The following is a 110,908-nucleotide window of genomic DNA, read 5'->3' on the forward strand; positions in this document are numbered from 1 at the left end:
GAAATGTTTAACACTAAAATGTGCCTTTTACGTCACACCAACCTTTAAGATACAGGAATTAAAAAGAATGCCTTTGGGGAAAAAGGTTCGCTCTTCTTCAGCTTCGGGAAGATTAGAGACTCAACATGTACACAGGTAATCTGCTCTGTTATTGTTTACCCTGCCGCCACTGGAAATCACATTGCTTTTAAATGTCAGCTCTAACAGAGTTTAAATGTCTAGACAAGTGATAAAAGTTGAAGCCTTGCTTTATTCTCAGTCTTGGTTACAAAATGTTTGCTGTAGTCATGGGGCTTGTGTTGCCATCTGTGGTAGTACTTAGTAGTTATCCTGTAATGCAGGAAGCACTGTCACCTGGGAATCATAATCACATTCCTAGGATTAAACAGATCATATGCAACATCGCTAATGTTTCTTTTTCAAACATGTGAGAATTTTGATTCCTCTAATAAGTCCCTTCTTGTATAACTGAAGGTTAAACGTTACTTACCCATATATCAAATCCTCCAGCATCCTCTCAGAACTGAGTGGTTTAGAGGAGAGGACAAGAAACACATCTGGGCTGGGATATCGGGATGAGAAAGCAGATGATTCTTCAGTACCAAGACAACTGACTGACAGCGAGGATGGAAAAGAACAGCCTGACTGGTTGGTGAAAGAGCTGCTCAAACAGAGCAGACGGAGGCACTCTGTCACACTCGGAGATAATGAGAAAATCACGAGACAGCAATATTACCTCATCAATTCAACTTACAACCTCAAGGTAAAAATCTAAATATCAAGCTAAATGCGAAATGAAATGAGTGAATAAATGTTAACCAAACCATCTCTCCAAGAACAAAGTCCAGATGGGATAACATCATTATATATTTTCACCCCTTGCCCATGAGCTTTCTTTTCTAGAGTTGCTACATTTAGCCTGAAGATGTCACTAGAGTGCTGCAGTTCTGAACTTGACTTTACAGACCATGTTACAGATCTCGAAGAGCTTTTAAACTTGACTACAGCTGAAGCACATCCTACCAGTAGCAGCATGGATGTGAGCTAATGCCAAAAATGCCATTTTAAATCAAGTTGATGATCAATTTACTTGCTCCCTGACAGCACATCGGGCAGGACAATCTATCCCAGAGCCCAGGATGGCCATGTTTCAGGCCAAAGTAAAACAAACATTGTGGCTGAGCCAACTACTTAAAAGGTCCCCAGTAGATTCAAATTCAAGCTTTCAAGCTGACAAAAATGATAGAATTATGTGGGAGGCTGGTGCAAATGCAGCAGCTCAACTTTGTGGGTTTCAGTTGCAGATGTCAGTCAGACTCCTAGCTAATGTAATGAGCAGTGCGCCTTAACAGATTAAGCAGAAAAGGCTCAGGAGTTCAAAGTTATGCATCTCTTATAAAGGGATCTGCAAAGCAGTCGAGGTTATGTGAACATTTTTAGTCCTTCCATCACTCTGACTGATTAAACAATTATCTCCCCAGTTCAGGAGATACCGTGGGGAAACCTCAACCCTAGTTTCATCCTTGAGGAATTAGGCTGTTTATCCGTGTTATTTATTAATGATCGATCAAAGAGCTTCATGGATCAGGGACCAGTTGCTAGGAAACCATGGAAAATCTGAGGATAGGCCATTAACACAGAGAGCATGGCCTGCCATCCGGCCTTGTGGAAGCATCTTCGAGACATGACATTGCTGGTGGTGCCTGTGGTGACCATTACAGATAGTAATTATACTCTGAGGTTGAGCCCTAATCATATGTGCTGATAATGGTTCAGTGTAAAATAAATATATACATAAAAAAAAAAAATCCTTTTAATTTGCATTTTTAGCACTCAGATTTTAAGAACTGCTTAAATGGAGTGAAAAAAAATGGAAGTAGCATATTTGCCAATTACACTTAATTACTTGTTTTATTTTTCACCATGCTGATTTATTCTAATAATCCAGGTTGCCTTGCATAATAACTCACAATTCCCTCCTTCTGATTAAGATTGATGAGAAAATATCACTTGAGACCCTTGAGAAACTGAAACTAGCATTTGAGGTATTGTGTGATCTCTTCTGTTTTTAAAAAAAAATGTATTGTCTGGTTATTCATTTCTGAAATGTGATTTAAATTTTTTTTTCTTGCAAAGGAATTTGAATCAGGTGGATTGAGATACATTGATGTGGCCAAATTTGGACCTATGATGAAGAAGTGTTTGGATTTACCTAATGCAGTAAGATAGCATCACACCTCTTTTTGCATCTCTGTCTCAGAATTTTTTTAAAATCTGCCTCGTCTGTATTTCCCTTTATCTACAATTAAGGAAATTGCCTGAAGAATTTACCGTAGAAAAGTGTCAGTTCATTCTTCCACTCTTTAAATTTCACAGACCTACATGGAGATTCAAGGGTTATTTAAGAAGATTGATTATTTAGGCAAAGGGACGATTTCATGGGTGAGATTATTTATGTTTTTTTTGTGAAGCATACACCCCTTCAAAACACTTTCCCATGTATGTAAACACCAGGATTATGCAATTTAAAAAAAAACAAAAGCTAGACAGCAGTAAAATTACTTTGGCTAGTGGGGATTTGTGAACCAAGTATAACTAATAATTATCAGAGTGCTCCTAGCCCTAGGTTGACTGTAAACTAATATATTCTCCTTGTGCAGTAATAGTAATGTATCTTCCCTGGACATTGGATTATGACCTTTAATTTAATTGCAAAATTTTAGGTTAGTAAAGAAAAGGCTAAAAATAATTCCTTAAAGAACTGATACAATTGTAATAATAATAATATACAGAAGAACACTGGCTTTTCTAACACACAACATAATGTGATACAGGGTGAGTTCTGCACATACATGCTGCAGCAGTATAAAGGGCAGGAGGAAACTGCAAGACGCAACAACCAGGTGGCCTTCATTCTGCCAGCCACCATGAATTCCTTTAATCACGGGATTCCTATCGTCAACATCCAGTCTACTCATGATGGCACCATCGTAACAGTGCGAGAAGACGGGTGTGCTTGCCACTGGAGTCCTGAACTTAAACCCCAGAAGACCAAACACCTGTTTGTATGTTTCAGCTTGTGCACATTTACCTGAATGCTTACTGTCAACACCATGATTACTTCCTGATGACTTTTTAAAGTCAACTTGTGGGGATAGGTTAATTGGATAATCCAAATTACCACTAGGTGTGAATGTGCGAGTGAATGTGAGTGCGAATGGTTGTCTGTCCCTGTGTGTTGGCCCTGCGACAGACTGGCGACCTGTCCAGGGTGTACCCTGCCTCTCGCCCTATGACAGCTGGGATAGGCTCCAGCGCCCCCCCCGCGACCCTGAAAAGGATAAGCGGAAGCGAATGGATGGATGGACTTTTTAAAGTCTGTTGCATTCAGCCTTGAGTTAAATAGTTCCTGTTGAACATTCTTTCAAACCAGCTTGCCAGTGTATATATTTTTAAAAAGACCAGTAAATTCCTAAAAGAGGCAGGTATTGTGACACTGTGGAAATAATTACTGATACTGGAATATGCAGCACATCAGCGACGAGGGCATTTAAATAAAAAAAAATTTTTTGAAAAGCATTTAAACCTTTAAAATTGTTCTAACGGTGATTGTAGCATATTCATATTATTTAGCTAACATAACAAACAGCAAACTCAGAACAGCAGGTCAATTGTCATTTCAGAGTGACCTTGAATTTTGTAAATATGAGTTTTTAATGTATTTGTTAATTTTCACAGAATGAAGATCCAACAAATACAAAGTCAAAATGGGCAAGTGACTTTGCTCTGATGAGCGAGTACAACAAGCTGATGATCGCGACAGGGTAATGAGAAGTGGTGAAATAAAATTTAGTCTCATTAACTACAGGTCCTGGGCTCTGCTACGTTTGTTTATGTAGATATCTTTACTATTGTGCAGGGACAGAGAGCTCCAGCTTTATAACCTTTTCTCTCTGGAGCCTTATTGTCAGATCAGTGAACTAGAAACAATACCCCTGACAGTGGACTACAGGTGAGCAGCAATTCTTCACGCTAGCATCGTCTTATGATTACCTAAATGAATTCTTTACATGGTGTTTGTTTTTCTGCTCATAGCTACAATGGCCAGGATAAATGCTGTGTTCTGTATGGAGACTCTGAAGTAGGTCTTGTTATTAAAAGCTGATTGAATTATCAAACAAAAATCTGGCAGAGATCTAACTGCTTTGTCTCTCAGGGATGTGTGACTATTATTTTAATATCCTCTGCTGGAGATACCTTCAGGTAATGTTGCTTTTTCAAATACTTACACTCACTTAAATTCAAGTTTTGTTTCTGTATATATTATGAATGCATTTGAAGATATTTTTGTGACATATTTTTGTGACTTTAAGCAAAACATTTTGGCTATTCAAATTTAAGTATTACCTCTGATTTTCTCCACTACTGGATGATCAAAAAAAGCCTGGGAGAGGCATTAACCATTCATAGACAATCATATGTCAGTACTTCAGTATTAGTTTTTCTCCCAAATTGTGATCTTGCTTGATCAAAAAGAATTTGCAAGTTAAAAAGAAATACCTCAGAAGACAAGATATATTTAAAATGTGTTTGGTGATTCTGCATAATACACAGCAATTAAAAGTTTGGGATGCTCTACTGAGTAATATCACCCACTTTACAATAACTCCCACACCACTTCAGTTGCATGGTAACTGCAATACTGAGGCTATTATAAGATGGCTATTATGATTTGCTTTCTTGAGATTTTCTTTTTCTCTCTTTTTTTTTATTTATTTTAAAGTTAAGGTCAGTTTTTCATCCTCCACTGATTGTGGAATATGGATCATCAGTGGAGGATCCTCTACATACACTGTAAATCCAATTTACTGCTTCCTCTAGCACCGTCTAATTTTCAACGTTTATATATTTATAAAAGCCAAGTGAAGAAATTTTATCATCAGTCACTTTTGGTGCCAGCTGGTTTTTAACTCAGTGATTTTTATTAATTTATTTTGTTTTATTTTAATTATCATGCAGTTTAAAGGTAAGTTACCTTGATTTGATTCACTTTTTAACACTTTTGAGAGTTTATTTTTAGACTGTTTCACGGAGGATTAAAACATGTGTATTTTACTAGTAGTGTTACTACTGCTGTCATTTAATTCAAATTATAAAGCAACAATCTGTAAACGAGAATATGATAATCTGTAAACAAGAATGTAATAGAGAATATTAGTCAAATTGGCAACTTCATGTTGCTGGTTATTTTTATGTGATTTAAAATTATACCTCAGATTCTATGTGTCCCCTAATTATACATAACTTACATGAAGTTGCATCTCTGAATGTCTGATGGTTTTCAGGCATGACTGAACATCTCCACATCTCTTTTTATAGGTTATGGAATAAACTGCCAAAGACTGAAACTATACCTAACATATCAATTAACCATGCAGTTCTTTCTCCAAACCTGGCTTTTATTAGATGGAAGGTTCATCATGACTGGGTGACACAGGTGACGTTTTACCTTTCTGTGCTTTATGCTCCATACAAAGAAATATATTGAGATTTGGTCATGGTGTGATATTTGACATATATTATGAAATGAAAGTCCTAAAACAGAAACATTTCTTTCCCAATTTAGAATAAATATTTTCATAGTCTTCAGGTTGTTGTCTCCTCATCAAATGAAGAATCTTCTTCTCTTGTTATAGGTAATTTCTGTTCAGCTCTATTTCCGTCTTTCCTATATAATATGTTCAGTACAATACCAGAAAATCATACATTTATTGTTGTTACTTGGATGTACATATTTACTTGTCTGTTTTGGATGCATACACAGTGTCTGTAATGAGAGAACCAAATTGAAAATCACGCATCCTTAGGATGGTCGTTAAAAAATAGATTTAAAAAATCAACTCCTTTGTATTCTGCAGTGTTCAGTAATTAAACTCAGTTTTGAACATTAGGTAGCCTGGATGGATAGCTGTGAGAAATGACTCATGATGACTCATCTATCACAAATTCACCAATCTATTCCCACCTGTCTGTGTGCGTGATCACCCCGCATGTGGGCATGTCCACTTGCAGACTTGGTCATTTATTCTGATAATGACTTACCGTTGGTGCAAAAGGAATGTTTTGATTGATGCTTGTACACAAAGCCTAAATAAAATGTGTATTGTCTATGTTTTATTTTGTTTTTTCCTTCTTGAGGCTGCCTGCTGCCTTTAACAGATGCTGAGCAACAGCTGAGTGAAATTAAAGAGACCTGTTATGAAGGTAAATCCAAGAAGATCCAGCTGAGTTGGACACCACAGGTCCGGGCATCGTGTGATCAGACTGTCTTTAGCATCTACAAAGGTGTCAGGACCTTTGACCTCTGTCAGAAGCACAGATTGCTGATTACTGGAGGCATGGATAAACTTATACGCCTGTGGAATCCACATTATTCTGGGTAAGGGACCTAGAGTCACTAGGATTTTGTTCTTTGAAGTATCATGTTTTTAAAAAACAATCATTTTTTCACCTGATTCAATTTCAATTTTAGAAAACCAACTGGTATTTTGAAAGGCCACTCTGCTCCTATCATCTCCATCCGCATCTCCTCAGAAGACAATCAAATCTTCTCTGTCTCAACAGACTGCACTGTGAAAGTGACTGATGACTCATTTTTATGTTTTACGTGTGATTTTATGTTTTCCAAATTATACAAATGATTTGTGAATCTTATTGTTGTACAGTCATCAAGCCCATGTGCATTTCTCCAACAGTATTAGAAAACTTGATATAAGGTTAACTTTGCCAGTTTAGTGCCACCATGTTCCAGTGGGGATACTTATACTTTTCTTTTTAGTCCACTACATTTTAAATTTGACAGTGAGTTTCAATTGTATCACATTACTTGATAGATGATTACAGATGAACCATAATAATAAGGATTCAGTGGTACAATATAATACTGATAGAAGCCTGTATATACGGTCACGTCAAAAAGAAAGTTTCTATGCTGTTCTGTGAAACAGTAAGTGCCCCGTTAGTGTTGGCCTGGGCTGCTAATGAAGCACACTTGATTGACCGATCATCATTGAGTTTGCTGATTTGGAGCAATCATTGTGTGTTAATACAATGATCAATGTTCCCAGGAGTAGACAAATTCACCCCAACTTCAGACCATGCAATTCTCAGAGAAAGTAGAAAAACTCCTAAATCTATATCTCAGAAACTACAGGTCAGAGTTAGGATATGAAATGTTCACGACGGTACAATTATTTTAAAAAAACCAAAACAACAAAAAAAAAAGACCGTTCTTGTTGCTAGGAGAAAGCCTCTTCTTTCTACAAAGAACAGCAACATGGTTTAGGATTGCAAAGCTGCATTTTAACAAATCACAAGACATCTGAAATAATGTTCCTTGTACACACCAAACCAAAGTGGAGCTCTCTAGCCACAGTGAATGATGCTATGTTTGGCAAATATCAAACACAGCATATTAGAACAAACACCTCATGTGAACAGTCGAGCATGGTGGTGGAGGGGTGATGATTTAGGCTTGTATTGCACCAGACCTGGGCTCCTTACAGTCATAGAGTAAGCTATACATTTTGCTGTATACCAAAGTATTCTAGAGACAAATTTGAGGCCATCTGTCTCACAGCTGAAGCTTAAAGTGGATTATGCAGCAGGACGGTTATCCCAGACACATCAACAAATCTACAAAGAAAGTAATCAGGGTATCACAATGGCGAGTGGGCCAAAATTCCTGCACACCAATTTCTCACACACCAATATGAGAAGCTGATCAAGTAATACAGAAAATGATTACTTCAGGTTTTTGCTACTAAAAGTGAATCTGCGAACTATTGAACTCATAGTATTTAAATGTAAGATGTAAAAAATATTTTACTTTATTTTTCACATAAATGTATAACTCTAGTATACTTTATTCTCTCATAAGACATAATTTATACTGTGATTAAAAGGATAAACAGTAAACAGTGTGAGGTCTTTCACTGCTGTTCATCTGTTTACTTCAGATTTGGCATCTTCAGGATCAGTGTTGCCTGTTTACAGCAGACCCCAAAGCAAGCCGGATTCATGGTGATATTTCTGCATGCGCATATTCCCCTGCAATGAAGTCTCTGTATATTGCAGCGGACTGTATGACTATGCTCCCTCTGAAGTTAAGGTAGGATGTCATGCCTTTGAGCTCAGTTAGCGAGGGGATCCAATATGCTCTGAAGTTCAATACAGCTGTTGATTTTAAACTAAAATCCTACTTTCATTCTGAACATGAGATTTATAGGAGATTTATTTTTGCAGAGATGACTGTGTCTCCTTAATACTAATCTCGTTCTAGTCATTTCATTCATCTTCTTATCTTTTTCTTCTGTCAGGCAGCGGCTTCACCGCCACTTCACTGTTTCTCATAATGAGCCTGTTTTGTGCTGCGGTTACAGTAAGGAGTTTCGTCAGGTAGTCAGCTGCACTGAAGGATCTGTGAGTAAATTACTGCTTTGCAACATGTTAACCACCTTAGGAATTCTATTAATAATGATTCCAGTGTCTGTTAAAACACATACACCACCATCATATTAGATATTCTGAAAATCAAGTGTTTAATAAACCTGAGCTGTTACTGGTTTTAGGTTGTGAGAGTCTGGGATTTTGACACTGGGTGTCAACTTTTTGAGTTTGGTGGCTCTCACGAACTGTCTTCTATCACTTGTTTGACATTTGATCCCAAAGGGAGAAGGTATGATACAATATTTAGTGTCACCTTTTATATAATATAATAAGCCACTACCTTATCATACTTATATTACATTGCCATAAGATGCCATTCTCACATCGTATGTTCTCGAGTCTGCAGACTCGTCACTGGTGGAAGAGATGGATCTTTAAAGATCTGGAACTTCAACAATGGTCTATGCCTGAAGACATTAAAGAAAGGCATGGGTTTCTTTTTTCTTTTTCTCTCTCAGAAAGTTTGAAACATTAAATTATCTGATCATTGAAAAGTTACTTTGAATTTTTTTTCTCCCTGTAGATGGTGAATGTCGTGAGGTGTGTGACTGCATCTTTCTCCAAGTCCACAGGAATTTGTGAGTAATGATGTGATATTTGGAAGTGTTTTTGGCTTAGAATAAATTTGAATCCATGCTGAGCTTGTGCAATTTATGTTTGAAGCTATGTGATGTCAGTGGGAAGGGACCGGAAGATTGACATTTACCCAGTGAGTACAAAAGAAATGAACGAATTCAAGGTATTATCTGTCAGTTGTATTTCAGAAATCCCCATCCAATTATTTCTTCTTTCCTCCATCCTTCCATCATGTTGCATCCTATTTGGATTTGTTTACACTGTTATTACCAGCTAACCTCCTTTCTGAAATAGAAAATAAAGACGGTTCATATCACATATGCCCTTCTTAAAATTGTTTTATAAAACCAGACAAATGAAGGAGAAAAAATGATGCACATTTTTAATCCCATGTCTAATGACATGTTTTATCCTTAAAGGATGTTTTAAAGATGAAGGAAAAAAAGGTATTGCTAATATAAAAAATTCAAAATGCCTCCCTGTTTTTCTGATTAAGCGTCTGTACTTTGTCAGGACATACCTGAGGATCTTCATCATGTCCAGAGGCCACAGGCTTCATGGCAGGATGATCTGGTAATTACGAACACTACTACAAATATTCTTTTGACAACAACAAGTCTAACAACAGAAGCTCAAGTTAAAAACATTTTTAAAAAAGTGTTTAGTGCCCTCTGAGTGAGCTTGTGTTCCTTTGTGACATGTATTTTAGGTGAAGCTGATGTCAGCCAAAGCACAGGCTTTTGTACTAAATTGAAAAAAGGGCAAAGTGAGTCTAGTGGAACACATTAAAAAACTAGAGTTGTAGTCTATCTAGCTGAATCACAGATTATTATTATTGTGTTAGATTATCATTGTGAAGTCAGTGTGTTGTTTTAAATATACATTGGAGATTATACATCAATGCACATGATCATAGCATGGAACATAATCTTATAATAACTGTTATAACCTGGTTGTATACAAAACATTGAATCACATTGACCATTAAAATGCTTTTCATACAACAATTGTAATGCATTCTCATAATGTGCCAGTGTAAATTCTTGGACTACCACAGCATTTTGCTGGTCATACGTTTGTGTGAAATTTTAAATGCGGAAAATTGACACAGTGTGGCATTGCTATATTTAAGGAAAAGAAAATAGCTACACCTACCTCTTGTATTTCTAGACAAGCTGAAGCCTGCATCTGATTTTTCAGTACCTACTTAGGTTTGTCTGTGTAATCAGAATGCTACACAACCCACCGTGGTGCATTTTATCCTTCCTGTCACAGAACAAATCATCTTTGTACATTATTTAGTAGGGGCTGCCGGGCCAGTCCTGACCATGCTTTGCCTCAGTCACTGTTGCACCTACAAACACTGAAAATAAAGCTTCCCTACTGCCCCTGTGTTCATATTATACAGACATATAAAGAATACTATAGTCTTATGAAAGTCCAAAGAATAATTTTTGCTGACTGGCTGAAAAGCTCAGAGGGAAAGATGGGTAACAAAGCTTCCCTGATCTCTGCCCTGCTGCGTAGCATTGCCTGCAGACAGATTTTAAACTCAAGCAGTGAAATATCCCTTCCCGCCTCACTCTCCTCTCCTCAGTTTTCCACCTTTACTCCTCTCATAAAATTGTCCTCATAAATGTCTGACAATACTTAATTATGCTGGCATTTTTCTAATTTTATTCCATACACATCAGCGTCCGCACATCACTTCTTTGGGTCTTAGTTCCAGTGCAGCTGAACTCTAACCTGTCACCTATACTTGTATTTCATGGCACGCTCTGTTCCACACAATCTGAGATTCTGCTGAAATGATGTTTCTCTCACTGATTTAGTCCAGAATGCAGACCTTGAACACCAATATTACAGTGTCTTATAAGGTTTCTTATTATTTTGTGTATACATAAAATTATATCAAGAGTTTTATTAAAGAAAAAACACTTGTTATTGCAATACCACTAAAATGTAATCTTTTCTTAATGAAAAATCAGAAAAGATGTGTTCTTTTACCACCTTCTAGTGTATTAATAAACAAGGACTCTATGTTCTTATATAATGGCATTTGGAGACATATATGTAGTTATAAAATTCCGAAGTATGTTTTGTTCTATTATAAGACACAAAAGGAAAGCTCAACATAATCTCTTTTGATTGACCATCATATTTGGATATGATGAGACAACAAATTATGCTGCTTTGGACACTAAACATTTAATCGCCTCCGCAGACCAATCCTGACTTCATTACCAGGTAAAACTGCCAAGTGCTCAGATTTCTTTCCATTTTTTTTGAAAGTGACTAGTGCTCTCAAAGCTGCGTAATCAACCCCCTCAAATATCAGCTCATAAATTACAGTTTTTGTTTCATCTGATCTCACCTGACTAATTTGGTGGAGTTATCTCTGACAGCGGGACACAGTTCTGCATACATGAGCTGCAGGAGAAAAACTGATTCTCATTAATGCCGTATGATTCATTGGATGAAGCAAGTCCCATGCCCTTCCATCTCTTTCATTATGCCTCATGGTTCCTTTCACCCTCAAAGACGCCCATTAACAGAGCAGAAAGGCTACATTACAGTGGCCAAGAAGAAAAGTGACCCCTTTGATTATCTACAGCGGGCTCTCTTGAAATTGTTTTTCATTAATGGCCTGGAGGAGGAAGATCAATGGGTTGTTTTATATGTACTGCTCTCCTCCCCATTACCCACTGAGCCTCCAGTTCAGTGTGAATTTTTCAGTTCCTCCAGATGGTCAGTGTTGTGTTGCATCTCATTAAACTTTAAAAACATGACCTAGTTCCGCTAAATATTTCACTTTGGCACGGAATATAATCCAAGTTCAAAATGCCATCTGCTTTTCCCGGTTAGTGGTGTATACAGTTACACATTGGCAGCATCACTCCAAGCAAAATCCTCCTGTTGAGTGCAGTGAGAAATAGGCACATGAAGAACGAGATGAATCACTTTGTATCAGTGTGTGAAGTACAGCAGCAGGACTAATGTTTGGCTTGTCTGCTTGCTCAGGGGTTTGACATCAAATGAGTTGCTAATCCATGTGTGACATATTTGGCTTGAATATTTTAGGCAAAATCAAGACTTCAGTGAAAGCTCTTTGACATTCATATTAGGCCTGAAATAACTCAAAATATTCTCCATCCTGATTCCTCCCAGCTCTTTAATCCTTTGATTTTTCATTTCCTGTAAATTATTGCTTAACAGAAGTTGACCTTTCTGGCATTTACGTATTCCATGAGGTGCACAAACTTCTTGATCATTTCTAAGCTGATAAGATTCAGGAATTGTTTTGGCAATATTTACAAAGTATTCACAATAACGCAGAGTTAAATGAGAAGACTGATATATTGTTCAAATTGAGCTAGTTGTGTAATTTGTTTCCTTTTTTCTTTCTTTTTTTAATATATGAAAGAACTGAGAAATGACATAAGTTAATCAAGCTAGCTCTTAGAGGTCCCGTATATGATTTGTATCAGTGTATATAGTACATGTGTAGGATTCATTGTTTAGTAAATGTGTTTAGTAATAAAAAATCAAGTGAAAAAAGGTTGGTTTCCAAAAGAAATAGTACTTATTCAGAAACATGTGCATGTATTCAAATTGTTATGTATTTAAGTAGTTATAAGCCGTTACTGTAATGTAGATAATGAAATACAATGAAATAACATATGTGTATGTGTATATAATCCCCATTAATAGTTCCATATCTATCTATCTATCTATCTATCTATCTATCTATCTATCTATCTATCTATCTATCTATCTATCTATCTATCTATCTGTCTGTCTGTCTGTCTGTCTGTCTGTCTGTCTGTCTGTGTGTGTGTGTGTGTGTGTGTGTGTGTGTGTGTGTGTGTGTGTGTGTGTGTGTGTGTGTGTGTGTGTGTGTGTGTGTGTGTATGTTATCAATCCCAAAAAAAATAGAACATTGTTTTACTGATCGAACATAGTGTTGCAATCACTTTGACCTTCCGTTCAGTCTATTGCCCTTAAATGAAGTGTCAGAGGTGAAATGTGACATGATATTTTAAATTTTTATATAGTACTTGTTATATATGTTAACAATACCCCCCACGCACCCACCCCCATAAATATTAGATTAGATTAGATTAGATAGAACTTTATTAATCCCTCGGGTGGGTTCCTCTGGGAAATTCGATTTCCAAAAAAGCACAGCACCGACAGAAGTTACAGAGTTATACACACACACATATATATAAATACAGAGACAATATAAATAAAATATACGAAGGGGATAAATAGAATAAATAGGAATAAAAATAAAAATACAAGTGAATTGCACATTTCAAGTATTGAGGTCTATTGCACCGTTGACTATTTACAAAAGTATTGCACAAAAGGTATTGCACAGTGAGGTGAAGAGGCACTACAGCTTAGTTGTTGCCCCCTCCTTTGTCCTCCTGTTTCCCCTCCCTCTCCCCTCCAGAGAGGAGTTAAACAGTCTGATGGCGTGTGGGACAAAGGAGTTTTTAAGTCTGTTAGTTCTTGTCTTTGGGAGAAGCAACCTGTCACTGAACAGACTCTTCTGGTTGTTAATGGCCGTGTGCAGAGGATGCCTGGCATTGTCCATAATGTCCATCAGTTTCTTTAATGTCCTTTTCTCTGCCACTGTCACCAGAGTGTCCAGCTTCATGCCGACCACAGAGCTAGCCCTCCTGATCAGTTTCTCCAGCCTGGATGAGTCCTTCTTTGCTGTGCTGCTCCCCCAGCACACCACAGCATAGAAAAGTACTCCAGCAACCACCGACTGGTAAAACATCCTCAGGAGCTTCCTGCAGATGTTAAAAGACCTCAGCCTCCTGAGGAAGTACAGTCGGCTTTGGGCTTTTTTATACAGGTGCTCTGTGTTGCATGACCAGTCCAGTTTATTGTCCACCCACAGCCCGAGGTACTTGTACTTGTTGACCACCTCCACCTCCTCCCCCTCTATCTGAACCGGCAGTGGACCTGCTCTAGACCTCCCGAAGTCCACAACCAGTTCCTTAGTCTTTGAGGTGTTGAGTTGCAGGTGGTTTGTGTGACTCCATGCGACAAAGTTCCCCACCAGACTTCTGTACTCCTCTTCCTGATCATCCCAGATACACCCCATGATGGCTGTGTCGTCTGCAAACTTCTGAATGTGGCATAATTCAGAGTTGTAGCAGAAGTCAGAGGTGTACAGGGTGAAGAGAAGAGGGGACAGCACAGTTCCCTGTGGTGCTCCTGTGCTGCTGACCACTGTGTCAGACGTGATGTCCTTCAGCCTGACGTACTGTGGTCTGTCGGTGAGGTAGTCGGAGATCCAAGCCACCAGGCAGGGGTCCACCTCCATCCTGTTCAGTTTTTCCTGAAGCATACAGGGCCGGATGGCATTAAAGGCACTGGAAAAGTCAAGAAACAGGATCCTGACCGTGCCTTTTCCCCCATCCAGGTGTGAGTGGGCTCTGTGTAGGAGGTACAGGATGGCATCCTCCACTCCGACACCCGCCTTGTATGCAAACTGTAGTGGGTCCTGGGCATGTTGTACCTGTGGTCGGAGGAGGTTGAGGAAGAGCCGCTCTAGAGTCTTCATAAGATGTGACGTCAGTGCCACCGGTCGGAAGTCATTCAGCTCATTGGGCCGGTTCTTTTTGGGGACCGGGACGATGCAGGATGTCTTCCATAGGGCGGGCACTCTCCCCAGTCGCAGACTGAGGTTGAAGACTCGTTGTAGCGGCTCCCCAAGTTCAGCAGCACACGCCTTTAGCATCCTAGGACACACCTTGTCTGGGCCTGCTGCCTTTCTGGGGCGAAGCTTCCTCAGTTGTCTCCTGACCTGATCCACTGTGACACTGGGAGATGTTTGGGAAGAGGGGAGGGGGGGAGATGTCTTGCTGCTGAGAGAGGGATTGGAGGAGGGGGGTGTCATGGTGTCAGGAAGGGGGGAAGCGAGGGAGGTAGGAGAGTGGGGATTGGACTCTGTAGTGAAGGTGAGGGTGGGGGGGTTGTGGGCTGGTCAAACCTGTTGAAGAAGTTGTATATATATATATATATATAACCATAAGCTATGCATTTTACCTTGTGTAAAGATGGATAATTACTCTGAATCACTCAGACTGAACTGCAGTTTTGGGTTTAGGATTAACAAATTAATCTTTTTGCAATTGTACCAAGACTAACAGTTTGCCTCTCTACAGAAAAATGGCCATAAGGATGACATCCTTTGTATGGCACAGTGTCCCCCATCTTTTGTGGCCACTGGCAGCTCTGATGGCGAGATTATAGTGTGGAACGTGGATTCTGGACGTATACAGTGTCGGTTTGTTAGTCCCATTGTAGCTGAACAGCAAGATGTTAAAGGTGATTTTGGAGCTTCAAAGTGAAATTTAATGTGATCAAATCACTGCATTTGCCTCACATTTTCCCTCTCTCAATTAGGTCTGGATACGAGTGTTCCAAGCATAGTTTTCCTGAAGGATTCCTATTTAAAAGAGCTTTCCTCAACTACAGCTCTCCTGTCATCTGGGGCCGAAGGTCAGTGCTATAAACAGGTCTAATAAGCAAGACTGCACTTGTGCAACCTTACAGTGTCCTCCATTATAATGTTAATTATATATTTTTCTCTTCTTAAAGGCTGTGTAAATCTCTGGAATGTGCTCGGCAGAGGAAAGTTTGTTAGCAGCTTCAAAGCTGTAAGATCTTTTACTCTGCAATGTTTTCCTGTTTCCCTTTTGGCAATCAAGGAATACTTATTTTCTTTCTCTTATCGTTAAAACAGCTGAATAAAAATCAAGATAATATATAGTCTGCATGTTCTTTGCTTAGCTCTAGATTTTAAGAAACTCCCAGGTACATTCCTTGCAGCTAAGTAATGCAAAGCAGGGCCTCTTGCTTTGGGAGGTGGGTGAACATGAGGACATCCAAGCAGTTCTCCAACCTCCTCAAAGCTGAAATAAAATGCAATGTGTGCCTAAGCAATTCTGCTAAAGTCAGCCCAAATAACACAAGAAGCAGCACAAAAATATTAACACAAATGACCTGAAAAAATCTTCCGAATCAAAAGAGTTGTTGGCTTCACCTGTGTTTATTAACCAACCATCAATGGGTCGCATACTTGCAATTTTTTGTTAACAGTCAACACAGCTTTTATTCTATTATGTATATGTTATATTATTTGAAGAGGAACGTTATTCAGTGAAATGTAGGCTATTAAGTCCCTCGGTGGGGAAGGTAACATTTGGTCACGACGGAGGAGATAACTGTTATTGTTTGATTTTGTTCCTTTTCTTCTGTTCATTTGAGCTGAAGAGATCCATTATCAAATAATGAATTTGAATAATCAGGGATCGATTTGTACAGAAGTATTAAGTAAATTCCAATTTTTATTTTCATCTGCACTTTTCAGTCCAAATTTCAACAAAAGATAACAAAACTGGCCAAAGCAGAGAAGGATGTTCTGCTGTACATGGCTGACAGAATTGGTTACATCTATGTCTACAGCATGGAAAAGCTAGACCCTGAGAAGAAATCACTAAGAGGTTAGTATATTATTTTTTCTTTGATTTCTTCTTTTGTTTGGCAAATGGTGAAATTTAGATATTGTCTTTATCAGGACACTTTTTTTCCTTTATTCCTTTAGCTGAAACCTTTTGGCGTGCCCACACCAACACAGTTACTGGGTATGTAAAATACAGAAATAGAGCATAGCATTAATTCAGGTGGGTCACAAAATCAAGCTCAGTCTCAAGCCAGGCAGCTGACATCAGTGCCAGCCCACACGAACCACTCTCCTAGGATCCAATTCACACATTTCATATAGGACATGGTATTTAAGATGTTTTAGTCTGCTTTACTGTGTATCTGCAAACTGCTTTGCAACCCACCTCCAGGCCAGCTCCTCTTTTCATGCTGTGTCTGACTTAATCAGTGTCATATGTGTTATCACTGGTGCCTGCTCTCTTTGCTCAGAGGTCTTGCTGCTGCTCTCCCCAGCTCTGGCTTTATATGTATCCATTTGAAAGTGTAGGAAGGCACAGAAAAGAGCCATGCCATGAAATATAAATTACTACAGTTGGAAATGCCATCCCTTTTTTGACTATAGTGGACCTGACTGAATTAGACTCTTTGTGTGTTTAACTTTTAGTTAGTTGCATGCTTAAAATTCCTCATGGGTACATCCTTAGTGAATCCACTCATTCTCAGTCTGAGGTGTCAGCAGCAGCTGCAGCAGCAGCAGCAACAGAAACAGCTTACCGGTAACTTCCTGCTGCTGCAGTACATAAACAAAGTATAGAAGAGACTGCATGTGGGAAGGGCTTAAACGTACAATCAGTATAGGTGAGAAGCTGCCCACGATGCATCTGCCATCTTACGTACCAACAGGGTAGATGATTTAGTGTGTTCCTCCAGAAATGCCTTCTCCCATTTCATCTCATGTCTCTTTATTCTGCTCCAGCCTGCACATTGTTGACAATGATCAAGTGGTGCTTACCTCATCCACTGACTACACGGTGCGTCTTTGGAGTACACAAGGAGAATTCATAGGTAGGTGACATTTTGCACATGTCAATCCTCCTGTTCTAGACTTTATTAAACAAAACAGCATTAATGTTAATGAATTCAGTGTGAGAGACATGGCTCTACTGACCAACTGGAGGGGCCGGGGGTCAATTCTTTCTGTATTATGTATATGTTCTCTCAGCTTCAAATACCCATTAGGTATAATTTAAACTAGTAATTAAACAAGCAGTACCTGCTGTTTGGTTTCGTGCTGGTTTGTGTGGCAGCAACTGGAGCAGAAGAGCTGTAACAGTTTGGCTAGAATTGTAATTGCTTCTTTCCAAACCAGAAGAGGATGTTTAAACAAACCAGCTGGAAAACAGTAAAGTGGGAGCCTTCTGAAGCTGGAGTCCTTAGGAAAATGTGTTTGATATCAAGTTTTCATCACAGAGACATATAAATATCCTTTTAAAACTCAATTTGAGCCACCACTTTGAGCCAGATGCATTTCAATAAAGTTTCATCCACTGACTGAATTGCACAGAAAACTGAAAGCAAAATTCAAAAAATAATTTCCCTTTTTTTTGTTATTTACAAGACAGCAAACCTCTTAGGTCTGCTGCCCAGTTGGATAGCGCTGCAGAAAAATGACTTTAAATGGATTCAGACATTGTGACATTTTAAGAAGCCGTAGTTTTGGCCATGTCACTTGTGTTCAGCACCACGCTGTGCAAACTGGTAAAATATCAAAAATCAAAACTGATCATTTAGTTCCCTCCCCACAGGCACCTTTGGGCAGGCTGAGAGCTGGAGCATTCACATTTCTTCATCTTGGATTCATCCTGGTGTCCCCTTTGAGGTTCTGACTGATCCACTGAGTATGCCAGATCATGAAATTTTGAATGTAAAAACAGGTCTATCTCATGCAATCAATCCCGACATGACTGAGGAGGATAGAGGGGAACTAAAGGTGAACTGCATTATTTCACAAAAACTTACCTGAGCTGTGCAAGATACAGTATCCGCCTTTTTCACTTCCCCTGCAAAAAGAAGAAGAAAAAAGATGCAAATTTTGCTGAAAGGAATAGAAGGCTGGGTGTTACAGAGTTATAACTATTCTTATGGCAAAGACTACTGTACATATGCAATGCAAGTCTTAACTCAGTCTAAGCTGAAAAAAGTGGGAGATTTAAATTTAGAGCAAGTGTGTCTTCTTTTGCATTTCAGACTTTGCGATGAAATTGTCAGGCATACTAACAAGCTATCGAACCACTCCGCTCTGAAATGCTTTGATGCTGTGGCGCCACCACACACCAGTGAACCACCTCACCTCTCCCTCGCTTCTATTGATCCTATCATAAGCAGCACTGATGAACTGAGTCAACTGAAAAAAAAAATGAAACTGTATTGGCCAGTATTGGGAAACTGGGTCATTGCAGCATCCAATACTTTTAAAGACAGAACATGGAAAATACAGTAGAATGAAATAATATCAAACAATTAGGCCTCATGTAATCATATACAGTTGACTCTCTCATCAGGAAAATCAAACCAAGTTCATTAAACCAACAAAGACAGCACGAGTTCACCCAAAAGGAGATTTATAAAATTTATGGAAGATGTGAAGCTGTTCATATTCAGGAGGACGCTAGGTCACCTGCTGTTACAAAAATTAGTTCTGCTCTCATTTCTATTTTGAAACACTTTTGATCTCATCGCTGACATAAAGCAAAGTAAGCAAGAAAAGTAGGAAGGAACACTGCTGAATTTTGACACTCATGACTTTAAACTGTTAAGATGACATTTTCTTCCGTGTCACTGAGTAAACTAATTTAGCTATTGATTTTTTCAAAAAATACCTTTGTGTTGAACAAACAGAAAAAGAAACATGCTAAATTTTATTTTTATAGCCTAGTCGAATATTAAGACAGCAAACCTCTTAGAAGGTCTGCTGCCCAAAGGATGATTATTTTTCAAATCTCTGTACTTTATAATTAGTATCTAAATTCATAAGAACAGATCCCACACACTCCTGTATTTTTCTGAGAGAAGTGACAAAGCAACAGGGAATGATCACCTGACATTTCTCTTTACAACATCTCATAGCTCATACTTTTAGGTACAACCTAAAACGTTACTGTTTTCACTTCCACTGTTTTTACTCTTACATCATGAATCAGTTACTCAGAGTCACCAAAATATAATTGGCTAGTAAATATTTAAATGTACGAGAGTATGCGAAAACATGAATTCATTAATATTATTCTTTATTCCTTTTGTTGTTTGGTTGAAAATTTGACATTATTGGGGAAAAACACAAATTTATAGGAAAAAAATGTGGTTTCAATGAGCAGAACTCTGGTTTGCACAATTTAATGAGATTTTTAACCAAAATATATGTATATGTATATGCAGATTTATATGTGCATTATTCATGATTTTTTTTTTTTTTTTTTATCAGACTAACATACAGTACTGTGCAAAAGTCTTGATCCACCCCTTATTTTTTATATTTTGGTTCCAAGAAGTCAGACTTTTGTAATTTTTTTAAAGTGGCCTTTAAAAAATAATAATAGTAATTCTCCAGGCTTTCCAAAGGTCGTTAAAAGACAGCACTGACTTATGAATCATTCAAGCATTAAAAAGTCACCCAGTGCAAGGGAAGAACCAGTGCCATAGCAAAGAACCAATTTTAATTGTATTTTAGGTGTTTAGTTAGCTGCCTGTCACAAAAACAAATAATTTGTTTATGTTTTGAATGTAGAAAACAATTACACACTACTGTGCAAAAGTTTTAGGCAGGCGAGAAAAATGCTGTAAACAAAGAATGCTTCCAAAAATGGAAATGTTAATCAGTTATTTTCATTAATCAGCAAAGTGCACTAAATTAACAAAAGACAAATCTAAATCAAATCAATATGTGGTGTGACCAAACAGCATCAATTCTTCTAGGTACACTTGCACACAGTTTTTGAAGGAATTCGGCTCGTAGATTGTTCCAAACATCCCGGAGAACTGATCACAGATCTTCTGTGGATGAAGGCTTCCTTGCATCCTTCTCTCTTCATGTAATCCCAGACACAATCAATGATGTTGAGATCTGGGCTCTGTGGGGGCCATACCTGAAGTTAGTTCTTATATTTATATATATATATATATATGGAGGTCAAGAAAGAGGTACTACAATGAGTGTCTACAACCATCTGTTTGGGCAGAATTGCAGCCAGTGTTGTTGGGAATCTTGTCAAAATTGATAGAATTGGGAACACAAAAAAGTGCCACTATGCAGTACCATCTGGAAAACATCTAGCTGACAATGACTTCATTTATCAGCGTAACAATAATCCCAAAGAAGAAATGCATACCTGGATAGAAAAACACATAATGGGCCTCTATCAGCCACGGGCTGATGTCCTCAGACTTCCAACCTTAACATTACTGAAGCAGTGTGGGATCATCTTGACAAAGAATGGAACAAAACAACCAACATCCAAAGAAGAGCTTTGAATGTCCTTCAAGAAGCCTGGAGAACTATTCATGAAGACTACTTACTTAAAGAAAGTACAGGAGAGCTTATCTAAGAGAGTTCAGGCGGTTTTGAAGAATAAAGGTTCAATATTGACTTTCAAGATCAATAGCACTGTATAAACATATACATCGTATGTCAGTGCATTTCAATAAATTACCCCATCCACAGTACTGTACATTGTCTTCTTAATAAAAGTCTGCTTTCAGATTTTTTATTCTTATCATTTAGAAATAAAGCATTGCAGTTTACATTAAATGCCCTTCTTTGTTTTTTCTGAGCACATGAAGGAGAAGGATCTATCTGATCCTTGAGTCTAAACAGGAGACACCTGCTTAAAGTATAACAAAGATGGAGACCTTTATCAGAATAAAGACAATGGCAAATTGAGGGAAAAAAACAAAACAAAACAGAAAGTATCTTTATGTTTTAGTGACTGTGGTAAAAAGATGTGTCTAATACATCCAAAACATTCCATGTGATTCACATCACATTTTCATACTTATTAAACCATTTAGTGACCCCTATAGATTGGAGTCTCATCATCCTGGAAGAGACCACTCATCGGGACGGAAATGTTTCATCACAGGATAAAGGCTAATCTCTCACAACCATTCTGTATTGATTTCCCTCTAAGGGGACAAGTGGATCCTGATTCTCTTAGTAAAATAGCTCCAAGAGCCACCAAATCACTTCACTGTAGCGGTCAGGGGTTTTAATTTGTCACCTGCCTGTATAAACCAAGTAGCGTGGATTGCAATATTTTAGAAGGAATTGCTGCATGTATTTCAGGTAAAAGTAAGGGGAATGCACCATTGTAGACAGAGTCAACTTTGTGAAAACAAAATGAAATGTGACATAAAATGAAAAATGAGGGACTGAGATAGTGTGCATAGTGTGTAGTTCATCAAGTAAATTGTCACTGTGGTATTTATTTTTTTCTTCTGGACTGCCGTAGAAACAATATCCATGGAGAACTTTAAAACCTGCAATCCATCATCCTTTTTCTTACACACGCATTCACACAGACAGACCTGAATAGTCCCCAGTCCTTCTCTTACTGGGAAAGTATGAGGGTTTGTAATATAAGGTTAACAAACAATAATTAGAAGAGAAACCCAGGGGAGGTTATGCACATCTGATGGGTTTTTGATTACAGTAACTATTAAATCGTATAATAGTTTGTGTTTATAGTTAATAACATTATAATTACAGGTTAAAGCTCTCAGAAATTCACATTAGTTACACATTTAGTACACAAAAACATGTTAATGTTGTTATTTAATGTTTAATATAGACAGAACATGTAGTAACTTCAGTAACAGTAGACTGGGGGCAAGTTGCTTCTTATGTTAGCACTTAGAAACCAGTCAAGTCTACTTTGTCTCTGTAAAATCAAGTCACCGTCACTGTTCACAACTTGCTCTTTCATGTACTGTCACTGGAGGGAAAAAAACAAAACAAGACACTGTCCTGATTTTCTTGTTTCTAGCTGTGTTCATAGTCACAAATCTGGACAGATCTGTCAAAGTGCATCTGAATGAATGCTGCCTTCACAGGATGTTGAAAAGCGTGTTTCTCACATCCCACGTGAAAGATGAATAACAGAAAGCAGTGAATTTGAGCCACCCCAGTTGCCAAAATGTAGCATTTATGGAGTTTGGAGCACAGAGGTGATGCCACCAATTGAAATTCAAAGTCAATTGGGCCTATTCTTCTGTATAATGATAAAAAGACATTTTGATTTTCATTACTTGTCTTAGTTTTAACAGTGATTTTTCCCCAATAAGCAAATAACAATAAAACAATTAAACTACTGCTGATCTTAGATGCCTAATTTGTACATTTGTACAATGCAGCCCTCAGAAAAGCATTCCTTTTCCAAGGATGAAAAAAATGAAGAGAAAAATCTGAAAAACATATACAAGAGAAAAAAACTTAAAAAAAAACAACAACAACTAAAATGCAATATAGCTAACATGCTATAATGTTAGTTAAGCTTCTGTTTCGGATGCAAAAATGTCCCCTCAATTTTTAGGTCTGTTCCCATAATGTCACATTTTACAACATATTGACATGGCTACAGAAAGCTATTGATTTGGCTATTCATACCATACCATAAGAAGCTCAATATTACCATATTCTCAATAGAACAAAGTAATATGGTTATGCAGCTGGTTACGACATAACACAGTTTCAGACCCAGCACATAAGGGCTTTAAGTTATTGTGCTAATTAGGCCCCTGCTCACATTTTGCTGGGACTTAATGACGTAACTAATCCACTGTCTCCTAATTAGAATGATAAAGGTGTAAGCTGTCCCACTCTCACAAGTTCAAATCAACTCCAGATATGAAGGAACCAGAGTCTTTTCAGGAGAAGTGTAATCAGGCGAAAATGCACATTGACTTTGCAGGTGTTTTACTAGATATACGTTTCTTGTCATAGCAGGAAACAGTAAGACATAATAAAATGGAAACAGTAAACTAGATGCGCAACGCTATCATGACATTGAAAGAGCTAAAGAAGGGGGTTGGATCTCCTTTTGCCTTCTGAACTGCATTTTAATTCATGGCCCAGATCCAACAAGGTGCTAAAAACATTCCTCACAAATTTTGGTCAATATTGACATGGTAGCATCCCAATTGCTGCAGATTTGTGAGCTGTGTATACATGAGCACGATCTCTGTTCCACCACACCCCACAGGTGCTCTGTTTGGATTGAGATGCGGTGACTGCAGAGGTCATTTGAATTCAGTGAACTTACCGTAGTGTTCAGAAAACTAGTATGAGATCATTTGAGTTCATGACATGGTGCATTATCCTGTTGGAAGCAGACATCATGATCCATGCTTTCATGTTGTTTGTACCAGATTTTGACCCGACCACCTGAATGCCATAGCAGAAATCAAGCCTCGTCACACCAAGTAACATTTTTTCTTTCTTCTGTTTGTCCAATTTTGGTGAGTCAGTGTGAATTTTAGCCTCAGTTTCCTCTTCTTAGCTGACATAAGTGGTGCTCAGAGTGATCTTCTTCTACTATAACCCATCTGCCTTAGGTTCAGTTGGTTGTAACGAGTGGTTATTTGAGTTATTTGGCTTCCCATCAGCTTGAAGCATTCTAGTCATTCTCCTCTGACCTCAACAAGGCCTTTTCACCCAGTTTCCCAAAGAACTGCTACTCCCTTGATTTTTCTTCTTTTGAAAAATTCTCAGTAGATCAGCAGTTAGTGAAGTACTCAGAGCAGCCTGTTTGATACCAACAAGAGTCAGAGTCACTAAAAATCCCATTCTGATGCTCATTTTGATCTTCAGCAGGTCATATATGAATATATGCCTAAATAGTCTTAACTGATATTTGAGATATAAGATATGTGCATTAGCAAATAACTGAACAAGTGCACCTAAATAAAAAACAACAACAACAACAAAACAACTAATGGCGTGTATAAAAAACAACGTGAAAAATGAAGGCTTTGCAAAATGTGAGTCAGAAACATGGAGACAGCTGCTTTATGGGGATCTATAAAAATCTACAAAGAAGTGTTGGGTGAGTGTGGAGAGTTTTTGATAAATGTCTCCCTGTGGTTTCTTTATGTGCAAAACCAACAGTCTGCAGTGCTGTATATAGCAGATCTGCACATCATTATTATCATGAATGTAAGTTGTGACCTCTTACTGACATTTTCCAGGAATATATTTCAACATAAAGCAAGGAAACCATTCGATGAAATTCAACAATAAGCTGCATCCTACTTAGGCGTCCCAGTTCCAGGATCCGGCAATTATCTAAGCTGACCTAATGGCATGGTTTATAAGAAAGCATAACTGGAACCAATTAGTTCATGTCACTAGTTGCCCGTGTGATTTCCTCTGGTAAGACATGACAAATGTTTACTGTGGGGGGAGGAAGTGACATAACTGTAGAGAAAACTGAACAGTTATCTCCAGAGTAGAATTGGAACTACATAATCGATTAGTTACTCAGGTAAACATAACATTTCTAACAGGCTGGCGAACATTTCTTGGTATCAGCTTCTTAACTGTGTGGATTTGGTGCTCCGTTAATTAACAGTAAACTTTAAATATTTGGGTCATTTGGGTGGATTTTTTTTTTTTTTAGCATTTTGAATTCTCTAAAATTATTGCTATGCTTTAGTTGGAGCTATGGGTTAAATTTTAAGCAACTCATGGCTTATTTTTTATTTCATTTAATTAAAATTATAATTATAACCTTTGATAAACCTACATTGACCTTTTCGAACACGTTTTGATAAAAAAAAAAAAAAAAAAGACTGCTCGGTAAGATGTATTTCCAGCTCTAGAGCTAAGTCGGGAGTTTCACGGGAGCACTTGAAGGTAGCAGCAGTTAGCCTCCAGTAAGCGTTTCTGTTTTTTTCCACCATCTGGCCGGGCAGCCTGTCAGCTGAGCTCAGTGAATTCATCCCGCCAGCAGAGCGCGTCCCTGCGCCTCGTACAGAAAGTGGCGATGCCTCCTGCCGGAGCATAGATCTACTCCTCGTTTTCCGTGAAAAGGAAAAGCCCAGTTGTTTGTTTTTTAACAGTCAGAAAGCCCATGCTCTGCGAGCTTCCTCCACCACCTACACAGCTCAAATACGACTCTCCCGGGATGCTGTCGAACAGCCCACACGTCGGTCACAAAGTGGCAGGCTGTTTGCTTTTCCTCTCTTTCTGTAAGTACTCACTTTACTTTCTAATCTTCAAGTCAGGGGGCTCGGACCAGACAGCTGTGAGGGACGTAACGATCCCGGCAACAGTAAACAGTTTGTTCCGTTTTTCAAGGCGAAGCTGATTTTTGTTTGGAAACAAGGGACAGTGTTGCGCTTGATACAGTTTTGCCAACAGCGCGAAGAGGCGAGCTGCGAGTGTATTTTCTTAAGTGTGAAGTGCGGAACCATGATCCGCCTCAACTTCCTGAGGAGTTTAAAGGCGATTTGCACTCACCGGGTGCCATGTGGCTTTATGTAGACCAATGAGTTTATATTAGAGTTAACGGCAGAGGAGAGGGTTTGGAAGCTCTCTCGTGGCATTTCTGTTGAAATCAAATCCCCCCCCCCTCGCGACAAGCGGGGCTGCTTTTTTCCCTGACATATCGACGTTGCACCGACAGGAGTCAAGCCCGAGGATCAATGCACCTCAGGCTACAGCTCCCAAAAGCTTTAAGTTGGGGGTTTCTTTGTCGCCCTGGATGTGCGCTTGGAATTTAAAAATCAAATGCAGAAGATTAAACAAAAGCCACAGTTAAAAGCATGACTTGTTCCTATTTTTGTCGCTGTAAGAGAGTAAAAGGAAATTATGTCCACAGACTGAAAAACAAGTGAAAGGATATCTTTGCGCTTTGACTATATATAGTTTTTAATTTGTAGCACAAATATTGGCAAAATTGTTTCATAATTCCCTCAATGAAGTTGATTTCTTAACTTGATAAATGTTTAATTGATATGTTAAATCTTTTAGTTGAATTGGTTTAACACGAATTAATGCATGCTCTAAGCATGCTCCACGTATATTTGCATTAGCATATGTGTGCATGTTCTTCTGCGTGTACATGTTCCGTGCACATACAGTCACATATTCAGTGATGTGACATGGACGTTGCAGCACACAATTTGTGGCTGCAGCTGGGAAGAGAATTGGACTGAGTGACCAATATTATATCTGCCCAGTGTACCATGGTGAAGGTCCACCTGAACGAGATGAGATAAATGCTGAGCTGCTTGCCTCACTGGGACTGAAAATTGTCATGGTGACAAAAGCTAAATAGCTAAATACACAAGGATCTGCCAATGTGTTGCATTACCACAGGTCATTCTCAGTACTACTGATTCATTATTAATTGGATTCGACCTAGGATAATTAAGATTTTAACCTACAGTTAGCCGCTGCTTTACGTTCCTTTCTTTGCTTTGCTTTGCTTATTCCAAACATGAATATGTTCATGACTTTTTATTTTGTAGAATTTCACTAGAAAAAGGAGAAACATATATCACATATAATTTCTGATCAGCTTCCTTCCTTGGATGCTTATTTCTGGCAAAAATAAATAAGTAAATAAATCAAGCCTTGTCTCAGTTCAATTAATTCCTAATAACTGGAAAAGAAGGAAGTGCTGCTTTGAAGCCTACCTGCGGATGTTGCACATTAAACAAAACCGTAGCAGTTTGAAAAAGTCCTCAAGTCAATGCATGTGTGATGTAAAATATGCACTACTTTCTGGGCAGTATGAGCAGCCATGGTGTCTGCTGCAATTGACCCTGTGCCCGGGTGAAAGCTCTGTTTGTGTATTTGGCCCTGAGTCAAGCACATTTAGCTGGGCATCACACTCAGACAAGGCTGCTTGTCTGCTCCCCCTGTATGTAATATTCATGGACCTAACATTGAAGTACAGCCGAGGTCTGGAGAACAGCCAGTTTGGTGACATTAGGGTGCCACCTCTGCTGTTTTTCAATGATGTTGTCCATGGAGCCTCAACCAACTGTCATTTCTGATGTGCACTCAAGTGGTTTGACATTGAGTGTGATGCAGTCGGGACCAGCAGTTTGAGACCACAGCGCATTTTCTGGGTCCACATGGGGCGCATTTCAATTGTGGTACATGCAGTATTTCCATAGAGTGTGCAATTGCTTGTTGACTTAGAGATAGTGCAGTGATGTACAATACATGGGGTTGTAGAGCTATATAAAAATGTGGATTCAGCTTTTCTTATGCTGTTGGTGAACAGCAACATTTATCACTTGTGGCTGGAGAAGCCGGTAAAACTGTGCTGTTAATTTAGAGCAATTAAATTTAAAACACTAGTTATTTATTTACTGTAAAATTTGTCTAAACACGAGCAGTTGGTTTGTTGGTTGCTGACATTTTCATTGCAATCCAGAAAACAGCTTCTTAAAGGTTTTTGTTTTTTTATTTGTTTGTTTTTTTCATCATGTGTCTAAGTGACAGATTGCCAATTTATCTTCAAAATTTTTTCCCCATTCCTCTACCTTAGGATGACTCAGTTCAGAGACAGTAAAAAGGACTGTGAGATTGAAGTGGGCGATGATGGGGAGAAAGGAGAGCTGAGCCAGCTCTTAAACAATAGTCTTTGTTCTGACCTTCAGCTGTGGTCACTTTTGGGTTTTTAGAAGTGACTGAAGGCATACAGCTCACATGGTGAGGAGGATTAGGATTCATGATTACTCTCTCGCAGGTCTTGGAACAGATCTTATCCCATAGGGGGAGCGAAAAGATATGACTATATCGACAATGAACGACGAGATTTTGGCTAAGTGACAAATTGGTGCTTAGAAGTCCTTTAGCTGTTTAGGTTGTTGATTTAAAAACATCAATTTAGCTTAATAAAAAGGCACAGGGCCAGTTTAAGGAACAGGTTGCACCAGCATAAATTAGTTTTGGCATCTTTGTGACAGAAAGGCGTGGACACCGTTATTTCTGCTGCTGCATATGTATTTGTGGGAGTTTCCCTATTAGAGTGCAAAACTTGGATTCAGTGAGTTAGAAAATCTACTAAGGCTTGCAGCCAGCAATTAACTACCAGCTGCTGAAAGCAAAGAATAAAAGCATGTGATATTTTTTTGTAGTGATAGTCATCACTTGAAGCATTAATTCTAGTAGGAATGGCAGTGAGAGATGTTATGAGAATAAAGGCGTGAGTGAAACACCTGGAGCAGAAAGCCAAAGTTTTGCCTCTGTCGTGTAACTCTTCAGTGAGTCTCCATCCTCAGTGCTTGGATCTGATGTATTTCTGGTCCTTAATATTGATATTACTTGTATATTAGTGTTGGAGAGAGGGGGGATAATAGTTTACAAATGCTAGCATAGGTGCTATGGATGTAATGCAAGCACCAGAATTAGTTGTTGGGGTGCTTCATGTTCCAATATCAGTCCACAAGAAAAACTGCAGAGCAAACTGTGTGTTTCTTTACTCACAAGTACACACACTCGGCCATGCAACTCACAAATCGCATTCATGTTTTGTTTTTCCCATTATTTTAGTATTATTTATCTTTACTCCTCTCTAATATGAAATGTCTGTAGAAATATAGCTATTAATGTTTCTTTGCTGCCCACAGCAAATCAAATTAATTCCTTTGGCTTTAATAAATAACTGCAGCCTCTTGTGGCAGGCAGATAAAACAACATGCATACATTTCAGCACATGGCATAGCAACCTTATTAACTCGCAGATCAGTCAGGATCTGAACTTAAAAAATGTTTTGTTCTTTCTCTTCTGTGTATCCTGCTGATCACCTGTTATACACGGATTTAAGATTTATACTTCAGATGTGTTTGTTACTCTACCTGAGCTGTGAGATTTAAGCAGACGACCACTGCTCAAAACCTTAAAGACCCAACACAGTCTCCATCAATTTTCTGACAGAAGACTTCACCCTTATATAGAAACATATCGATTAGCATGCTGTTGAAACTCAACTGTAAAATGTGTGCTTATGCTGTCTTACTATACCACTGTTTTTGTTGTTTCATTAGGGTTTGACCACCTGATGTGCTCTCATTTTGGCAGACTGTGTACCTGTACATTTGCATATTGTTGCAAGATAACCTGGACACTTTGCGCTCCCATTGGCAACATGTTTTGTGATGTTGCGCTCATATGGTAGTGACATGTCAGTCAAAAAGTAGCTATGCCTAAAAATATACCCTGCTTTGTCATTTAATGTGGGACCATAATTTTAAATATGAGCATTACATTTTAATAAAATAGACCTAAAACTATTGAAATTATTGGTTAGTTTGGAATGTGTATACTGATGTTATAGATCTGGTAGGGTCATTTTCTTATAAAATCGTGTTGGAAGGCTACACACATCTTTATGTGCAGTATATGGTGCCATCATTGCAAAATGTGCTCCTGGAAACACCTAGTTTCATTAGAAAAAAACCCACAACAAAGGCAGTTTCCTGTATTTTTCCTGTCACTCTAAATGTCTGCAGCCTGATATTGACACAGTCGCTGGACTTGACAGATCTGTAGCTCAGAACAAAATGAAGGTCAAGTTAAAGAATGGATGTGGTCCAACTTATGTTTGCTGAGTATGGCATTGTCCTTGTCCATTACTTTTTAATATATTTGCGGAATACAGCATCTTAATCTGCTATATGAGCCGTCTGCAGCTGTCTGGTTGTTGTTTTCACCTTGTGAGTTTGTGTGTGTATGTGTGCACGTGTTTGTGTGTCATTCTGGCAAAATCTAATCTTGGAGACACCCACTATAGCATTGGTGGTTTTAGTACATTGGCATCTTTATATATCTGAGACAGTCTGTGAACGAGACATGAAGCTGTATAAACAAATAATAATTTCATGATTAAAAGCTGCTACAAAAGTATGATAACGTTTATTTAATGTAATCAGCATTTATATATTTAAAAATCCAACCAACCAAACAATAAAACATTTGCACTGAGAGTGAGCGCCATAGCTCTAACTCGATTACGTGTTGCTAGTATGGATCTTGGATGGCTGCTGGTGGTGCTCGAGCTGGGAGAGAAAGTTTAAATTTAATATGACACAATCCCAGATGAAGCTTCTGCATCTTGCATGCCGAACAGTTTGCAGAGCAGTTGTCAAAAAATATAAACCAAATGAATTATTACAACTGTGTGTGAAACTGTGTGCCATCTGTGCCAGCCCTTTGAGGAGATTTACTTATAATAGCTTTTATTGTTCTTGTTGCTGCTAAGTTCTATAATTTTTCAATGAGAAATGCTGGCATCCTGAAATCATCTTACCTCACGTATAAGTTATGGTAAGTTTTCTTCAGCCTGGGGTTATTATTGATCATCACTGATGAAAATTCATCATAACCACCCTTGATGTGCTGCCCCAGTGGTTGCTGACTGTCACTAGGTGAAAGAGGTTGCTGCATCAAAAACCTCCTTGTGATTGCCTTGGTCACTAGCAGATCGACTTGTGTCCAAATTCCACCAGTGACAGAAATATCTGCAAAAAAGGTTTTTGATGCACCAACATATAACTTTTTGTGACTGATTTCACCCACTGTAGCAACTGCCAGCAACCATTTGTCCCCATTCCCATCGAGGGTGGAAACAACAAGCTTGTTTCCCCATTAGAGGCAAAAACTAACAGGTGGTGATATGCGACTCAAATTTAAACGAATGACTCAACCAAGCATCGCTAGCTGCTCTTGTTAGCTGCAATTTATGTGACAGGAAGAGAAGATGGTGGAAGGAAATTACTGATGCTGTTCCATATAGTTTGGCCAGGTATATGATACCAGTTCAAACAGTTGAAAAGCAATGAATCAAGCAAGATGAAGTTTCTTTAGTTATTGTTAAACTAGTGCTAAGAAGTTATTTTAAATTTTTATTTTAGACTTTTATTTTAAATTCCAAGGGAAACACTACTTTTGTGCTTACACTTGACTCATGATGAGTCACCTCTATTGTACTGTAATGCTGCTGCTGCTGGGACCTTGTTTCAATGGATTCACACTTCAAATTAGGTAGTCTGTCATCAGTGACAGTAACTCATTGGAAAAGAAGGGTAGAGAATGCACTTCATTTACTTGCACTCATAAATGCTGCTGCCTGCAAGGTGCAGGCATTGATAAAATGTTGTGCAGTTGTTTTTTTTTTGTTTTTTTTTTTTTTGTTTTTTTTGTGTGAAATATCATTATCACAAAATTTCTTGAAGTTTCGTGATATAATTTTGAGGCATTATTGACCACCCCTAGACACAATCAACGCCAAAGTCTGCCCGCACAAGTAGGAAACCAGAAGGGATCAGATTTTTAATGTAGAGGGAAAAGAAAAAGTAGAAAGGGATCCTAACATTTGTCATATTTATAATTTGTTCTTTTAATTTGCTGTGAAGTAACCCTGACTCCAACCCATCTATTAGATATGAATGGCAAAACTGATCTTACCAACAGAGGTTCATCAGGGGATGTTGGTAGTGGACTTAAACGGTATGATGGGATTTGGATGTAGATTGCAGTCACACAGGCGTTAGCAGAAGGATAGCAGAAACTATGAAAAGGAGGGTTTATAAAATTGTACAGAAACCTGATATGATGTGTGATTTGGAGATGTTTCAGTGACAAAAAGACAGTAGGTGGAGCCGTAGGTGGCAGAGTTGAAATGAATTGCAGAATAGAAACGAGAAGGGCAGCTCAGGTTAAGTGATTTGGACACAAAGTTAGACAGCCATGGTTGATGTTTGGACATGTAATGTTGAACATGGAGCTGCCAGGCAGGAGTAAAAGACAAAGACCACAGAGGGGGTTAATGGATGTAGTGAAGGAGGACATGCAGAGTGTTGGACTGATAGATGAAGATGCAAGTGATGGGGTCAGATGATCTATTGTTGCGACTGCTAAAGGGAGGAGCTGAAAGAAGAAGAAGATAAAAAAAGCTGTGGCCTGGTTCATGTCGTGATGACATTTTCAAAACATTTAACATTAATAAAGCAGGATGAAAATTAACTTTGTCTTCAACTTGAAGATACTTAATGATCGAAATAGGCCAACATTAGAAAACAAAGCAGTATGTTTTTCCCCACCTGTGTTATTCAAGACAAATACTCGTGCATTTTTTCTCATGTTTCATTTTCCTAAATGTTTGTTCTTTTCACCAGCCACTTTACAACATCTTGTGCCAGGTAGTGTTGTTGTGTAAAGAGGAGGGCTATGGATGGCCTTTCAGAAGAGGTTGGTAAGAGCTGAATCCATGTTTAATGGCTCTCAGCTTGGCAGTGTTTGCACGCTGGTCTCAAAAGTGGTTTCTGGATGGCAGCCCTGCCACATACATCAGCACTGTGAAGCTAACAGGATTTTAGATTTTATTGTTTTTGCCAAATTAAATGACTTTGTTTTTTGAACCACTGCAGCTGCAGTTCAGAGCTTTCTCTATTCAGTCTATTTGGAAGCCCTTAGTTGTCTCATGTTGCTTTGAATACCCCACATGGACATGGTGATTATCAGAGCTCTTTTAAAGCAGACACTGATTGCTAATTTGCATTCAAGTTAATATAATACACCTGAATAACTGCCTTTGTTAATACGATTTAGTTACTTCAAAGCACTTTTCATGTGGTGTCTCTATTTTTCCCAGCTCTCTCAGCGCCCATTAAATGCTGGAAGTAATTAAAGTCAGACACTGACCAATTGTCAAACAAGCAAGCCATTGTTTAATTACTATGAATCCATTTTTCATTAGCAGGAAATGGCTCTCAGTAGAACCCTTCAACCTGTTTGAATTTAATAAAGTATCTAGCTGCTCTGCATACATTCTTTGTCAGTCTTGAATTTGGATTCGCCTAAGATGAAACCCGAGTGCAGCGTTTCCTTGATAATTGCACTGGACATGTTCTGTCATTATGACAACAGCGTATATTCTGCACAGGCTTGTTTAAAAGCTAAACCATTCAGTAAAGGAATTTGGAGACTTTCTGAAATCAAAGCCACTTCATCTCAGTGTGGCTCAATTGAAAACACGGTTGGAAACAACAGACTTGATTATGCAGGCTGAGGAAGCAATGAGATGGAGGTGCTCCAGTCACCGCTCCTGATGTTATGTATGGAGTTATTCCCCCTCTTCCTTTCTGTGCATCTCTGCCTCTCCAGGGTGAGCCATGAAAAGATGGGAATTTTGAGCAGAGGTAGCAGAATGTATTGTTAACTTGTATGTATTCCTGTAGGAAGCCCAGTTTCATACCAAATGTTGCATTTTTAATAACAACAGAAACCAGAATACAATATCATGATGTCGTGTGTAGTGTCTACATACCTAAAGCTTTGCTGGCTCTCGCTTTATGTTTGTGAACTTCACATAGCTTTTAGGATATACAGATATCAGATAATGATGGGAGGGGGGTGGGGGTGTACAAAATTGAGTTTTGCTGGCTTCTTGTGTATAATGAAGAAAAAAGGAGGCAGTTTAATCCAGATTGTGATTCCCATTATGCAAGATTTATTTTGAGCTTCTCATTTTATAAATACGATCAGGCTCCCCCTCTTCTTTCTTTTACCTTTTTCTTTGGTCACCCTGTGTCTGTTAGATGCAGACTCTTTTTGTGGGAAATGTTTGAAGAGAGAGTTACCTGTAAAATATAACAGTCTAAAAAAATCAAAGATTTGTCAGTAGTGCTGGTCAATACATTGCATTCTTTATATTCATTGAAATATGAGCATGGACCACATCACAAAAGCTGCCTGAAACACACTGGAAATCCATTTTATTTGCAGACACCATGATTTTACACTCCAAAGGGAAATATTTGACCTTGTTCAGCAATGTTTGAAATAACTGCTTTTCTTTATTCAGTGGGAAGTTGCTATCCACGATTTTTTTTTCCTATACTGAACAATGTTGTTGCACATGCGTTTATCTATTTGCTTTTTTTTTTATGTCAATTTATACCCATTTTATCTGAAGTATTTAATCAGGAAATGAAACCATTATTAAGTAATTTCTTTCACATTAGCCTTAAAGTTGAGCATGATGGTTCATTCTGCACTATTATATAATGGTACTAATGTTATTTCTAATTAACAAAGTCACTGCTGAGTCATTGTGGAATTTCTTTTAAGACACTATGTGCTGTGTTTTGTTTCTCTGTTAATTATTTGAATGTCATTCATGTTTGGTTGATTTAACAGCTCATCAGCATCATCTTTTCTGTCTTCTCTCCATTTGTCTCATTTTGTCCTTGTCACACAAGCACTTTAAATTAACTGTGAACTGCTGTAAACAGTAGCAGGAAACAGAATTTATTTATGTTTTTAAATGCAAGAAAACCTAACTAGTAAAAATCAGACCTTCTCTTCCATTCTTAGGAAAAATAAAATCCCTTCATTTCCTTTAGATAGTTTTAAAAGTGTCAGCATCCACTGTTATTTTCAGTGTTTTCATTATAAGAATAATAGCAGTCACTCGTTTTGATCTGGCAGCTTCATTCCAGGCTTTGCAGACAGAAGTATTTAAATGGACTTTTTGTGCTTGTTAAATAATTTAAGTTAAGGGTTTCCTTACTATGGCTGGAATCAATATCTGACCAAATTATTGCAGAGTGGTTCACAGAGATTGTATCAATCTTCTGAAATACAGATAGTTATATCTTTTCTGTAGAGCCTATATTTTGGATATTACATAGTGGTTCGGTTGAAGCTCGAAAACATATCTGCTGCTTTTAGGTTTTAATCTGAACTCTCTGTTGACCTTTTTAATGGCCACAGTGCAGTGAGTCAGCAGAGGAAATTTAACAATTTTTTATGTTAGATCATCTAATTAAAGTCAGATTTAAAGCTGAGTGATGTGGGAGTGAAGGCAGTGTAATTTAATATAAATTGCTTTATTAATTCATTCTCAGCAACGCTGCCGTTTTTGATGTATTGATTTGAAATCCTGAGAACCTTTCTGAGAAGATTTTCTTGTCTCTGAATCGATGGCAATGTAATTGGATAGAAGCTCTCAAGGCTCTAATTATAATCTCGAATGGTGAAATGGTCCCGTACGCTTTTAGACATCCAGCAGCAACTCCGAATGGAAGAAAACCCTCAAATACCTTTTAAATATGTTGTTTGTCCACAAATAATAATAAACAAGTTGTTTTCTTTTAGTGTTGCATTTGTATGACAACTTTTAGATGGTGAAGACTGAAGCACAAAGGAGACTGTTTCAGTTTTGAATATTTTATTTCTTTTTGCTGGATGATTTGGAATAACATAATCTTTTTCCATTGTTTCAGTTCACCTTGCTGCTGGCAGCTCAGGAAAAGACACACAGGTAAGAAAAACAGTTGACCCCCATTATTCTTTGTTTCCTATGTGAAAATGAAACTTGATATGATACCTGAAACCTTACACTGTCAGTACACTGAGGTATTGTAAGTAGTTAATCATTTGTTTCTTGCTTTTCAGTTGGTCGGGAAGCCTCCACTTCCTGACCAGCTCAAATTAGCCATGTTTTTGTAATTGAACCCATATTGGCCTCTAGATCAGAAGTTTGATTTGCTCAGCACAAAGTCGATTTTCTGCAAGTTCAGTGTGGTTTTCTTGCTCTTGCACTTTCTGTAGTCTGCAGTTGCTGTGTGATAAATAATTAACATTTTCAGTTGCTCTACTTCTTATTGGTGTGAGAAGATGTTGACAGTAAGCCTCCTGGCAGAGGTGCTTAGCATCACAAAAACGGCAAATTACTGTCTTACTTTTTTACTGATGTCAACTAATTCTTTTCCTGCTGAGGAAGTTTTGCTCTTTTAGTTTGACACTTTTTCAGTTTTGTTCCCCCATGTTCTTATAAATGATGGAGAAATTGTTTTTAACTAAACCTCCAGTGTGATCCAACTGAATATAAATACCCTAAAACAGTTGGTTCTTTGTTGGATTGTATTCGTGAGAACTGCATAAGCTATTGGCATCCAATTTAAACAAAAAAAGAAGGCAGTTTTCCTAATAAAATTATCAAATTATTAAGGTATCTATTAGAAAAGATACTCATTCAAATCATGATCCCCTTTTTTAACTAGGGAACCATTTGGCACTGCTGCCCATCAAAGTGATAAAGTAAAACGATTTATATAATAATCACCCAGGAGAAGAAACCCATTGGGGGCACTGAAAAGAGCTGAGTTTTTACAACAAAGAAAAGATAATCAGGAATAAAATTGCTAATGTGCTGAAAAAAAGACGCGATTGTGAATCATGCCACAATGATAAAAGCAGAGAAACCAGTTTATGGAGTTCCTTTATGTCTAAACTGCCGCAATGAATCTATTCATACACTTAAATGTCTGCAAAAAGCACGGGGAAACAGCTCAACATTTATTTCTGTCTTTTCCTATATTTACCCTTGCATGAGGTTGCTAATGGTTTTGAAAGCTCATGATCTCTTTATACTCCCAGCATACTATGAATTTCCTAATGCACTCACTGCCCACTGCATAGGCTGTGGCTAAAGGGGCAGGGTAGGTCACCCACTGCTCAGACGTTTAGTGGTTCAATAACCTCTACTCCAGGCTGCACGTCCAAGTGTCCTTGGACCATGTTTACAGTGAAAAGTGATGCACTGACGTGTGGGTGCATAAGTGAATGTTGATTATAATGGAAAGCACTTTGAGTGTGTAATGAATAGGAAAACACTACATAAAATCCATTTACCATTTAGAAAATTTTAGCAGGTTTCTCAGACATAAAGACACTTTGCCTTCTGTATGTACATTTGTTGTATTTAGCGTGTGTGTGTGTGTGTGTGTGTGTGTGTGTTTTGTGTAACTCGGGTCAAATGTGAACCAGGTTATTTATTTCCTTTTTAGATCTTCCGAGCTGAGAAACAACATTAACAAATTAGAACGGAATACAAATTTTTAGGTCATGGAAGTGCTCCAGTTTAGTTATGAAAAGTCATAAAATATAGATCAGGGCTGTGGCAGGAGGCTTGAAGGTCACTCACACATAAAATATTTTGCAACATATCCTTAGAAATGATCAAAGAGTAAGAAAACAATGTTAATGTTTGGAATTTTATACCGTTTATGAATAAAGCATTTTAAATGCTTGTCCCACTGATAGTTATTGACATTTTACAAAAGTGCTTGTACAGCCTTTTTTGTGGCAGGGGTAATAAGAAACAACAATTTTTTTCCTGCTTTACATCAAAAATGAGTTGTTTTTGCAGTTTAGATTTTGCTTCCTGATTCTCTTGTTCATATTTATTTATTTTTGGTTGATGTTTTTGTAATCACTTGTTATTGTGCAATAAGTGGTTCCGATCATTAACAGGGCCTCATCAGTGCAAAAACAGGAAGTGCTTAAAGAATCCACTAAAAATAAGCAAATACTAATTAGTATATCCAATAGAAATTTCAGAAGCAATATATGTGTAAATGCCATTGTATAGATCAGGGGTCGGCAACCCTAGGCACGCGTGCCAACTGTGGCACGCGAAGGGTTAACTGATGGCACGACCATAGCTGGACTAGCCATCGGGCATACTGGGCATTTGCTCGGTGGCCCGGTGACTTTTTTTTCTTTGTAGCGGTATAAACAATGAAAGGTGGTGGATTGGCCAGATGCTGGTCGGTGTGTAAAAATAACTCAGTTGTTTGGTGGTGGCTATGGCGGTGCTTCCTCAGATTCAGTAAAATTAGCAAGTGGTGGAGGCCAGCAGGTGGATGAGAGAAAGGGGAGGCAGGAGGAGCAGAGACCTGAGACAGCCGCCGGTCGGAGTGTCAGGTGAACTGAACTTCAGGTAAGAAGTTATGACCTGCTGTCTATCTGGGTCAGATATAAACCAAGTTTAGGCGGAGTTTATTTTCGTTGTGCTGACTTTTTACAGTCAGCTACAATAACTTGTACTGCTCGTACCGTCATGCTAGCATGACAGAGTTTCTATACAGCTGGGTAGGTGCTTTGATGTTACTGATGTTGAACTTTATTTAATTCATAAGGTTAGTTAGTAGAGTTGCCAACCGTCCCGTAAAAAGATGGAATCGTCCTGCATTGAGAGAAAATATTACGTGTTTCGTGTTGAGGTGAAAAGGAACATTTTGTCCCGTACTTCAGCTAGAATGGAAAAAGACACAAAGCTGGAGTTATTCTGTCATTACACTGCACAACTGCCTCTTCTTCTCTCATTCCCTCCCCCTCCCTCTCCTGTTTCTTCTTTAATCATGAAACTGATCAATGATCAGCTGATCGGCTTTTCTCTCTTGTTTGTTTATCGCCCACTTTGCGCCAGAAAGAGGAAACCGGCGGATGTCGCGCTAAGCAACAGCAGCACGTTTAAGCTTGATCAGCTGTTGTTAGAATTTATTTAATATTAATTTCTAGTATCAGCTGATGTTTGCTGGAGCCACAGCTGTAAAAGCTGCTGGTCATGATGTCGGTTTGTATATCTGGTGAGAGGGAAACATGAAGATGAAACCAGGAGATGTCCTTACTGGATCATCAGAGCTGAGCAGGTGATGGAGAAACAGGTTTACCTTTTAGGTGACATGAATGAGTTGAAGGGAAGTTATGAACTGTTTCTGAGAGACAAATAACACCAGGATCCTTTTTTTTTTTAATGTAGCTGACAGCTGGTAACTATGCAGGGGCGGGTCTAGCAAAGTTTTGCCAGGGGGCCAGGTAGGGCATTAACAGGGAGAAGGGGACACAAAGAAATACTTTCTAATTCTCATTTAAAATGTCTGGCTGTTATTAAATAATTATCTGAATCTTACAACCATAGTTTTTATCTGACGTAAAATGTATAGAAATCATACATATAACATCCACAGCTGTGCGTGTTCATGGAGCTTGCATTTTCACCTGCTGGACATCACTACCTGACAAGTTTAACTGTCTTCAGAACATTGCATAGGCCTTATTGACAGTATTTAGCTCTACATATCTGTGTGAGCAGATTTTCATGAGTGTCCTCAGGTAGCCGTCTGAATGCTGGACACTTGGAGACCTGTGTCTCTGAGTGGGAGACCAGAGATCAGAGTGTATTAACAGACATGCCATATTGGCCCAGTTAATTTTTCTTATCATTGTTGTGAGGAGACCATAAATAGCATTTGCATTTTCTGTTGTACAGTTCATTTGCTGTTATGGAGTTCTTGTTATGGATAAAATGTGTCTTTTTTTTGTTTCAAAATAGCTGATAACTATTCGCTGATAGCTGGCAACATCTGCGAACAAATATAATTCTATAAAGTGGTTCTATATAGTGTGTAACTGTTCATATAGAGCGTTATTAAATTTATTGCTAATGCTAATATGGCACACTGACTTCTGAAGAAATTTTAAATGGCACTCGTCATCAGAAAGGTTTCATACCCCTGGTATGGATATTTAGTAGAGTAAGCCTTTTAACTAAATTACTTCTTCAGAGTGTATTTCACATGATTTTCAGACCAAATGGTCAGCTCAGAAGATCTGCTGCTGCATGAAAGAGGATTCCCCAACTGACTTCAAACAGCTGTGCTCATCAGATCCGAATAAATCTGCACGGCTCGTGTGGTGTGTGATATGGGAAATGCTAATATCAGAATGCAAAGAAGCTACAACCAATTTTACTCCTGCTTACTGTTTACTTCTTCCAATGGAAGAAGAAGTTTTGATTCATACTTTGCTTTAATCAGCTTTTTGATTATACCATTGCAACAAGAGACTCATCATATGTAATTCAAGAAACACAGTTGCAGCTGTAAATATCAGCGTAATCAGTTGTCATCTTTCAACACAGTCAGTGGCTTGCATATCGACCCCCTCCCCACCTCCTTTTCCTTTGAAGATGGCCTGAAGCCGCTGATGACTTGCAGCAGTTTGAACTGAAAATGACTTGGAGAAGGTGGCAAAGGCAAGCACAGGTGCTGCAATTATCTGTCGCTTCAGGGCTTCAGAAACAACAAGAATACTACACATTTGCTTATGTAAGCACAAGTGCCTTGATTGTGTGTACTTTGAGGACTCATGAGGAAGGATGCAAGATAACTATACAATGTGAGAACAAACCTCCTGCTGATGGTCCTGCAAAGCCAGTGAAAAGCATTTCTCTAATGCTTGACTTTGAGGCTTTGCAAGTTATGAATACACTTCTAAAATTAAATACATGACCCAGCCTGAAAGCGTTCCACTCTGAAAGGGTCAGCATCACCTTCTGGTGGTGTTAATATATGTGGGGGGAAAGCACAGAGCAGTCACCACACACATGGAGACAAGCAGAACAAATGTAACCGAAAGTGCATCTTTGTGAGTCAATGAGTTATTTAATGTGTTTTTGAGACTAAGTGGTATAGTTTCACAAAGTTATATAATATAAACATTTTCTTGAGTATGAATGTACACTGTGCAGGATGGGACATGGTGTTCTCTGAAGGTTGGGACTAGCATTCCAGTTACTCCAAAATGATATAGTTTCTTTGTGAAGTAATCCAGATAACAAATATAACAACCACTTATTTTCAACTGTGACCAGCAGAGAAGAGTGCTTTTTGTCTTTTGTAGGTTTCAAGTTTTGAGTACATTTCAGTGGTTGACATAATGATTAGTCTTGAAGATAAAGAAAAGTGATTCCTTAAAAAAGCACTATTTGACTCACCGTGTTAGATTGAGCAATAACACCTTCCCCAGCGTTTGCAGGTTGTTGTTTTTCTGCCAGAATTAATCTGTAGAGCCTAAACGGCTGTCACTAGAAGCAAAAAGAGTTTTTCTTAGTATTCCTATTCTCTTCACCTTGGGCAGTTGCTTTGCAGAAATCAAACTCAAGAAGAGACGTCTAATGTCTGAATCATTGCTTCAACTCGTCTGCAGTGACCTCAGCTCAGGAAAAATGATTATTTTTTCTGAGATAACAAACCTTTGTGAATGCTGTCAATATTCATTCAAAGATCCCACAGCACCTGGAAAAAACCCAAGTACCAGCAGTTCCCAGATATTACACACTAATTTGCATTAAGCTCCAACATTATCTATTATATCTGGAAATCTCATGTTTGGGGAAAACCTGTGTACACACATGCAGCTATAGATTAGCCAAAAGCATTTAATCTTAATTCTTAGTAGCCCAATTACTCTTTGTCTGAATCACATTATCATTGCTTTTCACGGTCAAAAATACTGTAACTTTTTTAGAAGTTATTATTAATAATGTTAAAAAAGGATGCAAAATGAGCTTATACCTAAAGCCTGTTTCAGATGTGCACTTAAGTCCATTAATCAGATGACATCTAAATGTGTTGGCTTCAGGTCTTAAGTCCTTATAAAAGTCACAGTAGCACTGGATCAAACTTTGTGGAAAAAAAACATCACTTTCAGTCTATCACAGGTCTGAACAGCAGACTGCTGTCTGCAGTAACAAAAAATAACTTGATGTACTTTCTAATCTTGAATAACAACAATATCCTCTCTATCACAATCGAGGTAATGTCTGAATGAAACCGTGAGGAACATTAACCTAAAAATGTACCTACAGGGAGTGCAGAATTATTAGGCAAGTTGTATTTTTGAGGAATAATTTTATTATTGAACAACAACCATGTTCTCAATGAACCCAAAAAACTCATTAATATCAAAGCTGAATGTTTTTGGAAGTAGTTTTTAGTTTGCTTTTAGTTTTAGCTATTTTAGGGGGATATCTGTGTGTGCAGGTGACTATTACTGTGCATAATTATTAGGCAACTTAACAAAAAACAAATATATACCCATTTCAATTATTTATTTTTACCAGTGACACCAATATAACATCTCCACATTCACAAATATACATTTCTGACATTCAAAAACAAATCAGCGACCAATATAGCCACCTTTCTTTGCAAGGACACTCAAAAGCCTGCCATCCATGGATTCTGTCAGTGTTTTGATCTGTTCACCATCAACATTGCGTGCAGCAGCAACCACAGCCTCCCAGACACTGTTCAGAGAGGTGTACTGTTTTCCCTCCTTGTAAATCTCACATTTGATGATGGACCACAGGTTCTCAATGGGGTTCAGATCAGGTGAACAAGGTGGCCATGTCATTAGTTTTTCTTCTTTTATACCCTTTCTTGCCAGCCACGCTGTGGAGTACTTGGACGCGTGTGATGGAGCATTGTCCTGCATGAAAATCACGTTTTTCTTGAAGGATGCAGACTTCTTCCTGTACCACTGCTTGAAGAAGGTGTCTTCCAGAAACTGGCAGTAGGACTGGGAGTTGAGCTTGACTCCATCCTCAACCCGAAAAGGCCCCACAAGCTCATCTTTGATGATACCAGCCCAAACCAGTACTCCACCTCCACCTTGCTGGCGTCTGAGTCGGACTGGAGCTCTCTGCCCTTTACCAATCCAGCCACGGGCCCATCCATCTGGCCCATCAAGACTCACTCTCATTTCATCAGTCCATAAAACCTTAGAAAAACCAGTCTTGAGATATTTCTTGGCCCAGTCTTGACGTTTCAGCTTGTGTGTCTTGTTCAGTGGTGGTCGTCTTTCAGCCTTTCTTACCTTGGCCATGTCTCTGAGTATTGCACACCTTGTGCTTTTGGGCACTCCAGTGATGTTGCAGCTCTGAAATATGGCCAAACTGGTGGCAAGTGGCATCTTGGCAGCTGCACGCTTGACTTTCATGGGCAGTTATTTGGCGCCTTGGTTTTTCCACACGCTTCTTGCGACCCTGTTGACTATTTTGAATGAAACGCTTGATTGTTCGATGATCACGCTTCAGAAGCTTTGCAATTTTGAGACTGCTGCATCCCTCTGCAAGATATCTCACTATTTTTGACTTTTCTGAGCCTGTCAAGTCCTTCTTTTGACCCATTTTGCCAAAGGAAAGGACGTTGCCTAATAATTATGCACACCTGATATAGGGTGTTGATGTCATTAGACCACACCCCTTCTCATTACAGAGATGCACATCACCTAATATGCTTAATTGGTAGTAGGCTTTCGAGCCTATACAGCTTGGAGTAAGACAACATGCATGAAGAGGATGATGTGGACAAAATACTCATTTGCCTAATAATTCTGCACTCCCTGTATATTGAAAGAGAATACTATCAGTCATCAGTCATGTTATCAATCACATGTATAAAAAAAAAAAAACGTAATCTGTTTTGACTGGCTTGTCATTGTCTATGTTTAATTGACTGCAGGTACCAAGCACAGGTAGAAGAGACAAAATACAACAAACAAGCAGTTTCTGATTTTCCTAAGCTAATTAAAGTGCATTCACAATTACAGTCATGTGAAAAGGAAAGGAAAATGACAGCTTTCAAAGGACTCTGTGTGGGTCTGTGAAGAACCTAGTACACCCCAAGATTCAGTAGCTTATACAACCACCTTTAGCAGCATTAACTGGAAGTAATTGTTTTCTGTATGACTGTTTTCAGTTTCTCATATCCATTCATCTTTATAACATTGCTTCAGTTCATTGAAGTTTGCATACATTTATATATGCACAGTTCTCCTAAAGTCCTGCAATGTAATCAGAGGTATGGACTTCAGCTGGGCCATTGTAGTACCTTGATTCTTTTCTTTTTCGGCAATTCTGGTGTAGATTTGCTGCTGTGCTTTGGATCACTGTCCTGTTGCATGATCCAGTTTCAGTCAATCTTATCTGTTAGATGGATGGGCTCACATTTGACTGAAGAGTGCTTTGATATACAAAGACTTTATGGTAAACTCAGTGATGGTGGCTACAAAGAAGCCCAAAGTCACCACCACTTCACCACCGTGCTTTACAATTGGTATGAGCCATTTCTACTGATATGTTGTGTTTGGTTTTTGCCAGTCATGATGCTGATTATTATAGCCAAACATCTTCTGTTTGGTGTAGCTTGTCCAAAGGACATTGTTCCAAAAGTCTTGAGGTTTGTTCAGATCTTTTTCTTTTTTTTCTTATTCTACCCTGTTCTTTTTATGCTTTTTAGGCTTTCTCCTTTTTCTAATTGTAGTTGCAGAAACGTTCACACTTAGCATGAGTTGTAGTTCTTGGGTTTTTTGCAATTCTCTGAGCATTACTCGGTCTGACCTTAAGGGGAGATTTTTAGTGGGATGTCCACTAAAAAAGATTGTGTTGACATACACCTGAATGCTGCAGAATTCTAAAACCTCCGGATTTACAATGGTGGTCATGGTTGCAGATGATCAGTTGATAAAATGTATCTGATTAGCAACACCTGGTTGCTACTTGCCCTCTTAATTTCTCTGGAAATAGTAAGGGTGTTCGTAGTTTTCCTGCGGACACTTTATTTTTCGTTGGACTGGAAGTGTTTCTACCCAGAATGTTTGTTTGGGGTCAGATTTTGAGGAGAAAAATGATTTAATATCCCAGGTAAAAAGTCATTTTATTTTATTTTATTTACAGGAGCAAGCTGTCACTGTAGTGTACGGATACTGTTTTGTTAGTTTACAGATAATGAAACCCTAAACAAATCAGTGACTTTTTTTGTGTTTATATCCTTCAGCAATGGCTCCATAGTGCAGTGGTTTACATGTTTGCCAAATAAGCAAATACTGCCAACTCAAAACCCTTTGGGGTTGTACCAGAGAGGGTATCTGGCATAAATAAAATAAAAAAATCTGCCAAATCAAACATTCAAAGATACTTGCTGTGGTGAACATTTGTGAATAGGGAAGTAGAGCAGGGCGATATGACCAAAAATATTTATCACGATATACATTTGAAAATTTTGGGGCGACCGTGGCTCAGGGGGTTGGGAAGCGTATCTGTAACCGGAAGGTCGCCGGTTCGATCCCTGGGCTCTCTGTCCTGGTCGTTGTGTCCTTGGGCAAGACACTTTACCCTACTGCCTACTGGTGTTGGCCAGAGGGGCCGATGGCGCGAAATGGCAGCCTCGCTTCTGTCAGTCTGCCCCAGGGCAGCTGTGGCTACAACCGTAGCTTGCCTCCACCAGTGTATGAATGCGAGAGTGAATGAATAGTGGTATTGTAAAGCGCTTTGGGTGCCTTGAAAAGTGCTATATAAATCCAATCCATCATTATTATTATTATTATTATTATTTGCGATAACGATATAACTGACGATATAATTGACACTAGACAAAATACTTTACAACTCCACAACTTTGATGGGGTTTTTGCACTAATAATGTATTTTCACTTAAACAAGCAGCTGTTTTTTATGTGCATTAAAGTTATATAAAAATGTAGCAGTGCAAATTCCTTGCTGACAGTTTAACCAAAAGGCATTTCCAGTGGAAATTGGCCAACATATCCTCAGCATAACCATGTATAATATCAACAAAACCTAAAAAGAGGTTATACACACCCAATACAGTAATATTATGTTGAAGCACAGTACGTATCACTCCGCGAGGCGCCTGCCTAATATAGCCGTAATGCTCCGACAATCCATCAAGCGGTGCGGGTTCGTAGCTTAGCAAAGTCGTACTAAAACATTTGACAGATTTTCGAGCGCCGTGTACAACATAAAATTGTTTCGAGGTCAGTAAACATAACCAGAATTCATACATAAGGGGCACTGTAGATTTTCAGAAAAATCAAAGGATTGATTTTAAGTGTGCTGTATTTTCCAAACAATACGGTTAATAACGATGGCCCGCTAGCATGCTCTACCAAAAATAGTGCTTTGTTGTATATCTGACGGACGAAAGCTAAACCAGTTCCACACCACTGAAGTTGCAGCCTTTTTACAAACCAATTCTGGTTCATCCGTTTCATTTAACGATCCACTTTCGCTCTTCTCATTCTCCGTCGCCGCCATGTGCGTATGTAAACATAGGCACTGCACATGCGCGTTTTACCCATATTCTATCGCGATATTTCATTTTCCTATCCTTGCCCAAAATTACACCGGTATTACCGTGAACGGTATGATATAGCCCAGCCCTATAAGGAAGCAGCCAGAAATAGCTTTAATGTTCCGTCAATCAGTAGCCATGCCAGTTTCTTCAAAAGCTAATTAATCAGTAAGTATGATTAAAAGAAAATACAACACTGCTGTTAAATAGAAGCCCACATATCTTCATCTAGTTACTCTTAATAACAGTGGAAAGTGTTTTTAAATGGTCCTCTGGGTTTTTTTTTTTCCAAATGGCAAGTATGCCTTGAGAGGAACAAGCTGGGGCTAAGATAAGTAGTATTCTTGTTTGTAAGTAAGATAAGAAGGAGAGTTTTGTATGAAAGTTAATGTGGGTTGTTGTCTTTAGTCTGTGCCTCTTGTGTGTAGCTGGCTGCTGTGTGGTTGTTACTGTGACCATCTGCCTTTGATCAAATGGTGTCATTTTTGCTTTATCCAGACATGGTTTAAAATGGGGAGTTTTAATTAGCTGTGCAGAAACAAGGCCTCCATCTATGTCATCAGAGGACTAACAATATTCTGATTAATTTATGCCGAGATATAGGCCACAATCATTAGGATTGTAATGGTTCCAAAACTAAGACCTAATCAGTGATACAAACATCCACAGTCTCATATGGCTGTTCCATCTTCCCGTTTCACAAAGCTGTGCCGCCCACCACCTTTCCCACCCGGCCTGACCAGCTGCCACAACTCTTACTGTTGGTAATGAATGGATGTTACAGAGAGAAACGTTGCAGAAGTGTATCAGCTCATTGGATGAATGTAAACACAGACACGAGGGGATTATGTGTAGCAGACATCGCAGAAAATGGAAGGAAAAATATGTTAAACTAGAGTCTGTCTAACCATTTTTGTCTTGGTATAGATAGCATGTGTAAAATGCACTGGCTGAGAAACAACTTAATGTATGTAGGCCTACTGGTATACAGTAGGTCTACCTGTTAGATACATAGGAGTTGGTTAAAATAATAAAGAGAAATGTGTAGTCCTGTGTGACTGATCTCATTTTCTAAATATTGATTGGTAAAATTTTGTCAAAAACATTTATCAGGCATGTTATGAAGAGGCCACGGAACATAGTGTGACCCTGAATAACCTACACAGCAGGGCTTGACAGTAACGGCTGCCCATTGCCCCAGGCAACCAGATTTGGACCACTGTCAACAATTTTGTGCTGTCTGGTCGTCTGTGTTGGCAACAGTTCTCCAGTGCTTAGAAAAGCAAAGCTAAATCCCTCAGAGAACAGTCTTCAAACTAAGCAAAAGTGCCCTCGTTGAACTATTTCACTGCGTGAGAAATAGAAGAAAAAATGAATAATAACACAATAGATCGGTATTATTGCCAAATAAGACGAGCCAAATCTCCGGAAAAGTTTAGGAGTTAAATACTGTGTATGTTTGGGGAAAAAAATGCACCTTAAACTCTGTAACATGAGAAAAAAAAAAAAAGACTCATCCTGATATTTCAATATCAGTTCGGGTAAGGAGGCAGGGGCAAAAACCAACACAGCGGGTCACCTATGGAAAGATTAATCAACAATGCACTTCAACTATTAGCTCAGTAAATCGGTGCTGTGTTTTTGACAAGAAAGACCCCTTTTCAGACTCGACCGGTGTCTCTAGAAAAGAAAAGGAAAAAAAGAAAAAAAATTAAACCCGGCTTGCAGGAGTTAAATATTAATCCCTTTGTAATTTAACATCCTAAATTCATTACCTTGCAAATGTGAAATTTATATTCAGTGGCATCATTCTTTCATTCTTACTTTTACTTTGGATTGTTAATAAAGCTGAGCCTCTTGTTCTTAATCGAATCCATGATGCTTGTTGCTAGGGATACAGCTATAACTTTATGCCAGTTAATTACATTTTAGAGTTACTTGATTTGATGCATATAATTACTTACTTACATTTATTTTGGTTAGCTGAATTGTAAAAATGATTAAGGGTGCATGCAGTGATATACCCTCAGTATTAGCTAACAACAGCCTGCTTTAAATCTCCCTATACACTTTGCCTGTGCCTTCTTAAGTACCAGGGCTTTCAGAACAAATCTACATCAAGTGAATCTCTCATGGTAGTCCCGGTGATTTGACTTCTTCTACTTCTATTTGATGCAGAAGCAGAAAGAAGATCTTTCTGTCATTATATTATTGCAAATGTTGTCACATTAGAAGAATCGAAATAACATCTTTTTTTTTTTTTTTTGCTCCAGTTTTATTCCCCTTTTTTTGATATTAAAATAATACTGAAAGTTAAAAAAAAACATATATACTTTTTAGCTCTGTAATTTAGCAAATGCAACAAAAAATATGCTATTAATGTAATGAAAATGTGTCAGAAGATTCATTGTAAGGCTTAGATATGTTTTTGGTTCGATATAAATATTTTTACTCAAAATGGCTCAAACATTGCTTAGATTGATAGTCTTTGGTCTATACAGTGTTATAATTACTAAACCATATGTACAGTTGAGACAATCATTGTTTGATCCCCTGCTAAATTTCTAAGTTTGCTCACTTCCAAAGAAATAAACAGTCTCTAATTTTTATGGTAGTTTCAGAGAGTCAGAATATTAATCAAAAATCCAGAAAAAATATCATCCATCAGTTCATTTATCTATCCATCTATCCATTTGAAAATACATTATATAAAAGATGAATTGACTTGAGTCATGGTTTGAATGTCATTGAAGTTCTGGCTCCCTTATGGCATACAGATTATAATCAATCAATCAATCATATTCACTCACCCATCCAAATCATTGAAATGAGGTGTTCCAATCACTTCCATGGCCACAAGTGTATAAAATCAAGCACATAGGCATGCAGACTGCAAACATTTGTGAAAAATGGGTTCCTCTCAGGAGCTGAGTGAATTCCAGTGTGGTACTGGGCAAGTGCAACACATCCAGTTGTGAAATTCCATCACTACTAAATATTTCACAGTCAACCTTTAGTGGTATTATAACAAAGTGGAAGCGAATGGGAACAACAGCACGTCAGCCGCAAAGTATTAGGCCACGTAAAATCACAGAGCAAGTTCAGCTAAAGCTAAGGCGCATGAGTACAGAGGTCGGCAACTTTAGCCAGAGTCAGACACTACAGACCTCCAAACTACATGCGGGCCTTCACATTCACGCCTAAGAACACTGTACAGAGAGCTTCGTGGAATGGGTTTCCATGGCTGAGCAGCCATGGATGGGGAAGTGACAACTCTTGGTATGATTATTTGGAAAAGGAAGAAATACAAAGAGGTGGAGCTCCATGCTAGATCTTGCTTCATGGAATGTAGATGACCATAAGAAGCTGGTGGATCACCCAGAAACTACATGGGAGGAGCTTGTTAATGATTCGGAGGCAGTTGGAACACAGTCACCAAGAACACTATTGGTGACACACTACACCATAATAGATTTAAATCTTGCAGCACTCGCAAGGTCGCCGGCTCAAGTAGGCACATGTACAAGTCTGTCTTAAATTTGCCAGTGAATTACTGAGTCCAAGCGGGCTTTTGAGAAATTACTGTGGTCAGATGAAACCAAAATAATGCTATTTGGCATCAACTCAACCTGCCATGATTGGAGCAAGAGAAATACTGAGTGTGACCCAAAGAACACCAAATCCACAGTCAGGCATGGAGGATGACTTCATCACTTAGAAGCCAATTGACAAAGCCATGTGCTGTAGACTCTTTAACAAGAACCTCTTTCCTTCAGCCAGAACATTAAAAGATGGGTTATGGATGGGTCTGCCAACATGAAAGTGACCCAAAACATACCAGGCGTAGCTAAAGAAGAAGCACCCAAAGTCATGGAGTGGTCAGACAATCTCCAGACCTCAATCCTATAGAAAAATCTGTTGATGGAGCCGAATGTTCAGGTTGCCATTTGGCAGCCAAGAAAACTAAAGGATTTAGAGAATTTCTATAAAGATGAGCGCCAAAATGCCTCCCAATATGTATGCAAAACTGGTGACAAACTACCAGGAATATCTGGCTGCTGTGCTTTCCAACAAGGGTTGGCAAATATGAAGTCGTGTTTTGCTCGGGGATTAAAATTCTTATTTCACTCAATTTATGTCTTTTTTGCAATGTGTTGATGTTTTCTCTCTCTCCATTAAAATGAAATAACCATAAAAATAGAGACTGCTCATTTGTTTGTGAGTGAGCAAATTTGCTAATTCAGCAGGCGATCAAATAATTATTTCTTCCACTGTATTGCAACAGACCAATACAAATGGTGCATGAATGGAAGCACTCATCAACCTGACAATGGTGGCATTGTGGGAGAAAGTAAAAAAAAACAGCAAAAAGTCTTGTGAAAGCAGAAGGCCTGTTTGTGAGATATGTCCTCAGACTATAATTTAGTTTATAACATTCATATTACTTAATGTTTGCAATAAATAACGAATTGCTGTGTAGGCGCTTTCATTTCAGTCTCTTTGTACTTTGACTACTTCTGCTACTTCTTCTGTGATCCAAACCCAGTGGTTCCCACTAAGTACAAACACGTCACAAGTAATTATAGTATCATTTTTCATAAAAGTTGAATAATTTCATTGAAGAGCTGGGCACTTTAGCTTTTTGCAAATGTAGCTCAAACAGGAATAAGAAGCACCTGTGTTAAGGTCTACTTTCATTTTCATGTGGTGCATATTTATAATGTATTGCAGAAGGATGGTGCATGTGGGGCTAACTCAAGATAAACCACAGCGTGTTTATCATAAGCAAAGAACATGTCAGCCAGTGCAAGTGGATCACTGGTGACTCACTGACATGTTTAATATTTTTTGGACGACGACAGAGCTCCGTGGCTCAGAGGAGAAAGCTTTATTTGGCTTTGGCTATGTAGGCAATATTTGTTGCATGAATTCATTGTTGTGTTTTGTCTTTCTTGAGCTCAAACTATTTGTTGATTAACCACATGAGCCATCATATGAAAGAAAACCCAGAATAAATAAATGTCAAGCAACATCTGAAATGTGAAAATATGCATCTTTTATGTTTTTATATTAGTGCATATAACTTCATGTATTCTAGGTTTTGTCATTCTTATTTATTAGTGCCAGACACTTAAGAATGTCACCTTGCTGTCTGTTGAAATTTGACTTTTATTTTAATAGTAATAAATATTAAGTGAATGGTTGATCAGTATCGCTTTCATGGGAGGTGTTGACCAAGACATTTGTCTTTCCTTCTTATTTGAAATGCTTCTATGGAACATCATAACATGCATGTGCTTACTAATTTTTGGCATCAGTAACAGCAATGTCTATGGCCTGATATGATACTTTTCAACTGCTGTCAACAAAATGCTGAAAGGGGCTAGGAAGAAAACCTGAAAAGAATAGCTTCCTAATGTTGAGACAGGAGACGTTTTAACTCATTAAGTCATTACACATTAGCAGTTTTGCTTGTGTGAAAAATTGGCAGAGAATAAAATTTTAATCTGTCAGTTCTCTGGACACCCTAAAATTGGGGAGGGATATGAAAGACGTTTTGATTCTTAAACCGCTCAATAGCTCTAAAAGCATCCATAAAATGAAGGTGACAATTTGGAATCATCTTAATTTATAGTTAAAGCTGCAATTTTAAAATAGACAGCCCTCCTCCTGGAACTAGTTCCTACTCGCTGTTCTAAACCATTCCAGCTACACAAAGCACAGGCATATGCATACTAAGACTTTGCATGCAGATTTTTGGTGAATGTGTTCTGCTTTGCATCACTGTATCTAGTATAAAAGTTGTCAGATTGGCCAAAGCCTAAACACAATATTTCCTTTTATACTACTTTAGTTGTAATACTCTGAACGTTTTTTTATAATTTTGTGTAAAATTACACAAAAACACAAGAACCCAGCTTTAACACAAATATAGACCAATATAATCTCCAACCTTTCACATTCTTAAGGTGCTCAGAGTCCTTCTAGACATCAGCTTCTCTGAACATCACACATTTTCCACATGTCGAAATCCAGAAAATCCTGCAACCTTGAAACATGCTTGCCATCAGTAAACAGAAATCTAATCTGACCTGACGGGTCACTCATGTCAGTGAAGCGTCTGTGTCCTCGGGGACTGAGAGCCGTAACAGGGCCGGGAACTCGTCTTTGTGTGTATGTGAAGAGCATCCAAATAAAAGACAGGGATCAAAAGGTTGTCATTGCGGTGTCCTTGATTACGTAACAATCACATTAGGTAGGCTGAGGATCGTTCTTCAGTTTACACATGTACACCTCTGAGTACCTTTACTGCGGTGCTGCCTTTGTTCTAAGGTTACACTACACGAGGCACAATCTTTCTGTCTGTCTGCATCAGTGTTGTGGTGTCTTAGATCAAAAGCGCTCAAGGGATGGTGAAACTAACCCCTTCAGATGGACAGTATAGACTCTCAGCAATTTCTTTTTAACACCAATGGGTGTCTGATTCCTGCTGCAAATGGCAGACAGCCTGCTGTCAGATGGGATTAGGAAGAGCCTTACCTGCGTGCAAAAGTATAGAAGGCTAAGAAGAGCCGGATTCTGTGAGCTGAGACTAATTAATCTCTCAGTAATAGTAAAAATGATATGAGACCTGATGTGAGTTCACTCTGGCGTGGAATATGAGATCATTTCCCAAAGAAAGATTTGTAGCCCTTGTGTCACCCAGGGATTTTATGAAGTGAAACCAAAGAGATGGCTTTAAAAGGAATTTTAGGTAAAATCCAATGACTCATTTCTTCACCATATAAATTTGTTGTTGAAGCAGATTTTATTTCCATGTTGTTTACATGCAGGTAATAGATCAAGCTTGTAAAGAGGCCACAATATGCTCTTTTGTAGGTTCATAAATTTATTCTGGAGGTTTTCTGGAATTGGTTGACATCACTTCCTATTTGAAAAAACTTTTTTTATTCTTACCGTGCATGCAGCACTTCACTTCACCGTTTGTCGGAAATGCTTTGTTTTATGTTCTTTCTCTCTAAAGCCTCCGTATTAAACCTAGTCTGCTTTGATTGGTCAGCCAGCTATCCATTATGTAATGCCTTCTTTTCTGATTTTTGCAGACCAGGGAACTGCTGCAAAAATCCAACACTGAACTATGCCTGGTTCAGGCAGCAGCCTTTGAGAGAAGACAGTAAAAACGCGGGTAACAGTGTTGAAACGTAATTTTAATCACTGATTCTTTGCTCTGCATAAATCAGGAATTTGTTTTGAAGAAAATTGCGCTTGCTCTGCTCATCCTCTGTTCTAACTAGTAAGCAGGCATCTCACTGTAATACACAAAATCTTTGTCTGTATGTTTGGTCCACACAACTCTTGTTACACAATCCAGACTTCAGCAACCACACTTGGCACACAGGTACATGTTAGGTCCCTGAAGGTTCTTATCTATATCAGATATTATGATGTCAAACCACCTACCAACAGGCTAAAATGAATAATGTTTTACATTTTATTAAAGCATTACATCATTTTAATTTCACAACAGTAACAATTCATTTGTATTGAAAAAACCTGAATTATGCATTAAATATAATGACACAATCATGTTGCCTGGCAACCACCTACCAAAATGGGCCATTTTTAATATTTATGCACCCGTAACACTTTATAAAACCATCATATCATTTTAATCTCATGACTATGACTTCTAATTTATAGCCACACATTTAAATATTGTAATATATTGCAATATATCTCATATGTTATGATGCCATCAGTAATGGATTAAAATTAAATTCATTTTCTGTGGGAGAAAATAATCCTCTTTGTTATAGACTTCTAACCTTGTACCATTCTATACATGCAGAAACAATATGTAAAATACACTCAAGAAAAGCATAATATGACGTCTTTGAAAGAAAAAGTCCAGTTAAACATCAACAACCCAGAATTTGATCAATCTGCACAAGCTTGAAAAAAAAAAACAACCTTCAAAAGAAAATGAAACTCACGCCACATTGTACTGACTGCTTTCCAACTTCTATTTCAGCAGTGAGGTGGCATTAAACCTTTGCAGTAGAAGAGAGCTAAACAAAATGAAGTAATTAAAAACAAAAAGTCAGACCTCATATTCAAAACATGATAGAAATCTGACATTTTATGCTTTTCATAGTTTCAGTTAATATACTTTATATTCCCCTTCTCTGTCCTACATAGATTTGATGTTTTGATGCCTGTATTTATTGGTAGGTTTTTTGTTTTGTTTTTGTTTTTCTCAGTGGAGCTGAAGCTTCACTGAGGTTTCATTTTCATTCTGTCAACTATTTATTTATTTTTTAAATGTGTCAATTGATAAGAGATAAAACGCAATGCGATGGCAATGCGCCTATAAGTAGTATAAGAAAAAAAACAAACAGAAAAAGATTCAGATTTTAACGTCTGGCACGTTGTTTTCTCATTCTGCTTAGTGTTTTGGGGTTTTCTATGCTAAATGAAGATTATTTGACATAACTTTGTTGTGTTTTTTACTTTTTTGAAAATCCACCATTCACTGGAGGTTAATAGATACTCTATGTAAAAATAATCGTGTTTAAAGCAATGTCTTGCTGAAGTAAGCGAATAAAAGAAAATGCATCAAGAAAGTACATCAGGTAGCTTAAGCAGGTGTTAGAGCTGAAAATAACATTGTATAAATAAGCACAAAGAGTTTACAGCGTGTGCAGGTGAGAAGATGAAATGTGAGCCGAAAATTCCGGGTTGAGTAATGGAGCTGAGTTTGAAGGCTAAACAGAGGGTAAAATGCTGTGCAGCTGTTTCACAGTGCAATAGCACATGATTCTAGGAAGCTGTACCAGCAACAATTTCTACCCCGTCACTACAAGAGATCGGTAACTGAGAAAAGGAATATGCCAAGAACGTGCTCTTGCATGTGATTGAACAGTCAAAACAGTCCCTCGCTGGATGATGATGATGTGTTGGAAATGTTCAGCTTTTGCTGTCAGATGACCCAGTGGATTTTCTTTTTTTTGCAATATTTGTGGCCAGAGGCAGCTGCGTCAGGAGCCCCGCTGTGCCAAAACAGTGGTCTACATAAAATAAATGAGGAGGCTCCTTTTTTTTCTGACTCAACACAGATTGTATTACAAGAGTTCATAACAAAATAACTGATTTAAAATGGAAAAAAGACACAACATTACAAAATGATTTAGATTGGTGTAGGGGTACAGGGTCTATTTTGAAATTTCTCATTAAAGTGTGTCACAAAGCATTAGGCCTTGTTAAGGCTTGTGTAAAAATCATTTTCATGTGCACATTATATACACACAAACATTTGTACACATACAATCAATATAATTGGCAATGTTTGACAGAGCAGGTAATTCGTCATAATGGGTGTCTTGATTTATTTTTTCCTTGTAGTCACAGTGCAGTGATTTACTGTTTCTTCTGTGCCCCAGAGTGAAGTTGTGCTGGGAGAGACAGAGTGAAAAGCATGTGGCACGCCTCTGTCACAACCACCATATATATAGCAATTTCTACACCCCTTTAATTCATACCTCCACTTTTTGAGTAGTTTCTCTTCCATAATAACCTGCTATATTTTCAAGTTGAAGAGATTTTATAAGACTAATTATCTGATAACAAGTCAGATTCTCCTGGCTTATGAGATGCTTTTTTTTCCTTAGGTGCCTTCTCTCTTCAGCTAACGAAATGATTTCAAACGAGTAATGTCTGATAAGATGAGACAGAAGCCTTGTGGGCATGACTAATGCTACTGAGTCCAATTAAGCTGATGTACCCACTGAATCAAATCACCCTGATATGATCTTGTCTGCCTGTGCATATATTGCCTCTAACTCTGATCACCTGAAAAAATAGGAAAAGACAGAGAGCATCACACATGCACAAATCACTGCTGTGTTAATGGCGTTATGGATGCCAGTTTTCTTTTTTTGTTTTTGTTTTTGTTTTTCCAGTTTATTACATCTCATGTCAAATGCTCAATTTTGAGATTTGGTCAATTAACAGAGGGGACGTGCAGGAAACGTGCACACCACAAAAATAAATGTGTACTCACAACAGTTATAGGAAGGTGTTCAGGAGGAAAGTGGGTAAATTAATGGGCTGTTCTCTAATCTAGAAATTGTTAGTTTGTAAATGTGCTGAGATAGCACATTTATATGTAGCCTGCTTCTTGCAAATGCCACCAAACTACTGTGAATCCCTGTAACCGCTGTACCACACCCACCGACAGTAAATTTATGACTTAGTTAAGCTATCTGAAGGCTGCATCAGCTTGCCAGTGAAATGATTGTTAGTCTAGAGGAAGTCATAAATCAAAAAAAGGTTTGGTTTGTCATTATCTATTAATACTCTGCAGCTCTCGGTCTAGAGTTCTGGAAACAGGCACAACTCAGACATTCATGCAATCTTCCCCAAGACTGAAAAATTTTACTCTGAAAGATAGAGGTGAAAGACAGCTCTTCAAAGTTTCCCTGGCTTGTGATTGATTTACTCATCCTTCCATGGTCTGCAGCCAGTGCTGACAGCTCTGGAGGTGGAACAGTGCAGAATGCCTTAATTGAGCCTCATGCACAGAGCTTAATGCTGCAGGCACAAAACCCACACAATTAGGATGGGCTAATGACGTGGGGTGTCGCCCATTATATTTCCAAATATCCTGTAGGGGATTCCATATTTAGTATCACTAAGTCTTAATTAGTGATTAGCGAGAGGAAATGGAGTATTTTGCAAAAGAAAAAAGATTTTCACACAATTCATATTTTGACACTTTTTACATGATATGTTAAAACAAAGAAGAGAATGTATGTGGGTCATTATTTGAAGACTGCAATTTGAATTATTAAAAAGTCTCTCTGTCTTTTCAGAGCCAGGATGATTTGCACGTCATTCACAACAATCAGCTGGGTAAGTCTTTTATTCCTAATTAGTAGTAAAAAATAGAAAGTGGAAAAAAACTTGTGTGTTTGTGGAGCGTGTATAATTTTTAATATTCTGTGTGTGTGTGTGGTTTGCTAATAAAACACTTAAAAGCAGAAGGAAACTGGAAAATAACAAATTCGTGTTTAGGAGGGAAACTGAAAACCTGAATCACATTATCCTGTACTTGCAGTGCTCAGACAAGGGAGCATATGCTTAAACAGTATGTCCTTATCTGCTGTAGATACAGCTAAGGACACAAAGAAAATTAGTCAACATATACTATGTGTACCACTTACAGTAATTTCAAATGTTTAATTAAAAAATACAAATGATTTAGTTCTAGATCTGACTGGAACTTATTTTGGACCCAAAAGGTCATTTTACTAGTTGACAATATGTCAACAAATATAGTTTCAATCTTATAGCCACAACTGAGAATTATAACTTAATTACTTTTAGCCTGATGGGGTTTTTTTCATCCATTCATTACACCCCATTGTTCCATTTGTTTTCTACCACTTATCTCTGGCTGGGTCCTGGGTGTAGAGGCTATACAGGGGGTTTCAGACATCCTACTTCCTAGGAACATTGGGGTGAGATGAGATGTATAAAATCCAGTGAAGTCTGGGTCATGCAACAGATTTACTCTGAGCTCCATCTGCATCTACAAGCTCCTCACCCTATCTCTAAGCCTTAGCACAGCTATCACAAATTTTGTCTGCTTGATCTCACTCTTTCAAAAACTACCTAGAGCTCGTGAGAGCAGGTTAGGACTGGAACATACACTCACTGGGCACTTTGTTAGGTATATCTTTTCAACTGCTCAATAGAACAAATATCTAATCAGTCAATCTCAAGGTGACCTATTTGTCTATATTTGCCATGCAGACATGGTGAAAAACTTGCTGAATATCAAACCAAGCATAAACCAGACATCGATTAAACACTTGAGCCTATTTTTACTGACCATGCTCAGTTCTGTATGAGCACAGTGTGTCCATCTTCTGATGGCTGTTTCCAGAAGGTTACGGTACCGTGTCACAAAACTCAGATCATCTCAAACTAGTTTCTTGAACATTACAGTGTACTCAAATGGCCTCCACAGTCACCAGATCCCAGTATAACAGAGCAACTTTGGGATATGGTGAAATGGAAGGCTCACATCATGGATGTGAAGCCAGGAAATCTGTAGCAACTGTTGCATGATGCTATTATGTCAATATAGTTGCTACATGTTAATTGGTGAGTGTAGATCAACTAAAAGATTAAAAGCTTATCCTTTCTGCTAACCTGTACAATACCTGCATTGCTGCTGAAGCCACAGCAAGCTTTCTCTCCAGGTCACGCTGCCATATACCATTACTTTTGAACAGTATAGTAAAACTTCTTTAGGGAAACAACCCTTCCCTAACCCAATACAGCAATCCAGCATCTCATGCTGGCGGCTTCACATTTGACTCCAAACAGCCCCAGACACTGAAGGTCATGCTCTGATGAACATTCTCTGCAATAATGTACACTATAATTATAATAACAAGATAATAAAAAGGTTGTTGCATTGGTTTACTGTGGTAAAGCACACAGTAAAGTTATTTGTGTCTCTACCATTTTTTTTGCATGGTATGATATCATAGCAATGAGAACACTGGCTTTTTTAACTACCAGATAGCAATAGTACAGCACCATGTAATGGAACAAGACTAAATAGTTATCATATTTAGTCTAAGCACAATTTTTTCCTTTACTAATAAAAATAGAGATTGTAAACAATTAATTGACCTACATTTCATTTTATAGGCAAATGGAGTATGATAAACATCCATACATTCCTAGAAGTATTCATATTTGTATGTACTTGATTATAAATACAGGTATTGCTGTCTTTGATAGTGGAGTTCTTGTATTCAATTTGATTTACAGTAGTTTGATGTTACTGTATTTGACAATTCAGATCAGACTAACTCAGTAGAACTAACCCGTAATTCCAGATGACATCCAAAGGGATGAACTATTGCTTAATATAGTTCAATTTTAAAGAGCGCTGTATGATGAAAGAATTGAATTGACATTATTGCTTGATAAAATCATGAATAATAAAACCTGAACTGAGTAATATTGGACAGTGTGAAATTTAAATGGCAAGTACTGCAAAATCAAAATAGTAAAATGGGTTTTGCTTATGCGTACCTTGAAAATTTAATCTTGAGAGTTTCGCAGACTTCATAAATAAAGTCCCATCTTTCTTCAACGACTTGACAGCAACCAGGAATTTCATAAGTAGAGCAAATAAAAAGATCTCATGCATGCTTTTCACGCTTCAGTGGACTCGCACAATCACCATCTGAGAGTGATTTTCGGGAGACTGCAGAGGAGTTTGGAGCCCGCTTTCTGGACCTCTGCCTGTTCATTCAACTGGGTCACCACAGACGCAAAAGCACACAAAAGCAACTTCGTAATGCTCTCATTTGGCACCTCGGCACAGAAAGGAAATACAAACAGACAGCGATCTGAAAAATGGAGCTACACTATCTGGCACTGCCATAGTAATTCCCTTTGTCACACCAGAAAAGCTACGCTCGCCTGCAGAGAATGTTGTTTGTGGGCAGGAATGTAAAAGATGAATCACGGAGAGCCAGACTCCCTTTTGTTTTAACAATACAGCAAACTTCAGGAGGTCTGACTGGATTGTTTATTTTAAAAGCCCCAGTAACATTTGATGGGTATTAGAAGTCATTCATTTAGCAATCTTTCTTCAGAGGGAGTACAGGGTGCAGACTTTAAATAAAGTAAATGCATTATGTGCAGTATGTACATGCTACAGATATTCATAGATGGAACAAAAACTAAAAAAACAGTGTGAGCCCACCGGCCATATTGTGCAATAAGTAGTGCTTTAAAAATGCAGCATGCTACATCTTAACAACAGATAACTAAATTGTTGAGAGTGTGACCTACCTAAATGCACTGGGTATAGAACTGTTCAAATACAGATAGATGCTTAGATGTGCATGTTCCCCATCAGTTTCCAGGGCTGCAAGTCTCTCCCACTGCGCTATCACCGAATGGAATCTGATTTTTTTTTTTTCATTTTACTCGGTTAAATGTGTTCTGCACATTAATTTCCAAGGTTTTGTTTGGTCTTTCATTGAAGCTCCAAAGTACCATCATAAATCTATCCCGGCAGGAGGACGTGTCTTCAACTTGTTGATAAAAGTGAGCAAATTTCGAAATGAGACTATTGTATTACATTACAATAGGTTTGTGTCTCTCATCTTATTTTTTCTCTCTTGATCAGTTTGTATTGAAGTAAAAAAAAAAAAAATTTATTGTTCAGCATGACAAAAACAATTAAACAATCCAAAGCTTGTAAGGCCTTTATCTGTCTAGCTTAATCAGTTCAGTCATTTCATTTCACTATCACACTGCTAGTCCAAAGAGGAAAAGATCAAATGGATAAAACGTGTGTTTTATATGCATACTGGCACAGCAGAGAAGTCCGAGTTATGAATAGCAATACATGTAAGAAAAACAGAAAACTATCTCCTATTAAAACAACTTCAAAAGAAGTTCACGTGCATTGTTTGTGCCATTTAGAAATACTGTATCAGGAGGTAAAACATCTAAACAAGAATAACTTTTCTGCCAATTCCAATTATTTTTATTAGGTAGATCCAACGCAGTGTTTATAACTTACATACATGGCTAAATGAGGCAGTTTTTGACTAAAATCTATCCAGGTCACCACTTAAACCATAGTAATCCATTACTTACTTTACTATTAGGCTAATTTTAAAAGCATCAGTGGAGATGTGTGAGGTTAATTACTGACTTCATAAGAAGTCATAAAACTTTTCATTTGAACTTTTGTCTTTTTTCCCCTTCTATTAGGGACACATTAATTAGCAGCATATTATAAGAATAGAATGGAAACCTTAATACAGACATCATTAATTACATTAATATAGTCTAATGGTACCTTTGCTGTTTATTTGGGTCATCACCAGTATCTGTGTGTGGTCTTTTTTTCTAGTATATTTCTTTCATTTTCAAAATGTTTATTAAAATGTTAAATCGATGTACTAGAAAGTTGATATAATAAATAAATAACCTTAAATTGTTTTTCAGGGAATGTACCAGCATTGGGCAGATCCAAGGTGTATTGCCCAAAGCTGTGTTTTAAATCTGGATCTAAATGTATACTGTTATATAGTTGAGGTTATATACTAACTCTATTCTACATCTCCTTTTTCAGAACAAAACCTAAATGCCAGAATTTAAATCCAATTATCACTATAGCAGTCGTTAATCCTAGGAAAGCTGTGTTACTGTCCCGTATGCGGCTATATTATATTTATTCAGTGGCTCAGCCTCTCCAGGCCAAGAGGACACGCGAGAAGATAGAATGCATATCAATGTTCACAAGATGTTGACTGAACTCCTTTTTCTAACTAGTATTTCTTATTTTCCTTTTTTTTTTCCCCTCCCTACAAACAGTGCTTTGCTGCTTGCTTGTGACAATGCTCTATTGTGTCTGTGTCTTTCCTTTATTCAAGTGGTAAATGGCTTGCACTTATAGGTCTTCTTAGAAGTTCTCAAACTCCTTTGCGTTGCTGCTTTGTGTCTCGTTCACTTTTTCCACATATTTACAATGGAGGTGCAGTTGTCATGCAAGGTGCTCACCAGCCACCGGGAGCATCCTGTTTAGTATTTTGCCCAAGGACACTTGTGGAGAAGCCAGGGATTAAATCTCTAGCCATGTGATTAGTGGAAAACCCGCTCAAACACCTGAACATAGCTGATGGCTTTATTTCATTTAATTTAAAAAGTAATTTAAAAAGCAGGCAACCATCCTGAGAAATGCAATCAGTCGTGGCATATATTGCCAAATAAGATATGAAAGCAAACATATTCCCAAAAATTCAGCTTTACAGAAATTAGAAAAAAAAATGTTTTAAAGTGATATCAAATCCATCCTCGACTCATTCGGTACTTTAATGGGTAACGAATGGGATTCATAAGCAAAACCTGGAATCTGTTAAGCGTTAATTGCCTGAGCTTCCTGAATTATTGATTCTAAGTGAGGTTTAAGGTTTGCATTCAGCACTCATTAGTCTTTAGCAGAGTTATCCATGGAGTCAGGAACTCCAGAGAACCTCTAATGAGTGTGATTATCACAGGTTGGATGCAGCTTTTTTCAGCCTGTCCTTTTACATGTTGTAATTTCTGTGTGTTTCTGTGTTACTACTTGAAGAGAATGTTTATAAAAGATTGCTTGTTTCCTTTCTTGGCTTTCCCATCTTGCTTCTACTTCATGCACAGTCTTTCCTTTCCAGTCTTTTGTTGTTGTTGTTGTTTTTCAATGCAAGTGACTCCCTATCATTGTCTGCTGGCTTTCTTCCTCATTCCGCTCCCTTTCTGTTGTTCCCCACTTTGGCATTTTCCTCCCTGTGTTTTATTGAGCGATATTTATGATGCTGACCTTTTCAGCAGTAAGCTAAAAGTTAAATACACCATGCTCTCTATTGATCTTGTGCAGGCTAATTAAAAGTATGTATTAATAGAGGAAGATGGGTGATAGAAAATCATTTTTACTTACAGCAGGGGCCTTTGCCACACTAGATTATCATCTTTCAAGAAGGTAAATAATTTTTATTCCTAAAACTCAACCGAAAAAAAAAAAAAAAAAAGAGGGTGTATTCATTTTGAATAATAAATCCTGGACCTGGTTGGTATTGGTGGTCATGGTTAGTGTGGACAGAAAACTGCAACACAGTTTGCTCGATTGAATTTTGTCTCTTGCGTTTTGGACATGAGGAAGGGAAAGATGGAGGGGATTTTTTGGGAGATAGATGATTCTGGGCCATCTTGTCTCGGGGAGTCCAATGATGTGAGTCACTGGAGTGTAGCAGGTTTTACAGCAGCACAATCAGCTGCTGGATGGGGGGTTTGGCCTGCTGAGTATGGAAATGAGCTATTGACATCCTCTGTCATCTCTCACTATGTGCTGGCAATGAAGGGCTCTGAATCTGTCATGGCAGTGGTATTGTTCCCACAACAGCCTAATGGCCCCCTCCACAGAAGCCCATCCCTCTAGATCTTAGCCGACTTTTGTCATTGAAATTGCACTATGGATCTGATTTCCATCTTCTCCCAAACATACAAGCATATTTCTATATGTTTGCTGCCCCTTGCCTCGAACGTGTGTTTATTTGACTGCGGAGATGGAAATACTCGGGGCTGAGATGAAATGTTTCTGTGACAGTTCCACTGACTACACACACCTGCTCTGTGACACTGATGGAAATGACAGAGCTGCAGGAGAGCCTAGAGGTCAGTGGGCTCTCAGCTCCGCTGCCACTTGGCAACATCTGCAATCCTGCTCTAAGGAAGTGTCACTATTGATTTGTGTCAGTGAGGCGACAACACAGCACGGCCAGGCCACTAGAAGAACACAATCTATATACAGCCGTGTATCTCTCTCTCGCTGTATGCCCTCCTTTCCGTGTGCATACCTAGAAATACAAACACTTCAGCCTTGATTCTTTAATCAGCCTGATCATACCGTCTTATGCGCAGAGATGCTGAAGCTGTGAGTACACACGAGACTCGAAGCCTCCCTGTGGAGTTTTCCACAGATCAGATGGTGATGGCCTTTAAAGAGTGGTTTCATGAATTGAGAAAAGCATCAGATCAGAGAGAGAGGAGGAGGCAGAATTCTCCAGTGTTTCATTTCATCCAATATATTTCAAGGCTGATACAGTCCTTTTTTTTTTTTTCTATGGAGTTGCCTCTGTGGAATGCTGAACGAGGGGAGATAAACGAATACTGCTTTCTAGTTCCATCGACCTGGCAAAATAAAATCATCTGCACCGAGGGGACTAGGGCATTGGCTTCATCTCCTCAGGAACCTTCAATCTCTTTCATTCAAGGCATATTATTTTCAGCCAAGAGGGATCCTTTGATAATTTAATTTAACTGCAGAAAAAAGCACTGTGTTGTGTGTTTTGCACCAGGGTGCAACGTCACATCTTGGGCCTGTTATTAAATAGATGAATTGATTGCATACTTTCACCTCTGGCAATTCTGCTATTAGTACAGCTACTACTGCTAAGATTAATAGCACTTTTTCTGTGACAGCTGTGAAAGCAGCACATCCAAACAACCATTAAATGCAACTTGTCAAACTTGCGTAGTTACTCTGAAAGCTATGACCATGACCAAAAACACCCAAGAAAACATCTGACATCCTATCTAAATACACTAGAAACTGTTAAAGAAAAAGCAGGCTTGGTACTTAATTTAAATAGTGCAAAACTGCATTACATGTGAAGGAAAGGAAAGAGGAAAACTGGGCTACTTGGATGCTTTTTTAACTTTGCAGGATGCTGTGAAGAGTAAGAAAATCATGCCGAGCTTTTTTTTTTTTTTTCTTTTTGTCCTTGAAACAGTCAGACATTCCCGCTGTAATAGGGCCTAAAAATACCTCCCATTTGTCAGATAGCACAACAACTAACAACCATCTCCAGCACTTCGACTCTCTTGGCACAATTACCCAGCAACAATATAGCAATCAATTAGAAATCGTACATGTGAGCGATCACACCAGCAACCTCAACCTAGCCGCAAACCTCCAAACACAAACCACACACAGTGCGTTTACAAAACACGTAACTTTTTCTCAAGTTAAATCTATATAGATCTAAGCCTAGAGGCATCCCTGTATAATCTTGCCTCCACAGTGAAAAGTGCTAGCGCCGAAGGCATTGTTTTAAATCTCGGTCCTATAATTACGTAAAGGTAGATGTATCGATTGTATCGAGAGTGTATACAAAGGTGATTTTTACCTGAAAGGAGAAGGACAGAGAAAAAAAGAGACGAAGGAAGAGGGGTACTATAACAGGATTTTTCCTCTTCCCCTTTTCTCTCCATTGTTTGATGATTAATCGAAACCCATTAGTGTGGACTCGAGAGCAGTGAATTCTGTTTTAATTAGTTTCTTTTTTTACCCCTCATTCTCCTTTGCTTTGACGTAGGGTACGTGTTATCTACACAATGAGGGATTGGCAAACTGCTTATCTGATTTTGCTGTTAGTCTCCTGCAGCTGGTATTATTGCTGTACTGTGCAGTATCAAGAGACTGGTACCTCACTTGGGGCTTTAAAATGCACTGCTTTATGTGAAACCATATGCGCACGCACGTACACGCACATTCATTTAGCGAACTCAGCAGAAGGACATTTAGAGGTGGTGTAGGGGTATTCACTATGTAAGCTCAGCTCAGTGGAGGTTAGATCTGTTGGGAGATGGACATGCTGAGATTTAGCAAGTAATCTCCCCCATTACTAGGGCTCCAGGATGAATGGGATCTTTGTTATGAGCTGAGCAAAGCAGCGACACACCCACCGACACTTAATTAAAAAGATTTGACACAGATACTGTACTCTGACATAGTGTCTGTCCCTGACCCCGATGCTAATATCCAAACTCAGTATGGGAATAGGTTCAAGTAGTGTAATTGAGGTGGAGGCAATCCATCTAATCCTGCCAATGTCAGCACTCGCCATTCCCCTTTTTTCCTCGCACAACTGTTCCGAAGGGAAGACTGTAGACCTGTCAGTGGTGACTGCTACTTATTTGTTTTGAAAGACTAAAAAAAAATACACTTTCTCACAAATCTGGGAAAGCATTGTTGGAGAATTCCTGCTGGTAATTAGAATTCAAGACGCAGTGTATTCTCTATGACTGTATTCTGTTTAAATAAGTAACTAATGGACACAGATAAAGCACGTTAGAATTATTTGGCACAGACTGTGTTGTTTGTTTGAGCTCATAATAAGTAAACGTGTACACAAGAACCCTGCACGTCCAAAGTTTCTGAGGTGCCGGCCATAACTCTTACACCTCCCCAGTTTCTCCTTCTTACTTCACCTACCTCTGAGCTTTAAATCCTTGAGAAGATTTTCAGTTGTAACAGTCATTCCAGCCAGGTGCTGCAGACTCTATTTGATGTGATGGACAGCTTACAGGATTTAGGAGTTGTCAGCTGTAATTGTACAGAGCTGGATAAAATGACAGTTTTTTTTTAGTTGTTTTTTTATTCCCTGCCTCTGGTCCTTTGGTCTCAGTTTGATTGTAGTGGTCGTGAGAGCCACAGGGTTTATATGGACTTTTTTGTGTAGCCAATGTCATTCTACACTGAGCTGTGTCACTATTACTAGCCTGTAAATAGATTTCAAATGAAGAGGAACGGCAGCTAGCTGGGTCGACGACAAAGGTAGAATCTAAAGATGTTGTCAGCATCAGAGGCGGAGGCAGACATTTGACACACCCGGGGCTTAGCCCTAAAGGATAGTATGCATGTGGGATTTGGGGAAGGGGGGGTTGAAATGACTGAAAGATTAATAGGCTCTGTTTTGAGTTTTGTTCAAAAAAGAATGACTTCATATAGGGAAAAATATATATATCACATATGCAGGACACCTTAAACTAGCTTTTTAATTAAGCAGCAAGGCAGAACAAAGTTGGGGCTTTATCAAGACATGCGGACTAACACCCAATTCAACCAGACCCAGAACTGATCCAGAATTAAAACAGGACTACAACAGTTCAAAATCAGGACTACTTAGAACTTAACCAAGACAGAATCAGAACTAGATGATAGTAGCACTAAAAATCATCATAGACCTGCACTACACTTGTTTTTTAATTCTACCAAAGTCCACTATTTAGATTGAGAAAAGTTTATATAATTATTTAGCCTTGTTGTGCAAACAAGCCTGCAGAACTTAATAAATGTAGAATTTGAAAAATAACAAACCTAAAAAGAAACACTAGGTACGAGATACATGAGGACCTATGATACGGTGATACTTTTGGTAAACAACCATTTGACTAACATGTGTGTCTCACCTGCTCTTGTTCCACCTCTGTTCTGTCCTCATTCTCCCTCTCCCTCTCTGCTCCTCTCTCTCTGTTCCTCTCTCTCTCTCTCTGTTCCTCTCTCTCTCTCTCTGTTCCTCTCTCTCTCCCTCTCTGTTCCTCTCTCTCTGTTCCTCTCTCTCTCTCTCTCTGTTCCTCTCTCTCTCTCTCTCTGTTCCTCCCTCTCTCTCTCTCTCTGTTCCTCTCTCTCTCCCTCTCTGTTCCTCTCTCTCTGTTCCTCTCTCTCTCTCTCTCTGTTCCTCTCTCTCTCTCTCTCTGTTCCTCCCTCTCTCTCTCTCTCTGTTCCTCTCTCTCTCCCTCTCTGTTCCTCTCTCTCTGTTCCTCTCTCTCTCTCTCTCTGTTCCTCTCTCTCTCTCTCTCTGTTCCTCTCTCTCTCTCTCTCTGTTCCTCTCTCTCTCTCCCTCTCTGTTCCTCTCTCTCTCTCCCTCTCTGTTCCTCTCTCTCTCTCCCTCTCTGTTCCTCTCTCTCTGTTCCTCTCTCTCTCTCTCTCTGTTCCTCTCTCTCCCTCTCTGTTCCTCTCTCTCTCCCTCTCTGTTCCTCTCTCTCTCTCTGTTCCTCTCTCTCTCTCTGTTCCTCTCTCTCTCTCTCTCTTTTCCTCTCTCTCTCTCTTTTCCTCTCTCCCTCTCTGTTCCTCTCTCTCTCTCTCTCTCTCTCTCTCTCTCTCTGTTCCTCTCTCTCTCTCTCTCTCTCTCTCTCTCTCTCTCTCTCTCTCTTTTCCTCTCTCTCTCCCTCTCTGTTCCTCTCTCTCTCTCTCTCTCTCTCTCTCTCTTTTCCTCTCTCTCTCTCTGTTCCTCTCTCTCTCTCTCTCTCTCTCTGTTCCTCTCTCTCTCTCTCTCTGTTCCTCTCTCTCTGTTCCTCTCTCTCTCTCTGCTCCTCTCTCTCTCTCTCTCTCTCTCTCTCTCTGTTCCTCTCTCTCCCTCTCTCTCTCTCTCTGTTCCTCTCTCTCCCTCTCTCTCCCTCTCTGCTCCTCTCTCTCTCCCTCTCTGTTCCTCTCTCTCCCTCTCTGTTCCTCTCTCTCTCTCTGTTCCTCTCTCTCTCTCTCTCTGTTCCTCTCTCTCTCTCTGCTCCTCTCTCTCTGTTCCTCTCTCTCTCTCTCTCTGTTCCTCTCTCTCTCTCTCTGCTCCTCTCTCTCTGTTCCTCTCTCTCTCTCTCTCTGTTCCTCTCTCTCCCTCTCTGTTCCTCTCTCTCCCTCTCTGTTCCTCTCTCTCTCTCTGTTCCTCTCTCTCTCTCTGTTCCTCTCTCTCTCTCTGTTCCTCTCTCTCTCTCTGCTCCTCTCTCTCTGTTCCTCTCTCTCCCTCTCTGTTCCTCTCTCTCCCTCTCTGTTCCTCTCTCTCTCTCCCTCTCTGTTCCTCTCTCTCCCTCTCTGTTCCTCTCTCTCTCTCCCTCTCTGTTCCTCTCTCTCTGTTCCTCTCTCTCTCTGTTCCTCTCTCGCTCTCTGTTCCTCTCTCTCTCTGTTCCTCTCTCTCTCTCTCTGTTCCTCTCTCTCCCTCTCTGTTCCTCTCTCTCTCTGTTCCTCTCTCTCTGTTCCTCTCTCTCTCTCTGTTCCTCTCTCTCTCTCTGTTCCTCTCTCTCTCTCTCTCTGCTCCTCTCTCTCTGTTCCTCTCTCTCTCTCCCTCTCTGTTCCTCTCTCTCTGTTCCTCTCTCTCTCTGTTCCTCTCTCGCTCTCTGTTCCTCTCTCTCTCTGTTCCTCTCTCTCTCTCTGTTCCTCTCTCTCTCTCTCTGTTCCTCTCTCTCCCTCTCTGTTCCTCTCTCTCTGTTCCTCTCTCTCTCTGTTCCTCTCTCGCTCTCTGTTCCTCTCTCTCTCTGTTCCTCTCTCTCTCTCTGTTCCTCTCTCTCTCTCTCTGTTCCTCTCTCTCCCTCTCTGTTCCTCTCTCTCTGTTCCTCTCTCTCTGTTCCTCTCTCTCTCTCTGTTCCTCTCTCTCTCTCTGTTCCTCTCTCTCTCTCTCTCTGCTCCTCTCTCTCTGCTCCTCTCTCTCTGTTCCTCTCTCTCCCTCTTTGTGCTGACAATCAAACCAAACACCAACATCATCAAATAATAGTTGAAACCAGATATTTACACACTCTTCAGATAAAAACACAAACACTTTTTAATTGTAACATCAAATCAGACTAAATGTTTATTTTTTTTAGGTTGATAAATATAAAAAAACATATTTGTTAACTTTAAGAGTAAAGAGAGAAACTATCTGTATTTCTTAATTGTAAATGGCACCAAATTGTATTCAAAATTGAGCCACACTTATGGAGCTCCACAATTCTTTTCCTGGTGTTTTGGTTGATATCTCTTGATTTTCCCATTTCAAAGAAACAGGCTCTGTGTTTTGCCTTATATGCATCCACAGGTGTGTCACCAATTTACTCACATGGACTCAGTGATAGATTTGCTGAAGGTGAAGGTGACATAGATTAAAATAAAATAAAAAATCTGCAGAGCCATATTAGTATCTGCAGTAAAGATCTTTTCATACATTGTACCATAGGCACAGTTGCCTCCATTTTTATAATTTTTTTAATTAATATTTTGTACATTTGTACATTTAAAGGACTCTTCTATTTTTGGAGTGTATTTTTATGTATCTGTATTATATTATACATATACTTTAAAAGTGAATCTCTGTCCAAAAAATGTATTCAGTTTACTTTTTACTCACTATGAGCATCATTCATTATTCTCCCCCAGTAATTAAGGTTAGGATATGTATTTTTTTTTTTTTTTTTTTTTATTCCAATCCATTCTTCTTTGGCAGCATTTAAATAACCTTTATCAGATTTGATGGTTTTGTTACAGACTTTTCAAAAAAGTGTTTTGCTTTTCTTTCACAAATGTGGGGATAAATTTATTTATTTTTTTTAGAATTGAATATTGATTTATTGATTAGCATTCAAATATCTCAGTGAAAACAGAATAAAGATTACCACAGGGCAAGAAACCACGAGACAAGGCTAATCAAAAGGTACTGGCTGAAACATATGCTCATTAAATTGTGTTAAAATGTACAAAACAGTGATCTCCTGTTTTGTGACGAGGACCCAGGCACAGAGAGACTTGATGAATTTAAGAATCTTGTGATTTGATAAAGAAATTTGCAGACTTTCACAGAGATGGTAAAATTATGATGACTGATAACGGAGATGCAGACAACAGACAACGAGAACAGGGAGGAACAGGGGTTTAAATGCACCAAGGAGACAGTCAGAGAAAACTCAGGACAACTGGAGACATTTAGGGATGCAGGGACTGACAGAGACGAGGTCTCTGTGACAAGTAAAGTTTATCTTGCCTGGCTGGGCAGCTCTCCTGGTGCTCAGCACCCCCAAAGCTCTGATCCTAGAATCGCCCCTGGTTTAAACTGTGAATATACTGCTGTGTATTGAAATTCCTCTTGTTTTGCATAGAAATATACTGAACAACATACAAAGCATAATATATAAGTTAACATCTACCAGAGTTCCACTGGTCAGCATTCTATTCTATAGCTTCTATTAGCAGATTTCAAACGGACATTGTTGAGCTAGTCACTTTCTCCTAACCTTGGCCTTAACATTGTTGGAACAATACTTATTTCTACTGATTTTGCAGTTGTGTAAGCCAGCTAGAAATGAACAGCTGGGCTGTGTCAACCTTTGGGTGTTACAGCACCTCAGAGAAAGACTTCTGACTGCTAATCTTTTATTAACTAAAACAGTCTGGGATGTGACATTTACATACTCTCTCCCCAAGCCAATTAAGCTCTTGATGTCCTGGTTATTATCACCAGGCCAGTAATGGATATTAGCAAAAGTCACCTCTGTTATTCAGGCTGTGGCTCTTATCTTGCCTTGCTTGCAGAAGGTCATCGATTGCCATGATCCTTTTTCACAGTATGTGAGCTGTCACACATTTTTGTCCTTTGTGTTCCTCCAGACCTGCGGGAGATAGTGTTCGTCATCCAGAGTCAAAGCAACACTTTCCATGTGAGGCAGGCAGAAAGACGGAGAGAGGATTTGCTCAAGCAGGCACGCGGTTTTACGAAGGTAAGACTCAATGTGCACGCCTTTTTCCTATGGTGGTACATTTTAGTATAAATATGTGTTGATCATGACATCAGCTTTCAGCATCAGTCTCATCTGAATATGAGTTCTTTCTGTTTATGTTGCTGCAGGGTGTCATAACATTCAGTTAAACTCATTTTTCATTTAAAATCTACACACTAAGGGGTTTAAACATAAACACTTTGCTAATTGTTTACTAGTTGCAACGTTACTCATTGCTCATCAGATCAAATATTAAATATTAGTATTATATAATTCATGGTAGTTTCAGATTAACCTGTAAAGTACTTTTTAGTCAAAAGTATGAAGTAAGTGTAGTTTGAAATAGCTTCTCATGTGCTTTTAATATTTTATTTGTTATGGAAATCCAGTGAGTTGTCTAACTTTGATTTTCACATGTATCACTGTGACCACTTACATACTTAATAATCATCATCAAAAGTTTGTTTGTTTGTTTGTTTGTTTTCAGCATTTTAAGGGATTTGTAAACTCCCAGTAAGAACATCAGCATTATGTCAGCCTGGCTTTTTTTCTTCAAGTCTATTCAGAGTAGATTTAATGTAGTACAATGCATGATATAATCTATTCAGTTAAATAGTCAGTGCAGTGTTGCTAACGACAATATTACATTCAATTAAAGGAATCTAATCACTCGCTGCATTTATTCTATTAAAAGACTTTTTTTCTTCCTCAGTATTCTTGGATTGGTCACTGAGTTGGAAACAATATTGTCTCAGTCTCCTGCTCAATGCTGTGTATCTTGTATCCAGAGTATTGACTAGCTGTGCCGAATTTAGAGCAAGTCATTTTTTCTGATTCGTGTTGCCACAGTAATATAAATAAATAAATAAATTAATAAACAATACAAGCTAAATGTAACAAAACATTTAAGAAGAAATTTATACATAGAGGGAAACCTTACAGCACAAGACAATTAAAACACAAAAATTTAATTCTAAATGAAAACAGCAAAAGTGGATAAGTGGAAGAAAATGGATGGGTGAACGGATGGACAGATGAATAGATGATATAAAATTAGCTCAAAGTGGAAGCAGCGAGAAAGCCCACTTCTAAAAACATGTCTTTAAGAGACATTTAAGAAGACCGGGAGTGTGTCAATTTGATCTCCTTAGGGAAGTTGTCTCAGAGAGTGGGTGTCCTATCAGAAAAGCCTGGTCACCCTTCGTCCTCAGCTGAGAGAGGCGTTTTTAAAAATAAATTATAGACAAGTTGTAGTTTAGTTTGTTGTAGTTTCTTGACCCAAACATGTGTATAAGGAGTTTTAGAAATTGAACTGATATTGGTGAGTCTCCTGAGTTCCATAAAGAATGAGGAGACAATAGAGATGACATGCCTGTTCAAGCCAAGGAGCTTTGTCGCAAGTGACAAAATATTTGCCAAAATTCATGGACAAACACCCATGATGTGTTGTCGTATATGCTTGCGCTCCATCAGGACCACTAGATAAAGATTCACGTAAAGATTACATCAGTCATATTTATTAAAGGAGGTTCTGTGCCATCCAGTATTTGATCATGGATAAAATATGTTGAGTTGATGAATGTCATTGGGGTTTAAAGAGATGTGCAGCTGCATGTCATCTGCACCGAAATGGAAATTCACACTATATCTACAGATGGCATACCTCAAGGGTGACATGTACAGAGAACAAAAAAAGGTCCAAGGACAGACCCCTGAGGTACTCCATGGGTCATTTTTATAGAGGATGACCATGAATTGCCAGGTTTTACACTAAAAGACCTATCCTGTAATAAGAATAAAATCACTTTAAAAGTGGACCAGAAAGATAAAGATAAAGACACTAGAGTGTGTTCCTGAGAGAATATATATATATATATATATATTATTATTATTATTATTATTTTTTTTTTTTGTCATAATGGCCAGTCAAGCTTTGGCTAGTTGATGATACCTACTCTGTCCCATAACTGTAAATGTCTTTTATTGTTTGTTTCTGTTTGTTTGTTGTTCGTCTTCAATTTAAAAAATGAAAATAAAAAGTCTTATAAAAAAAAAAGAAAAAAAAAAAGAAAAAAAAAAAAGTGGACCAGAAATGCTAAATAATAATACATTTCAAAGACATTTATTGAAATGCCTTTAACATTGTTAAAGGCATTTCAATAAATATTTTCCAGCATCACTGGCAATCATCACTCTAAGGAGTGCAGTGTCTGTGCTGTGGTTTACTCTAAAACCCAACTGAAGTGTTTCAAAAAAGTCTGTTCCCATTTTAAAAAAGCAATCAGTTTTTCAGCAACAACTTTAAACCCTTCCCTTGAAAATTACTGGAGCCTGTATTGTCTTCTTTTTTTGTCTCATCTTTGTGTGAAAACAACCCCAAAGGCGCACACTACACCACAAGAATTACAAAGTCCAAAAATAAGAAATTAGAGTTAATGTCTAATTAAATTTTTATAGGTCAGATTTTTTTTTATTTTTTTTTTTGCATGCTTTAATAGCTGGTACACTTTAAAAATATGTTTGCTGTAATAAACAGTGGCCTCAGTTTATGCAAGATGACAAGACTTGTCACGATGAGATTTAGTTACACTAATCCACATCACGTTTTATGAGACGAGACAGACTTGCCACATCATGTTCTGTTTGCATTTGAGATCTCAGAGATGACTGGCATTTTAGCATCTGTTGAATGCAATTACACAAACTAATTTCAGAGCCGGCAGCTTCTTAAAGACACATCAGTAAAGGCTTAACAGCTTTTTAAAGAGTTATAAGATTTGTGATAAACCAGAATTTTGATTGAAATGCACAAAAAAAAGCTCACGGGGAATGAATGCTGCTGTTACACAAAGGCTGCATATTCAACACGTTAACACGTTAAAATTTAATGTGGGTCTGTATGAAACATGACTTAACCCAAAATTAAAATCTAGTAGAATTTATAAAGCGTGAAATATCAGATGGAAAAAATGCAAATGCAAAAAGGGGGAGAGAGGACAATGGGAACAACAATTTTCCCTCTTATACTTGCATTTCTTTTTCATTAAAACCTTTTATTTCATTGTTCACCTTTACCGTGTTCAGTTTTTAATTCCATGACTTAATAAAATGTAGTCTTTTGCTTGTGCATTTAATTTTAATTTTAATCAGCAAAATAATTCTCATTTAATAAGTCCACTAAATGAATCAAGGACATCTGTATCTGTAATAGCACAGCTTTTTAAATTCCTTTTTAATTGAACGCTAAAATTGACAAAGAAAAATTACTTCACTGCGACAAATCTCTTATTTTTAATGGAAAAAAACATTTTCTTATCTGAAGCTGCTATAGTTTAGGTTTGGATAAATCCAGGCACAATCATCTTTGAGTAGTTGGTTAATGATAGGGAGTGATAGTGGCAGTGATGAAAGCAACTACCGATAACTACTGTTAGAGCAAGGAGAGGAAGGAGCAGTGGTTTGCTCCATAATAAAAACTTGGCGCTGTGTTGACCCATCCATCCACCAGGATCTCAGAGCACAAAAAGTGAGCTAAACTTTTGCTCCTGACATGAATGAGAATTTACATTCTTTCACTCTTTTGTTTTTCTGTTCATCTCTATAAACGGACAGACTTAAACATAGCTTAATAAGGTATCTACAGTAGTCATCCAAGTAAGGCCTCAGTCACACACCCCTAGAGTCTGACCAGTGCCTATGGCAGTAAGTGTATATCCTGACTGACTGGCAGCGAGTGAAGGTTGGAATTTTACTCACTGGGGAAATTGTTTGCAAAGAGCTGCACCAGAAATCTCTTTTGTCACTAGCGGATTGCTGCGGTCCCCTGTAGTTTGTTAGGAAGACGCTGACTTGTCTGCAAACACTCACCATTTTAATTCACTGAGTGCCACATAAACACACTTTGACTGGCCTTCAGAGTAACAGTTGTGTCATACCACTACAGCCAACACAATTCAGATTGCAAGTTTTACTTTGAAGGTGAACATTCTCTAATTCCAGTTTGCATCACACATTTGACAGTAGTGCTTGCAAGTGTTTGTATAAAAGATGCCAACTTAACTGCAAACTACTGGTGACTGTAGCACCAGTAGTTTGTATTAGAGATGGCACGATACCACTTTTTTATGTCCGATACCGATATCATAAATTTGGATATCTGCCGATACCGATATGAATCCGATATAGTGTTTTTTAATCAACAAAACTGTTTTTTTTAAAAATATCTTGCTGCATTTTGTATAAGTTCATACTCAAGTTTAAAACAACAACTACACTAAAGCTATTCTGTTATACCTGTATGCAAAAAAAATATTTCATAGTTCAGCAATACTGATCTATCTAATAAACTTAAACCTACACCATCCTCCCTATTCTGGTATTTTAAAGAGTACTTGGCGTAAATATTAAGCAACCTAACTAATAGGGTTCCAACTCCCAGCATCAACAAAAATAAATAAATAAAAAATAGGGAACCACCCCTCACGCTCCACCTCATGACGCTTAATCGACGTAATCAACCTTAATTTGATGCAGTGTGAAAAAAAAATGCACAGAAATCAATTATTTTTCAAGAAATATTAAATAGATTCAACATCTTTCTTCAACAAAATTGCAGACTGCACAGATGGTACCTTCCCAAAGGAAACAGTACTATAGCTTACTAGGGTATTTAAATTAGACTTAATAGTTACTATATATAGTAATTGACTTCTATTCATTTTACATCAAATTAAAACTTTGGGTGTCAGATAATTATTTATTAAAAGTGTAGCAAGTACATAAGCTAAAATAATTTATGTTGGTTATGAGTAGTTGGGCTAATTCAGAAGATATCAGATTCGGCTCTAGGAGGTGAGTGAAGTACAATAAACATACAACCACAGATATTGTGATTACAGTTATTATTTATAGTGAAAATAAAGTGCAATTACCAAATACCAATATTTACAAATCTGCAGACAGGAAAAGATAAAACATAATTCAAGCTTGTAAAGTATCCGCTGCACAGTGGTGCAGCAACCTCCTCCAACCCCCGGCAGACAATGTCCATAAAGTTGCTATTTCATAATTGATATAAGTCCAACGCGTATGACAGTCTGTAACAGGTTGAAATTGGAAGTGTGATGATCAGAACTGAGATTCCAAGACTGAGATCTCGAAAGTAAGATTTGGGGGACTGAAAACCAGGGGGGGGAGAGTGTAGGCCGCAGCAGCCTCCTACCAGACCGCAGGAAGTTGTAGCTGGGGTTCTGGCTCGTTGGGCCTAGCTCGCCATCCAAGGTAGTGGTGTCGCTGTGGTCTCTCCAGGGCACCACTAGCCTGCACTATAATCACAGGACCACTATTAGCAAAATTCATCTAAATTTCCCAAGCTAGCTTTAGTTCCAGTGTACACAATAAAGTTCATGAGAAAATACCAATATACAACAAATACATATCCAACCATTGTAATAAATTAAAATAAATAACAATCTCAAATAACAAAACTACAGCCACGTAAAGTGAGAGTAGTAGTAATGTAGTAGGCCTCAGCCTTAGCTATCCCATCAGCTGATAGCACTGGCATACTGATACAGGTTACAAATACAAACAGACATTCAGGCTCAACTCACCATTCACTACGTGCGATGTCACATACGAGCCCCCACGCATCTACCCGCGGCGGTATCAAAATACTGTTGAACGCAATCCACAATTAATTCAAAAACAAGTCAAGATAGTAAACAGCAAAAAGCGCTCGCCCCACGTACCTGTTGCTTCCATCCGCTAACGCCTCTCCCCCGCGTCTTTTCGAGACGACAACCCGGAAGGCATATATCGGTGCCTCGCGAATGTGATTGGTCACAACAGGCACGTGCAGACTCGCGGCGTGGCGTGCGTCACGACGCGTCACGATGCCTTCATGGACACGCTCCGGTTGGAATTTGAAATTCCGATTTAGTTATAGGTGCAGTTCTTTTTATTTTTATGTGGGTTACATCAGCTTGACATTTTAAATGAGAATAAGAAAGAAAAGTATGTCTTTGTGCCCCCCTTTTCGCTGTTAATGCCCTATCGGCCCCCCTGGCTAAACTTTGCTAGATCCGCCCCTGCACAGTGACCGGCGTCAGCTCCTGGTGTACAAAATGAATATTAAATAAATTCTAACAACAGCTTATCAAGCTTAAACGTGCTGCTGTTGTTCAGCCGCTGGTTTCCTCTTTCTGGTGCAAAGTGGGCCAAAAACAAACAAGAGAGATGGACTCACGACAGAAAAGCCGATCAGCTGATCATTAAGCAGTTTCATGATTGAAGTAGCAGCAAGAAGAGTCAGTTGCTCCATATATCGTTTGTTAAGCTTAACGCAGGAATGCTTTACAAACATTCAGAGATGGACTTACACACTTGCTTTACTTCTCTCGGGGATAACTTTGTTGGAGATGAAATGCCGGGTTGCTAGCGAAGCTCCAAATGCTATCCAGACCACCGACAGGTCCCGCATGCCACAGCGCTCTATCACGTGATGCATACTGCTCCAACGTGCTAACGTTCTGAGGTGAGTTACGGCGTGTTGCAAGTTTTGTGAGGTGCTTTCGTGATATTTAATGGATCGAATTACATTTTTTATTTTTCTCCGATATCCGATCCAGTAATTTAGGTCAGTATCGGACCGATACCGATACGTAATATCGGATCGGTCCATCTCTAGTTTGTATAAAGCAGGAGCTTTTCGGTGCAGCATCATATACCTCGTTGAGACCAGTTTCACCTGTGCTAGGTAGCTTGAGTGCTAGGTAAGATTAGAAAAGCACTATACAGTGGTCCCCCGTTTATCGCGGGGATTACGTTCTAAAATAACCCGCGATAGGTGAAATTCGCAAAGTAGCCAACTTTATGTTTTACAATTATTATAGATGTTTTAAGGTTTTAAAACCCTTCACTACACACTTTATATGCTTTTCTCAGACAGGCATGAACATTTTCACACTTTTCTCTCTTGTTTAAACGCTCACGTTCAAACCATCGTAGAAAAATAAGTCCAGCATTATAGAATGAAACCAAAGGCACCGGCTGGTGCCTTTGATGGTGCAAAACATTTCGTCAACATTGTTGTTTGTTGGGGAGAAACTTACAAACATACAGTACAGCACTTCAGAGTCATACTGCTAGCAATCGAAGATTTATGTAAATTTGACAAGCTGGACGCATTCTGTACTGTACAGGAGACACAGCACGAGATTGATAGACAATGATCTACAGCCAATCAGGACACAGAACACAATGTCCTGAAAAAAGAAATCTGGAGGAACCCCTTTCCTCAACCAGTGATAAAGTATACACATTTCTGTTAGGGAATGCACATTTGTCCCTCACCATGAGTAGTTACTAAATGATCACCAAGAGAGCTCTAGCCTCTATTACTGAGGTCCAATTTCAGTTAACATATTAAAATATTTTCATTTAGAATAGCTCTTAAAATCCTCAAGTGCCAGTTTTTGTGCAAGCTGCTTCTGTTTTGCAGGATCCTGTTTTGTTGAATTGCTGTCAGAATAAAAATATGCCAAAACAAAAGCAGAAAAGGTGTTCGAATAGCATGGATAAAATGTAAACTCCAATTGATATTACTGTCTGCCAGCCTATCATCCCAAGCCAAACATAAGTTATAACCAGCTGTCTATGTCTACAGTCACACCTCCGAGGCACATCACAGAAACGCAGCAACGACAATGCAGAAAAGAGATAACCTTGGATAGTTTTGGTAATGAAGTTTGGCTGTGGGCAAAATGTTGTTTTAGATAATTAAATAATTAAAAGCTCACACTGTTTCTCTAATTATGTGAAGTTTCAGGGTCAGTTAACTGGAAACTTTCTGATATTTCTGTTTTTTCCTCATTGGACTCCTAAAGGTTGTGTTGCACTGATTTACACACAGGAACTTGTGCATTCTGTGTCGGTTCACAGCCCATGTTCCTACAGTCTGACATTCTGCCTTCTGGGAAAATTCACATTACATTTATAGTGTTTTTGTCATTTAGCCAATGCTTATATCCACAGAGACGCGCTGAGACTACAGCAAAATGCGATTAAACTAAAACCTTTACCAGCAGTATTGCAATATGCATGTTTTTAATGCTTTCCTGTTCATCACTGTAATAGCAATTCATGCGTATAAGAAGCCACAGTGATGAAAATTTGTTTGTATGAAAAATGGGTTTTCTTTTCAACTGCAGTCCTTATTTTTACAGGTGGCTTCTGGATCTTTTTTCTCTCCTCCAGCCCTTATTGGTTAAAGCTTCCTATGACTGTTTTACAGCCAGGTCCCACTGACCCCCATTATCTTCCCAGTCAGCAAGCAATCAGTGTCCTGTTCATGTCCTCGTGAGGACTGGCTCTTATCTTTTGATTAGCAGTTTGCAGCTCGCACCCAACTGCTATAAAACTATCTGTCTGGTCTTCTTGAATGCCTCTTTTATCAAAAGAATTTCGATAGCTCTTCGAAGAAAAAGCCCTCGTTGTGAATTTGCATTATTATCTGAAGATGATGCGTCTTTGATTTTATTTTTCCCCTTTATTTTTTCATGGAACAGCAATAGTGTAAATGTCAAGTAGAGAACAGTTTAATAAAACATGGCAGACGTCAGACGTGTGATCGTTTTAAGAGTAAACGTGTGTAATATGGTTAGAGATAATAAACCTCAGCTGACTAATAAGGATTAATATGTATACACAGTGTCGGCCTCATCAGCTAAATCAAACATGCTGCCGCTAGACAGAACGACTCAGAGGAGACTGTTCTCCCTGACTTCCTGCATGATGAGTGGACCATGCTGTAATGAACCACAGGGTCTTACGCTCTGCTGCTTTGTTTTCCTCACAGTGTGAAATGAAACCTTGGCTCTCTCAGACAATCCTCACACAATTTCTCAGCTCTGGCCACTCAAAAGGAAATTTTTATTTAGAAGGGATTGTAGGCACTGTACGCATCCTAAAATATCCTGTTCTTGTTTATTTCTTTCTTATCAAAGTATATATTTTAGTGTAAGGACAGGAAGTAGCAGCAGCAGCAGCTCTGGACTTAGTTTTATAGTTTTTTCGTCATGTTTTTTCTAATGCCACAGTCAACTGATCTGATACAGTGACCATCTCAAAAGACAGAAATGTCATGCGTTCTGATATCCTGATTTCTCACCATCGTTGTTGGGAAAACTTCAGCATGATGATTTAATTTGGAATATTCTAATGAGCATATCCAGATTCATGAAAGTATGATGAGAGGTTTTAATGTGCAACACAACCCAGATACTTGAAAAACCCAATTATAAGCAGAGTAGTTTAACAAATGCATTCATCAAAGTGACAATATTTTTGTGAAATCATTGACTTCTTTACTTATTGATTTACTGAAATTAATAGTAAACAGTAGCTGTGCTGTGCAGAACAGTAAAACACACCAGTCTGATTTGCAGAATTGTACACAGTACAGTATTATGCAAAGCTGGTCATGCACAGTTCAGTTTTTCATGTTTAGCGTCTAAGGAGCTATACTTTCTTGTAATTGGTCTTAAGCATGAGTTCTCAGGGCTTTTTGAAGGTATTCAAAGTTTGTCTTTGGACACTGGATGCTTTTTCATTTATTTTCAGTCCACTCCTTGTACCTGACCTTTTTTTTTTTTTTTTCTTTCGTTAATCCACTTAATGCTGACCTATGAATTATTTAGACATAAAAAAAGCCACTCATGTTGTTTCTACACATAACAGACAACTTAGCAAAGAGCCAATTTGAAATAGTATTTTTAGGCATTTTGTTACTTGCAGCCTGTGCCAAAAACACATTTGTTCCCATTTCTTTGGCTGAATCTATGAAAAATACCAAAGATAATACAATTTGACAGGAAAAAAATTTGTATTTTTGCGCCAATAAGGTGATCCTGAAAAAGGTATTAGCTAAAAATTTGGCATATAGTGTAGTGTGCCTTTTTTTAAAAGAAAAAAAAAAAAAGCACAGGTGAGGACAAAAGAAGAAGTGGAAGATCTAAAAAATGAACTACATCAGATGAATGGTACCTGAAATGAATGAATGCCCCTAAGAAAATAGGAAAAAATCCACCAAACACCTTTTTACGGGACCTGAGAGTTAAATCTGACCCGTCAGTTGATCCATCTACTGTTTGCCGAAGCCTCATCAGTCTAAGGGCATCTGGGAGTTCATCCAGTGGTGATGGGGTTTGTAATTGTTGGAATTATCATAATTATAAACACAAAAAACTGTAAAAACAGAAACGGAATTTCGATCCACCATACAATACCATGTGGAAAGCATGTGATTGGCAACTTTTTGACACAATTTTTCAGCATGACATGCCCAACACGCTGCCAATATAGTACCCCCCCCCCCCCCCACACACACACACACACACACACACACACACACACACACACACACACACACACACACACACACAAAAGAAACAAAACAAAACTACACAATGGAAACCTATCAATCATGGACTGGCCTCCCCAGAGCCCAGACCTCATTATTATTGAAGCAGTGTGGGATCATCTTAAAAGAGAATAGAACAAAAGGCAGCCAATATCCAAACAAGAGCTTTGAATGTCCATCAAAAAGCCTGAAGAACTGTTCCTGAAGACTACCTAAAGAAAGTTCAAGAAAGCCTGTCTAAGAGAGTTCAGGCTGTGTTAAAGAATAAAGGTGCTCAAATCAAACTATTGACTTCCAAGCTCGTTAGAATGATGCAAACTCTGTCTTTGCCTTAAATACTGCATTTCCATGATGACAAATTGCTGAATTGTTTTCTAACTAAAATATAAAGAAATGAGGGATATCTCAAGAAATTTTACACAACTGTACAGTGTGTAGGATTTGGAGGAAATCAGCTAAAACATAAAAAAGGAAACATGTTAAATAACAAGAGACATCAGTCTTATGAAACTTATATAGAAAAAAAATCTACTGATGGAGGGAATGGAAATTCTTATCTGTCGTTTCTGTGTTGTTTCTTACAGAAACAGCCGGTGGTTTTGCTCCTTCACAGTTTATCAGAAAATGAAGGCGACTGGAGCATCCTTCCTCTGCTGCCTTAGTAAGTATCCCTAAACTGGTAATGATTGGGTGTGATTAACAAACAGTTAACACAACTCAGCTTTGTGCTGAGGACTGCATATGAGAAACACGGTCTTCTGTCAATTTCTACTGTGTAAATTTGAAATTTTGAAGGTAAATTTTTCTGTTTTGAGGACATTTTGTTGCCACATTTGTGTAAAAGCCATTACTAACACAGTAACGGTGATTTATTGCTTCATTTTATGATAAATACCTTCTTAATGTGCATGTAGGTGTGACAACAGGTATTCAGCGGTATGAACAGCATGATAAAGGCATTAGCTTCAGTTGTCTGGATGCCTGAGCCTTTTTAAAAATCAAAAATATGTCTTATGATTGTTTTAGGGAGGTGTGTAACAGCATCTAAATGTGTTCTCATCATCCATGGCATAGACTTGTAGCATAGAATATTCCCAGACCATTATATAGAAAGGCTTTCCTCCCTGAAAGAACTCAGTGTGCTTGTGTTGTTTTTTTGTCTTTCTGTCCTCTGGGGAAATGTTGTGACTGCTTTGATCTGACTGGGTCAGGAGCCTCAGCCTCAGATATCTCCTCAGAGTAGACTGAAGTGAAATGTTTTTATTATTTAACTCTATATATTTCTGTCTGCGTGTGTGTCCTCAGCTTATCACATTCCTTTGGGAAAAACTCTTCATGGATTGTATTTCTTGAGGAAGAAACAAACGTGAAGTTGATTGCTCTCATCAAAGTCCTTGCAAAAGTTGACAAAAATAAAGTAAGCAGAAAATATTTTCTCCTAATCTACATCTGTCTTTTTCTCTCCCATTGCTTTCTCTCTTGCTTTTTAAGAAATTCATCAGTGAGACCAAAGCTTCCTGTTTTCATTCCAGCTTAGCCGATCATTGCTTCAGTTATATGAGATACAGTATCAGGTTGGCTGCAGCTTCTTTGCAACAGTCGAGCTGCACTGAGCACCACCAGCTCACAGCGTAACCTGTCAGATATGTCACTCCAGTCTCAGCTGTAGACCTAATTTAAGGCCTGTCCCTCCACTCATGAAATTATTTTTCATCTATATGGGTTGGTGGAGTATGCCAAGTATAAATATTGAATGAGCACTCCAGAAATTCATGCATTGGAATTGTCATTTCTCTTAGTTGAGCTCAGCAAAATAACTTTCTCCTTCAGTTCTTCATTTATGAATTATTTAAATAACACAAATGTGGCACATTTTTAACATTTGTTTTTGAAATTTAAGCTGTTTGTAAGAAGTTTGCTTTGCTGTGCCCTTGGATTGTCATAAAAGGCAATTTCCACCCTGCGTGGGATTTCACTTCCAACTTAGGGATCGGTTTCATTATTGAACGCATCTTCGCAAATTCATTCTAAAGCAAAGCCAGCAACAGATACAACGTCCTGATGACTTGATTCATTACAACATGCCCAAAGGCAAACTCTTCTCTCTCAGGTGTTATAGCTTAGTGGGGTCAGCCTCATGTTAAGTCACAAAATTGGATTTCATATCAGAGTGTTTTAAGCAGCGAAGGCTCCTCACAAAAATGAGTTGCCACTTTCCAATTAACTTCAACCAGTTAGGTGCCAGAGCATGACAGTAATTAAACACAGTGCAACTTGTGATATACTGTAGTTGCAATTTGTGGATTTATTTGATAAACTAAATCGAACAAAGAAGCGAAGAAGGTCGTTTTGGCTGCTCCCTTATTTACTGAGGGTTGTCTTTACTGAGGTTGTCTCAGTGGCTGGATCCGCATGTTGATTTGCCACAGATTTTATACTGGATGGCCTTACTGATGCAACTGGGATCATATCCAGGGCTGTGACCGCCGCTAAGAGTGCACTAGCCTGTGACCACGGGTTGCTGGGCTTGAATAAAGAAAAGCAAATGTTTAATTACACAGACTGTAGCCACTCTATCATCCATCTACCATTCCCAAAGACTGCTACTCCTGCTACTGTTGAGTGATGGTCAGATTTTAGTGAAGCTTACATGCAATGACCTAGTGGGTTTTCACACATACTCTGCTGAAGGTTAATGTCATATTTGTCATTTTAGAGACATTTCCATTTTCACAGCACAACCTTCACAAACACTACTTAGAATTTAAATTTCACCACATTTCCACTGCTGATGTACTGAATAAAATTCAGAACTAACCATTTAGCAAACTTGTTAACGTAAAATACATTTTTCATGCACAAAACGAGAGAAACACCAAATTATATTTATTCCTTGAAATATTGCTTTGCCACACATGTTGCCCACCACATGTATTCCTGATGATCATGGTCTTATTGGTCATAATCATGGAGTAGTCCTAATGGTTGACTCCCACATTGGAAAGGCGTGGTTGGGTTGGGGTCTTTTTATCACCATTATGCTAATAGAAGAAATATAGTCAGTGCTACTCTGATGCATATTTTCATGCTTTTTATGGCCATGGTTACTACTGACCATGCAGTCAAAATACTCTTGAATCCTTTTATTAGGTGATCAACCAGATTACCAGGGCAGCTGTGGCTACAATGTAGCTTGCCATCGCCAGTGTGTGAATGTGTGTGTGAATGGGTGAATGACTGAATGTAGTGTGAAGCACTTTGGGGTCCTTGGGGACTAGAAAAGCGCTATACAAATGCAGGCCATTTACTTTGTGGCCTGGGTTTGTGAGCCCCGTTGATATCTTAGTGAATTTTAATTCTCATTATATTTTTGCAATACAGCCAATCAAAATGTGTCACTTTCTTTATATTTCTCACACATTACAGTAACTTGTGATTTATGATGGCTCATGAGTTGGTTAAGCTAGTACAGCATTGACGTTCTGGTTTAGACACATCCCAGTTTGGTCTGTCTTATTGATATTAATGGTTCAAATAACATATTAGAAACACCTTTAAACAAGTAATGTTCACAGTGAGCATAAAACAACACAAAAAAGTGGAAACTTCATGAAGACTTTTTTCAGCCTTTATGAAAGGCAGGATTTGTAGCAGGGGTTTAGGCCTGGTGGTGCTAAGATAAGCTAACTGGCAGCTAACTTTACTGTACAGATATGAGAGGATGGTGTTGATCTTCCTAACAATTCTACATCAGAAGCATGAATATGTTTACTGAACTGTTGGACAATTCCTTTTAACTCGATCTGCTTCAGCTCTAGGGGGATTTTCTAAAACTGTCAGATTATTCTTTTTCCACCAGATATGTCAAGAACCATGATCACAGCCTTTGTAGCTACAATATCTGTCATCTTTGAACTTTGTTCAGTGAAGAAATCTTATTATTTCCCCAGTTAGCAACAAACTTATTCACTGGAAATAATTTCAAAGATTTTCTGACGTGCAGTGTGAAAATTAAATTAGGCCACAAGTGCAAAGTTTTCTTTTTATGACGTTTCACAGCATTTTAATGGGGAAAAACAATAAAAACTTTTTATGTGTGACATAGTGAAATGTGTCTCTTAAACTTATTTATCAGGAGTGGTTTCTGGGTAAGCCCCTCTTTGATGAGGAATCGACCATCATCCATCATTATGCCTTTGCAGAGAACCCCTCCATCTTTAAATATCCAGACTTTGCTGCCTCTTGGGCCTTAAGCATCCCCCTAGTTGTTCGGTGAGTATGTGCAATAAATCTGTAAAACTGAATTCTTCATACAGGCTTCAGAAAATAAGGTTACATCACTATCACGTATATTTACACATACATTTATTATTTATTTGCTGTGTGTTTGATTTCAAAATCTTATTTATTATTTTAGGCTTGCAAAGAAAGTGAAAGAGGAGCCACTTAAATCTGACTTCACTATTGACCTTAAACATGAGGTAAGATACTATGCAAGTCATGCGGTTTTGCATGGAGTGAGATCACGAGCCTACTGGTTTGCAACCATTTTCTAACAGCTTTTTTCACTCTCAAGTCAATGCCAGCCCATTATAATTTATTTGCACAAAAAGAGCAAGGCATGAAATTCATCTAACCTTGAAGTGAAATCTCATTACTTTGGAGAATTGTCATGGTGCTGTATTGAGGCTCTTATTTTTTTTTTTTTATCACTGAAATTCAGCCAGAGAGGCGTCTAGGGATTTTGTTGAGTAAACAGAACATCAGACTTATCTGGCTCAGACTGAAAAAGGTGGTGCCGTTAGATCTCTTTCAGTTGAGTAGAAATATTACACCTTCTACCTACCTTATATATAAAAAAAAAAAATAGAATTCTGAGTTTTCTTTTTTTTTTTTTGTTTAATGAAATGTGTGCTTTAAATATTACTGTACATGTAATATGCTGCATGAATTGCAGCAGTTCATTGCTGGTAAGTTTACAGTTTCTGTATTTTTCTGCTACTTTAGACAGTTCCAGGCAGCACTAGCTGTCACATCTCATGACACATTCTTACTCTGCAACATCTCTGTCTTCTCCATGCAGAATATTTAACTTGAAACCCAGATTTTCTTCTTCAGGAAGAAATGCAGTAATACTCACCAGTTCTCAAGTCTCCTCTAATCTCTCCTCTTCTTAATCTTTTTTGTTATTCGGCTTAAATAGTGAATATGCTCCTGGAATTTTCTAAACTGTTCTTTTTATTATAATATAAAATAAGACAATAATAATACAAAAAGCAGCACATGTTTATGTTTTTAATCAGTCATTAATGTCTTAAGGATTGCATTCTGTCCATAACTCATAAGCTTGACCACATGATTCTGGATTTTTTTAGGTTGCCTTGTATATCTGGGACAATGGGAAGGGTCCACATCTCACTGCAGTTCCTGAGCTGTGTACTGTGCCAGAGGACTCTCCCCAGGCCAGCCACTGTGCAACCACTGTGAGCAAAAAGCCTCCACTGTGTGTGAGTATCTGCTCTGTATTTGGATCAGTTTGATTGTCCTCAATTCCCAGGAAATGAAAAGGGAGCAAAATTAAATGACAGCACAAAACAGAGGATGGTTCACTGTGAGGTATTGGCAGTCATGTAATGATGTATGATGGCCCTCTTGCCCAAGGTTGAATCCGAGCCACGCTGGCATTTCACGGTGAAGTACTGCTTTTATACCACATACTGTGCAATCAGAAAAGACGGAAGTCTTTCATTTGTTTTGCCAAATTAATTTAAGATATCAGCCAATTGCAAAGCAACATCCTTTCAGTTTGTTTCCAAATTCAAATCAGATGTTTTATTCTGTATTTTTTTATATCTAAATATTTTTCTATGTATTTACTGTCAAATGTCAAACATCGCAATGCCTTTTTTCAAGCTGTGTCTTAACCTGAACGCTTGCATTATATTTGAATATTTGCTGTATTTGTCATTGAAACATAAATCATCACGCACATTTATTGTGTCATGAATCTGTAGCAGATATTTCTACCGTCTAAATTTTGCACTGGGGAAACATGCAAAACACGAAAGCAGTTTTAGTTTTCTTTATAAGCTTCCATTAGGACATTTTTTTTAATTTTTCGTTGTATCTGAGTGGGAGCCAGTGAGTGGGTGTAACTAATGGGGAAAAAAAAAAATTGATTCGGTCAGAATGTAAGTAAGGTCAGTAGGATTCCTACTGAAGCTTAATCATACTTTCTGGGGTAGATTTTTTTTTTGTGTTGGTTAGATTTGCTGCAACTGACTATGCTGTGCTGAATTCTAAGCAAAATTCTCCACAGGATCTCCAGTGTATGATGTTTGCTCAAGCTGAGAGAAGTTTGGTTTGTGAACTTATTAGAAGGGTGTGATATTCTTTAGCCTGCAGCAGTTGGTTCCACGCACACCATAAATTGATCAGTAATACTAGTAAGAAGTGATTGTTTGGGATAGATGCGACTCGAGTTTTGTGGAGAAGGTGAGGCGAGTTGAATTTGAGATGCCAGAGCTTGCTGCTGAGAGTGTCCCATTTCTGAGTTTTTCCATTTTAATTTTTCATGATTTTCCCTCCTGGTTTTGACGGAAAAAACAAAAATTGAATCTGATCTTTTCATTTGTTATTCAAATCACATAGTGTATGTGCATTTGTGGTCTTGAGTCTAGTACATGTTTGCTGCAGTGCAAACTGTCAGATTTATATTCATGTGGTTATTACCTCCCTCTCCACGGAACTTCTATCCTCATAAAACGACATTCATTTAAACAGAAAACAGGACAACAAGCCAAGCAGCCGGCAGAGAAACGTGAAGGTCACAGGTTTAATAAGTATTCAGGGAGAAGTTTCCATTCAGACAGAACAGGAGGGGATGCATCGTAACCGGACAGTGAACGAAACAGTTGTGAGACAAATTGGCAAGTGGCTTAAGAGCAGCACTCGGCTGCAGCGTCGACAAAAGAATCAGGAGCCTCGAGAGGCAGATTTAAGAGGGCAAAATGATTACAACCCAAGTGGCAACGACAGCAAAGCCTGTTGTTTTTATTTTAGGCAATAACTAAACTTATTGTAGAGCGGTTTCTATCAAAATGCTAAACATTTCAGGGCAGAAGATTGTTCAAATTCTCACCCTACAACAGTCGTTTTCAAAAAAATTTGTAAGACAGGCCAACGAATAACAACGAAGCCTTGTTTATTCTGGCGTGAGACACAGAATAAACAAAATCTTAGCATCCTTGAGGTCTATTTTTTCCTTTTCTGTGTATGTGTGTCTGTATTTTTTAAGTTATGTTTTGGACCACTCAAAGTCCGTTTGAAGAGGCCACTTTTAGCTCTGCTCAGATTGTGACGAGCATTTTTCACTCGTTTCTGACATTTTATGCATTACGTAAAAAAGCAAAGAATCTCTTTTCTCCGTTAATATTTAAATGTACTTTGTGTGTCTTTTATTTTGTATTTGTAGCTCAGGCTTCACGGCACAAGAGATCTTTACATTACGTAGCATTTTGTTTCATTAATATTGTTGGAAAAGTGACAGTTTGTTCAGCAGCTGATGATGTTTTAATGTGGCATACATTTTTAATGCACTCTGTCTGAAGGTGATTTAGTGAATTGTTTTTGAGAAAGAAATTGCTAAATTGCATTTAGATGTTCGTTTTTCTTTCATTGCTTTCTGTCTCTCCCATCATGTGTGGGTTTTTTTGTTGGTTTGTTGTTGTTTTTTTCATTTCCGAGACTACAGATGCTACAAATGAAAACTGAATTCATTCCTGCATCCCTTCAAATATGCTGCACGGTTATCAGATAGTGTCTGTCTTTAGTTTCAAAAGGAGAACCTAAGGCAACTAGAAGGACAAATGACCTTAGACCATATGAAAGAAAAAATCCAATTCTAATTTCACTTTGAAGATATGAACTCCCACTAATCACTTGGACATTTAATATAGTCTGGAAACTGAGTTTCAGCTATTTAGCTGCAATACATGTCGAGCTTCAGGTTTACTTACACTTCACTGTCCCAGTCCTGCATCCCGCCGTGCCTAAAGTCAGCCACAATTGTCCCACTGCCAAAGCGTACTAACATTAGCAGCCTCAACGACTACCGACCAGTTGCTCTAACACCTGTTATAATGAAGTGCTTTGAGAAACTGGTCCGACGTCACATCATGTCCTGCCTGCCACCCACACTCGACCCGCTCCAGTTTGCATACAGAGCTAACAGATCAACTGAAGATGCCATTGCTACAACGCTCCACACCACCATCTCTCACCTGGAAGTGCAGGGCCGTTACGCCAGGCTGCTCTTTGTTGACTTTAGCTCTGCTTTCAATACGATACTCCCGGACAGACTAATAGATAAACTGCTGGAAATTGGACTTCCTTCCACCACCTGCCGCTGGATCAGAGACTTCCTCTCAGACCGTGTACAGAGAGTTAGAGTGGGGCCTCATCTTTCCTCAGCCCTCAGCCTCAACACCGGCTCTCCACAAGGCTGTGTACTGAGTCCCCTACTGTACACTCTGTACACACATGACTGTGTTAGTTCCCACCCAGACAACACAGTCATCAAGTTTGCAGATGATACCACTGTGGTGGGGCTCATCTCAGGGGGAGATGAGACTGCATACAGAGCTGAAGTTCAGAGGCTGTCAGATTGGTGTGCAGACAACAACCTGGACCTCAATACCACCAAAACAAAAGAACTGGTAGTTGACTTCAGAAGGAGGAAGTCCGAGCTGCAGCCTGTCAGCATCAACGGGGAGTGCGTGGAAAGGGTCTCCAGTTTCAAGTTTCTGGGTGTGCACATAGACACAGACCTCCAATGGAGCTCTAACACCTCTGCGGTCTTAAAGAAGGCCCAACAGCGTCTCCACTTTCTGAGAATCCTCAGAAAAATGGACCTGAAGAAGGAGCTGCTGACCGTCTTCTACCGCTGCTCCATTGAAAGTGTGCTGACATATTGCATCGGTGTGTGGTTCTCCAGCTGCACCACAGCACACAGAAAGGCACTCCAGAGGGTCATCAACATGGCCCAAAAAATCATTGGACATCCTCTTCCCTCCCTGAAGGACCTGTACAGCACTCGCTGTCTCAAGAGGGCACGCAGCATCCTACGGGACTGCACACACCCAGGACACCGGGTGTTTAAGCTGCTGCCGTCTGGCAGGAGGTTCAGGCTGCTGAGGTCCTGAACAAATAGACTCAAGGACAGCTTTTACAACAGGGCAATAGCCCTGATCAATGTAAATAGCTGACCTGACTGGATACCTCCCTGGACTTTTTAGGGGGAGGTAACAATGTTTAAAACGATAACAATAATATTTATATTTATAACAAGGTGCAATAATAATTAATGTGCAATAATAACAGTGTGCAATACACATACACTTATTCTTCTTTTTTATACTAAGTTAATATACTGTGTTGTGTTGTTTGTTACGTTGTGATGTGTCATATCGTGTCGTGTTGTGTTATATGTAGTGCCGACGTAGGACAGTTTTTCCAATTTCATTGTACTACTGTACTATGTATGACTGTGCAATGACAATAAAGAGTTATCTTATCTTATCTTATCTTATCTTATATGTGATATGTGTGCTTTTGTCTTTGACTCATGTCTCCTATTTTTATCAAAGGGGGAGCCTGTAAATAAAGAAGATATATTTGTTGCTGTGAAAACATGCAAGAAGTTTCACAGTGAAAGAGGTGAGTCATTCCCTCTCATACCAAATCCAGAAATGATGAACATTTTCCCTTTATACAGCACACATTTTTGTCCTCTTGCTATCTCATAATTGATTTGCTTTACCTTTGACCTATATGATTGTATGAGCAAACTCTTTCTGTAAATCTTTCCATCACTGCTATGTCTAGACTGATAAAAATACCTTTTAGCTATACTTCTTTCTGTGTCTCCCTTATTGCTCCAAATGCTCAGTCATCCAGCAATGCCACTTACTGGCACGCACTCCCTAACATTAAGCTATCTATAGTAAATGTACTCCACTTTTAAACTGATAAAACTGTTGCGGGTTAAGTCAATAGATCAAATTTCAAATTAACTTTAGATGGATCAGACAAATTGAACACCATACGTAAAGGGCGTCACTCAAAAGTAATTCCACTAATTACCTTAATTACATTTTCTTTGCCAAGCAGCTATTATCAGTTTCAAATGCAGACAAGATGAAAATGAATATTAGATTCAGACATCAAAGGTTAGCTTAGCTGCGTAAAGCAAGAGACATGAAAGTGTATCACGTTTAATTTAAGATGTCAATCAGTGTGAAGGCTTTTTAATCTTCTGTAGTCTGAATTTCTACGAACATTATTGCTAAGGATTGTCTTATTGCATTGGAGTCACACTGGGTTAAATATGTACACTTGGGTTTTAAGGGGTATTTATTATTTTCTTCTTTTTTTTGGGTTGTATGGAAGCCCCAAACGCAATTTCATTGTTCTTGACAATGACAATAAATAAATAAATACTAAATACTAATACGAAGACAATAAAATACTGTAGGATGAACTCTCATTAGGGGTGAGAAAATAGAGCCTCAAAACTATATTACGATGTTGCAAGAAAATTTGCAATACATAAACAAAAAAATACTGAACAACAATCACCATTTTTGAGTGTTAATAAAAGACGGGTATTTTCAATTATGAGCTACTGTCATTGATGACACATTGCCTAGTTAGAAGTGTGAACCTATTGAAACTTGTTGTCAGCAACAGCAACATTATTGTGCAATAGCAGTAACACAGCATAAGTCAGTTGTAAGCACAAAAGTAGCCTGGGTAGTGTTCTTCCTAGAAACATTAACTACAAGTATAACTGACTGCTTAACACTTCAGTTTAACAATAACTAGCATCATTTAACTTGCATGTTGTGTTTTGGGTTGAGCTTTTTTAACCAGTTTAGTTCCATTCACTGTTTGCTCCTCCTAATGCTCCTCTGATCTTAGGTTCAGGCATTTGGTCACACATCATCCGCTGTAGTCAACGGTGTGTTTTTGCCTCAGGTGGAGAAACAAGTTTGTTTCCACCTTTAGTGGGAACGGTTTTCTTACATATTTTCCAAAGGACTGTGCTTTGTTGGAGATTGTTGAAGTGGCTTGCTTTCAATGAAATCGTGATTGTAAAATTGATTTCTAAACAAGAAGGTTGCACCTAGAACTAGCCTGTACTACCACAAAAAGAAATCCGTATGTAGCTCTATTGTTACGTGGACGTTTTTGTGGTTCTGCACTGATTTGAAACAGAAATAAATGCAGAACCACCAAGTCAGTTTTGTTGTTTTCTATAGCTTTCATTCTCTCCAAAACATAAAAAGTCAACATGAGTTGACAAAAACATAGAATGAAGTAAAACATTAAAGAAAAGCATGTTACCCTTCTTAGGGTGAGAAGTTCGGCCATCCGGGAGGGGCTCAGAGTAGAGCAGCTGCTGCTCCACATCGAAAGGAGCCAGCTGAGGTGGTTCGGGCATCTGACAAGGATGCCCCCTGGGCGCCTCCTGGGTGAGGTGTTCCAGGCATGTCCCACCGGGAGGAGGCCCCGGGGCAGACCCAGGACACGCTGGAGAGATTATATCTCTCGGCTGGCCTGGGAACACCTTGGTATTCCCCCGGATAAGCTGGAGGAGGTGGCTGGGGAGAGGGAGGTCTGGGCCTCTTTGCTTAGGCTGCTGCCCCCGCGACCCGGCCCCGGACAAAGCGGATGAAGATGGATGGATGGATGGATGGATGTTACCCTTCTTAAAAACCAGTTGAAATGTGGCATGCAGATAGTGTAGTATAATAATACTGTATTTTTTACTGTGATACACAATTTATTCACCTCTATCTTTTCATTTGCTTTTAATGAAATATTTACAGCACTTCTTAAGAACTACAGAACCTCATGCCATCTTGTAACACAGTCTCTGCTTTAACTGTGTTTTAATGTACTGGTGTGCTTCAGTTTAAGTGGCATTTGTCTGATAAAATGCCATTTTATATCCTCAAGAGCCACAGTTGTCTTTTTTTAACAGCAATGTGTAGGTTGTGTTTGCTGCTTCACTCTGTGTTCAGAGTTTTCTTTTTAACCTAATGATTGTCTAAAGCAGTCAATATCTGACCTGAATGATGCTTTTGGAATATACTTGTTTGCTTTAGCTGTTTAATGTGGTAATGTAAGATACATGTGCACTTCGAGCTTGATTGTACTTGATGTTTCTTATCAGTTCAGAACCTGTACAGGCACTGAACACAACTTTTTTTGTTTTTTGGTTTATTCTTTTAATCTTAAACATGCCACTTTGATTCATTTTTGATGATTTATGAGAGATGAACACAGCCTTGAGCTGCTGATGCTGCTGTAGATGTCAGGGTATCCTGTGTTTCTCTGCATTAATACTCTGTGAATTAAACAGCCCAGAAACTTTCAAATATCCAAAAATTCATGAGTCCTATCGTAATAAAATGTAGAGGAAAACGCTGACCTTTGACACCAAGAATTAAGTCAGCAACTTGGTGCTACTGTGCCTTATCCTACCTGTGATAGCAGGGTATAAATAGAATGAAAAATACAGATCCAGTAATCTGCTATCTGCAGTACCTTTCCACTGCCAAAAGCTGCAGGTTTCACAGTGCTACTGGGCATTAAGCACAATGAAGTTAAATTATTTTTGAGGCCTGACAAAAATCCCCAGAGTCAAAGCTCTGGAATGTAAAAGTAAAGGAAAGAAACCCTTTATTTTACAAGTTACTTTAAAAAGTTTTGTGATTTACTTTGGTGTAACTAATCATATGTCTAATCAAATATTGAAAGCCAGTCATCCAAGCCAGAATCAAAAGAGGCTTTTCCCCAAGTAACAAAAGAGCACAGTGTCGGTACATACTGAATTAATCTAATCTGAACAAAGTCGAAGGATTAAAGGGAACATTGTTTATCATTTCACTATCCTTAATGATTCATCTCCCTAAATAAAATATTTACTTTAAAAACACAGAATATCAGAATGTTTTCATTTGGTCAGAAAACATTGCACAGAACATGAGGTCTGCTTGTTGTGAAACTCTGAACACTGTATTGATTTTTCTCCTTCTATCTCTAGTGCCAGTGATAAAGAAGACTTGGGAAAAGGACGCCTTATTTTTGGAGTACTACAGCGATCATGCCGATCCTTCAATACCAACCATTAATTTAGGTGTTCCAAATACTGAAAGGGGTAAGTTATCCTTTCACAGCCTCACTTTTCATCACACCAATCATCACTTGTACCGGCAGATACACTTACTGGCCTAGTATATTGGTCCAGGCTGAACTGGCTAATTAGGCTCAAAAGTTATACACCTTTCACCACCACATGAAGGGGATGTGATTCAAATCCAACATTTAAGGAGAACTGGAACCAGATTGAGCTGGAGTACTTTTGTCAGTGGGTATTTCAACTTTTCAGCATAAAAATCAATTTACTGTAAAACAGTGACATGAATAAAACTCTTCTCAGTTGGCAGCAGGAGTGTGCTGCAGTTTTTCTTTTGTAAGGCATATTTTTCTTTTAGAAAACTGGCTTTGTGCCTTCTGTTTGATATGAGCTTCTCTTGACCAAGAACTATAATTTTCTAACCTACTGACCACTTTAATCAATAATCCCCCGGTGACTTCTGCCATCTCTAGGACTTAAATACTAGGTCACCTTTTTATGACTAGTCTTTGTTCCAAATATTTGTTTTAAAGCTGGTGGTTTCCTAAAGTTGGTTTATTTAATCATTTCACCGATGTAGCAGTTTCAGTGCTCGCACTCCTTTCCAATTTAATTCATGAACAAGTGCTGTTTATAAGATCTATACCCATTTCCCATTCTTTTTTTATTTTTTTTGAAAATGGGTATACATCATGTAAAATCCATCCTGCTGTACTGTATAATTACTTACCTGTGTCCAACATGCTTAATTGAAGTTTTGGATGTCACTGCCCCTTTAAATACTTAACAGTTTTCTACTTTAAATATTTAACAGTTCTCTGTCCTTTGTCCACTCTCCAGAGTATTTAAAGACAGCCCGTGTGCAACCACTCATCAAAAAATCGGGCCTCAATCCTTCTTACTGAAAAACTTAAAGAGCGATTACAAGTATTACAACAAAACTTGTATAGACAATTGTCTACAGCTTCTAGAAGCATTACATCTGAACATTTTAAAAAAAATTTGTCAGGTTTAGTTTAGTCAGACACCACAGTAAAGATTTTGTGCTTAGGAAGGTAACAGATGAACTGCTGATACCAGTCACTGTTCTTCTCTGATGTTACTTGACGTAACTGCAATATTTTGACACAGTAAACCATAAAAGTTTGATCAAGGGGACAAAGCACTGAGCAGGTGTATCTGGAATGAAAACTTTTCGATGACCAGACAGAATTTTTCTACGGTGACCACATTGCTGCTTACTCTGTACTGTGGAGACCCTCAGGGGTCTGTACTGGGACCTGCCCATTTGTTTTTTTTTCCAGTGCTATGCCAGTGACACATTGTTCTATCACTCTAATAAAATCAAAACCCAGTCCAGTCTTACAAATTAACTGATATTAAGAAATATTTTCCAAATTTTCTAAATCTAAACACATTCTTATTGTTGTGTCACACAAGCTTCATCCCAGTATGAATCCCCCCTTTTCCTTTACGAGTTTATGTAAAACCAGCTGTCGAAAACCTGGTTGTGCTTTTTAATTCTAGTCTCACCCTCAAGAAACATGTATAAGCAAGATCATCCAGTCCTGCTACTGCCATCTAAGAAATATGATCACTTCTGCATTTTAGTGAAACTCATCGATTGTCATCCATGCCTTTATTTTCTCTTGGTTAGATTAGACTTCAGATTGCAGCAGCTTTCTGACATTACTTTTAGAACTGATTTTAAGATTTTACTTTTTTTTACTTTTGGTGAAGGACTTTACTTTTAAAGTCCTTCACCACCTGGCCCCAGAATATACACTCAAAGTGATGTTCCCATCTTAACTAGTTCAGGTGCAGATCCTCAGACACGATTAACTATTCCCACCAACTGCTTCAAGGCAAAAGGTGATTGAGCATTTGCTGCTAGGGCTCCTCAGTTGTAAAATGATCTGCCTGAAGATCTCTAGCTGGCCTTGTCTGTTAAACCACTGCTAGTCTCATTTGTATCATTAGGCTTTTTATATACATTTTAACATAAATTTTATATCCTACTTGCATCTTATTCTTTTAACCTTTAGGTTATGTGTGTTAATTTTAATTTGTTCTTTACAATGGAACCACTTCATTCTCATTCTTATTTTGATGTTATACTCGAGTGTGGCCTATTTCGACTGATATGTAAAATGCTTTATCATTTAGTTTGTTTGTTTATTCTATGTTTCTGGGAAGCACCTTGTAACACCAGTTTTGATAAGTTTCATACAAATGAAAAGAATACAGTTTTTGAGCATAATTTTTCATTTCTGAGAAACATCAGCTGTTTCAAATTCCTGTTTACGTGTTTCAATTGCATCTACATTTAGAGCTTGGATAGGATAAGTAGCATAGATGATGTTCAGCGGTTAACAACAACTGGCTACACTTAGTAACAAAGCTCAAAGGAGGCTCCCGCAGGGGGTGCACCAGACTTGATTGACTGGGAAGAGACTCTGGGGCAGACCTGGTTTCTCTGCTAGAAAAATACATCCTCAGGTGGACTGAAAACCTTGCAATCCCCCTGGAGGGTCTTTAATCCAACAACGTACCAAGCTGATCAACTAAGGGAGGAACTGGGGGATGTTGTTGAGCTAAATGATGCAGAGCTGGTCTACACATGGATGGATGGATATATTTATTGTTGTTCTACCGAGAACAATAAATAAATGAAATTCAATGTAGTGTGCACTGAAATGATAAGTATTTTCAATATGGCTTAGTCCGATACTCTTTGCATCTACCTTCATCCTTAAGCGTCCTTCATTTCTGTGTGAGCAATAAGGTCTGTTTTGTTTTTGTTTTTTTTGCAAAATAAGATATCTCAGCTAATTTATTTATGGTCCTTCATTTTTATATCAAGGATTTATTTATTTGTAACTTTTAGAGATACATGCACAAAAACTTACTTATTTGTATTTAATTCATCATTGCATCTGCAATGACAGAACCTGTCCAGATGTAACGTAATCATAGTAATGTTATAGAATTATGGAATGCATCACACTGGGTATGGTAATGGGAAACGTGCACAAATATACAGTACATAGACCTGAAGAATGCACCAAGCAATCCAGGGTAGTTTACAAGAACGGTACAAACTCTCTGCTTTGGGCAAAAAATTATTCTACCTCATAGCCATCGGCAACACAGTGACACGAAAGACTCCGCGTTCTGTACCTTAAAAAGATGCTGCATTGGCTGTTGCCAGTTTAACTCCACTGTAGGTAAAACTTGTTGTTCAGAGCTCTGGTGTAGACCCGTGCCTCCCTTCAGTCACTGTCTCCAGGCAGCTTAGCACTTTTAACAAGGATGTCTCTTGCAACCTCTCGCTGTATAGATGTAAACTGCCACTGGGTACTTGCTAGTAAATTTGTACTAGTATGATGCAGATCTGAGCCTTCCAAAGAATAAAAGCCAACCTTCTCTAGCAAAGTTACTCTCTTATCAGTGCAGTTTGGTGTTGATATGCAACCCCCATACTTGAGAGCCGCCTCATCTCCACCTCCTCGTTGTAGATAGTGGCAGGTCTCACGCACTTCTTGCTCTTAAACAAATCCAAAATGAGAGCCTTTGCTTTTCAAACACTAAACAAATAGTTCTTCTGCACTGTCAATGCTCTCAGACTTCAGACCGAAATAATTTTGATTTTTTTTAAAGTCAAACTTCAACAGAAGAAAAAAAATGGTATATGCAAATCAGATTAAAGGATTTCTGGATTTCTATCATGCTGACGCCTCTGTTGGTTCTGTGACTTGCATTGGGGTTTAAAATAACTCCGCAAGAAGAATATGTAATTCTTACCTAAACAAACCTGCATCTTGTTAAATTTACTAATGCGGATGGGGAAAGTGCAGAAGTATACATCTCATAGTAGTAAAGTCTTAAATGCACAAGTTCTTAAGGTGACATAACTGGTGTACAGTTGGAGGTTGTATGTGTGAAGAGTAAAACAAGGTGACAGTGGAGTCCCATGGGCCCCCTCAGTGCACTCAGCAACTTATTATGCATTGCTAATGCACATCTGTTTGGAGTAGGGCCACGCTATAGTGAAAGTAATCCTCTTTCAGTTCCCTTGAAACAGTAAAACCACATCGATTTAGAACCAGTAAAATCCAAGAGAAAACGTTAAACATGCCACTACCTGATGTATATGGAGAGTGATTGCTTTGCTTAGGGGTAATTGAAAGTGTAAAAATGCTCATACATTACTCAGTCATGTTGAATTCATTGATGGAGATGTGATTTAAATCTGGAAACTGACTTTTTTGTTTACTTGTTCTTTTGCTGCTTGTCACTATCCACAATGAGGAGGTTTCTTACCATAGACACTGTAGCATATCATGTATTATTAATGTTGTATTGACTGAAATGTTTTTTTGGTTGTCCAGTCAGAACAACATCTAAATTCATTCAGACCAAGGGAACATGATCACTATATAAAGTCTAAAATATAAATATGGCTAAATACACTGTTGATAGTGTTAAAAAGATACTGCCCAGTGCTACCCAACAGCCTCCTAGTAGATGTACTGATGGTATACATGTGAACAAATACTAGGTGTTTTTCAGTAAAGCTGACGTCTGAACTCGAGCTGACCTCTGATCAAGGCCACTGTGATTAAAACCCATCCAAGATTTTAGTAGCTGCTTCTGTTGGATGAATTTGAAAGTCTTCCATCACCTCATTATCACGTTATCAAGATATAAAATACACCATCAGCCATTTACAGTTGAGGGGTAAAAACTAAGGTGCTGCCTACTGTAGTATACACGTAGACTTCATCTACACTAGCCTAGAAAAGGTCATGAAAAGTTGTCATTAAATTGTAAGGCCGCTATAACAGATTTGTATCATCTGCTTCCAATCAAACACGTAAATGGTTGTCTAAAGCTACAGTTTGTCTTAGTTTTAGTGGGCAAGCAAGAATAAATAAAAATGGATAATTAATTGCAGAGTGTGGAAGTGTTCCTTAGTCTAGTGGATCTGATCTTACCTAAAGATTTAGATCATTTATGTTAAAGAACATTTGTTTAATTATTGCCTAAAGCAGAACTGATATTTCATGATCATTTCTCTCTAGACAATAGAACATGGGGTAAGGGTAAGACGCCATTCACAGTCTGCAGACAGCCAACCAGACAGGCCTGCAGCTGGTTGTGCTCTGACAAAAAACTGAAATTGAAGCTGTCAGGATTCTCATGGAGTTTATTCTTTTGCATAAGTCAACACATTACCTTTATTACCTAAGAGTTGGTATGACTTGCCCCTGAGTTTTACACTTTGTTCCACAAAAGGGCAGTGTTGGCCAAGTCTTTCTCCCAGGTAATCTAAAAGAAAGTGCCTCCTTCCCTTCCAATTTTGCCTTCTGTGATGGCAGCAGTCCACGGTCCATCATCAAGGCAGGGGCATCTTCAGTGATTCTGGTAAATAGCCAGATACGTAAGCTACTGTCAGTGCATAATGTCAGTCAAACAGAACTAATAATAGGATTTACATCCTGGAGGATGTACGATAGATTGGATTTCTGCAGTGTGATGTAAAAGATCTAGTAAAAGACTTTAAATGAGATTGCCCCAGCCACAAACCACGACAACAGAAAAAACCCTCACTGATTTACAGTATCTATATTTAGAAATATGCAACAGTGTCGGGTACTTATCAATATGAGGACAGTGGCCATTACGTTATTAGATAAGAATGCAGTGAAATGAGACATAAAAGGAATATATCTGTCTTAAGGAAAGGAGGAGATGATCGGTACATAAAAAATTAATTTCCATTTCTTTTGCTCATTTCTTTCTTCTTCTTTCCCAAGGCCTCAAACTTTATGCTAATGATTGCTGAGAGCATCCTTGAAGTTCATCATCGTCAGGCATCGATATGTCAAGAGTCTGTTCATCACTAACATTGTTGCCTGTGTCCTCGGAGCAAATCTTAAAGCCATATCGTGCATTTACATGTGCACAAAGAAAATGAAATGCAGCATAAGCCGTCACATTTATCAAGGAAAGAGGCACAGACTGGCAGACAGAATTATTGTCAAGAGTCCAATGTAAAAACAGATCTGACATAAAATTAATTCATTCGCATTGTCCTGAAAAACAAGTTGATAGGTTTGTAGCTTAAACCAATTCGCTGGAACGTTGAAGACAATTTAATTACACAGCAAAAGCAAAGTTCTTTATGTTTCTCGTGCACGGGAGAGAACTGGACAAACGCCGTCCCTTCGCTTGACCCCAGTTGCTCTCGCCCGCTCCCCCGTAACACTGCTCTTTTATTGAGGTCACATGAATATACATAGGTTCATTAACATATGACGCCTACATACAAACAAAGAGTACCGTGTGTGTGTGTGTGTGTGTGTGTGTGTGTGTGTGTGTGAGGTCAGAGTGTGACCCCATAAAGACTTCCCTAAACCTGCTGGTCTGGAAGTCCAGCAGTTCCTCTAAACAAAAGGCACTTAGCCTAAAACAGACATAGATACGTTTATCCTACCACAAAACAATAAGAGAAGGTACGACCTCTCCCATGCTCCCAGGGTGTGGGTGTGAATGCCAGAACACTTTGGAATGCACACAAAGTCTCCACAGACTACTAAGGATCAAACCTCTACCAACATGACATTGATTATACAACTCTAAGCATATATGAGTAGATATTTCTAAGCATAAATGACAATCAACAATACAAATCTAACACAAGTATCCACCCAACTCAGAACTGTCTAGCTCATCATGCATCTGTCTGAAACCACAAAGAAATATTAAGTCTGGTGGAAAACCCACATCTTTACAGTATACATTTATTTTGAAAATGGAAAAATACACTCAACAGGCTGAGTTTAAAAATGTATATAGTCTGAGCAAGTGAGGCAGAGAATGATGCAAGACCTTGAAATGGAAAAGTGGCATAGGAACTTTATCAAGCAAGTACGAGTACGATTCACGGCCGAGTATGAACAAATACTTGGGTAAAAAGAAAATGTCAAAGCTGGGCCAAAGCAAAACTTTCTGTAGTATTATGTTCATATGAATGTAGCTGTGGTTGTTTGCTCTTTTCTTCTAAAGACTGCATTAAACATGAAGAAGAAAACTACTATCTATCCACGACCCTGATCTTCACTAAACTCCCACGACTAGATATAAGATTACCAGAGATCAGCGTGTTTTTGGATTTTATTCCTGTCAGCAGTTCAAGGTGTCCCTTCTTATTCTATATTCAGATACCAGCAAAAACACCTTGGGTGCCTTATAAATAAAACAGTAAGGCCTCAGTATTCTTTGTGATGCTTGCCACCAGAGATTTCCATGTCTCAGCTCTCAGCCCTGATGGTGCACATATTTGGATTCTGATGGGCATATTTCTTTGGTTTCTTTGTATTTGTTGTTTACTTCCACATCACTGTTTTTTCAGGAGTTGGCAGAAAATTTTGTTCCATCTGGCCGTCATGTCAAACTTGCCAGAGTAAAAGTTTGATCTCCGGGCTCATCATTCCAAACATACCTTGTTTTTTCTTTGAGATGTCAGAATGTAGACAAGGGCTTTCTTTTTTTCTTTCTTTTTTTTTGCTTACAAAGCTTTGTAGGACATATCTTTGCACTGAAAAGCCCAGAGAGGATTTTATTCATTGCTGTGCAATCCAAACCTTGAAGAGGTGAATCATTTTTTTTAACAGATCTTTACATGTGCGATCACCTGTTTGACCTGTGCAGTTGCTGACATGCATATGTAAAAGCAAACATACTTTTGAGGTGTCTTTGAGCAGAATGCAGAGCTGCTCTTTGTTTGCCCAAACAGTCCTCACTGCTGTCAAGTTAATGCAGAACTACAAGCAAAAGCTACAAATAAAAAGCCCTATGGTCGTGCTTATTTTTCTTACCTTCTGAAAAGGCCCCTATCGAGAGAATAAAACTCTAATTAGTTACTTTTTATCTAAACGTAGCTTGAAAATCAAGTCTCGTATGCTTTCCTAAGTTAAACATTGCTCTTTCTGTAGTTAACAACTGTGACTATTGGTTAGCTTCACTCCTTTCAAATCCAGTCCGAATAATAAATGACTATAATTTTTGTTGCTACTGCCTTGTGCCTGCGTTTGTGTGCATGAAGACATCTGTGCATATAAATAACTGTTTATACCAACTGTGATTTTCTTCCTAACAGGGTCATTTATCTTTGTAAACCAGATGGTCAATATGTGATTAAGTCATACTGGCCATTCTGTTGATAGCATGTCTGTATTTGCAGGCCACTGTGGAAAAACATTTGCAATTCTTCAAAGATTTCTAAGCAGCGCTGTGCCGGACACAAAGTGGCTCCTCATTGTGGATGATGACACACTTATCAGGTATGTTCTTGTCATTTGGAAATGTGTTTGTTTGGGATTTTTGTGGCCTAAACTCTGACTGTTTGACTGACATTTATTCATAAAATTTCTACCAGATTCTGTCTTAGCTGTGAAAAGGTTGAAAGAGAGAGACGCTCGGAATGAAGTCACTTTGTAAAAATGAGTTCTAGAGATATTACCATCCTATCAAACATCTAAAAAGCTCAGCATACAACTTCATGTCCAGCTGGCTTCACTTTCTGTCACGTTGCCTCTTCATTTGGAAGCCTCTGGGTGTTTAAAATAGCCTGAGGGAGCGCAGTTAATTCTCCCTCTAGATGAATAGTTTTTTAGGTGTGTAGGCACCAGAATGTGCGTATGATGATGATGATGAGTGTGTGATTAGTTTGAACTGTGCTTCCTCCAGCATTCCCAGACTGCAAGTCTTGCTGAGCTGTTATGACTCCTCTGAACCAGTGAGTCTGGGGGAGCGATACGGCTATGGCTTGAGCCAAGGTGGCTACAGTTACATAACAGGAGGTGGTGGGTGAGTTAGTTTCACTGCTCAAATGCTCTGGGAATGATGATGATAGAAGATTCAGGGGCAGCAGAGGAACTATAAAGTGTGTAATAAAAAAAACGTAATCTGTAATTTACAGATAAACCCTTTCAATTTAGTTTAAAAGTGTGGTGCTCCCCTAAGGGAAATGAGTTTGGAGACTGCATTGCAGTAAAAGAACTCAATAAAAATATGAAATAAAACCCCACTGAATCACAAATGGCCATCAGTTGTTAAAGCAGGTGAAAGAAAAACACCCAGAATTTAATTAAAAATCTGATTTTAGTGCCATTTTGCTTACATCAGATGTAAGATCATAAAGTGGGCAAAAAGCAAAAGTGGTAGTTCACTTTTATTTCGACAGCACAAATCTCACCTATTTGGCAAAATCTGTGCTTTAGATACCTCTTGAGCTGTGAGTGAGCTGTGTGAGAAACTCCATTTAGGAACACTTCAGTTGCTGTGACACTTCACAACACTATAGCTGCCAGTTTTCTGAAGAATAATATCTAAAAAAAAAGACCCATTCTGAGTGGCAATGAGCGATTTTTCTGTCAGCTTAATATTCATTTTGTCATCTGTAATTGTTTCTCTTTTCATTGAATTGTCGCATCATTGTTACGCAGAGCCAATTTATATGAAAAAACCCATCTCGCTCTCAGCTCATAATTTTACTCTATTCTATTGCCCTCCCCCTCAATTGAATGAAACACGCATAATGGACCTTAAAATGATAGTGGAAAGGCATGCATATATAATTTCCTGGCAAAAAAAAATTCCTTCTAAATTGATCATTTACACTTCAGATAAGTGTGTTATGTGTGTCTTTTACATGCCTTTTTGTATGTTTATGCGTTGCTGCAGTATGGTGTTCAGCAGGGAAGCTGTGGTGCGACTTCTTAAGAGTGGCTGCAAGTGCTACAGCAATGACGCGCCAGATGACATGGTGCTGGGCATGTGCCTCAATGCTCTTGGACTTCCTGTCACACATAGTCCTCTCTTCCACCAGGTTGTAATCATAGTCTCACAATACATTCTTTTTTGTGTGAAGAATATAAGGATTTTTTTTTATGTCAATAATCTTTTTTTCTTTAATGAAAAATCTCTTCAGGTATAACGATAAAGGAGATTTTACATTGAGATATGTGATGACTTTTAAGGAACAGACCGTGCAAAGGAAGCCACATTTCTTTTTAGGTGTTTCAGCCTCATCATCTGCAGGCAGACTGAGAACTGGCTGATGTCTGATTTTCAAAAGCCCTGTACACCTACGCAGGATTTTTTTTTTTTTTTTTCTGGTTGATTAGGCACTGCATATGCTAAAGTAATTTTCTATCACAGGTTCTGTAATTTCAAGCTAGTGAACGGTGAAACCATCCACATTAGAGTTTGTACTTCTGAAAGTGTGATGCAGTCTGAACCTCATATTTACCATCCTTTTCTCCTGGTTCATTTAGGTAAGCTGAGCTCTTAGAAAATTCCTAGTTGTAATTATGGGTGCATTGATGTGGACTGTACTTACAAATCAGAAACCGGTAATTACAGCATCACTAATATAAACGTGCAATGCTCATCAATACGCCTGAATGAAGGGGGTGCTACGCAGACAGGTTGGGTGACAGCATGGGGGCATAAACACAGGAAGAGAATAGCTGAGGTTGAGGATACTGTTGACTGATATGTCACGGCATGTCAAATACATAAGACTGGAATGTCCACCAGCAACCAGTAGTGAGCTACAAAGCTACGGGTGACAAGCAGAGCGCTTAACATGTGAATAGGACTTACTGTGGGTAGAAGCAGTCCTGTGGGATTTCTAGGGTATGTCCACCCTTCTCAGTGATAAAAACATATTTACACTTCACAGGATATTGATCTTTTTTATCCAGCAATGCTTTGCTGAAAGTGGCAAGACAGAAAAAAATTGGAAGACTTATAGCAGTCTCCAAAACAGCTAGATAGCCTTTTTCCAAAAAGAATAACAGGAGATTTTTTTCCTTTGACTTGCTGTCTTCCTGTTATGTTTTAGTGACACCTTCAGAAACAAGGCAGAGTACAATTGCACTGGTGCTTCTGCGGTCGGGCATCATTACAGATGCGTGTGTTTAGGTCAAACAGTCAAAAAAAGGAAGAAAGCGAAATCGTTCATCCTTGCAAAATCATTTTCATATCATCTCATTTCCATGACATTGCTGTTTGCCTGATGTTATCCAAACATAGCTATGGTTGAGAAGAAGAAGCTCTAAAATGTTGCTAATACCATGTGTGATTATGTAACTGTGTTAAATCGGTTTTTAGACCACTTAATTTCCTACTGCTTCTTCACTTCAACGTGTACATCATGTGTGTACATTGACAGATGATATTTATATAATCTGCCAAAAGCTTATGTATAGGCCCGATGTGAAGTATTCTTCTGCTCAGATCCCCAGGAGTATAAACATATACTTATAAAATCTCGTCATGTACATTTCATAATCTATAAATAACTCATGTTTCGTCTTTACATGCAGTTTTCTTCTTTCCAGTCTTAAGTCTGTCTTTTTTTTTTATTCACCATGTGAGGGAGTATAGCAGGCATATATATACCTATATACAGGTAGGGTGCCAACAGGGCACCACAGACAGTGGGCATAAAATATGCCTATAGAGTGGCACGTCATGCATTCATAGATAAGCACATCTCTTTGTAGGTCACACATTTCTTGTGAGATTCCAGTGTTACTAGAGCCAATCAAAATCACATGTATTGCTCTAGTACATGGGAGAAGGGGACAAAAGGCTGTGCAGTCTGACATAAAACAAAAGGGCCTGCTGATTCCAGGTGGGAGGTGATTGTTTCACATCCAAAAGTGCATTTAAACCTGTGCATTTGCTGCTCTGATATTACAAAATGGCTTTAAGTCATTTCTCACAATCGTGAAAAAGTTAAATGTCAAATGAGTCGCTACACCACAAGCATGCATGACCTATAATTAGACATCGTAAGTGTTACTTTCTCTATTTTCAGGAGGCATCTGAACAGAACCTCGTGCTTTCATACCTTTTCTCCTACGTCTCCTGAGACAGCTTCCAAATATAAATTACCATGCTTAATCTTACCTTTCAGGCACGCCCAGAGGACTATGCCAGAGACTTCCTAGCTCACCAGGTGCCCATCTCTTTTCATAAACACTGGAACATTGACCCCATTGCTGTCTTCAACAAATGGCTTAAGGATGACTTCACAGCAAGTCAAGATGAACTGAAAAGTGGAAAAACTGAACTATAATGAATTTAAGCACATAAACTAGCCTGTATGAATACTTTTATATGTATATACAGTGTGTGTATGTCGAGTGATGGGAAAATTATCAGTTCACAGATGTAAATGTTTTGTTTTGTTTTTTTTTGTAATGTTGATGTTGAGCTGTTATAAAGAAGGACCATGCGAGCATGTGTCCGTGATTTAATATTTGAGTGTTTTCATGACTGAGTTGCATGTTATGGTTGCTGTCAAATTTGGGAATATGTGTATATTTATATCTTAATCTAATACCTTATAGAGGAGCATATCGTTTCTTTGGAGAAATGGTGTCTTTTACAATGATCACTAATGTTGTACAATGTGCTCTATTTTGTCATAAAGGCATTAATATTTCAAAATATTTTGCTTTTTGCTTTCATTTGGGACCTATTGCAGGATTTAGTCTAACTGGGCAATGTATAAATGATGAGGTTGTTAAAGGTTAATTAATGCTATGACTAAGATGGCAAAACTACAATATGAGCAGTCTCTTCTGTGCAGCTACAAAGCAGCGTGAATTCTCTCAGAAGCATTGTGAAAATTTGTGCCCTTAAAATGTTTACTTTTTAAAAGAGTCCTACTGTGCACAGACAACAGACAAACATCTTATTTTTAAACTTGTCTATTTACATTGTGGGGTTTTTTCATAATCATCTATTTCTCAAGGTGTTCTCCTTCCTCATAGAGACACAGGCACACAATTTCATTGCCATACTAACATAAAGAAGGTATTAAGAATAAATGTATTATTTAACAACATCAAAACCAATTCATTTTCATTTTTTGTCTATCTCCTAATTAATTGGTGGACTAAGTAATTTGCTGACTATTATTAAAGGTCTTTGAAAGACCTTGAGCATGCAGTTGAAAAATTAAACTTTTCCTCTACTGGCTGTTTGCCAACTTGAAAAATTAGCTGTAATGTTTCATTCTCAAAACACTCGGAGTGACTAGTAACGGCCAAAAAAGCTTTAGAAGACCGGTGGGTTATGAAAGGCTCGATATTTATTACGCTCGGCTAATGAAAATCTGAAATGTTAATAAAGGAAAACTCATTACCATCTCTCAAATGCACACTGTAAAACAGAAGATGTTCCTCTCTTTACAGATCTTTTCTGCACTAAGGTGCTAAATTTACACCGTCCTAATAGCACAGCGGGCTGGTGCAAGTTCATGAAAAGTCTAATGGCTTCAGGCATTTGAAACAGTGCAATAACTCAAGCAGACATCCTCTAACACACCTATGAATTGTAACCTATTTGCAGGAAACAAATTAAATTCCTAGTGGGACTCACCCACACATGGAGTGATGAGTGATGGTGAAATGGTGCTGTGCTCAGAGGGAAATCCTCTGTGTAATTCAGAATAGTATGTCAGCAGCAATATTCTGGCCAGGTTCAACTTTGTCAGGTGGTGAATTTTGCTTTTTTGGCTTGTCTAAAACATTGAACTAGATGGATGACATTCTCCAATGCCATGTTAAGCTTGCATCAATGATTTTACAGGATACTACTGAAGTTACATACTCAAACCCTTTTAAAAGAAATTTAACCAAAACACCTTGGGTAATCCTAAACTGTAACCTCCCCTGAAGAAAAATCCAGTTTTTACTGGAAAAACCGACATGATTTAGGATCCTCAGAGGTAATAGTTGTACAGTCTACAGAGTTGAGTCAAAACCTTGCTTGAAACATCAGCTTTAAAACTAGAAACATTGCAGAAAGATGGCCATGGAGTCAATGCTGGGAAAACAAATCAATATCTGGATGTTTGGAGGCAGGTGATGGTTCATTGCCTCAATTTTGCCAAAAGCATTTGGTTAAAATCCATTACAACACTTATTTACACAATTAAAGATATATATTGTAAATTCCTGGGTTTAAAAATTACATTTTAAAATGATTTAAGCTATTGAAAGAATGTAAAGAAACAGCTGCCATGACTTAATATTCAAAGCATGTATGTATTGTTTTGGGGCTGTATCAGCTCAAGTTGAACGAGGGCTGAGCTGTATTTTGATGTAATATCTCTTTGTATCACAAGATGGCGTGATGAATCGGTGTAACCTATTTTTAAGCATGCAAGATGTTAAGAACACATTATTTCCACCACAGTCTGAAAATGGAAAAGCCTGTTTCCATTTTCCAAACGGGAGTATCTGAAAATACGTAAAGGTTAAGCAGCAGCGCATATCTGAAAAACACTATAACACACCAGCTAGGAAAAGACTGCCCCCTGGTGGCTGAGATTATAGTGAAAATTTTGCAAAGAATAACAAAAAGTATGTTTAACGTTACCATACATTACATACATTTCTTGGAAAAAAAGGTTTTTTATATATAAAACCATAGCATTTATACTGTAAGTGACTCATTAACAACAGATAGGAATATTCTATTTTATGTTTACACAAAGCTAGCCAGTAAAACCATTTAGGCAGTCATCCCATAGGGCTGCAATGCATTGTATTAACACTGATAATGGCAATTATTATAATTATGCTCATCAAGCAATGATAATTTCTGATGATGTGCGGTTTGCTGTTGCTTTTCTCAGTACATTTAAGGAGGAGCAGAACTATCTCGAGCCCATCTGAATATTGAGGGAATCTGTGATATATATTATAACTATGGCCTTGATCTCACACTCTCTTTTTGCACCTATTTATATTTATATCTCCCTTTTAAGCCGTTCATTGAACAGAAGGTTTAGCTTGTCACAAAATTCACTGTCTTCTCATATCTTTGTAAAGACACATGGCCACATTATTCATAAAGCTTTATTTGAATAGAAGCTTTTGTGAACCATAAAGGGTTCCGGTTGGAGAGGGTGTTGAATTTTCTTCCTGGGATTCACTGTGCCCATCAGGGCCACCAAAGTGGAGCGGATGAAAGAGCTGCTGCAGTTACATCTCATCTCATATCTCTGTCATAGTCGTGTCTGCTGAGGCTTTTATCATCACTCACTTTTCTCATTTGTTGTCAGCCTGTTTTCCATCCCTTCAGAAGAACAACAGTGCCTGCAGTGATTCTTCTTACATAGTTACAATACTTTTTTTTTTTGCCAGTTGCAGTGAGTTAAAATAAAGCCTTGGGAGCCATCTGCTCTTAAACATAACACCCATATTTAAGTTGTTGCATTGTAGCTTTTCGACCTTGAACATATTAGTTAAAATAGCTTATTTGTCATGTATAACACTGAAGTTGTTTTCTATCAGTAAACTTGGCTGTAGAGTCACTTTGTATTATATATTTTTTTTTTATTTCTATAACAAAAAACTTACTATAATGTTTGTGTTCCTTCCTTTTTTGTGAGTTATTAACTGACCCCTCTTTTATAGTGATTTACAGGATGACTTGCAAGTAATTTATGCTTGCAGGTCACATTAATGACACAAATGTAATATCTGCCAAACTGAATCTTTTAACAAAATTACAGCCAGCGAAAAGGTCAGGTTGAGAGGGCAAGGAGATTTATTAATATGGTAACTCATGATTTCTTAATGTTTCTTTCCTTAAAGTGCGACCATGCACATCTCTTTCACTCCCTCTCTCTTTCTGTTTCAGACATAGACAGCCAGAAATTAATGTTACATGTTATAAGGACTGGAATTTATATATGCATATATACAGATGCATCATAGGTGTCTCTTATTCAGGCTTTACTGACTCCATCTAAATGAATTTGATTATATACGCATTATTATGCATTCAGAAAGTGTTCCTTAGCAGAAGTCATCTGTTTGCTTGTCCATTTAGAATAAGACAATCAAAATAATAATGAATGTTGGCGTGTCTGGCAAATGAATTATTTTTATGTATATGTATAATTCAGCTCTGCACAGTAAGGATAATATGATTGAGCCTGGGCAATTTCTCAAGA

General features: G+C 38.4%; 2 protein-coding genes across 2 annotated transcripts; both read left to right on the plus strand.

Moving 5' to 3' along the window:
* The first annotated feature begins 9,058 nt into the window (after nt 1-9,058).
* On the plus strand, nt 9,059-19,217 carry wdr95 (WD40 repeat domain 95). The gene is made up of 10 exons (XM_085245145.1): nt 9,059-9,086; nt 9,172-9,217; nt 9,598-9,657; nt 15,273-15,435; nt 15,514-15,609; nt 15,709-15,767; nt 16,481-16,613; nt 16,715-16,754; nt 17,531-17,619; nt 18,360-19,217. The coding sequence occupies exons 2-10, from the start codon at nt 9,179-9,181 to the stop codon at nt 18,575-18,577; spliced, it is 897 nt and encodes a 298-aa protein (XP_085101271.1). The 5' UTR covers nt 9,059-9,086; nt 9,172-9,178; the 3' UTR covers nt 18,578-19,217.
* A 6,261-nt stretch (nt 19,218-25,478) lies between these two features.
* Nucleotides 25,479-107,385, plus strand: b3glcta (beta 3-glucosyltransferase a). The gene is made up of 15 exons (XM_085243924.1): nt 25,479-25,794; nt 35,852-35,889; nt 57,223-57,262; nt 71,121-71,230; nt 82,235-82,311; nt 82,956-83,067; nt 85,786-85,922; nt 86,068-86,131; nt 87,026-87,157; nt 91,298-91,367; nt 94,762-94,875; nt 103,103-103,202; nt 103,609-103,728; nt 104,605-104,749; nt 106,850-107,385. The coding sequence occupies exons 1-15, from the start codon at nt 25,677-25,679 to the stop codon at nt 107,009-107,011; spliced, it is 1,539 nt and encodes a 512-aa protein (XP_085100050.1). The 5' UTR covers nt 25,479-25,676; the 3' UTR covers nt 107,012-107,385.
* Nucleotides 107,386-110,908: the final 3,523 nt, after the last annotated feature.

Source organism: Mchenga conophoros, linkage group LG14, assembly GCF_057382185.1.
Source record: "Mchenga conophoros isolate Kocher_MC1m ecotype Shallow Benthic linkage group LG14, M_conophoros_male_GT1.1, whole genome shotgun sequence".
Lineage (NCBI taxonomy): Eukaryota > Metazoa > Chordata > Actinopteri > Cichliformes > Cichlidae > Mchenga > Mchenga conophoros.

Excerpts from the sequence above, each read along its gene's own strand:
- wdr95 (XM_085245145.1), top strand. The coding sequence starts at position 9,179 with ATGTCAGTGGGAAGGGACCGGAAGATTGACATTTACCCA. Across the intron at positions 9,658-15,272 it reads CTTCATGGCAGGATGATCTG|AAAAATGGCCATAAGGATGA; the intron begins GTAATTACGAAC and ends GCCTCTCTACAG. Across the intron at positions 15,436-15,513 it reads TGAACAGCAAGATGTTAAAG|GTCTGGATACGAGTGTTCCA; the intron begins GTGATTTTGGAG and ends TCTCTCAATTAG.
- b3glcta (XM_085243924.1), top strand. The coding sequence starts at position 25,677 with ATGCTCTGCGAGCTTCCTCCACCACCTACACAGCTCAAATACGACTCT. Across the intron at positions 85,923-86,067 it reads AGCATCCCCCTAGTTGTTCG|GCTTGCAAAGAAAGTGAAAG; the intron begins GTGAGTATGTGC and ends TTATTATTTTAG. Across the intron at positions 103,729-104,604 it reads TACATAACAGGAGGTGGTGG|TATGGTGTTCAGCAGGGAAG; the intron begins GTGAGTTAGTTT and ends GCGTTGCTGCAG.